The sequence below is a fragment of the Lepidochelys kempii genome, chromosome 6 (assembly GCF_965140265.1).
Source record: "Lepidochelys kempii isolate rLepKem1 chromosome 6, rLepKem1.hap2, whole genome shotgun sequence".
NCBI classification, from domain to species: domain Eukaryota; kingdom Metazoa; phylum Chordata; order Testudines; family Cheloniidae; genus Lepidochelys; species Lepidochelys kempii.
The window spans coordinates 2,805,885-2,932,861 of NC_133261.1; the positions used below are offsets into that span (position 1 = coordinate 2,805,885).

At 44.5% G+C, this 126,977-nt stretch overlaps 4 protein-coding genes across 4 annotated transcripts in view; 2 read left to right on the forward strand and 2 right to left on the reverse strand.

Annotated features, from left to right (window-relative positions):
- LOC140912407 (up-regulator of cell proliferation-like) overlaps positions 1-1,058 on the reverse strand; it is a 6,472-nt gene extending 5,414 nt beyond the window's left edge. Inside the window, exon 1 of the mRNA XM_073346740.1 lies at positions 764-1,058. Within this exon, the coding sequence (XP_073202841.1) occupies positions 764-1,058 (295 nt within the window). The remainder of the gene's footprint in view (positions 1-763) is intronic.
- Positions 1,059-16,615: 15,557 nt separating this feature from the next.
- On the reverse strand, positions 16,616-87,116 carry LOC140912418 (up-regulator of cell proliferation-like). Its single transcript, XM_073346772.1, has 3 exons — positions 87,005-87,116; positions 86,614-86,685; positions 16,616-21,321 (listed from the first exon to the last, which is right to left on the reverse strand). The coding sequence occupies exons 1-3, from the start codon at positions 87,114-87,116 to the stop codon at positions 16,616-16,618; spliced, it is 4,890 nt and encodes a 1,629-aa protein (XP_073202873.1).
- A 6-nt stretch (positions 87,117-87,122) lies between these two features.
- LOC140912430 (up-regulator of cell proliferation-like) lies at positions 87,123-89,099 on the forward strand. Its single transcript, XM_073346822.1, has one exon. The coding sequence runs from the start codon at positions 87,123-87,125 to the stop codon at positions 89,097-89,099; it is 1,977 nt and encodes a 658-aa protein (XP_073202923.1).
- A 19,684-nt stretch (positions 89,100-108,783) lies between these two features.
- On the forward strand, positions 108,784-119,232 carry LOC140913718 (olfactory receptor-like protein OLF2). The gene is made up of 2 exons (XM_073350521.1): positions 108,784-108,798; positions 118,291-119,232. Exons 1-2 carry the CDS (start codon positions 108,784-108,786, stop codon positions 119,230-119,232), a joined length of 957 nt encoding a protein of 318 aa, XP_073206622.1.
- The last annotated feature ends 7,745 nt before the right edge of the window (positions 119,233-126,977 follow it).

The window sequence follows — 126,977 nt, forward strand, 5'->3', positions numbered from 1 at the left end:
CTTTTTTCTCAGTGCATCCTATTGGGGCAGGAAGTGAGGACTGAATAAGAAGTCAACAGTTAAGCTTCTTGGCCCATAGTAGCACTACATTTTACCCAGAAGACATGACTTCCAAACTTCAGTAGAATAGGACTGTAGCTTGGAAAACAGTGACTCTACCCACAGCTGAAGATGAGCTCGCAGGGCAATGCAGTAAAAGGGCTAATGCAATCCTGATATTAATGAACCGTGGAGTGGAGAGTATGCATAGGGAGGTGATTTTATCACTGTATAAAGCATTGGTGAAATTGATACTGGAATATTGTGTCCAGTTCTGATGACTGTTGGGGTCACCAAACTGTTCATTTGGGGCGGAGGGAGGAAATCCAAATCTTTTGTTTCAACATTTTTAAAATCAAACATTTTGATGCTTCAATTCAAGATGACTTTTCTTTTAGAAATTTTGTTTTTGTTTTTATTAAATACAATTCAAAATGGTAGAAATTGCTCCAAATCTAAATGAAACGTCATTTCAGGGGGAACAAAACACTTTGACATGAAACAATTTTTTCTTACTTAGATTTGCCAAATGCTATGCAAAACTTAATTTTCAGTTGTACTTGAAATGATTTCCCTCTCATTTTTCTGCATTGCCAGCAAACCAAAAAATCCATTAATCACACAGCTTTGCTGCTGGGCCCTTCAATTCGTGGAGATAAAGACTCCCCTGGGAGGATGCTCTTTAAAATACATTGAAACAAGTGTGAAATGTGCTAGCACTCACCAGGCAGGGAATATTCAGAAAGCAGATTCAAGCACTGATGTCCATGTTGTAGATAGTTTAAAGTCTCCAGGAAATGCAGACATGTTTCCTCTCCCTGCTGAAGTACTTTTTCTATCACGCGTCTGACTCTCTCCTCTGGCTTGTTAATTCTCCTCCAGGCATTGTGTTTCTTCTCAGAGATAATGTCCTGGGACCATAACTCTCTCAGGAGAGCATCTGGCTCTTGTTGAAGAATCTCAATTAATCTTTCCTGCTCCTTGAAGAGAATCTCTGAGCACTTGGCCCCAGTGGCCATTACTGCAGTATCAGCAGGGCCTAGCACTGTACAAAACAAGAACCCAGAAAGGTTTGTTGGGAAGGAACAAGAAGAAAGACTTAACATGCAAAGGGAAGTTGCTGTGTATGCGGTAGTGCAAAGGGCCTCTGCACTTAGGGCCTTGAGTAGGGAGGAGCAGATGAGGGGGACACCTCACCACATAGATAAGGTTGAGTTGACTGTTGCACCTAAAGCACGGATACAACCTGTTTGTTATGTGTGATAAATACAGCGTATCCCCCGCAGAATTACACCACCTACTCTTTGGGCACTGAAGGAATTTTCAGAGAATTTATAAGTAAATCTGGACATTAATTGAAGAATTAAAATTAAATAAAATATGAGCCCTTTAAGTAATTTATCACACAGAAGTAGAAACCTTCCCCCCCCCTTTTTGCCCCTAATTTTCACGGTAGCAGAATAATACAGACTCTTCACACTTCCCATATGATTAATCCTTATTGGACTGTTGTTCATGGACTACATTCAAATATGTTTTAGTATGAATGTTAGTTGTTGTTTTTTTAATTCTTCATAATGAAATTTTTTCTTGTGAAGCAAAGGCTGAAGTGTGTAATAGTCTACAGCAGAGAATTCCACTGACAACTACCCTCTATCAAAATGGTTTCCCTCTTTCTTGTACTCCATGGGACAGAAGCCATAACTGCACTCAGTTATTGGCTACTTTTGAAAGGGTTTCTTTCACAGTGCTCTCCAGAGGACTGACTGCCTCCACCTCCTCACAACAGAGGAGACCACCATCTACTTTGAATGCTGCTGTGGCATCAGTCCCATTGAGAAGAGTGGAAGATGGTGGCCATTTGGGAAGGAGGAAATTATCTCTGATAGAAATGTTCAGATATCAAAAACAATGACCATTAATCCCTAATATCTTTTTGAAAGCTACTTCTGGCACCAGAAGTACTCAACAAGTGTGCCATGATAGAAGGGGCAACTATGGTGAATATATTTGCAGGCTAATGTATGGAGGTGCTGAGGAAGGAGAACATAAGAATGGCCATACTGGGTCAGACCAAAGGTCCATCTAGCCCAGTATCCTGTCTTCTGACAGGGGCCAGTGCTAGATTCCCCAGAGGGAATGAACAGAACAGGTAATCATCAAGTGATCCATCCCCTGTTGCTCATTCCCAGCTTCTGGCAAACAGAGTCTAGGGACACCATCCCTGCCCATCCTGCTTAATAGCCATTGATAGACCTATCCTTCATGAATTTATCTAGTTCTTTTTTGAACCCTGTTAAAGTCTTGGCCTTCACACCATCCTCTGGCAAGGAGTTCCACAGGTTGACTGTGTGTTGTGTGAAGAAATACTTCCTTTTATTTGTTTTAAACCTGCTTCCTATTAATTTCATTTGGTGACCCCTAATTCTTGTGGTATGAGAAGTAGTAAACAACACTTCCTTATCTACTTTCTCTACACTAGTCATGATTTTATAGACCTCAATCACATCTCCCCTTAGCCGTCTTTTTTCCAAGCTGAAAAGCCCCAGTCTTATTAATCTATCCTCATGCGGAAGCCATTCCATACCCCTAATCATTTTTGTTGCCCTTTTCTGAACCTTTTCCCACTCCAATATCTCTTTTTTGAGATGGGGTGACTACATTTGCACACAGTATTCAAGATGTAGGCATACCATGGATTTATATAGAGGCAAGATGATGTTTTCTGTCCTATTAGCTATCCCTTTCTTAATTATTCCCAGCATTCTGTTCGCTTTTTTGACTGCCGCTGCACACTGAGTGGATGTTTTTAGAGAATTAGCCACAATGACTCCAAGATCTCTTTCTTGAGTGGTAACAGCTAATTTAGACCCCATCATTTTATATGTATAGTTGGGATTATGCTTTCCAATGTGCATTACTTTGCATTTATCAACATTCAATTTCATCTACCATTTTGTTGCCCAGTCACCCAGTTTTGAGAGATCCTTTTGTAGCTTTTCGCAATCTGCCTGGGATTTAACTATCTTGAGTAGTTTTGTATCATCTGCAAATTTTGCCACCTCACTGTTTACCCCTTTTTCCAGATCATTTATGAATATGTTGAATAGGACTGGTCCCAGAACAGACCCTGGGGGACACCACTATTTACCTCTCTCCATTCTGAAAACTGACCATTTATACCTGCCCTTTGTTTCCTATCTTTTAACCAGTTACCAATCAATGAGAGCACCTTCCGTCTTATCTCGTGGCAGCTTACTTTGCTTAAGAGCCTTTGGGGAGGAACCTTATCAAAGGCTTTCTGAAAATCTAAGTATACTATATCCACTGCATCTCCTTTGTCCACATGCTTGTTGACCCCTCAGAGAATTCTAGTAGATTGGTGAGGCATGATTTCCCTTTACTAAAACCATGTTGACTCTTCCCCAACAAATGATGTTCCTCTATATGTCTGACAATATTGTTCTTTATTATAGTTTCAACCAGTTTGCCTGGTACTGAAGTCAGGCCTACAGGCCTCTAATTGCCGGGATCACTTTGAGAGCCCTTTTTAAAAATTACACATTAGCTATCCTCCAGTCATCTGGTACAGAAGCTGATTTAAATGATAGGGTTGTAGACTACAGTTAGTAGTTCTACAATTTCACATTTCAGTTCCTTCAGAACTCTTGGGTGAATACCATCTGGTCCTGGTGACTTATTGCTGTTTAATTTATCAATTTGTTGCAAAATGTCCTTGTGACAGGTTCAGTCACAGAGAGTCCCCTCGAGACTGTCACTCGATGAGCTGGGACACCACTGAGAACAACCCTCCTGCCAGAACAGGCGCCCCTCCACTCTTGTCTTGCTGCTGCAGACACTCGAGTCAGCTCTAGCACAGACCCAGAGGTTGGGTACGCCTCTCTGCAGTTCACTGTAACTGAGATTCACTCATCCCAGGGGCTTCTCAGCTAACAGGGACTTTCCTAGCACCCAGTGTTCAACCTTTCTGGGAGCCTGAACCCCAGATAAATCTGTTTTACTCTGTATAAAGCTTGTACAGGATAAATTCATAAATTGTCCACCCTCTAGAACACTGATAGAGAGATATGCACAGCTGCTCCCGCCCCCCCAGTACACTTACTCTGGGTTTATTAATAAACAAAAGTGATTTAATTACATATAAAAAGTAGGATTTAAGTGGTTTCAAGAAATAACAGACAGAAAAAAGTAAGTCATGAAGCAAATTAAAGCAAAAAACACGCAAGTCTAAGCCTAATACATTAAGAAACTGATTACAGATATTGTCTCACCCTTAAAGATGTTCCAGTAAGCTCCTTTCACAGACTAGACACCTTCCTAACCTGGGGTCAATCCTTTCCCCGGTACAGTCTTTGTTATATCCAGCAGAAATCTCATAAGAACATAAGAATGGCCCTACTGGGTCAGACCAAGGGTCCATCTAGCCCAGTATTCTGTCTTCCGACCAGTGCCAGTTGCCCCAGAGGGAATGAACAGAAGAGTTAATCATCAAGTGATCTCATTCCCATCTGCTGGCAAACAGAGGCTAGGGACACCGGGTGGTAAGCAGGGGTTTTCTCATGACCGGCAGCCTCCTTTGTCCTGATCCACTCCCTTTTATAGCTTTGGCACAAGGTAGGAGTCTTTTGTCTGTCTTTGGCCCCCACCCCTCCTTCTAAATGGAAAAATACAAGATTTAAAATGGATTTCAGTATCAGGTGACATGGTCACATGTTTCTGTGATCTCACTGCCCATTCTCCATGGGCTGGCCTACATGTACAAAGAAATGGTTTCAGGTAAATAAATCATTTACAACCAATATTCCTGGTCAATGGGAGCCCTCAAGTTGCTAATGCTCCATTGACGGCCCTCAGTTGGTGTGATTGCAACAGTAATAGAAATAAAAGATATGAACTTCTAACTTCAGATATAAGAATGAGACATGCACACAAATAGGATGAACACACTCAGTAGATCATAAGCTTTCTAATGATACCATACAAGTGGAATTTAGTGTAAAGCACATTCCAGTTACATCATATTCATATTCATAAGCATATTTCCATAAAACATATGGAGTGCAACATCACACTCCTCTAATGATACCTCAGTCTGGGACAGTTCCTCAGATCTGTCACCTAAAAAGAATGGCTCAGGTTTGGGAGTCTCCCTCGCATCCTCAGCTGTGAAGACGGATGCAAACAATTCATTTAGTTTCTCCGCAATGGCCTTATCGTCCTTGAGTGCTCCTTTAGCACCTCAATCATCCAGTGGCTCCACTGGTTGTTTAGCAGGCTTCCTGCTTCTGAGGTACTTTAAAAAAAATTTGCTATTACTTTTTGAGTCTTTGGCTAACTGTTTCTCAGATTCTTTTTTGGCCTTCCTAGTTATATTTTTACACTTCATTTGCCAGTGTTTATGCTCCTTTCTATTTTCCTCACTAGGATTTAACTTCCACTTTTTAAAGGATGCCCTTTTGCCTCTCACTGCTTCTTTTACCTCGCTGTTTAGCCACGGTGGCTCTTTTTTCGTTCTCTTACTAGGTGTCTTTAAAAAGTTCCCATGCAGCTTGCAGAAATTCCACTTTTGGCACTGTACCCTTTAATTCCTGTTTAACTAGCCTCATTTATGTGTAGTTCCCCTTTGTGAAATGAAATGCTACAGTGCTGGGCTGCTGTGGTATTTTTCCTACCACAGGAATATTAAATTTAATTATATTAAGGTCACTATTACCAAGCGGTCCAGCTATATTCACCCCTTGGACCAGATCCTGTGCTCCATTTAGGATTAAAGGCATGTCTACACTACTGCAGGAGATTGATCTAAGTTATGCAACTTCAGTTATGTGAATAGCGTTGCTGAAGTTGACATACTTAGCTCTCCTGTCGACTCAACTTGCGCTTCTCGGTCTGGTGGAGTACTGGAGTCGACGGAGCACTGAGTGGTCGATTTATTGCATCTATACTAGCACGATAAATTGACCCCCCACCCCTGGATAGATCATTGCCCGTCAATCTGGAGGGTAGTGTAGACAAGCCCTAAGTCAATAATGGCTTCTCCTCTGGTGGGTTCCAGGACCAGCTGCTCCCAGAAGCAGTCATTTAAGATGTCAAGAAACTTTATCTCTGCATCCCGTCCCAAGGTGACATGTAGCTAGTCAATATGGGGATAATTGAAATCCCCCCCATTATTACTGAGTTTTTAATTTTAATAGCCTCTCTAATCTCCCTGAGCATTTCACAGTCACTATCACCATCCTGGTCAGGTGGTTGGTAATATATCCCTACAGCCATATTCTTATTATTGGAGCATGGGATTTCCATCCATAGAGAGGAATTTGGAGGTGGGCAAGTGTGTGCACAGGTTAAGGTAGGGAGGTGCAAGAGACAGGGGAATTTTAGGTGTGTGCACAGGGAAAATTAAGAGGGTTCAAAGGAATGGGGAATTTGGAGGACAGGAAGAGGGGATAAACTGTGGTGTGCACTCTGGCGGTTTCACACTGCTCTGGTAAACAAAGCAGCTGTAAATGCAGTTTAACTATCTCATGTTCTGGTTGCTTTGTGCTGCTCCAGAATGGGATAAAGCAGCCAAAGTGTACCCTGGAATCTAACCATAAACATTAAAATTCAAAAAAGATTTAAAGGTGATACCTCCTGGCTTCACAGCATTAGAAATATCCTGTGGTACTATTATCTTTGAGAGTTGTGTTTACTTTTCAACTATGAGATTTTTAATTTTAAAACCCCACGAAATTCCTAGACAAAAGCTACATTAAAATGGAGTTACGGTTATGAGCACATATCAGTAATTTAGGGTAAAATAATTTTCAGGGATGATGTAATTATCCCCAAACCAGGCATTACAAATGGAGGAAATTCAGAATTAAGGTTAAACTTAAAAGAAATCCAAACATGTTAACGTCTGGAAATGTAGAATTAGGGTGCATAAGCAACCTTATTTTTGTCCTGTCAAGGACTCTTCCAACTTTCCACATCGTTAAAACTCATGGCATGGGTTATATTTGAATATAGGTAGGATTAATGGCCATTTCCCCCATTATTGTCCTGTAGGAACTGCATGGCAGGGGGAAAAGATGAAAAACATCAAATGTGACTTCAAAACACCAAAATGAGATAATCATATTATTGCATGTGTAAGGGGACTGTTGCCCCCTTACTAACATTCAGTGGGGGTGTTTTAGTTGCTAGCTCCCAGTACTAAAAGGGGGAAGGGTCGATGGGAAACCAGAACCCTGAAACTGACAGTCCCCAGGAACAATGGGGAGAGGCCAATGCTTCAGATCAGCCTGAATGACAGGGCGGGCAGGCTAATCAGGGAGTCAGGAGGCCAGGGAGGTCCCGTCCTCCGTGTGAGCTGGATTTGCCTGGGTCAGACAGAGTGGGGCCGAGCTAAGGAGAAAACAGGGGCCCGAGCTGAGCTGGGGAGCAGAGCTGGGCCAGATCCAGAGGGACCAGAAAAGCAGCCCAGAGAGAGCAGCCCCTGTCCTGGGAGCAGAGCTGCAGCCACCAGAGCCAGAGGGGCCAGAGAATCTGCCCAGGGAGCTGGAGGCAGAGCAGCAGCAGTGCAGAGACCGAGTGGTGGAGCTGGGGCTGGAGCTGTCTGGAGCTGGGTGTCATGAGCAGCTGGGGAGAGCGAGGGGGACCCTGGGCAGTGGGCCCAGCACAGGGAGACGCCTCAGCCAAGGGGCTCTGCAGGCCAGGCTTGGATCATAACCCCGACAGGGCGGGGGCGACACTGGGTCCTGCCACCTAGAGCCTGAGAGCGTGCGGCCACCACCAGAGCGAGTGTCCAACCCACAGCATCCCTGCAGCCCAGCCAGGGCCTGAGAAGAAGGCCTGGGACTTACATAAGCAGACTGTGAACCGCCCTGACGTTCCGGGGACACTGTTTGTGATGTTCCCTGCCACGGGGCAGGGTGACGTGTTTCCTTTAACCTTTCCCATTTTTCCTTATTCTTTTTAAAATTAATTGTCGATGAAATAACTTGCATTTGCTTTAACTTGTATGTAATGGTCAGTGGGTCAGAGAAGTGCCCAGTGCAGAGAGAGTACCCCGGAGTGGGGATACCCAAGCCCCTGTCCTAGGTGACCGCAGCAGGGTTGGGGGTCGAACCCCCCAGGAATCCTGGGCCCAGCCTTGTTGGGGTTACGAGGACTCTGCCAGACAGGAGAGTGGAAGGGGAGTCCTCAAGGGCAGGGAGGCCACTGGGTAAAGGAAGTGGGAGCGAGGACTCGGATCCTTTCGCTAGCCCACTTCACCGGGGTAGTGCAGAAGCCAGGAAAGTTCCCCACAAGAGCGGGACTATTCCCCCGCTTACACATGACATCCTTACAGGGCAGAGTTTTGGCTGAAAGAGTGAATCTTTCAATTATAAATAATAATGGGGAAAAAAAATCTTTAAAACATATTCAAATCTGCCTATAGAGAGGAGGCTGATCTCTTTTTGGTTCATTCCTTACCAACTCCTGTTATTTTGGTCAGTCTTTCTGCCAGTTCTCTTCTTCAGTTGCTTTCAGCTCCTTGAACACCCTTCAGTCCTTCCTGTAGTGGCTGATCAGCGGTCAGGCAGGTCTGAAGAATCCACTTTCTGTAGCTTTCCAGAAGATGTTGTCATATCCTATCTTCAGCTAGTTTTCACTCAATTTGTCTTTGAATCGCTGTAGCCCTCATTCCTCAGCTCTTTTCACTGTCTTCTCCATGCCACTGCCTCAGCTAGGACACTGAGCAAACTTTTGGGCCATCCCAACCAGTGAGTCAGAAAACTAAGTCTGCATCTGTAAACACTCCACTGAAAAAAGATCTGTTTTCAGAGATGAATCAAGGGAGAAAAACTGAAACTTTAGTTTCTTTCTTGCATTCTGTTACCAACAACCCCCCTGTTTTCTGGCTCCCTACACTGATCAACGCTGAGCCCTGCAATTCACCTTAAATCTGCAGTGCAAAATCCTCACAGTCTAATCCAGTTCTTTTTGAAGAATTCTCCATACACTTAGCTCTATCCGTGTGATCGGTGCCCTACTCCGCTGCAGATAGAAAGAGACAGACGGGGGATAGTAAATTACAGAAATGATACTTGTTAGTTTCGTTAGAACAAACATTACCGAGAGTGAAAACAAAGAAAGAAAGAAGAGAATGAAAAAGAGAAGAGAAAAGAAGGAAATACCACAAGGGTGTGGTGAAGGGAGGGTTAGCAGAGTGGATTCTGCCCTGTGTTATCAGTCTCTAGATCTAGACTTTGAACTGTTCCAAAAGGTTATCCCAAGGCTGGTTTGTAAGGAGCCTCATTTATCTCAAAGGAAAAATACATTATACGGGCTAACGTCTGATAATTATCTCCATTTTAAATCTGGAGCAACCACACTGAGGTCAAGGAGTCAGGGCAAGATTCTGATCTCAGTTATCCTGGTGTAAAATCAGAATGACCCCTGCTGCTATCAATGGAGTCAGGGCCAAATTCTGATTTCAAGATAATGAAGAGGGTTATAATCATTTCACTGACTAGAGAGATACTTCCCTGTTCCCAAGCATACAGTGTGTTAATAACAACTCAGCCTTGCATAGGTGAGTCATGGAAAGGCCATAAAAGCAGTTACAGGAACAGGAGGGAGACAGTGCCTGGAAGAAAACTGGACTTTCAACCTAAGTCTGTGGGACTGCCTTAAAAACCCTGAACTGTGATGGGTGATGGCTGATTTTAAATGGAAAGCCTCAAGATATGAGGGAAGTTTTAAATGTGTTATAGGAGTATAGATGGTTTAACTATTGGATTAGGGTTTTATTCTGTTACACAAACAATGAACGAAGTCCAAAAGTGGTTTAGTGTAAATGAAACAGGAGTGGATAGGAAAGGAACCTGGTGATTAACAGATCCTCCCAATGGGGTGTTGAGTAAACAACAGTAAATGTTAGTTATGGCAGGAGGAGGGCATTGAATCATTTGCAGTCCATGTACAGCACTAGCCTATAGAGAGGCTGAGCTCAATAATGTTATGGTCTCTGTCAACAGGCAGGAGGAGGGACTTGTAGTGTAGAGCCCCAATTTGACATTCCTGAGTGTACCCCTGAACTTGACAATACTGCAGTCAGCCATTTTGTATGTTCAACCGCTACCACATGAAACCCAAACATCATGCAGCTATGGTAATCTTAGGCCCTGAGAGGCAAGGTCATACAACTGCACTTTGGCAGTTTTGCTATCAAAAAGAAAGGTTGGCAAAGACTGTTAAGGTTTCATGAAAATAAAAGAAATGTTTGGACAGCTAACCTTGGTTTTAGGCCCCTCTGACATGTAAGTTTTATTGTTGTTATAAGTAAAAATGCTCGCTAATAAAAAAAAATGAATTGGTTTTGGCTGTTGCTAGAAAAATTGTCAGTCTACTAGGGGGCTATTATAAATTATGTGCTTTGTTTAAAAAAATATAAAAAGTTTAGCTGAAAAGTGTTCTTTGAAGCAGTCCCAAAGAGAGCTCCTTTAGGCAAGATTCTGACATTTAAGTTATCCAGCAGCCAAAGAGGAGACGGTCCCCCTGTGACGAAGCGGGACTGTTCTTAATGTTTCCTCTGAATAGTGTGGGGGTGCCTCAGTTTCCCCTATTCAGTTCTTAAGTATCTAGGTGGTGGGATAAGGGTGTATGATCATTGTAGAGCCCTAGAGGGCAGGTATGTGCAGGGGTCTGGACACAGAGAATGGCCAACACCCTGTTCCCTGGCAACTGATGGCCTGGGCCCTTCCCCACTGCAAGGTGAGAGCTAAAGGGTTGGAGAACAAAGGAATCAGGTGCCCTCCTGGCCCGGGAAAGGAACAAAGCCCAGAGGAGGAGGGGCTGGAGGGAGTTTCAGTTTGGGGCTGCTGGGGAGTGGAGTGAAGTGCAGACATGGTTGTCTGGTTCACTGCCCCCCAAAATGGACCCAGCTGAGGGGTCCCGTTCTCTGCACCAGAAGCTCTGTTTTAGACCATGTTCCTGTCATCTAATAAACCTCTGTTTTACTGGCTGGCTGAGAGTCATGTCTGACTGCGGAGTTGGAGGGCAGGACCCTCTGGCTTCCCCAGGACCCCGCCTGGGCGGACTCGCTGTGGGAAGCGCACGGAGGGGCAGAGGAGGCTGAATGCTCCGAGATCAGACCCAGGAAGGTGGAAGCCGTGTGAGCTGTGTGTCCTGAAGACAGTCTGCTCCCAGAAAGGAGACTTCCCCAGCGTCCTGCCTGGCTTCGTGGGGAGCAGTTTCAGAGCATCGCCCAGGGACTCCCATGACACCCCTCACCCCACAAAATCTGACTGTTAATCCCTCAAAACCAGCTCTTAACTTTAGGTAAATAGAAATGTTTTGGGATGCTCTCAACCTCCTGCGATAGCATGTGTGTGTGTTTGCTTATAAATCTAATACAAATAATTTTAAATAAAAGCACTCTTGCTTATATCAATCATATATCAAATTAAAAAAAACCTATATTCCCCCCCATTATTTTATTCCTAACACTGCCTAAAAAAAAAAAAAAAAGTTACCCCTGCTTTGGGTTCTAAAAATCCTGGATAACAGTAGGTGAACGTGACAGTGTCTTGAACTGTCACAAAGTGGATGGGGCTGGGCTGTGGGATTTTGTGCAACCTCACATCAAGAGGAATTGGAAATCAAAAGTGGGATTTTAAAAAGTGACCATTTCCTTCTTCAAATTAGGACAGAGTTGAGTTTGGGATGTGAGGCCCACAATACAATAGAAACATTTGGCAGGCTGATGTACAAAAGCACCATAATGGGGCAAGATTTGCACAGCCCAGCAGGGAAATGGAGGAAGATTATCAGTGGGGATACCCTTCTCTGTCCCCACAGGGGTGGGTAATGTGTGGAATATTTCAGTGTAATGTGTTGCTTTCACTCCAGTGACATCAGTTTTTCTTCACCCCATCTGTTTGCTAAAGATTACACAGTAGGGTGTGGGGAACAGAGAAAAACCTCAGGCTTCTCAATTTAAAACTATAGAGAGGGTTTCTCTCACTGGAAGCACAGACTTCCCACAAGACCTCTTTCTGTCCCAGGCAAGGGCCTTTATAGCGCCCCTCAGATCCCAGGCCAATCCCTGATTGGCTGCTTCAGCCTCCCTCTGTACAAACGAGCCACCTGACCACGTCTGCTGAATGTAACGAGGGTGCAGGTGGCCCCAAGTGGGGAAGGCGGCTCATAGGACGGCCAGGTGTCTGGTTTTTGACTGGAAAGTCCTGTTGAAAAGGGGACCTGGCAGTGTCCAGTCAGATGTACTGACCAGACACTGAAAGTCAGGTTGCTATGGGGGAAGGAGCTGGGTCGTCAATCCGCGCCAGCCCCTGCTCAGCTGGGGCCACCTCCTCCCTGCAGGCAGGTTCCAAGTCAGGCTGCAGCAGCTCCTGTCCCAGCCCTGGAGCAGAGGGAGCCCAGCTGGTGGGGGAAGGGAGGTGGTGACAATCCAGTTATGGGAGGTGGAGAGCAGTGAGCAATGGAGAGGAAGGAGTGGGGCACAGGGCCTTGGGGGAAGGAGGCAGAACAGGGGCGGGATGAGGCGGAGCAGGGGCAGGACCCGGGGGAATAGGAGGGCCGGGGTGGGGCCTAGGGGGTCTGGTTTTCAGCCTAGAGAAAGTTGGCAAAGTAGGCTCAGAATGTCCGAGGTGACAGTTAAACTGACATAACCGATGCCTGGGGATCGGGAGGGGGGAATTTAGAAAAGGAGGATGGGGTGGGGGGGGGGAGGGATTCAGGCCTGGATAGAGGAAGAGGTGGGAGTAATTTACAGGGGCAAAAAAGGGAGAGGATTTGAGGGATGGGCGTAGGGGTGACTCTAGAAGGGGCAAGGTGAGGGGCAATGTGAGCAAGCTTGGGGGAAGCAGAGGAGGGAGGATTTGGGGAGTTGATGGGGTGGGGTCTGGGATGGGGGAGGTTTCAGGGGCAGAGGGGAGAAAAGAGTCGAGAGAAGGGGGTAGATGAAAAGAAGGAAACAGGAGGAGTCTGGGGAGGAGAGGATCTGTTTTGAAAAGGAATAGTGCAGTAGGGCAATTTACTCGGGGGTAGGGGGAGGCTATTAAGAGGGTGAGGGGCTCTGTTTCCCCAACTACTTCCTAGCCCCCAATGCTGTGGGGGATGGACATTTTCCCCTCTCACCTGAGACAGTGCTGGGCCTTTACCTGGCCGGGCCAGGCTCCAGCAGGGCCCAGTTCCAGTCTGAGGCTCAGACCTTTCCCAGCCCCCCAGATCTGGCTTCTATTGTGGCTTCCTGCGCCCCGTCCCGTCAGTCCAGCTGGGCCCCTCTGCCCCGGATGGGGCACGGGACTCTCAGGATGGGGCTGTTTGAGCTGCAGTCTCAGCCCCCACTGAGTGCCTATCCCAGAGGAGCTGCTGCCCTGTCCCCCTCAGGCCAAGCAGCCCTGGGCTGAAGGGGAGAAGATGGCGACTGAGGAACAAGCAACCATGAACAGGCTGGTTCTGTCCCTGACCTGGAAATATGGGGAGAGAACTGGGTCATGGGGTCAGTCCCAATCCTGTCCCATCTGTGTCCAGTCACACATTTCTGTCGGTTTGATTTAGGGTGACCAGATGTCCCGATTTTATAGGGACAGTTCCGATATATGGGGCTTTTTCTTATATAGGCGCTTATTACCCCCCAACCCCGTCCCGATTTTTCACACTTTCTATCTGGTCACCCCAGTTTGATTATAATTTAAAATCCTCTCAGCTCCCCTGTAGCTGAGAAAAATCCCACTCCTGAGGTTGAGGTTTAGCTATTTACTCCAACAACTCATTCACTGCTCCTGCCTCTGTGGTGATTGACCTGTGTCCCATTGTGCCTGGGCCCCCCTCGGAGAGTCCATATGGCTCAGATCTCCATGGAATGTATCCACTGCACCAGCAGCCCCTTTCCTCAAGGTGAGCTGGGTATCCCTCTATCTCTATGGTACTGTCTGACTGTGTGATGTGCTGGGGGCATCTGTGGGAACAGCCCACCCTAAATCACTGACCAACCAGGTTTCCTTAATGGCTGTTTCCTTAAAATAAATTGTTATTGGAATTGTATTTATTCTGGCCATCACCATAATATCTGAGCACCTTCCACTAGTTAAAAAATGGACAGTATTATCCTGTCCTTGCCACTTATAGCTTGGTCACATTTTCAAATACAACTGAGCTTCATAGTGCTAATAGGACCCCAAAGTGAGGCTTAGAAACTTTGGGCTTTTTGTTTTATTTTAATGAATCTGTGAGATTAAGGATACTGTTGGAGGAAAGTTTTTGGGAAGAGGGTTTTGCATTTAGCTTCAGATTAATGATCACTCTTTTTTCTTCTGGCAGGGAGCTTCTAGTTCTTGTTCCAGCTCCAGTGAACGGCCCATGTCCCCAGATTAATTAAACAAGAGCTCCATGGCATTGATTTATAGGGGTAAGTATGTGCATGTGAGCCTCCTCTCCACAGCTTTCTCCGCTATAGTACATTGGAAATGAAGACTTGCCTACAGCCACATTGGAACCAGTTTAACTAAATGTGTGTTTTTAAACTGATTTAATTAAATTAGAGCAAGTGTGGGACTAAACATTTTTAAATTTGAGTGGCTTATTGTAGTATAGTTTATGGGCTAGTCTACACACAACTATTCTTTATGCTCAAAGAGTTGTTATACTTTGCTGTCAAACTGGGAGGACGTATCTAGTGGGGTCATGCAGTGGTCAGTCCTCGGTTTGGTACTATTCAATATTTTCATTAATGACTTGGATAATGGAATGGAGAGTATGCTCTTAAAATTGGCAAATGGGATGGGTTCCAAGCACTTTGGAGGGGAGGTTTAAAATTCAAAATCACTTTGATTAATTGGAGAATTGGTCTGACTTGAACAAGATGAAATTCAATAAAGATAAGTGCAAAGTACTTCACTTAGGAAGGAAAAATCAAATGCATAACTACAAATGGGCAATAACTGTGTAAGCATTACTACTGATGAAAAGGATCTGGGGGTTATAGTGGATCACAAATAGAATATGAGTCAACAACGTGATGCAGTTCCAAAAAAAATGGCTAATATTCTGGGGTGTATTAACAAGGGTATTGTATGCTGCTCTACTTGGCATTAGTGAGGCCTCAGCTGGAGTACTGTGCTCAGTTTTGGGAGAGATAGAATCCAGAGGAGAGCAACAAAAATGATCAAAGGTTTAGAAATCCTGACATATGAGGAAAGTTAAAATAACTGGGCATACTTAGTTTTGAGAAAAGAAGACTGAAGGAGGACCTCATGACAGTTTTCAAATATGTTAAGGGCTGTTACAAAGAGGACTGTGACCATTTGTTTTACATGTCCACTGAAGGTAGGACAAGAAATAATGGGCTTAATCTGTAGCAAGGGAGATTTAGGCTAGGTATTAGGAAAAACTTTCTAAGTCTAAGAGTAGTTAAGCTCTGGAATAGGAAGTTTGTGGGATCCCGATCCTTGGAGGTTTTTAAGAACAGTCTGGACAAACACCTGTGAGGGATAGTCTACTTGATCCAGTCCTGTCTTCGCAGGACTTGATAGACTTGATGGTTCCTCAAGGTCCATTCCAGCCCTGCATTTCTGTGATTCTTTGATTTTAGGACCTTGGAAAAAGCCACCTGGGAACTGTACAGAAGATCAAACAACAACCAAACATAGCATTTTAGAATTTTATTTTTAACTGTAAATGCACAAATAGACTGATTAACCCATGGCTTCCTTTGTGTAACTGGAAAATAAAACACACAGATATAGTATATATAGAAAAATCTAGAAAAGCTTTCATAATATTGTAGGAATTGCACCATGACAAACCTAGTGTGCATTTCAAGCAATTTGAAAAATCTGTCTTAAAATATTAGGGAAAAAAAAAAAGGGATCGTGTGGGTTTTGCTGCTGTGGGAACCTGGGACACAGTTTCACCCTATAGTCAGAATATCTGACACTGGACACCATTTAAATGAGAGTGCAACATCTATTCACTCCATGCCTTGTCTCTTGTTCTTTGTCCCCTTTGGGATAGGTAGTTAGCACACCACAAGATGATAGTAGGGAATAGTCCTACACAGAGAGCTCAGGGCCTGCATCTAGGGCCAGTACCAGTACAAATAGTGCAAAGTGAAATCCTTAGGCCCCACTTAGGTACCGTGTGGGCCCTGTTTGTATATTATTTTGTCTGGAGATTACCCAGGTTATACTAATATTAAAATGTGTTTTTATACCTTGATGTAGCACAAGTGGATAAATTATCTATTCTTGGGGCTAACATCACAATTGGAGCACTTCTCTGGGCGCCAGATGACAGTTTCTTCCACTGAAACTCGGCTGCCGAAGACAAATTTTCTAGATGTATCTAAGGTAATTCGATGAGTTCAGAAATCCCAATTTTGAATGCTTTACTTGTTGTTTGTAGAACAAATTGTCATGAAAAAAACCCTTTGTGTTTCTATTGAGCTCCATTTGGAAGCTGCAAACTCAAATTGAGTTTTCTCACATGCTGTTTAAATACTCTGTAGGAAATATATCTCACTGTTGTAGGTGTACCAGCATATACATCCCATTTAAACAGGCTCTCAGTATATTGGCTTTTTCATATTGAAGACTTCCTCCAGGCTCTCCAGTGCGTGCTCTTTGGTTATTTCCCCCCAGTCTCTTGGGAGATCAGCTGGTTCAACATCATACTCTTTAGCAAACTGTTCATTGAACTCCTTAAACACAAACTTCCAGTAATTGGAAGCACTGAGGCTGGGATCTGGCTGAATGCACCAGTCTGGGTAATAGCAGCGATAATCTTTGTAGGGATGAGGTTTCCATTGTGTGTCTGAATTTCTAAATTTCTCATTTGAAACCACATCTTCAGAACATGAGGAATGTTCAAGCCTTTGTGTGTTGTTACTTCCATCATGCCATAATCCTTTAGGCCGATGTACAGTTGCAAAGTGCTCTTTATGGTCAGTACCTCCTGCTTCACAGGGGACTTTACAGAATGGACACTGCTTCCCACAGCCAAACATTCGCTTATAGATTTCATCCTGGGGCTTCAACGACAGCTGCGAGAGTTTAGTCTCCATTTCCAAACTTTTAAATTGAACTAAGATTTCCTTTTCCAGATTAGGAAGAAAAGACCGAATAAAAGCAGAGAACTCATCCGTATTTTCTGTGTTTATAAACCGTATCCCAATTAAATTTTCCTTAGATATGATCAGGTCTGTCTGCAGCAATTGACAAAAGTTGTCTAAAAAGGCAGAAACTGTGTCAATCTTTTTTATTCTGGAGTTTTCTAGAGCCTCCATGACTTTTTTTATTATTTTGGACAGACTTTCTCTTTCCAAATCTTCCAAACTGTCTGTCTGTCTATAGTGATCTAGCAGGCATCTCCATACCCATGTTTTGACAAACACTTCATAGCTTTTAATATATTTCACATAGTTACTGAAATTCATCTGCTTCAGCAGCTTCTTCTGCATAGTGAACTGGAAGGAGCTCCGGTTGTTGTATTCAGTGGACTGTCCCCTCCTGAGAAAGTCTTCCACTATCTCTACCCCTAGTCTCTTGTTGACATAGTCTAGCAGGGCAGGTCTCAGACACCGATCACAGAAATCCTTGGCCCTTCTTTGGCAGGCATCCTCCTTGTGCAAGTAAAGGTCTCTAAATCTTGAGAGATAGTGAGGTTTCTGTTTCTGCAGATGTTTCTGAGGATCATTTTCATTGACAAAATCTTCGTGCATTTTCTGAAATGCATGAGCCACTTCCCCCAAAATGTGAAGCTTCAGATCAACTTCAAAGAGACCGCTAGTATGAAGTTTTGAAACATCCTCCTGTTGGAGCCTCTCATTGATCATGTACAACAATTCTCTGCAATAGGTTTCATGATAGCCGAGTTTGGAATTTACAATTTTTTCACCATAACTTCTGCATTGGTCCATTAAGGATTTGACAAGTTCCTCTGCTTTATAGCGGAGTTCCTGTGTCAAACCTTTTCTTCTGGTTTTCAAACCACGTGTGTCTATATATTCCTCTTTCATCTTGAAAGAATTCATTTTATAATTCAACAAGTTTCCTGCTTCTTGTAGCTTCTTATTCACTGCACTTCCACGATTCCCCAGGTCCCTTCTCAGCTGGAACTCCACATCCTGATAAATGTCACATTTTGGTAAAGAGAAAGGGTTTAACTCTCTTAATGATTTTTTCCACATTTTTTCAAATTCTGCTTCCACTTCTTTATTGTCTAATTCACATTCCCTCTTCCCATGATCTTCCAAAATCTTGCCAACTTTCCCTTCAATTTGTTTCATACATTCAGTCAGGATATTGTCTATCTTGTGTTGGCCTTCTTTAATGTGAATGGTTTCCTCACACTTATACATGGAATAACGTTCAAGTTCTTCTTTGAGGCTTTTTGCACTCCTGGTGAAATCTTCTGCATACTTTTCTATCAAGTGAAGATTTGTTGCTCGACTTTCAAAATACTGTTGTAAATTATTCAAGATCCTTTGTTCACCACACAGTAACTTCTCCTGCATCTCATCTTTTAAGTTACCAACATGCAGTTCATCAGGGGTATGATTATGAATTAGAGTTTCTTTTTCTAATACCCAGAGATGCATTTTCTTGCGGAAACCCCACTCCCACTCTGCATACTTGGCAGACAGCCGGTTGTAGGCCTCAGCTATGAGGCTGTTTCTGAAGCTGAAGATGAAGTTCTCGTGTTTTATAGCATGCCATAGACTCTTCACCCATTCGATAAATTGAGGAATGTCTTTGGGAGCTCTGTTGTCTGAACATTTCATTAATTCATACAGATATTTCTTTAATTCGCACACACTTTCACTGTATCCTATATTCACTGGAGCCATGGGAGGGACTCCATGCCACAGGCCAGGGATGTACCAATTGTGTTTTTCTGGCTCATACTCCATAATATCAGAAAATGTCATTTCCCTGCTTAGTTTTTCCATCTTTGCTGCAGCTTTGGTCATTTCGTTCAGCTGTTCCAGGAGGTGTTTCCTGTCCCGCATGTTTTGTTTATAAGCAGACACATCACTGACATTCTGATGCACAAATTGGCAATTACGCTTTTGTCCTATTTCTTCCATTCTGAGAAAGGCATGGACCACAATTTGCAGAACATCCTTCATTTCAGTGGCATTCTCCATGGCCAAGTTAACAATCGTTATGTCACTCAGTCCAATCACCAGGGTGGCCAGCTCATTGTCATGTTCATAACTATCCTCTTGTTTGGCCAGTTCAGGGGCTTTCAAACCTTCTGCATCTATCACCAGGATGAAATCACAACCCAATTCCTGCTGAAAGTTCTCTGCCACTTTAATGAGTGACATGAAGGCTCCTTTTGTACATCGGCCACTGCTCACTGCAAACTGCAGGCCGAACATGGTGTTGAGGAGGGTGGATTTCCCAGTGCTCTGCACTCCCAGCACCGATAGAACCAGCATTCTGGACCTTCCCCCCAGCTTGGCATGGAGCTCAGTTAGAACATCTGTCACCCACTGCAGTGGGATGTTGGATGCATCTCCATCGATGAGCTCCATGGGAAACCCTTCCAGCATCAGGTCAGCTGCTATGCCTGGGACATGGAGGAACTGCCTTTGCTTTTCTGCCTTGATTCCTTTTTTCCCCATTGAGCACTCTGCTTCATAAAACTGCCCTAACTCACGAATGAAATGTTCAACACCTAAGGTACTGGCATCTTCCTTGAGGTTATCTCCTAATGGTTCACATTTTGATTTATATTCAGCCCATAGTTTAGAAAGATTCTCCCTAGATATACAATCCAGGTCAAATTTCATCCAGTTCAGGAAGTAATGTCTCTCCACTGGAAGTAACTCTAACCCTATCCCATGAAGAAACTTACTCAAACTATGAGTCAGGTTGAATTGATTCTGCTGTGTTCTTAACGCCAATAATTCCTCTCTCAGCTGAGATTTATATTTCTCTGTGGGGGTGTTCGATTGCCGTTTCATACGGCACAGTTCTTTTTCCACCTTAGCCAGGTTTTTCCATAGATCTCCTTGGAGCTTCAGCATTTCACTCCTGTACTTTGGCAAATCTTTTACCTCCTTAGTTATTTCTTTAGAACACTTTCTTGCATTCTGACATTCCTCACAGTCCTCATCTATCAGGATTTTTAATTCTTGGGCTGTCACAACCATGTCTTCAATACTCACTGTCTTGGGAGAAGAGTTCATTATGCTCCCTATAGTGGATTGCAGTGATTTAAGAAAAGCTGTCTTATTGCTGGTCCTGTCTTTCACCAGTAGTTGTGATCTATTCAGTTTTAGTATTGGGGCTAATTTATTCAGGAATTCCAGGGTTTCGCTGTGTTTCCCAGGTTGGGCCTTGAGGATGAAGTAGTATTTAGTTGTTGATGCTTTCAGAGAGGATAACAGTTTATATTCTCTTTCACTGACTCTGTCAGTAACTATGAACACTGCTGTTGAGACCTCTGTTAAAAAGCGAAACTGTAGACCGTGAGACTCAATGTCTCCACGCAGATTTGTAACCGCAATGGCTTCTGGGAAGATATCTGAATTTTCCCTTCCTCTAGGAAAATACCAGGAAATCTCTACCAGTCCATTGGCGATTTCCCGAGGGATGGTCCCAGACTCCATGTCCCGATGGACAAAGAAATCCTGGTGCTGCTGGGAGGAGCTGAGTAGCTCATTGAGAAGTTTAGACTTGGAGAAGCTGCAGCTCCCCATCTGCACAAAGGAAATGGTTGGCATTTTTGTGAGCACCAGGCTCTCCTCTCTGAACCCTGTGCTCTCTGCCAAGGAGTGCGGCCTCCACTTCCTCACAATGTCCCTCATGGCCCACAGCATTAGGGTGCATGTCGGGGTGTCGAGGGCAGGCAGTAGCAGAGGGAGGGCAAACTGGCACATGGACATTTTTGACAGGATTTGCTGTTGTAGGAAACTGTCTGAGCAACACAGAATGGCACAGAGAACATCGAGGGGGTGCAGAGAATCATTAGTGTCAGTGTTCAGAACAGTGAAAATATCATCAATATCCATATCTTCTTCATCCTCATTGGTTCCTTGATCATCAGATACCATCTGCACTAGACTTGTGTTTCTGGCCGTCCCATTCAAAGCCATGACCTTCCTCAGGAAATGCCATGGTAAATCTCCTAAAGTCTGAGGAGTCCAGTTCTGTAGACTTTCCAACCTGATTTCCAGGACATCCCTAAGTCTGAGCTTCTTGCTTTTGTGCTGCTCCAGGTTTAACTTGGAGAGGATGTTCTGAAATGCTCTTCTTTCTACTGAAATATGTTAAGACATGAAAATTAATTTCAGAATAATTTGTTATGCATACATTTTTTACACATTTTTATTTTGACAATGTGGTTGTTACTTAAGGATTATATATACCATTAGCTTGTAAATGCCAGCTATATTTAAAGTTGCTTAACGGTTGCCACTAGCACCCATATTTAAAGTGACCTACAATTATTAGGGTGTACATATGGTGTTCTCCATATCCCCAGTATATCTGAAGAATTGCCCATGGAAGATTTTTTTAAAAATATGAAACTGTGTAATTTTTATATCTCTGATAACCTTGTCATTTAATCATTCACTGGTTTTATGTTACCTTTTCACAAAGCTGCATGGGAAAACTTCCATATCAAGAGAGGTTGAAAAGATGAAGCTTGTGTGCTTTAGAGAGGAGGTGAATAAAAGGAGATGATAGAAAGTAATTCAGTGCAGGGATTGTCTCTTTTATATGCTTGTACAGTGTTCAGCGCAATGAGGCTCCAATCGCTATAGTGACCTTTGGGCACTTTAGTAATTTAAATATTTAATAATAATGGGATGGAAAATAGTTCCTGTTGTAGAGAAGGTAGTTCAGGCACTTTTATTCACCCTTTCTCGTAATACAAGAAAAATGGGGATGGTTAAATAAACTGAAAGGCAGCAAATTTAAAATGTATAAAACAAAACACTTTATTACACAACGTATAATCAACCTGAAGACCTCGTTATGGAATAATGAATCATTCCATAGTTAAGGATGTAATTAAACATCAAATATAGGCTGGATTCTGTGCCTCCTCCACACACACACACACACACACCCTTTCTAAAATCCACCAAAAAATCGTCATTTGGTCTCCAAATTCATAGGTTTTGGTCTGGGCATAAAGTAGTATAGTCTGTTAACTCTGAAGTGACTTGAGGGAGTGGTTCTTGAATTCTGACATCCTGATCACTAGAATGGCCAAAACCACAACAGCTTCAGAAAGAAGGAGAGAAACAACCATCCTTTCCTGGTCTCCACTACCTGAGATCTAGTGTTCCAAAACTTTGGTTGATCAAAGTCAAATTTTAAAATGTAGCTATGGTATGTTAGTACCTACTAGCTAAGTATATAATATCAAAGGGGTTCTGAAGACCTAACTTTGTATTTAAAAACAAGTAAGTTCCTACCCTTTTCCTTGCAAAGACAAAAAAAAAATAATTCCTGTCATGGGGGTGAATTGTCAACAGAACAAAAAATGAATTTATTCCCCTAAAAGGTTCACAGACTTCATAACACTCGTGCAGGTCTAAGTACCTGAGAAGACTACTAAAGATACTGAGGGTTAATAGCTTCTACAGGTCTCAGGAGGGTTTTGGGGAAATATCTCCCCAGCCTTCTCCCCTGCAGCCCAGCCCCTGGTCCCTGAAGGCCTCCTGATGCCCTATGACAATTCTGTGTGGCTCACAGCTCCTGGCAAGCCCCTCATGCTCCTGTCATTCTTCTTCTATGTCACCCTTTCCTCCCAAGACTCAAAAACTAAAGCAAAAATATTTTAAAGTACATCAGAAATAGACCACCTGCCAAACAACCAGTGGGGCCACTGGACGATGGAGATGCTGAACGAGCACTTCAGAGAGATAAGGCCAATGCAGAGAAACTTAATGAATTCTTTGCATCAGTCTTCATTGCAGAGGACCTGCGCTTATGTTGGTGTAACTTATGTTACCTGGGGGTGGGGGGAGCTTATTCACAACCTGAGCAATAGAAGTTATACCGACATAAGTGGTAGTGTAGACATAGCCAAATATAAAATTGCAGAACTATCAAGTGTGGTATGTAATCTATAACTTAAATCAGCTTCTGTACCAGATGACTGGAGGATAGTTAATGTGACATCATTTTTTTAATGATGGTGATTAAAATGATGATGATCCAGAGGTGATCCCGACAATTACAAGCTGGTAAGCCTAACCTCAGTACCCGGCAAACTGGTTGAAACTATAGGAAATAAAAGAATTATCAGACACCTAGATGAACACGATTTGTTGGGGAAGAGTCAACATAGTTTCTGTAAAGGAAAATCATGCCTTACCAATCTACTAGAATTCTTTGAGGGGGTCAACAAGTATGTGGAAAAGGGGGATCCAGTGAATATAGTGTATTTAGATTTTCAGAAAGCCTTTGACAAGGTCTTTCACCAAAGGCCCTTAAAGAAAGTAAGCCCTCGTGGGATAAGAGGGTAGGATCTCTATCATGGATCAATAACTGGTTAAAAGATAGGAAACAGAGGGTAGGAATGAATGGTTAATTTTCCAAATGGAGAGAGGTAAATAGTGGTGTCCCCTGGGATCTGTATTGGGACCAGTGCTGTTCAACATATTTATAAATGAGTTGAAAAAAGGGGTAAACAGTGAGGTGGCAAAGTTTTCAGATAAAACAAAATTACTCAAGATAATTAAGTCCAAAGATAACTGTTGCACTTACAACAGGATCCCACAGAACTGGGTGACTGAGCAACAAAACAGTGGATGAAATTCAAAGTTGATAAATACAAACTAATGCATAATGAAAAACATAATCCCAACTATACAGACAAAATGATGGGGTCTAAATTACCTATTATCACTCAAGAAAGAGATCTTAGAATCTTAGACTCACAGGACTGGAAGGGACCTCGAGAGGCCATCAAGTCCAGTCCCCTGCACTCATGGCAGGACCAGCACCATCTAGACCATCCCTGACAGGTGTTTGTCTAACCTGCTCTTAAAAAGTTCCAATGATGGAGATTCCACAACCTCCCTAGGCAATTTATCCCAGTGCTTAACCACCCTGACAGTTAGGAAGTTTTTCCTAATGTCCAACCTAAACCGCCCTTGCTGCAATTTAAGCCCATTGCTTCTTGTTTTATCATCAGAGGCTAAGGAGAACAATTTTTCTGCCTCCTCCTTGTAACAACCTTTTAGATACTCGAAAACTGTTATCATGCCCCCCCGCTCAGTCTTCTCTTTTCCAGACTAAACAAACCTCATTCTTTTAATCTTCCCCCATAGCTCATGTTTTCTAGACCTTTAATAATTTTTGTTGCTCTTCTCTGGACTTTCTCAAATTTTTCCACATCTTTCCTAAAATGTGGCACCCAGAACTGGACACAATACTCCAGTTGAGGCCTAATCAGCATGGAGTAGAGTGGAAGAATTACTTCTCATGTCTTGCTTACAACACTCCTGCTAATACATCCCAGAATGATGTTTGCTTTTTTTGCAACAGTGTCACACTGTTGACTCATATTTAGCTTGTGGTCCACTGTGACTCCTAGATCCCTTTCTGCAGTACGTGGTCATTTCCCATTCAGTATGTGTGTAACTGATTGTTCCTTCCTAAGTGGAGTACTTTGTATTTGTCCTTATTGAATATCACCCTGTTTACCTCAGACCATTTCTCCAGTTTGTCCAGATCATTTTGAATTTTCATCCTATCCTCCAAAGCACTTGCAACCCCTCCCAGCTTGGTATCATCTGCAAACTTTATAAGTGTACCCTCTATGCCATTGTCTAAATAGTTGATGAAGACATTGAAAAGAACCGGACCCAGAACTGATCCCTTTGGAACCCCGCTCGTTACGCACTTCCAGCCTGACTGTGAACCATTGATAACTACTCTCTGGGAATGGTTATCTAACCATTTATGCACTCACTTTATAGTAGCTGCATCTAGATTGTATTTCCCTAGTTTGTTAATGAGAATCTTAACAAACTAGGGAATCTTAGAGTCTTAGTGGATAGTTCTTTGAAAGCATCCCCTCAATGTGCAGTGGCAGTCAAAAAAGCTAACAATGTTGGGAACCATTAGGAAAGGGATAGATAATAAGAGAGAAAATATCATAATGCCACAATATAAATCCATGGTATGCCCGCACCTTTGATTATTGCATGCAGTTCTAGTTGCCTCACCTCAAAAAAAGATATATTAGAATTGGAAAAGGTGCAGAGAAGGGCAACAAAAATTATTAAGGGCATGTGTCAGCTTCTATATGAGGAGAGGTTAAAAAGACTGGGACTTTTCAGTTTGGAAAAGAGACAACTAAGAGAGGATATGATAGAGATCTATAACAACTTGAACAATGTGGAAATGAATAAGAAAGTGTTGTTTACTCCTTCACATAACAGAAAAACCAGAGTTCACCCAATGAAATTAATAGGAGGCCAGGTTTAAAAGAAACAAAAGGCAGTACTTCTTCACACAACACACAGTCAAGCTGTGGAATTTGTTGCCAAAGATGTTGTGAAGGCAAAAAGTACAACGTGGTTCAAAAAAGAATTAGATAAGTTCATTGAGAATAGGTCCATCAATGGCTTTTAGATGGTTAGGGATTCAACCCCGAGCTCTGGGTGTCCCTAGCCTCTGACTGCCAGAAGCTGGGAATGGACAACAGGGGATGGATCACTCAAAAATTGCCCTGTTCTGTTCATTCCCTCTGGGGCACCTGCAGTCAGAAGACAAGACACTTGGCGAGATGGACCACTGGACTGTTCATATGTTCTTAAGCACCTTGTTGTTTGTGGAGTATTTAGGAGCAGCTCAGCTGGTGCAGGAGGAGAAGATATAAAGGAAGCAGTAACACTAGGCACACTGATGTGTTGCCTGGGAGTGCCTTCTTCATCTGATTAACCTGCTGTGGTCTGTAGGAGCAGATGAGCCATACAAGATGAGTCATACAAGATTCACTGGAAGGAAAAGGAAGGAGAAAGTGCTAGTTTTTCACCATTACTTTCTTCTCCTCCTCCCCACTTGGACCTTCTGCTTCTAGCAGCTCCTCCCGCTGAAAAACCAGAGGCTATCTGGTTGGGTGAGACAGGAGGACATGGGAGGAAGCTGGTCTCTTGTTGAGTGGTATGGGTGTCTAGGCAGGGAGGGAGGTGCAGGAAGAGACAGTGAGAGAAACCATTAGCATTTCCCTGCCTTTTTAACATGATAGACATACCGTGGTTCTTCAGAAGAGAGTCCCACTGCTGTGAACCACTGGAGGTTCCCAGGTATAGAAAGAAGGGAAGCAATGCCTTCTTGTGCAGTGTTAAACTGCTGCTAAGCAGAAGCTGTTCAAGACAACCTGTTACACTAAGTAACACTTCAGTATGCTGTCTCCCACACCATACATATTTGTCCTGGCTGCTGCTCCATCACGTCAGATGGGTGGCAAGGCCAAATCTGCCACTCTCGGCAGCTGCCTAGCCCAACTGTAGTTAGAATGGCTTCTTCTATTAAGATACCCCTATCTAGCCTGCTCTGCTCTTTCTAGCACCCAGTTGCACTCAACCAAAGGCCACTCTTTGCCACCAATACTCCCTCCTAGTCCTTCTTTCCCATATAACTCCCTCAATCACATAGAGCCCACAAATACAAGATCCATGGAGGTAGTGGATTAGTGGTACAAAGCTCCTAAAACTTATAAGTATTGGGGGTCCCATTAAGCCTCGTAAGTCTTGTCAAGATATTTATGCATTGAACCAGGTGGAGTTCTACAGATCTTAGGACGTTTGAAGCCATGGTAGCACAGGTGGCAGAACTGTCTAGCTGCCTCAGTACTATCCCACCCGGGATCCTGGTTACGTACTCAGCCAATTGGCCAGTGCAGCCATTTTCAGTGAGCTAGATCAATCAAAGCTAACTTGGGTCTGTCTACATGAGTTGCATTTGCACCTCCTGAATGCACTGTACACATATCCTAGAAACTTTTGAAATCCCCTTGCCCCCACAATTTATTTTTTAATCCAACTAAGCTCTTGGCTTCAATAATATCTCATGACAACTGAATACATTCTTTAAGGTGAAGTTACATTTGCTGGCACCTACAGTATATAATTAAGTGCCTTTTTAAGATGCACAAATCTACAGAAATAATAAATATCAGATTGTTTTCAGAAGCATCATAGAGCCAGCTATTAAAGGTGTTTAGGCACCTAAGGATGCAGACAGGTGTCTACTGGGATTTCAAAAGTGGCTAGCAAGTTAACGCCTAACTCCCATTGGTGTATCTTTGAAAATCTCGTCCCTGGGAGCCTAAGTCTCCTTGCAGGCTTCCTCGAGTTAAAGAAACTTCTATGGAATATTAATTAATTGTTCATTATGGGTTTTCTTGCACTGGTACTGGTCAGTGTCAGGCACAGAGTACCAGACTAGATAAAACATTGCTCTGACCTGGTGTGAGTTACAAGCTTTCAAGCTACATGGAGCTCTTCTTCAGGTCCAGGAAAGGTACTCTGTGACACTCGGAGTACCTTTCCCAGACCGGAGGAAGAGCTCAAAAGTTTGACTGTCTCACCAACAGAAGTTGGTCCAATAAAAGATATCACCTCACCTATTTTGTCTTTCTAATATCCTGGGAGTGACACAGCTACAACAATACTGCATACTGACCTGGTATGATAGTTCATTTGTTCCTAATATTCCCATGTGAGGAGAGAGGTAGTAGGACAAGAGTGCTGAGAGCTGCAGAGAAATCAGGGTGCTCAAAGAGCATGATGCATGACATAGTTTAAGAACCTTAATGAAACAGAATTCATGAACTGGTAGTCACTTAAGGGCTGATATGAGCAGGGAATGTGGCAAATGGGTAACATTAAAGGAGATGATGTGATGTGGTGGAGAGACAGAATTCAATTATGGAAAGATCAGAGAGGGAGCAGCGCTGAGTGAAAATAAGGTCAAGAGAGTGGTTATCATGGTGAGTTGATCCAGGGTTGGAAACCAAATGAAGAAATAAAGACGAGAAGTTAGGAGGCAAGAGGGTGCATGGGACATTGATGTGGAAGGTAGAATAATTCAAAATGAAGGTTGGAGACTGAGATGAGAGGAAGTGGAAAAGCCAGCTATCAATATCAGAGAAAAAGGTGTTTATAGTCGAGTCCTGGAGTATTAGATAATAGCTATATGGCAGGAGATAGGATAATATAGTTTGAGGCAGCGTTGTTCAAGAGAATAACCAGTATGTCATCAGAATGCACACAAAACTCTCCAGCATTTTTTCACATATTTTTCAGTTTTGAGAACAGAAAGTATGTCTCACCCCATTCATGCTCTGGCTCATTTCGTAGAGTATTTGTAATCTTTATTTTCAACGTTGGTGGAATTTCCTCTGAAGACTCTTCCCCACTAGCCATTTCATCCAAACTATGAATTCTGAAATAATTAAATCAGAGGAAAAGTGTTTGTTTATGAGAGCAAGATGATGGATTTGTGAAGTAGCCAGAGTTAGATTTAATTGACCTGGTTGCATTATAGGGAAAGAACAAGTGAAAAATATTTAGATAGATCAGATGTATTCAGGTTGGCAGGGACTGATAAAATTCATCCTTGGATACCTAAGGAACTAGCTGAAGCAATCTTGGAACTCTTAGCCATTATTTTGGGAACTCATGGAGGGCAGGTAAGGTCCCAGAGGACTGGAGAAGGGCAAACATAGTATCTATCTTTAAAAAAGGGAACACCGAGGACCTGCAGAATTATAGACCAGTCAGTCAAACTTTGATACCTAGAAAAATACTGGAACAAATTATTAAACAATCATGTGGTCTGGATGAAATTACTATAAAGTGGGTGCACCTAATGGGGTCCTGCTGGGGCTAGTGCTGGATCTGATACTATTCAATAATTTCATTAATGATGTGGATAATAATAGAGTGGAAAGTATGCTAATAAAATTTGCAGATGACATCAAGTTAGGAGGGGTTACACTTTGTAGGACAGGATTAGAATTCAAAACAACCTTGACAAATTAGAGTACTGGTCTTTATTGAATTTCATCTTGTTGATTTCAGACAGTGCAAAGTACTACACTTACGAAAGAAAACTCAAATGCACAGCTACAAAATGGGGAATAACTGGCTAAGCAGTAGCATTGCTAAAAAGGATCTGAGGGTTATAAAGGATCACAAATTGAATATGAGTGAATAATGTGATCCAGTGGCAAAAAAAGCTAAAATCATTCTGAGGTGTATTAACAGGATGCTTTATGTGAGATATGGGAGCTAATTGTTCCACTCGGCACTGGTGAGGCCTCAGCTGGAGTACTTTGTCCAATTCTGGGAGCCCCACTTTAGAAAGATGTGGAGAAATTGGAGAGAGTCCAGAGGAGAGCAACAAGTACAGTAACTCCTCACTTAACGTCCTCCCGCTTAACATTGTTTCAAAGTTAGGTCACTTCTCAATTAGGAAACATGCTTGTTTAAAGTTGTGCAATGCTCCCTTATAATGTCGTTTGGCTGTCTGCTCTGTCCACTGCTTGCAAGATTCTGTGGAAGAGCAGTGATTTTACAAGGGAGCATTGCACAAGTTCCTCTTCCCAGCCTTCTCCCCCATCCTCCGAGCGCTTTCCCCACCACCAAACAGCTGTTTGGCGGCGCTTAGGACTTTCTGGGAGGGAAGGGGAGGACCGGGGAAGTGCCACATCTCTGCTTCTCCCCCTCCATCCCAGAAAGTGCTAAGCACCACCAAACAGCTGTATGATGGCACTTAGGACATTCGGGGGGGGGGGGGGCGGAGCGGGGACACGGTGTGCTCCTGAGAGGAGGTGGAGTGGGGGTGGGAAGAGGTGGGGATGGGGTGGAGTGGGGATGGGGATGGGAAGAGGCAGGCCTGGAGCATCCCCCAGCAAAGTTGGCACCTGTTCTTCTCCGGGAAAGCTGCCGTTGCTGCTGCGAAGGTGCTTCCTAGTGTCCTTGCCTGCAGCAGGCTGTGCCTGTGTGGGGTAAGCCAGGGGCACTTCCCAACCACAGTACAGTGCTGTACAGTATATAATGCCTTTTGTCCACCTCAAAAAAATTTCCTTGGAACCTAATCCCCCACATTTACATTAAATCATATGGGAAAATTGGATTAATTTAACATTGTTTCACTTAAATTTGCATTTTTCAGGAACATAACTTCAAGGTTAAGTGAGGAGTTACTGCATGATTAAATGACAGGTTTCAGAGTAACAGCCGTGTTAGTCTGTATTCGCAAAAAGAAAAGGAGTACTTGTGGCACCTTAGAGACTAACCAATTTATTAGAGCATAAGCTTTCGTGAGCTACAGCTCACTTCATCAGATGCATATCGTGGAAACTGCAGCAGACTTTATCATGATTTTGCATGATTAAAGGTTTAGAAAACCTGATCTGTGAGGGAAGGTTAAAAGGAACTAGGTATGTTTAATCTTTAGGAAAGAGGGGGGACCTGATAACAGTCTTCAAATATGTTAAGGGCTGTTATTCAGAGAATGGTGGTCAATTGTTCTCCATGTCCACTGAAGGTAGGAGAAGAAGCAGTGGGCTTGATCTTCAACAAGGCAGATTTAGGAACTTTCTAAATCTCAGGGAAGTTAAGCTCTAGAACAGGCTTCCAAAGGAGGTTTTGGAATCCCCATTACTGGAAGCTTTTAAGGACAGATTGGACAAACACCTGTCAGGGATGGTCTAGGTTTATTTGATCCTGCTTCAGCATGGAGGAGCTGGACTTGATTAGCTCTCAAGTTCACTTTCAGCCCTACATTTCTATGATTCTATAATTATGGGAATATCAAACCATAAGAATTGCCACACTAGATCAGACCTGAGCTCCATCTACCCCAGTGTCCTGTCTCTGACGGGTAGCCAGCACCAGCTGCTTCAGAGGAAAGCGTAAGAACCTAGCCAGAAGCAGATGTGGGATAATCAGGCCTCCATACTAGGTTTCATCCTGGTGTCTAATAGTTACAGATTGTCTTAAGCCCTAAAGCACAAGGCTTAATAACCCTTTCAAAATTGTATAATTAATTATGATAACTCTCATTATTGTTGATATCCATATAAATGTCCAATTCTATTTTGAATTTTGCTAAGACTTCCACAGTCTAATTACATGTGGTGCAAAAAAACTGTAAAAGAAAACTTAGAGTTTCATAATCTAAGCTCCATCTGAAGTAAGTTTATTGTCTATGATGTTAGTTCAGGGTGGTTGCCATTATTATTTTTTATTAGACAAACAAGGTATTAATTGAATATTACTAATTGCCACCTCAATAGTATAATATTCATTCTATTAATTAATTATTTTACACCAATAACGAAAAATGCTTTGGACCAAATTGAATTTTTTTCACCCATTATTGGTTGCTAGTGTCAAGTGAAGTTTCATTGCACAGACTTTGTCCCATCTGCTCTGTCTGGAAGTTTGTGTAGTGTTGTATATTTATAAAAATAAATGAAACATTTTAAAAGAAAACACAAAGATTTTATTAATGACTGCAGAGGGGACCCTACCTTCAGGAACTCAGTGTTGTCAACCTAAAGCATTCCAAAGTCATGAGTCAGACTCCCAGATATCACAATTGTCTTCAAAATCATGAGTTTAAAAATATCAAAATTATGGTTTATAAATGTTATTTATTATTTGCTATTTGCCATCTGGGTTTTGACTTTTCAGAGGAAAGCTGTTCACCGCAGTGTGTGTATGTATGTGATCATGTCAGGTTCAAAATTCAACTTGAAGTGAATGTGAAAATCTGAAATTTATGTGGCACCATGGCCTCTGAGGATGGATCGAAGACCCGGTCATTTGCTGGAGGCCTCTGGGCTGTGACTGGGCCCTGAAAAGAAGTGGCCTCTCTGCTGATTCCTCTTACTTTTTCCTAACCCCTGGAGTGACGGAGCTGCCATTCCGTCTTTCTCCCACCCCCTCTCCCTGTCTTTTCACTCACCATTGTGTCTCCCTCCCTATTCCACCTAGTTCACCCCACTACATGTTCTTCCTCCATGCTCCTCCACAGGTTCCTGTTCCCAGCTTGTTCCCTATATTCACCTGCCCTCACATGTTCCCTCTCTTTGCCTTTACAGTATTCTACTCCTCACATTTTCCCCTCTGCTATCCTCTGTTCCTCTGCTTCTCCTTGGTCTCCCGAGCCCTCTAAGCATCCCTCATGCCCCCTATGCTCTCTTTCCTCCTCAGTCTCTCTCCTATAACACCTATGTTTCCTTACACTGCTTCCTTCTCTCTCCTAGTCACAGTAACTGTCCGTCTCCTGATTGTTTCCTGTCAAGCCCCATCACCATACAGTGACAGCCATCTTTCCCTGAAGACAATGGGAGATAGTGGCCATCTTTGCTGAACAGCCTGACTTTCACATGAGAAAATGGCAGACATCTTAAGTGAGGGCAGTTTGTCTTCAGCCCTGTTGAAACAATGCAATATGGTGGCCATTTCAAATCAGAAGAAATTGGCAGATTTTAAGCCAGGAATCTTGAGATCATGGGGAACTTTAAAAAATACTGTATATTGTGAGACTCGTGATAAAATCTTGAGACTTGACAACACTGGGATCTTCCAGTATGATCTTTCTCTCTCTTACACACACGTACACACCCAGGGTTGGGGGTGAGTAAGGAGTAGGAGCTGCCAGTAACTGTAGAGAGCGGGTGAGGCCATGCAGACCCCCTGCAAGGAGGTCCTCTCTTTATACACTTTTTATTAATATGGACACTATTGGCCTGGTCCAAACTCCTTTGAAGTCTTTCTATTGTCCTTTTTGATCAGGCTCTGTCTGACTGGTTGACTCCCCACCCCTATACTCTATAGGATTTTGTACTGACCCTGAATCTATGGCATTTGGTGAGCAGGGTGGGAGGAGGGCACACTGGAGTTGTGACATCAAAGCAGGGTGGCTGAGGTACCTGGACAGAGGGGAAGGACATTGTCTTTGATAAGCGTAGGGGAGGAGGAAAATAAATTAACAAGACGTGCAGCACATACTGCCTTGGACATTTTGCTTATGTGGTGTTGTCTATTGTTTATCCACCTTGATTATTTAGATTGTAAGCTCTTTGGGACGGGGCTGTCTCTTCTTGGGGGCCTGTATGGTTCCTAGTACGTGTTAGGCACAACCACAACATTAAGAGTATTCATTATTATTATTCTCTATTAAGATGAAAAAATGAAACATGGATCTGAAGAATGTGAAAAATATGAACCAAAATGATAAAAAATCTGGGGAGGTCTATCCCACCAACTCCTGACATCTCTCAAAGTTCCCCTCACAGCACAAAGGCCATTTTGAAGCTATGTTCAAATCAAGCATATTTAGCAAATCATCAGTTCTAGATAATAAGCAGTAAAGTGCAGATGAAAAGACAGAGGGTGCAAACCTGACGGAAGTGAATTCAACAGGGTTTTTGCCCAATTACACCCAAGTTTTCTTGCCTGAAGGGGGCTGCTGTCCTCTCCTTGACATAGTTTCTTACCAGCTTTTGTTGCCTCAGTGAGTCCATCTGCTAGGTCCCTCAGGGTGATGGCTCAGCACATCCACAACAATATTCTCACCATAGTTATTCACACAGCAGCTGACCAGCCAGGCTTTCCCGTCTCCAGTTTATTCCAGGGGACTGAGTTATACTATTTTTCAACCTTGATCTCATTCAGTGTGGACTTGTACTTCCAGAGATCTGTCTCCCCCCACTCTTCCAAGGTCTCCAGCAGATGATTTTCCACTCTGTTCTCCTGTGCCTCCTCGGATATTACCTGAGCTGACTCCTGGAGCAGAAGAAATCAGGAATCTGCACCTGCAGATAGAGATTTTTTTATGTAAATGAAAGCCTCTCTCTAATGCATTCTAGCTCAAAGCAACCTCCTCCACCATCATATCCCACAAATCTGAGCAGTTCGCTTAAATCCCAGAAGCAAGACCCGATACCCAATGCTAAACCAATTCCATCTCTTATTTGCAGGAATTTACCAGCCTCAGTATTATCACTGCCCCACTCTTGTGCAGATGGAGAGAGAGAATGGAGATTTCAAAACAGAGAGATGATATTTGTGCAGATCCATTGGGGAAAAATCTAGGAGAAGAGAAAGGGAAGGAGGAGAAAACTGGTGGAACTGCCACTGGGAGTGTGGTAAAGAGACTTAGCAAACAGTTGATTCCAGACTTTGAACTGTGAGTACAAGTTAACCTTCCTTATCTCTGAGTTGTTTTGCAAGGAATATCGGCTGCCTGGGAAGAGTGAAAGCTGAAACTATTAGAACTGTCCTGGACTCTACGTGTGTCGGTTTCCCCCCACCAACATCTCTGTTTTTCTTTACTCCACCTTCAAACCATGGCACACCTCTCCTGAGCTGGTCTGCAAAGCCTCTGCCCTCTCTCCTCCCATTCAGATCCCTCCTGTAAACCCACATTTTTTGCAACCCCTTTAGAAACTTCCAGAGAAGTAGTGCCTCACTATTATTTTATCTCTTTAAAAATAAATCTGCTCATCAAGCTCTTCTCGAGTCTTCACTTAATAATGTTGTATTAATTTAGATGTAATATACGGGCCCAAAGCGTCAAAGGTGTTAACACGACCCTATAATGGACCAGTGTTAAAAAAGATTTGGGGTTTAGTATAGAGCCCTCAGCCTGCTTATTTTCATGGTATATACATCATTTAAACATCTTTTTAACCTTTTATTAAAGACACAAAAAAGAAGGAAACCATTAAAGCACTTGAAATGTGAAGTATTAATAAGGCTTTCATTTTAACAACATCCCTTGTTGCCTTTCCCTTTAGCTGGAGGCAGTTTTTAGAAGGAACCTCCCCTGCCCCAGCTTTCCCATTGGCCAGCCCTTTAGAAGATGATATTAAAGATAAATTGAAATGTGTTGGACCTGTTATTGTTAAAGGCTGTTGTTGTTAAAGGCTGATCCTGTTTCCTAGAAGACAAAACAAGACAAAAACGTAAGAGAGAAGAGAAACAACAGCAAAGATAGAATATGCAGTTTCTGTCTCTGATGTTGACTCTTCTTTTCAACCTCACTGCTGGAGAAACACATGTTCAGCACAGGGTCTGATCAGCCATTCTGGGGCCTGGCAAACTTGTACTATCATGGGACTGTCTAGGGGGGCATTGCTTTTAACTGCCTCTTTCTGGTTACAGGCTCACAGGAATGTTGCAAAGTATACAGACTTGGCTGGATAAGCCCAGGCTCTCCTTAAACAGAAGGCAAGAAAAGAAATAAGGTGAGGAAAGAAAAGAACACACAAGGGTGTGTTTGTGTGTGTGTCAGTGAGAGAAAGAGATAAAATCTCACATTCCCCAGCTGGTGTGCAGCAGTTAGTCGGAAATTGTATAAACACATAATCTAGGAATTTCTTCCAATGTATATTACCTCACCAGTGATAAATTTCAACATTCCATTTCTTCTCTTGTTAATGGAGTGAATTGTTCTGTTGGTTGTGCAAATCCCAGTTGAGAGGGAAAGAACATCACACCACATGTAATCCCCATTAGAGTTTGTGATCAAATTGCTGTGTCTCCAGTCAGACAGTCGTGCCTCTTGATTTAGCCAGAGTGACGTTAACTGGATCAGAACCTCAACTGGAAGATAAAGTAACAACAAACATGAATCGAGTTCACAGAGTGAAATGATCTCTTTTGAAATTACCCCAGCCACACTTTATGCAAATTAAGTCTCCAATTTATCCTCAACAGCAACTGCTGTTAACTGACAAATCTTTTGAACTAATCACACACATAGTCATCATGCTTTACATTTTAAAACCCATTTGTTCTCATCAGAAAGCTTTTATGCAGTAGCATATACAGCTTAGAAATTTTAGAGGTTAATTTTCAAAGAGGCAAATGAGGATTTTAGCATCATGGGTGCCATTGATGTTAATGGAAGTCACAGAGCTACAGCTGTGTTCACAGCTTTGAAAACTGATCCCCGTGGTTCTACATACACCCAATAAGGAAGGGGCAAAAAGGGTTTAAAGTGGGGTTGCTTTTGTAGTCTAAACTAAAAGCAACAGGTGCAGGGAACGTTTAAAACATGATTGAGGAAATAGATTGTAAGAAGATAAAGCTGCTGGTTTATGCTTTTATGACTTAATAGTTTAGTTGAAAATATAAGGACAGCAGTCCAACGACAGGAAAATGGTGTAAATGAGAAGTGAATGGCTATCATTGACTCTGCAGGGCCCCCAGCAGTCATGCAGGTCTGGAAAGGTTCATGGGCTCCATATTCAAACAATCAATCAGAAATCCTATGAACCAAAGTCATGTATATTCCAGTGCCCTGTGTGGGAATCCCCTGTATTGGGGATGAATTGGAAAGGCTTGGGATAAAATGCCTCAAAAGAGGCTGTTAAGGAAGCAGTGATCACAGGGTCAGAGTTAAAGCTCTGTATTGAACTGATATCTGGTTTGGACATGGGGATGGGAGGCACTGGCTCCAGCTGACCTATTGGAGGTTGTAGGTGTGATTGACAGACAACTGAGGCTTTCCCCATCTGGTAGTTGGGAGTGTTTGAAGGATGTTGGGTTTCTGAAGGTTCATGTCACAGGTTGGCTGGCCCCTTAAGAGTAGTTTGGCTCAGCCACACCTATATCAGATTAGCTACCCCTCAGCTGGTCCTGGTCAGCTGGGTGATTTCATTAAAAGGGCTGAGAAAACTCAGTTTGAGTATGAAAACATAGGCAGACAGGCTCCTGTGAAAGGACCTGAATGCAAACCAAAAGAAAGGAAAGTATGAGTCCAGATGTAGGAGAGTGTCATGGCAGGTTGGGTGTTTCCTATTGGTGAACAGAGGAGAACAAGATTTGTATTATAAAACTTACCTGGTCATGATGTTCAGAACCCTAATATTTCTATAATCTAGACCTACATCTATCAAACCAAGAGGTTTACTGGAACCTGAGAGCATCATGCACAGCCACACTAATTGTCTTACGGAGATCCTTTGCCGTTTAAATAGTCCTGTGTGGTTTATTGCCCAGTGCTTTGGGGTGACCCTGTGTTATCTTGGAGTGGTTCTGGGAGTCTGCGTATGGAATAAATGGCCAACTCTCAATGTAGGACTGATGTTAATGCTATGTGGGAAAGAGAGGGGAGGTGATGCAGTTGATATGAATGGTTGTTTTAAGTCTGCCCACACAAGTGGGCCTTTTAATTTTTAAAGGGCTGAGGGCCCTTTTACCATTTCAGCTCAAGTATTCCAGACTCCCCTCTTCAAATCATAGAATATCAGGGTTGGAAGGGACCTCAGGAGGTCATCTAGTCCAACCCCCTGCTCAAAGCAGGACCAATCCCCAATTTTTGCCCCAGATCCCTAAATGGCCCCCTCAAGGACTGAACTCAAACCACTGAGCTATCCCTCTCAGGAGCTCAGGAACTCCAGTAGTTGTTGCAGCTGGGGGGGAGGAAGAGGGGTTCAGCTGCTATCAAGCTCCCTAAAGCTTTAGGATAATAGGGAGAAGGGAGAAATGCCAGAGATCTCACTAAGTCCACTAGGGACCTCTACATTGAACATCTGTCTTACGTAGGAGGTGATCAGATACTATGGTGATGACTGGCAGTACCAGATAGAAAGATAAAAGATGATACATAGAAAGTGTCTTATATCTCAGCTAGTTAAACTCTGAAGCACTTAATGATTTAAATGTATAAATGCTTAATTGTTCTTGTGTTTAAGTGGCAGAGCCTTAATTCAATTTGTTTCTAAACCCATAATACAGGAAGATGCTCAATAGGGTAAAGAACTACCCATAGCTGCCACTGTGTACAGGGCTTATCAATTTTATAGGGTTTGTGGTCATGGATTTCTTTGAAAAAACAATTTTTAATGTCTCCTTATATAAACTGCCATTCAGTCCTCACATATACACAGTCAGGAGATAAATGTTAAAAGTTGTTTTCTATTTGGAAAGACATCCAAATAGAAAACCATACCTTAAAAGAAGGAATGCAGTACCAGCTATATCACTTTAGCCCTAATTGAATTTTTGCATGAAAAATATTGATTTTTTTTTCTTTTTCATCAAAATTTGCAAAACCCATTTTCCAACACGTTCTACTTAATCAGCCAAATTCATTACCCGCATGCTCTGCAATCCCACTGAAGCCAATGTAATTTCCTGGGGTGTAATTCAGAGCTGAATTGGATCTATTTTCTTGCCACTTCTTTACATGTAACATCTTAAACCCTTTCCTTCCTCTCCACTCCCTCATCAAAACCATGGTTGACAATGCAGTTACCTCACCTGGACTATTGGAACCTTTTCCTCTCTGACTTTCTTTTATCTCCCCAGGAGTCCATCCAAAATAGTGCAGCTCAAATCCTCTTCTCCCATTGCTTTGACCATGTCATGTCAACTCACCCCTTGAATTCCCTCACTGATTTCCTTTCTGCTTCAAGTTCAAGATTCTCCTCCTCCTCTTCCAAGTCCTGCACAGGTTCAGTGCTCATTTCTTCGTCTCTTGTTCCCATCTCCTTTAAGCACTTTCTGTCACAGTGCCTGCTGTCCTTAGAATAACCCCCACGTGATCTCCCTCTCTTCTTTCCATTCCCTCATCAGATCCACTTCTCTTGTCTGGCTTTTCATCACTAATCAATATTGACTGTGCCCACTCCTACTCTTTTTAATTATATTTTTGACCAGTTTAGGTTGTAAACTCCATAGGAAAGAGACTTTGGGTGAAATTTTCAAAAGTGCCTAAATTACTAAGAAGATGAAGTCCCATTTTCAGAAATGAATTAGGCACTTGATCGGAGGTGTCTACATATCTTTAAAAAATCTGTCTCTAAGTCACTTTTGAAAATGGGATTTAGGCATTTTTGAAAATTGTCCTCTTTCAGTAATCAGTAAAGTGCCCTGTACGGTAGATCTATGATTCTGTATAAATAGTCCATCATAATAATATAACCACAATTTAACGTTAGATGAGTTTCTGCATTTTAAAAAGTAAAACCAGAGATGCTAAGTAGAATTACTTTTTAACCACAAACATTCAGATTGTTCCATCGGTTATACACGTAGCTGCTCTTTCCATATGGTCACTGCTCAGTCTCTGATCTTGGCCTGCCTGTGGTATATCTGAAAGAGCCCTTCTTTTGCAACACTCCGACTGCAGTGGTTTGCACTTCTTGACAAGTCTCTGATGTCAGAAGCGAGAATCTCATCTCTGGCCTTTGACCACACGGAGCAGAAAAACACGATGTTCTTACTATTTATTCTAAACCTTTTCCTATGAGTCTCTGATCTGCCAAGAGATGGCCACCTACTTGTACAGGGGCACAATCAAAAATGAACTCACTGAGATCAATTAACTGAAAATATCAGTGGAGTTCTATAGGGCCAGACTGTGCCATGAAGGTTACAGCCCTGAGCAGGGGGAAAGTGTGGAGCTGCCCTGCACCAGGAGGAGCTCTGGGAAGCATTGTTTGTCACAAAAACAACTGTGTCACTACTTAAAAGGACAGTTCTGCTGACCAAGAGATGTGGAGGGACATGGGCATGGAAGTTCCTTGTTTCCTTCTTATCTTCCCCAGGTAGTAAAATTATCTGTATTAGTTTTAAAAATACACCCATACATGGCTGATTGAATCAGTGAAATTTGACTTTTTTTTTTTAGTTTCAGTCCCATTTTTACGACTCTATTCAGCATGCAAAAGTACTACATGAACAGAACAAATAAATAATTACTAATATAAGGGTTATTTACAAAATATCTGGGATTGGGATTCAGGATTCACTTAGTCCCCAGTATTCATAAATCATTCACAAAAATTGTTTTTCATTACTTGATCGGCCCCAATTAAACATAATAACAAGTCCTACAAAGAAACTGCAAGTGCTGAATGGGATATTATTCAGAAAAAAGCATTATGAGTAATCTGAATAGTCAGTAGAGTAGCATTGTGCTAGGTCTTGAAGCTACCAGAAGAGAAGACCTGATTTCATGTGTTGAAAATACTTGGCTAGAATTAGAGGCCTTATTTCTTATTTTTTGAACGGACCTACCAGATAACTCAGTAGGGTTCCATAGCAATCATCAAAAAGGAGAGGAGTGTGATTGTGCGTCTTGTAGCCCTAAAAAATAAGAAGAAAAATGTATCAATAATGGGTTGAAAAACAAAACAACACAAAAAACTGCTAGCTTGGCTGAAACTGGGGATTGAACCGGAGACAAACTACTGAGTTGCTACAACTATAGAAACTGGCTCTGTAGCTGGGGCTGTTACAGACTCACACCTTCTATAGAAATGGGTGCACAACACACGTTGGCAAGTACATTACATTTGCCAGGTGGAATCACTTAATTAGGATATGATTGTGACGGGTTCCCCCCGGGGGTGCCACTTGGAACTGGGGTACCACTGACCCCTCTGACCCACCAGCATGGGCTCCCTTTCACATTGTACTGCTGTGACAAGCTGCCAAATCTCCCAGCCTGCACTTTCACCAGCATTCACCCAGGGAGGGATACACCCAGCTGCAATTACATGCAGGCTCTCTAACCACCAGTTTCCTAGCCTACGACCCCAGAGAAGTACTGTCCTGCCCTGGTCAAATCTGGCCAGTATATGGGTTTAACACCTAGTCCTCTTTTCCCTCAATGTGACGAGGACAATGCACACCTGTGGTAACCAAGCACTCCAGTCAAAACTCACTGGTTTAGATTAAAACATAAACGAGTTTATTAACTACAAAACCAGATTTTAAGTGATTAAAAGGGATAGCAAACAGATCAAAGCAGATTACCTAGCAAATAAAAAATGCAAACTAAGCTTAACATACTAGATAGATTGGATACATATTAGCAGATTCTCACCGTAAGAGATGATACAAGCCGTCTGCAGATTCTTAAGGCACAAGCTAATTAGCTTTATAGGCTGAGTGTCTCAGGTCTTCATTCAAAGACTAGAAATCCAATTAGCCTGGGTTCGGCACTTCCCCTAGTTCAGTCTTTGTTCCTCAGGTGTTTCCAGGAGTCTTCGTGTGTGGGGAGTGAAGAACCCAAGATGATGTCACTCCCTGCCTTACATAGCTTTAGCATATAGCAGGAACCCTTTGTTTCAATACTTGGTTCCCAGACCAGTGTGTGGACATTTACAGACATCCCAAGATGGAGTCTAGAGACATGTGATTTGGTCACAAGCCCTTGCAGTGTTATAGCACCCATTGTTTACAGGCTTTCTGGAGCGTTCTCAGGAAAGCTCACCAGGCAGAAGATAAACTTCTCCTAAGGCCTATTGTTTTCCCTAATGGCTCATCACCATAAATAGGTCCTTCCCAGCCAGCTCTCTAGACGGAACGCATTGCCCAGGTGTAACTACATGTGAAATACAGATACATAGTCAATATTCATAACTTCAGATATAAAAATGATTCATGCACACAAATTGAATAATCATATTCAACAAACCATAACTTTTCCAATGACACCTCACATGACTTATCTTGCATTTGAATCAAAATTTTAAGTGGCAATTTTTAAAAAAACCCAACCCAGCAAAACAAAAACAGAATTTTTTTTTTGGTTTTCAGGCAAAAAACCTTCAGTTTTCTGACAAAAAGAATTAAAAAAACTTAGAAAAATAAACTTTCTATGAAAACATTTCTTTAGTCAAAAACCAATTTTCCATCAGTGACAGATACTGCAACTACATGCAATATCTTATAGAGACCATATTGTATTTTATGTTAAAAGCATGAAATCCTCACAAAGACATTATACTGGGATGGGCCATACAGTGTGAACTGTACAACGTTCACAGCCCTCTGTATCAATACAGGTGATGTGTATTTGTGTGTTCCTGGCTCCGGGGATGGGGGCGGAGGGGCACAGCTCAGGGTAGAGTAGAGTTTTCCTACAAAATCCCAAGGCTGGCTATGTAGATTCCGCAGACTTTGAAGCTTGACATCCTAGAGAATATGGGGAGGGACTGGTTTTACCCGTTTGTAGGAGGCTGGGGACAGTTAAGCAAGTTAAGCAGTGGCTTCCTTTTGATTCAGCAAGTGGACAGGACCTTCTGTCCAAGGAAAGTCCCCAAACCTTGCTGAATGATTGGAAGGGACATTGGCTTTTCAGAGTCCCCATGTGGAACACGGATGGTCATTGGTATGCTTATTAGTAAATGTATAGGAATGTTTTATTGTTTTTAATGTGTTTTCTCTGTAATGCTGTTTCTGCTCTAAGAATAAATGTATTTTGCTTTGTAAAGGCTGGCCGGTAACTGGCATACTGTTGCAGCCCCTGAAGAAAAGTTAACTACAGGTGCTGGACCCCAGTCAGACTTGCTGACAAATCACAGTGTGGTGCAGAGGGATTGCAAGCTGAAAGACATATCTGGAGGGGAAAAGATGTAGGTCTCCTCCCAAGAGAGGTAATAGCTGAGAGACTTAAACCTTCAGGAAGACCGGGGGTCAGGGAGTGTCAAAAATGCATTTCCCCTGAAACTGTGACACCATCTAAAAAATGTTTCAATGGAAAATTTTTGACTAGCTCTGGAGATAGATAAATAGATATACATATACATATATACACACACACAAGGTTGTTCCTGTATATATATTAGTTAGATAAATATAATGACAACATTATAGGAGCATATGAATGCCCATAGCCCTGATCACTGGAATCTAGCCAACATGTATGTGTACCCACAATTTACAGACTATTTTTGGCCTTCTTTCTCAGAAAAAATGGAATTAAACTTAGGACCCTCTGTCACTGGTTCCTTATGAAGAATAAATAAGGACTTTAAAAAAAGAATTATGCATGATTCTAACATTAACATTAAGCTTCAACTAATGTAAGGCCTCAGTTCAGGAATGCATCCCTTTTTAGGGCATAAGTTAAGCAAGTGCTTAAAGTTAAGTACTGTACATGCTTACGCATTTTCCTGAATCAAGGCCGAAAAAGAGGACATCAGATTTCACAGTAGTTGTAAAATTTCAGGGGTATCTGTTGATAGTAGATTGTGTAGTGAATATCGCATTAAACTTTCAACTCCTATTTGGATTAGTGTATCTGCCAGTCTACCAAGATATGTATTAACCACACACAGAGATCTTAAGAAAGCAATAATTGCTAAATATGGTTTTTCTTCTCTTCTCCTAGCTGATGCAGTAGAATACACCCATTTTCTGTAAAGATATGCTGGCAATAAAATCTATTCCGAAAAGATTGACTGTTCCACCTGTTCCTTTTACAAAACCATGAATTTCATTTTTCAGAGTGTTAATAACACAGCTAGATTGAAAATATGACATCCAGTACTGATAGTGTTTCCCTTGCAGTGTCACTGCTATGTATTTCAAGCTTCTCGAGGTGTGTGGCATATCCTTGCCAATCCAGTCTGCCAAGCCACCACCATTCAAGTACATCTTATAAATGTATTCCTTCTATGAAGCCTACAAGAGGTGAGGTCATAATTTTAAATCACTGTACTAAAAGCTATAAGCTAAAAGCCACCTCCTCCTCCAGCCATATTATGAATGGGACCTGCACCTACACCTATCTGATTGGGTCCCACGGGTGAGATAGGCACTCCTCCGCCTGTCTTCCCTCAGTTTGAGGATTGCAGTGGAGCTCTGGTGGGACATAGATGTCCAGGTGCCTAGAGTGAGGTAGCAGTGAATGTTCCCAAAGGAAGAAACATGGGTGCCTAAGGAATTTTACAACTATATTTTAGATGCTGAATGAGTTTAGGCACATACAGGGTTAGGCCGCAGCTGTGAGGTGTTTTGTGGATCGTACAAATGGGGATTTAGGCACCTAAATCTGGGGCTTAGATGCCTACATGCTTTTGTGGACCTGAGCCTTGATCCTGGCTCTCCCCTGCCTTGCCATCTTGTGTCACCCATTAGACTTGCACAAAGTGGATGTAAAATGGTACCACCTGTGAAAATGGATGGGGAATTCTGATTAGGTAGCATTCTGCAGCACTTTGTAATTAAGTCCACAAGATGCAAAGAAGGGGATAATCAGGCCCTTTAGGGACTGGACTTTGATGGCCAGAGTAAGGACTAAAACCTAAATCCTGGAATTTGCAGAAGTGGCAATGTTCTGCAGTGTGGGAAGGTCACAGTGTTCCACAGTGGTGCCCTCTGTGCCACCACCCAGATGGCTTTGGAGGTCAGGATAGGCCATGGGAGAGGCAAAAGTCCACTAGCCAAAATCCCCCATGGAAAGGAGGCTAAAGATGCTGTTGCAGTCCTAAAATGTCACAGCAGGGAAAGGGGGAGTCTGTGCATCTCTCTCCCATGGGGAAACCTGCACAGAGCTCGTTTATTTGGGCTTTGCTCAGGGGTCATGATTTTGCCCAGTACGAATAAATTTACTGAATGTATAATGTTTTAAAAACATATAAAACAATTCTCCAAGGCTCCTGCCTATGCTTTGGTGTTCTAAGCTCACAGAGGTGAATGAGGTAGCAAAGAGATAAGTTCACATCTCAGTGGGGCTAATGGTGTGGGGGGAGGTTTGAATTCACACCCTTCCTGCTGCTATTTTCAGCTGGAGGCTAGTTTTCTTGCAGTTGGTTTAACTGGATAAACATGCATTGGTTAACACAATGGAGTCCTGGGCAGGAAAAAGCTACAAAACTTCATTTTTTTAAAATGAAAGAAAACTTAAAATTATCTGAAAAATGTCTATGATAAGACTGGGATTTTCAAAGGAGCATAAGGGAGTTGGGTACATACATAACTCTCACTACATGCCTTGGCAAATGTTTTATTATAGCACATTTTTGGCATTCAAATAGGTCAGAAGTAGCTGAAATTGAAGTGTCTTATTATCCTTTCAGGGCTTGTCTAGCCGGAGAGTTAGCACACTGTGGGATGTAAATCTATACTTCACTAGCCTACCATGCACTAACTTGTCATGTAAAACATGTTGCTACACATTAACTGTTCTCAAGTGCATCTTCACCTATTCCTATTTCAAACAGCAGTAGATCAATGCAAACATTAGGTAACTTTTAGTGCATGGTAGCAGGGTCTACACAGCCAGCTAGTGCATGGCAAACTCTCCATCTATTCAAGCCCTCAGTTACACTGGAGTAAAAAAGTTACTTCTCTAAAGTCAATGGAGTTATACCAATGTAAGTGAAATCATGATCAGGCCTTGAAACTTTAAACATACTATAAACTTCCTCAGCTGATGTAAATCATCTCAGTTGATCAGTTCTGATGATTTATACCAGCTAAGGATCCGGCCCATGATGTGTTTAGACCCCAAAGTGAAAGTCATTTTGCTGAGTTTGAAGAAATTTGATTCAGTAATACTATAGTTACTAGGGCTCATTGAAAGTTTTCTGTAAAAACTTTTTACTTCTACAGTATAGTGGGTTTTTGATTAAACAAACTTTTTCATGAAAAATGTCTGCTTTTGCCAAAAAAAAAAAACCACCCAAAAATGGAAATTGTTCTTGTTTTCAGCCAGAAAACAGAAAAAATTCAGACAAAACCAGGGAAAAAAATGGCATTGAAAAGCCATGGTAGTGCCTCATGAGAGATCCACCATCTGACTGCATCTCCCACAGTGCACTGTGATTAGGGACTCCCATGATGCACCACATCAGTTCAGCAAGAACAGAGATCATGATGTATCCTGGGAGATGTACTCTGGCCATGGAGACTGACCCATAGAGAAGAATGGGATCATGAGGCATTCCAACTACAACTCCCATGAGGCATCATGGTGACAATTCAAAATAGAAGGTTTCGGTCAAGAGTTTTTGGCTGTCAGCCAAGAATGATCAGTTTTCAATTTTTTGCTGAAAATTTGACATTTTCTTTGGAAAAAATTTCTGACCAGCTCAAATAGTTGTGCAAGGTTAAAGTTCTGGTTTTACTTTTGGCTGTTTTTTTAAATTTTAGAACTTCACATCTTCATAAGAATTTATTGCTGCAGATGCAATTTCACATGAAAACTTTGATACAAAACCCATGCAGTTTAAGTGTTTGATTTTATATATGTACATTTTTTCTGCTCATTCTTATTCTGTCACTTTTTTATTAAAAATCAAAGGAAATACTCTCTCTCTCTTCATAGACACCACTTCATCCATCTGTCATCATCTTATCTGCTGATTTTAGTAGCAAAAATAAGTTTTTCCTACTTTTCACTTCTCCTAGCTTTATACAGCCAACACAGCTATGACAGAGTAGTCAGATTCTAGTCTGGCTTCTCCGCAGATTTGTTCACTGAGTTTCACTGGCAAGACCAATCGGATACACCTGTGCAAACCCACTTGTGACAATAGAGATGGCACTGGTGCCATTGAGGGCAGAAACTGAACACAGAAGGAGCCTGTGGAGAATTTGGCCTGAAGAATCTTTATTACTTGTCATAATGTGTAAGAAGAAAAGACTTGAGCTCAGAACCCAGGGAAGTTAAAAAAGCTGAGCGCATTTGATCTGGAGTCCTTGAGACGCAAGAAACATGGAACTGAACAATTACATTTTACAGTCACTTTTTGGAGCAGAATTGGATTTTAAAGTTGCATTAACATAGCCTTTTGCATTTAATTCTTTTAAGGTTAAAAACATTTAGAGTCAGTTCTTGCAGGCTTACCTTGATTAATGCCCAAGTCTATGAGTTATCCCTTTGAAATCAGAGGCACTGCTCATGGAGTAAACTACTACTCAGGGCAGGTAGGGGTGGCAGAATTGGGTCCTTAGCATTGGGTTGAGCCCTGCAAGCATTTCATTTGGGGTTTTTTCACTCTTATAACTCCTCCCAGGAGGAAACGGAGATGCTAAACTCTTCTCTCTACAACCGTACTTACGGTAAGGATTTCAAAGTGATAACACCCACTCTTGAAGAAATGTATTTTTTTGTGTGCGTGTCCATTCTGCATCTTCTCAAAACTTGCTCACAGGAGACCAGTAAGAGATTCTTTTAAAACTCACATTTTGATTTTACATACTGTCCTAACATTGTATTATATTGTGCATTTTTAATTTATTTATATGAATGTGTTTAACCTGATCATTTACAAAGATTTTAAGAAAAATTAATCTTTTGTATATAAATAGCTGTTATTTTATCATTTTCTTCTACAGAGCTCTACATAATAGTTTGTGTGATATTTAAATTTTCTTTTACTGAGGTGGCCAGTCAATGAAGGTGAAACATCATATTAAACAGAGTGCTAAATGAAAGTCACATCGTTCCGATTAAATTCTGACAAGGTGCTTGAGGTAAAACCTTTTATTGGACCAACTTCTTTTTACCTTACCCACCTTGTCTGTCTAATATCCTAGGACTAACACAGCTACAACAACATGAAATTCTGACAGGTAGTTTAGCTGTGTATACTGGTATATTTTACCAATAATATCAAATTCTGACTATCTAATGATGACTCCTCCCGCACTTTTTTCTATTTTACTACATTTGTAATGTAAATCCTTCTTGTGAATCAGATGTATTTTTTTCTTCACATGCATAAACAATTATATTAGTGCTTTGTCCAAATATTTTCAAGAAGTAAGCAGTTCTTGAACCAGACAATATTCTAACTCCCCAGAAGCACTGACTTCACAATTTCTCTTCTGAACCTAATGTGCGCAAATGATGGGAACTGAGAAAAGAATTTTTTACGGATAGAATTCTTAGCTTAAAAAAAAGATGAAATGGTCTAAAAGAGATCTAAGAAGCTTTGCAGAAAAATGAATTGTATTTTAAACAATATTTATTTCTAATAAAATACCAAATTGATTTCCCTTAGTCATTCTGGGAACCACATACTTTTCATTTGAAATACTAGGATATTGATTCTGATCTCAGTTATCCCTGTGTAAATCCAGAGTGACTCCATTAAAGTTAATAAGCTAGGACCAGAATCTGATGTCATTTACACTGGTACAAATCCAGAGCAACTCAAGTGAAATCGTAGGAGTTATATAGGATATATAGTAGGATAAATAAGAACAAAATCTTAGTTTATCGTCTAGCAGAGTATATAGCTGATCCTATATATTGCAGAGATCTCTGCAATATATAGGTTTTTAAAGGTCTAGTTTAAACTGAAGTTGAAACACACTTAAACAATATTTTTGAGAAAACCATTTCATATCTCTAACATTTCTGTGAGGAGAACTTTTGTACCTAGTTGTTGATTACATTGCATGTCTGAAAAGTAAATCCAAACTACTTACAGTCTGCACCATAGCAAGGTTCACTTTATTCTTTCACAGCTATGGCAAAAGGGTCAGATTTTCAAAGATATGTAGGTGCCTAAAGACGCAGATAGATGGCTAATGGAATTTTCCAAAGCTTTTAAGCAGGTTAGGTGACGAACTTCCTTTGCAATTAGAGGGAGTTAAGCGACTTTCTGCACCTTTTAGGCACCCAAATACCTTTAAAAAAAATCTAACCCTAAGTGCTTTAACTGAGGAAATACATCCCCAAAGACATTTGTACAAAGTCAGTTTTTGAGTGAGACAGTTATGTGAGGGAAGCCTGTATTATGAGCTCTGGAGTTGTTTTTTTTAAAGACATTTTAAAATGATAAGGAGTACTTGTGGCACCTTAGAGACTAACCAATTTATTTGAGCATAAGCTTTCGTGAGTTACAGCTCACTTCATCGGATGCATACTGTGGAAAATACAGAAGATGTTTTTATACATACAAACCATGAAAAAATGGGTGTTTAAAGGTTTTCTCTCCCCCAATCCTACTCTCCTGCTGGTAATAGCTTATCTAAAGTGATCACTCTCCTTACAATGTGTATGATAATCAAGATGATGGCTGTTACTCTGAAGTGATAAACACCCATTTTTTCATGGTTTGTGTGTATAAAAACATCTTCTGTATTTTCCAGAGTATGCATCCGATGAAGTGAGCTGTAGCTCACAAAAGCTTATGCTCAAATAAATTGGTTAGTCTCTAAGGTGCCACAAATACTCCTTTTCTTTTTGCGAATACAGACTAACATGGCTGTTACTCTGAAACCTTTAAAATGGTAGATAATATTAACAGAAAAATCTTTCAGATACATTGGGAATTGAGAAATTCATTCTGAAAGCCATCCACAACAATCATTTTCCAGTGAGCCTCCTGTTGGAAATTACATTGTCCATTTAGCAATCCAGAATTGCATCAATGTGAGCCTGTATTGAACCAATTTCTCCATAGGCACATTTGAGGATTTTATTAAGGTGCATTGGTGGGGATTGTTCTCTGTGTGTGTTGTGAAGATCTTTGGCTGATGCTACCTGTCCTGTACCCACTCTGGAAGTACCCAGAGAGTTCACTCCCCAGGGCATGTTTACCCTGCTGCTGTCCAGAGGGTTAAGTAGATTCAGTTTCTAAGAGCTGCCAACCTGGCACCTTTCATCTGTTCTAATTTCACTCTAAACTACTGCATAAGTTAAAACTCCCCCCAAACACCTGACATATCTTTTCCCTCCCCCTTAGCTCAAGATGATTGTTCATTCTCAGTTGTGCAACAGCCCTGGACTGTAGTGGTGGAAGCTGGAGCATCTGCAGAGATGAATTGTACATTAGTACCACCCAAACCTCTAAAGAATCCTGACATTGTATCTGTCTGGTACAGCAGGAGAATAGGGAATGACATGAGTGGGATGGAGAAAATCACAGAGACAGACAGACTGAAAGGCCGATTCAAGCTCACATGGATGGGAAATGTCTCTTCCAGCACCCTGCACATTCATAACCTGAAAGAAAATGACATGGCCATTTACCACTGTCGGTTCTTCATCTTCCTCTTCAATCCACCCTGCATTTTAGATGGGAACGGGACCAGACTGAGTATTACAGGTACTGTAAGTTTGGGGTTTTATTGGGTCACACTCACTGTTCAGAAGAAACTATTTGAAACAGATGCATTGCAGGAGGCAGGCAATCTTTGATGTGACTCCATTGACTTCAGTGGTGTCACTTCCAGTTAACAACCATGTTGATGAGATCAGAATACAGCCCTAAATTTATTGACTTCAGTGGGATTGCTTTGCAGTTACACCTGAGATCAGAATCTGGCCCTAACCACTTTGACTTCAGTGTCTGCACTTCAGATTTACATTAGGGTCACTGAGATCAAAATCCATACCTGACTCCATATGGGTCATTCTTGTTATGTCTCCAGTTACCAATAAGCCAAATAAATTCCTTCCATAAAACTAAAATAACTTTAACAAGAGTAAACACAACAGGGACACAACAAAAAAAGGCTGCAAATGAGAACAGGGGAGTCTCCTTGTTAAGCTACTTTCCAGGGCACACCTAGCTTCAGTCTCCTCACAACCCAGCTGACTTCTAACTTGCAAATGTTGAGCTCTGCCACCCTGAGAGAGCTGCAGAAGTTAAAGGTACAGGAGCAAAAATAAAACCATCATATTTTCATAAAAGGTGTTTACACCACAACTCTCAGATCCCAGTCTGAGTTTGCAGGGCTTCTTACAGAAGAAAAGGTGTTTGTTTTTTTTAAAACTTGTCAACTAAACACATTTGATACAGAATTACTGAGACACAATAAATGTGGAGCCCCACAATGTCATCTTCACAGTAATTTTTCGGAGTAGAAACACACTTTAAAGCGGGACATTCATTGAGCAATCAGGAAGAGAAAGAACATTATTAAAATGGGCGGGTGATTCTCAGGCTGTGTCTATGCTAGCAAATTTTGTAGTTGTGATTCACCTTTGGAGTATCTTTATTAGCGGTAGCAACAATAGAGGTTGAAGTGCAGGCAGGGCTCAGGTGGATTCAGGCTCAGAGCAGGGTTAGACGGCATGGTCATAAAAATGTATGAGCTGTGTCTAAACTACGCTTGCTGGCAGCAAGGAAGCTGCCTAGTGGTGAATTAAAGTTACAGGTGGAGATTTTAAAAGTCACAGAGCTAGGTGTCTAACTGCAGTTTGTACATTTGCAAACCTTCCCTAAACTACTGAAGAGTCAGGGTGGTGTAAAAGGGTACGTGCCTAGGGACCCAGGTGGGACTGTATTCAGGTGGCTCGCTTGTTCTGCTGCCCATGCCACTGCAGGTACACTTCATTTTTAGTGTGCTGTCTTGAGGGGTGCCAGTGTGCATATGTTTACCGAAGCTGTAAATTACACCTAGCTGCAGCATAGATGTACCCTTAGTCAGTTATACTAGAATTACCTACAGAATTGCAGCTGCAAGGCTCATTGCATACTAAAAGGAGTACTGTTCACGATACAACTTTCCCCTTTCATTTTAAATTAACAGAGTTTACAAACATTAATCCCGGCCTCCCATCAGGTAGGTGAGTATTATTATCACCCCAAATGGGAAAACCAAGGCAAAAAGAGAAGACAGGGCTTGCCCAGCACAACCGAGGAGTCCCGTCTCCCAGATCCCTCCAGGCTCTAATCACTAGACCCCACTTCCCTCCCAGAACTGGGTATTTAACCCAGGAATCCTGACCCGCAACCCTCCACACTCTAGCCTACAAAAATCCATTCCCTATCAGAGCTGAGAATGGAAACCAGGACTCCTGTCTCTCAGTCCTATGCTTTAGTCACAAGACCAACCAAGTAAAAGTGATTGAAAGTTGAACGGGAACTGGTTCTCTAATTTACCTTTTCTCCTATAGAAAGTTCCACTCCAGAAAACACAACACAACACAAACCGAATGAGATAGCAGATGAGATGCCTCTCTATTGGAACATTCTGTTGGTTGTGATAACAGTCGTAATTCTTACCATGGCATTCCTGGTGTGCTGGCACAAGGGGAGGAGAGGTGAGAACTAGCAATTAAAGTTTAAAACTCTGTCAATGAAAAACTTTTCTATGGAATAAACTGGAATATCTGGGTTTAGAACAGTCTGTTTAATATTAGTATGGTGAAAAAAAATACAATGGGCCTCATTCTCCTCTCATTGACTGTTGTAACTCGATTGACTTTGGTGGCGTTATTCTTGAATTACATTGCTGTAACCGAGATCAGAATCTGACCCTACCTCCATCGATTTCAGTGGAGTCATTCTGGTTTCACACCTTTGTAAATGAGATCAGAATACGGCCCTAACTCTTTTTTATTTTCAATGTAACTAAATGTGGTATCGGAGCTACTGTGACATTAGCTGTTCTACAGTTATAACACTGATCAGTCCTAACGCTGCAGATTTACACTGGTCTTGGTCACCAATAGGTACGTTTTTTCTTCTTCAGTGGAACATTATGTCACTGTTACCTATGTTATGGAGATTTACAACCCGCTTTGGAACATCCATTCATATGGGAGATAAGATACCAGACTAGATGTTCTATTGGACTGGTCCAATATAACATGAATACTGGACGAGATGAGTCACGGATCTAATCTCCCCATATATAGGTACACAGATGTTAAGGCCAGAAGGGACCATTAGATCATCTAGTCTGGCTTCCTGTACATAAGTCTCCCCAAACGCCGCTGCTGTTAGAGCCCCGGTGCACCATCCATCTATCAGCTACTAAGACACCTGTGCTCCTTCTCATGAAGCCCAGGCCAAAGCACAGGAGAAGTGCATATAATGCAATTACTGCCAGGGGGAGCTGCCTGTAGAATAAATTTTCAGAAAGGATTAGACTAATCCACAATCAGAGCATCTTTTGGTCACAGTGAGAGATCTTCCTCTTCAATGAAGCTTTCCTACCTTATCCAGAATGTCCTCTAAGTCAAAGACTGCCCCTCTCAGCTCACCACATCTCACCTTGTCCATCAAAAAATGCTATTCTAAACAGTTTCCTGTACCTGAGAAGGAAAAAGAGCCAAAGACTATGATTGATCTAGGTGATAGGCCAGTAGTTCTCAAACTGTGGTTTGGGACCCCAAAGTGGGTTGCAAGTCCATTTTAATGGGGTCACCAGGGCTGGCGTTAGACTTGTTGGGGCCAAAGCCCAAGCCCCACCAACTGGGGCTGAAGCCTCATTGCTCAGGGCCGAAGCCTGAGAGCTTCAGCCGTGGGTGGCGAGGCTCAGATTACAGGCCAGCCGCCTGGGGCTGAAGCCCTCAGGCTTTGGCTTTGGCCTCACCACGGGACAGTGAGACTTGTGCTTTGTCTCTGGCTCCAGCTCTCTGCCCAGGGCAGTGGGGCTTGGATGGGCTCAGGCTTCAGTTCCCCCTCCTGAGGTCAGGTAGTATTTTTTGTTGTCAGAAGGGAGTTGTGGTGCAATGAAGTTTGAGAACCCCTGTGATAAGCATTAGTGCAAAATCGTTAGATAGCAGCTGGTGCAAGGTGGGTTGAGAGTCAGGGCTCCTGGGTTCTATTCCAGAACTGCCACTAATTCCTTTGAACCCTATGCAAGTCACTTCCCCTCTGTGTGTATGGGTTTCCCCATCTGCTAGGTGGAAGATAATCTGGTGGGATTAGCTTAATTAGAGTTAGCTTGTACAAAGCCCCTTCTAGACTACCTTTTATCTTAAGAAGCCACTAAGGAAAAAAATTAGTCCCTCTCTCCCCCCACTCCTGGAAGGCTAGTGCCTTTCATATATTTTAAGTCTAGAAGGGCCCATTAGATCATCTAGTCCAGTGTTTTTTCAACCTTTTTGATACCAGGGACCGGCTTGCTGCCTTCCTAAACTGTGTCAGGGCAATCTCAGGAACCTGTGTCCATGAACCGGTCATTGAAAAACACTATCTGACCTCCCATATAATGTGTGTCAGAATTTCACCCAGTTCCCCCTGCATTGAGCCCAATAACTTTTGTTTGGCTAAAGCATCTTCCAGAAAGGCATCTGATCTAGGTTGGAAGCCACCAAGAGAAGGAGAATCTACCACTTCCCCTGGGGGTTGGTTCCAGTGGTTAAACATCCATGCTGTTATAAATTTGTACCTCTACATTCATTACAGGCTGTATCAGTCTTCTGGAAGATAATGGTTCCAATTTTTCTATTTTCCATGTAGTCCAATATAACTTGCCATTTGTTTGAAAACAGGTCTTGCATCTGCTATAAGACAGATGTCATCCACTCTAAGAGAAGGTGATTCGACTGATTCCACACCTCCAAAGATGGAGGTGAGTCTGCAGTTCACATCCTCATTATAAAGTGTTGGCTGTCGTCAGTGGATACAACTCCACAGGACTGGCTCACCCTATGGGCACATCGTCCTGTGTCTGCAGGAGTAGGTGCACCAGAGGGGAGATTTAGCCCCTGGCAGAATGGTGTCAGTGTTGTTGCCAATCTTTTCCAGGGATTTCCCCTCGGAAAGGACAGCCTCATTTTACAGCTAGGGTCCAGAAGAGTTAAACTTATGGAAGTGGAAAGGTGCTGAATTCAACAGGTCTCCCATCCATCTTGGCCAAACCTGATTCTTGTTCATGTTAGAAAGAAAGAATGCTTTCTTTCTCTCCATTGTCAATATTCAGTGATGAGCTTAATTGTTTCATTCTTTACTTGTGCACCCCTGTAGTGGGGTGGCCACCCGTTACTGCCCGGAAGGGCTTGAAATTAGCCCTGGGAGAGGGCTGAGGTGGTGAGAGGGCTGCTGCTAGGAAAAGCAGCAAGCGTCAGCTGATTGGGGAACCAGCCACAGATGCGGCCACGCCCCAATCAGGTCCCAGCTGGCCCTTATAAGAGGGCAGTGGGCCAGGAGCAAACGTTCACACTCTCTCTCTAGATGTGGAGAGGGGTGGGCCTGGCTGCTAGGAGCTAAGCAGGGTACCAAGACTGGAGCAGGGCTTGGGGAAGGCCAGAGGAACTGGGGAGCTTCGGCCTTGAAACCCCCCAGGCTGCAGGCCCTGTTAAAGGCCAAAGAAAGGTACTGGGGTTGCAGAGGGCAGCCCAAGGGTAGGCAGAGGCAAGAAGTCCAAACCCCCGTTGCCAGTGATTAGTAGCATTTACACTGCAGTCTGCCCCAGGGAATGGGGGCTAGTTGATGACTGGCAGTGGCCATAGACAGAGGAGAGATGGGGATAGAGGGTGGGGGTTCCCCGGGGAGCGGAGACCCAGATCTGTGGGGGTACTGCCAGGGGGCAGCACCCTGGCCTGAAAGGGGCACTGGGGTCCAGGAGGGACTCAGGCCCAGTGGCAAGTGGGACACTGGCCTGCAGAGGGTGCTCCAGAGCCTGGAAACGCTAATTCCCTGGAGCAGGAGGTGCCGCAGGGGTGAGTCCCGCCCTGTTACAAACCCCATCAGTCTGTCTGTATCCACCTGCTGGCTCTTGTCTCATACTTAGATGGTAAACTCTTTAGAGCTGGGATTGTCTTTTTTGTTCTGTATTTGCAGTGCCTAGCACTATGGAGTCCTGATTCACCACTAGGTCTCCTAGGTGCTACCAAAATATACCTAATAAATACTAACAACAAATAACGTCACAGGAAGTTTCATTTTCAAAATTGAAAAATTTCATTTTCAAAAATTTCTAATATCTCAAATCATAGAAATGTAGGGCTGGAAAGGACATCAAGATGTCATCTAATCCAGCTGCCTGCACTGTGGCAGAATTAAATAAAATGAAATTAAACTTTTCTGCAGAAAATGAACAATCGAGTTCTTGCAAAATACAACAGGAAGAAAAAATCTTTTTGCGTTTGCTGAAGTTTCTGCATCTTTTCACCTATTTTTCCGGCCAGCTTTAGACCTGACATGAAATGTTCAAATGGTTTTCAGCCACCCGTTCCAGTTTCTTTTATTTTCAGATTTGCCACATTTGGGTAGCTTGGTTATATAGTCACAGGAAGCTCTGATTGTGAAACCAAATTCTCTGTCTTGCAGGGATCCCCACCTGAACCTGGAGAAATCATGTATGCAGACCTCAGTTTCCAAACAAGGATGCAAAAAAAGACTGAGGCAGCAAGCTACAGAATTAAGGAAACAGTTGGAGTGGAATATGCAGAGCTAAGATATTCACAGCAGCACAAAGTATATCATAATTAGGGGACACATTGTGAAGAAAGAAGACCACAATCCCAATCTCCTTCCACTGTCCCAGAGAAGCATCTGATGCTTTTTTGTCTAGGCATATTAGCCTTCTGCTACAACACTTTCACCCAGTACAAGTTAGTTTTACAGCACCAATGGCAGAAAAAAAGAATTAATGTAATATTTAATTAATTTGCTAGTCAGTATATAGTATATTAGTCAAATAGAGTCCAACCAACTCTGGAGCTGGTGCAATACGGCAAAAAGTATTCTGAAAATAAAGTACTAAATGAAAATTGCTGCAATTAGGTGACTAACATACTTGCTGAACACATTATAATATTGTTCATCAATTCTATATAGCAGCAGGTCTAAATCCAGGAGTATCACCCTCCACAAAATTGCTTGTTCTTTATTTCTTCCAAATAGATTTCCCCCCCACTGCTACTCAATCTGTTAAACCACATTTCAACTTTCCAACCATTATGTTTAATCTACATCATTAGACACAAATTTATAACACTCCTGGATTTAAAACTATCTTCTTGTATGAAGCCTTCAGACAATAAATCACCAAGGAAAGAAGTGTATGATTGGAAAGAAAATATATCTGTATTAGTATTGACAATCATGTTATCATCTGGTGCATTGGAGGTGAAATCATGGCCCCATTGACTGCAAAGGAGTCAGGATTTCACCCTGTGTGTCAAAGCTGTTCTGTCTGTCTAGTTTAGATTGTATGTCTCTTGGGGGCAGGGGTAGTATCTTCTTCTGTGCCTGCACGCTACTGAGTACACTACCGGTGCTCAATAAATAAGAACAAGAAGAATGTTGATGATTAATCTGTAAAGCATTTAGGCCCTATCTGTGTTGGTTGACAATTTTCTGGTGTTGACATGAAGAAGACCGAGAAGCTATTCCAATAGCCACTTTTCCCAGCTCTCACTGCCTCAATTTCAGTTACTTCTATTAGATATTTTTGCTTTGATTAGCTATCTATAAAGTTTTTCTGGCTTTCTTCTAGCTGTGCTGTTCATATGTCAGATAGCTACGTGATGTAGCTATCAACTTTTACATTTTGTTGGGCCCAAACCTGCTCCCATTGAAGTCATTGGTAGAACTCCCATTGACATCAGTGGACTGGACTCTCAAAGTTCTGTGGAATACCCCTGATTCAGTCAAAGCACATAAATAGTCCCAATGGAGCCAACAGGACTTAGCACTTGCTGGCATTTCCTGTATGTTATTCCATCAGTGCAGCGTCAACTTCAAAAGAGCTCAACTGTTCTTCTCCCAAAACATACAAATCACCTGCAAATCTACATGAACCTTACAGGATCCACTGGCGATCCCATGCCTCTGCACTGGTTCCAGGGTTGCTTGGTGCCCTCTGCAGCTCCAACCCTCAGTGAGCATTTCACAGTGCAGGGAGGACAGGAGCAAAATTCAACACTGACTTTAATACCAACTTTTTCATGGATTCCCTCCAGGAGTGGTGGGGAGATGTGGAAACCAACAAGTCCTGGCTTCTTCCTACAGATCTCTAACCTTGCAGAGAAGCTGTCCACCCCTGCAAAGGGGCTATTTGGGATACAGGAAAAAGTCAGAGGGTTGGTCTAGTAATTGTATCTACAATAAACTTGAGAATGATTAGGCAGCTGATGTGCTCAGACCACAGCCCGTCACGTTGACCAACACTGTCTCATTGTTTTTTTGTACTCTCCATTGGTCTGTCTGTCGCGACCTGCTGTCTCTTGTTTTATACATTGATTGTAAGTTGTTTGGAGCAGGATCTAACTGTTTGTTCTGTGTCTGTACAGCACCTAACACCATGTGGTCCTGGTTCAAGACTGGGGCTCCTAAGTACTACCAATATAAAATACAAACTAACATAAGAACAGCCGTACTGGGTCAGACCAATGATGCTGTGGTGACAGGAGTTAGAGTGGGTTAGTGGGACTACTGGATAAGTATTATATGAGGAACAGTGTGGCCTATAAGGTACTGCCCTAGCTTATGTTTGAGGTGACCTGGGTTCTACTCCTGTCTTTGCCTCTAGCCTGATAGGTGACCAGGGCAAATCCTTTCCCCTCTGTAAAATGAAGATAACGATCCTGCTCTCCTTTGTAAAGCACTATATAAATATTTATTATAGATACAATTTCCACCTAAGGCATATTTTGATAAAATATGTATTTATTGCATGTTTTTGATGCTTTAGGCAGGGTGTTGATTTCCCTGCCCTTGCCCATGAACAGACTTGGATGCAGTGGAAGATGTATCCCTGATATCAGACTCTGCTGAGGGCAGGAGTTCGGGTCTCTTCCCCTGGAGGCTGGACACATTTTGGGGATGGTGCAGCTGTCTCCCTCTCCCCTTTCTAAAAAGACAGGCTGCATCTGTGTAGAGGGCGTTTGGAGTGTCATTCCCTGGACTACTCGCTGCTGGAAAGGGCATAATTACTTATTCACTTCTTTTATTGCCTCAAAATACACATGACTATGAAAATCCCTTCACAAACACGCACACACTGCAGATCTGTGCTCAAAGTCTATAGTTCACCCTGCAATTCCTCAGAGATAAGACTGGGAAGGTAGGGCAGCTGGCACTGCCTAATAGATGCAGCCTGAAGACTGTCCACTGAGGGAAGAATAAAAGGTAAGTCTAAAACTTAAGGAAACCATCTTTTTATTATTTTCGGAAAGTTTGAATTGGCCTCTCATGGTCCCAACTTTCATAGTGCTAAAGTTTTCTTTCTAGCTATACTTTATAACAAATTTACTTGTAGTTTCACTTGCTAAGTAACAAATGCAGTTCATCTCCAAAGAGTGAGCTACTAATGGTCTATTGTGTTCTAAATGGATGACAAAACTTCTTTTTTCCCCCTCCTTGAAGTTTGGCTTGCTTTGGAACAAGATCTGGTTTCTCAAATGAGTGTCTGTCTGTAGGAAAGACCCACTCTTTAGTATTTTGTTTGCAGATTTGTTCAGATGTTAACAAGACAAATGTGGGTATGAAAAGTAGGAATAAGAATATTTACTTAAGTTATAGCTGGCACCAAACTATTTGTTATGAGGACTGGCTAAATAATAATATGTTATTTAAATTTCACTAGTGTGTATATATATATATATATATATATATATATACACACACACACGATAAAAGAATTAAATTTCAACTACATTCTTAGCAGTTATATAATATATTAACAATGACTAATATTCTATAACAATTAATTATATGAAATAGTGGATATTTCTTCCTAGTATACTAAAATAGCAATGCATCATATCTATTAATAACAAGTATAATATTAAAATCTCACTAGTATATACACACACACACAAAATCAAATATATTCAAATTTCAAATATATATATTATGTAATATGAACAGCAATGACTCATATTACACAATACTTCTTCATTGTAATTACTGGCTGTTTATACCCAATATACTAAAATAGCACTATTTTCATTTCACTAGTGTATATATATATATATAAAATCAAATAAATTCAAATTTCAAGTATATTAGCAAATTGTGTGTGTACGTGTGTGTGTGTGTGTGAGAGAGAGAGACAGTGACATGCATAACATGACCAGATTCTGATGTCAGTGCCAATACACATATCCATTCTCCCTCTCTCTCTGGCATTTACCATATAAAGCAGTTTTCACTCATATAGCATTTTATAAAAATTAAATCAAATCATTTTAGACACATCAGTTTCTCACAATTAATATGTATGATTCCATTAAAAATCAACCCTGTTACAAGAATGCTAATGTTGAATAATTAAATATGCAAAAGTCTGGAAACATCAATGTTAAGATTGCATCCTCAATCAGGAGAAGGATGGGAGTGAAGTGGAGTGGGGGTGCGGTCACTTTCTACCAGGTCTGGTTTCCTCAAAAAAACCTGGAAATGGATTTGGTCAGGTTTGGAGTAACTAAAAGTGTCTCAGAGTTTGAACATTTAGCTAAATTGTCCTGTATAGCTTACCATACTTTCAACTTCGAAAGTTTTGCAAAAAATAATAATAAATTATAATAATAATATCCATTGTACGATGTATGCAGAGTGCAGTTTTGAAAGGCTCAAAACACTGTAAAATCCAAACCAGTTTTCACAGGAATACTCAAAGGGCTTGATTCCAGTGGAAAGACTCTAATTGATTCTGGTGAGGTTTGGATTTGACCCACAGCCACATCTCACTGCCAAATTGTAACTTTCTACCATCTCCATTTTCAGAGAGAGAATTTTAAAAAAGATTTTTGTTTTGTAATGAGAAAAAAATGTATCCCCCCCCACTCTCCATCAAAAAATCAGGAGAGCCACAGCTCTTCATGGTATTGGGTTTTAAACCATGACTAAGGTTAAAAGGAGCGAAACAGTTTTGAATTGTGTGATCTGAAAAGTTCAAGAGGAATAAAGGCAGTAAAATATCTTCTGTCTCATAAATTACTACAAAGAAACTGTCTGATGTTTCTGCATGATAGCAAAAGCAGCTGAAGAAGGAAACCCGTCTACTTCCTGACTCAGAAAGCAAAGAAGAATATAGGGTGAGAGGATTTTAAATTAAAAAAACCCTACCAAGATTAGTTTCAAAGGCTCTGAACCTGGAAAGCACTTAAGGACATAATGATACCTAAACATGTACGCAAGTGCTTTGCTCAATAGGCATGAATTTAAGCATGTATTTAAGACTAACCATATGCCTAAATGCTTTCCTGAAGCAGGCCAGAGTGCTTAGAGCTGTGCTTTTATTACTTCAATGAAATAACTTGCAGTTGTAGGTACTATGATTGGTAGTAGTTGTAGGATAGGAATTCTAATTTGTTTGTGTGCGCGTGTGTATGTATATATTCTTTTAGGGTTAAATCCCAAGGCCTTTTAATTATTTTTTTTCCTCATTCAGGCAACTGAATTGCTCTCTCTTTCTCTCTCTCTGTAATTTAGTAAATCCCAAAGGTTTGCATCACAGTCTCAAACTGCAGCACAAATGTTTATATGTCTGAATATTTGCACCTGAAAATGAATTGCTTATCATTTGCTATAGGCTATTCACCATTAATCAATCTCTTGTTTGGAAAGGTTCCAGTCATTCAGTCAGGAAGCAGACTTAAATCATGTTACTTCGATTAGCAACCACATGCCACAAAGAGCAGAGAGTCAAAGTGAACAGCTCAGTCACAGGCTGAAAATCATTCTTGAAAACAATTCAGTGAATAGTTACGAGTAAAGCAGATTACAAAATTCCAGCAAAAATGAAATGTCAGCAAAATGCAAAAGTGAAAATGTTGGTGATTTTTTTGTTCTTTTTTAGTTAAAAGTAATGAAGATGTTAGCAATGAAGATATTTTGGAGTGAATAATCCAACCACCTCTACTCCAGCTGTACCCTAATCTCAACAGCAGATCTGTTACACATAGCATTTAACATGAAAGAATACTAGACAATAAGCATTTGTGGTGCTCTATTCTACCCCATTGCCTCTGTTCATCTTACTTAAATATGTATACGTATTTAATTCAAGGTATTTTAAAATATTTATAATTATTTATTTTATAGCAGACTCTCTCTCTCTCTCTCTTCAGCTTTCATCACACTTCACCCTTCTTTGAAGATGCCCCGGCTGGCTTGGTGGATACTCTTTCTGGCATGGGCCACTCCTTCTGGTGAGTTAGAAATGGTAACTCCATCCTGGTGGGTCAGTGACCTGCTTGAATCTGAATCCAAGTTTCCAGAGGCTGAGCTTAATCCTTTCACATTTTTCCCCCTCAGCTGTTCCTCTTCCAATTAGTGAAACACCAGAGTTTGACTCAAAAGCCGGAGAGGACGTCACTCTTCACTGCAGATTCAAGATAACCGCAAGCTTTGAACTGCGGAACGTTCGGCTCTTCTGGCTCCTGTTCAGAAATGGGAAGAGAGCCACAGTGCACAGTTACTACGATGGAGCAGACAGACCAGAGGACCAGGAAGAGGAGTTCAAAGGTCGAACTCAGCTCTTTCTCCAACAGCTCAGTCAAGGGGTGACTTCTCTGACTCTCAGCAATGTGAGACCTTCAGACAGTGGGCTCTACAGGTGTATAATTGCAGACAACCAGGATGCGACTATCAGAGAGACTCTTCTGCAAGTAGCAGGTATGAACATGTCACAATGGGCAGAGACTTGTGGAATATGTTGATATACAGATTTAGTACCTCTGACAACAGGATGACAAACTGGCTTCAAACCAAAATCAGCACAATTCTATTTTGTGTTCTAATCTAGGTGTTTTGATGCCCTTTAACAAAGGGCTGTTTCTTACATTTATTGCAAAGGGCTCTCTTACCAAAGCAAATGACAGGGGGAATAAGGGACAACCCATCTTGTACTTCTAAACAAATTAAAAGGAGGAGATTGATGACCATTAACCAAAGCAGACTCGCAAGAATGATTATAAAGGGCCATTATGCCCATAGAAAACTAATTTCCAAAACCAATCTGTACCAGAAAATGTCTGAGGTACTCCCATTTCAACTGATCAAAGGCTTTCTCAGCATCCAAAGAAAGCAGGGCACAGGAGAAATTGATAGAACTGCCATTATAAATCAATTCAGAGTTCTTCCAATATTATCAGATAGGTACCAGCTAGCAAAGAACCCACACTGATCAGGGTGAACATTCAGTCTATTGGCTAACACCTGGACATAAATTTTAGCTTCCACATTCATTAAATAAATAGGTCTGTCTGATGCACAGTTTGTAATATCTTTTCCTTCTTTTGGAATTGCCATAATTTTTGCCTCTTCCCATGAATCTGGATTCTCATTCCCCTGCACTATACCACTAAACAGGTCAGTTAAAATAGGGAGCAACACTTGCTTTAGAGCTCTATAATACTCCACAACGCCCCCCGCCACCAGAACCTGGAGCTTTATTGGATTTTAAATTTTCAATTACCACTTCCCCTGCAGCAATTTGCCTACCAAGAGCTGCCACATCATTCTCTGAGAGCTGAGGTAGTTTCATGCTGCTGAGGTCTCTATTTATAACTTCCAGATTTGGATTTTCTGAAGCATACATATTATGGGAAAAGTTAGCAATGGTTTCAAAGATCTGTTTGATGCCACTTAGTGAAACTCCCTTTTTATTTCTAATCAGAGGGATGGCTGATTTATCCTGTTTCTTTTTTATACTTCTGTCTAAAAGTCTATCAGCTTTATTGCCCTTTTCATAATGATTTTACTTAATATATCTAAGTGTTTGCTCACCTTACCCATTCGTAACAGGTTAATCTTCCCTTTTAACTAAATTATTTTCTTATATATGCCCAGGGATCCTATAGATTTATGTCTATGTTCCAAAAAAGTACAGAAAGTCCTTCTTCGACTAGCATCCCCATGGGTGTTCCACTCTAAGTGCGCTTGAGCCTCCTTGCACCTTTGATCGTAGATTTATCATAGTGGTGTCCATTCAGCTCATGCATGCATGTTAGTCAGTCTCATGCCATTGTTATATAACACTGTAGGGGGAACCGCCCTCAGTTCCTTCTCAACTGCCTCAGCCTGAGATCGAGCTCTGGCAGTTGTCCCCACTGAGATTACTTCAACTGTGTCCCTGTTTCTTATTGTAGTAGTTAGTGTGACAAAGTTCCTGCACTACCTTGGTGGATCTTGCGCTTATTGACGGATTTGCTCACCTTGGAGCTTCACGGCAGCCCTCAGCTTGGCCGTTTTTCTGAATTCACAGTCCAGGTTGACTCCTCCCGTGTCTGACCAGGAGTTGAGAGGATTTGGGGTGAACCCGGGCCCCGCCTTCTACTCCGGGTTCCAGCCCAGGACCCTGTAGAATGCAGCTGTCTAGAGTGCCTTCTGGAACAGCTGTGTGACAGCTACAACTCCCTGGGCTACTTCCCCATGGCCTCCTCCCAACACCTTCTTTATCCTCCCCATAGGACCTTCCTCCTGGTGTCTGATAATGCTTGTACACCTCAGTCCTCCAACAGTCCACGTTCTCACTCTCAGCTCCTAGTGCCTCTTGCTCCCAGCTCCTCACACGCACACCACACACTGAAGTGAGCTCCTTTTTAAACCCAGGTGCCCTGATTAGCCTGCCTTAATTGATTCTAGAAGCTTCTTGATTGGCTGCAGGTGCTGTAATCAGCCTGTCTTAATTGTCTCCAGAAGGTTCCTGATTGTTCTGGAACCTTCCCTGCTCCGTTACCCAGGGAAAGGGGACCTCCTTCGCTTGCTGCTCAGCTATCTGCTTTCTATTCTCTCCTAAAGCCCCCTGGCCCAGATTTTTCTTACTTTTTGACCCTGCAACAGTTCCCCCCACGACTGGGCCAGACGCTTTTTTTTTCGTTTTGTTTTTTTTTTTCTGTTTTTTTGCTGCCGTTCGAGTGCTGGTCGGTTGCCAGTTTGCTGCCAGCCCCCCCCCCCCACGCCTGCTCTCGGACGCCGCTTTTGCTCCAGCTGAAATCCCCGGAGGAGGGGGGGAGGACTGCCGACCCGCTACCCGGAGGAGGGGAGTGGAAGCCCCCAGACCCAGCCGTTTTGCTGTTATTTCTAAACCCGTACCGAGCTAGGAAGATTCTTCTTATCTCTGCAACATTCTTGGCCTGCTGAAAGTCTCATTACGAAGCCGGAAGAGAAGATAGCCGACAGAAAAAATCACCCAGGGAAGCTACAAATCATCGTGGAGGGAGCCGTAAGACTGAGTGATTTTTGAACTGTACTCTCGTGTGGGGGGAGTTTGACTGTGTCTTAACTGCGTTTGTAGTGGCAGAGGAGGTGTGGCATGGAGCTGCCCCCCATCCATCGGTGCCCCCCCCAACACTACTACAACCGTCACGGCCCCCCCGCCGTCCGTCCCTGCTGGCAACTCGCCATCTGCCTTTGGATTCAACTGCTTGCTCTGATTTCACCGTCCGGACCGGAAACGACAGCCGACCTAACGAGACTCTTTGGACAAACGTGCGTGGGTCCACGTTCCCCCCCCCAGACTGTTCACCCCACAGTTTGCCCCTATTACCTGACCCCAACTCCTGTTTCTTCCCCCGTCCAGTCCGACCCATTTGCCCCCCCCCTCCCCGCCTGCAGCCCAGCAGGGAGAAGTGGTTAATCTGCTTCCCCCTCCTCCTTCTGGTGCCTCCCCATCTCTCCCTGCTCACAATGGCAGGGAATGAGAGGGGTGAGGCCCCTCTAACAACCTCAGCTGCCCCTCCCCCACCTACCCCCTGCCCAACCCCCAAGCCCCCCCCCACTGCTGCCAAAACACCTGCCACTGCCCCTGCTGGGGCATCGGCAGCAGGAGGCACCGGGGCGACTACTGCCGCTGCTATGCCCACTGCCCCCCCAGATTCTAGGAGAGCCCCCCCAGTTGGCCGGAAAGGCCAGGGTGTGAAGAAGGGAAAGGGCCCCGCTACAACCACCAGGCCCTCCATGGCAGGGACTGCCCCCACCGCTGTGGCCTCGTCATCGACCATGGCATCCCTCCCCGCTGTTCCCTCCACCAGCTCTGCGAGCGTCCCTCCCCCAGCCCCCAGGGCATATGCCCGGGCAGTAGCAGCCCCTCCCCACCTGCCACCTCGTCATCTCACCCACCCACTGCCTCCGCTACCATCAATAGCGGCCAGGGCCCCTTCCCCACCATGACCAGGAAGCACGGCATCCGTTGCCTCCTGGTGCCCGCCTCGCCACACGTGGAGACATACATGCAAGCATTGGCGAGGTAGGACCCACGGCTATTGTGGCGGCCTCCAAAATGTACGGGAAGGTCGTCTTTTTCTTAGCATCGGAGGCTGCCGCCCAGGAGGCAGTGGAGAAGGGCCTGGCGGTGGGGGGGTGTTTGTCCCCCTGGAGCCGCTAGAGGACCTGGGCGTCCGCCTAGTCCTGACCTCCGTCCCTCCTTTTCTACCCAATGCCGCCCTGTTACCCGCTCTCTCCACCCTGGGGAAACTGGTTTCTGTCATCAGCCCTCTCCCGTTGGGCTGCAAGGACCTCACCCTCCGTCACGTCCTTTCATTCCACCGGCAAGTGCAGCTTCTACCACCGCCAATGGCGCGTGATGGAGAGGCGCTCGAGGGGTCCTTCCTAGTCCCCTACTAGGGAGCCCGCTATCGGGTCTACTATTCCACAGGAGAGGCCCGGTGCTACCTCTGCCGATCAGCGGGGCATGTCCGAAGAGGGGGGTGTCTCTTGGCCCGGCGGGGAGGGGCACCCGAGACCCCCGAGACCCGGCAGGACATCGGCTCCGTCTTTGTCGACGCCCCTGGCCGCCTGGCACCTGAAACCACCTCTCCTCCTGCTCGATCCACCGTTGCTCCCGCCCGAGCCCAAGAGACACCTCCCCTACAATGCCCAGACGAGCGAGGGAGCCCCGCTCTTGCTGTTAACAATCCAGCAGAGCCTATGGAGGAGGGTGCAGCAAAGATATTACCGGGCATAGGAGAGGGCCCGCCCCAAGGAGACCCCCCCCCCATACTGCCTTACCGTTACCCCCCCGAGCCTCTGAACCATCGACTCCGCCCCCCGACATGACCCCTGCTAACCAGCCCCCAGACGATGCTATGGAGGGCTGGACCCTAGTCCAGGGAAAGCGAGGCAAGCGGAAGGCTTGAGCTCCGCTGCACCCATCCGATGCGGAGGCCCCCCGGAAGACCAGGAAGGGAGGCCCTGACACTGAGCCTTCCGCTCTGCCCACGAGTGAGATCCATCCGCCGGTGTCGGGAGGGGAAGATACAATAGCATTGGAAGGTAGGATCTCTCCTCCACGGGAGACCCTCCCCTCCGAGACCCCTGAGGAAGCCCCTTCTGCCCGAATATCACCCGAACCCCCCGCGAACCCCGAAGCCCTTAACCCTCGAATCTGCTCGGGAGGCACCACCTCTCAGCTGCTTGCCTCCCGAAGCCCAGAGCCGAGCCTCTGCCCCCGCACCCACCCCTGTCCCTGCCCAATCCACCACCTCCTGCAATGCTATTGCTGCCCCTGGGATTATTTCTTTCCCGTTTTTAGCAGATTCCCCCCAAGGAGCAGCCTTTGCATTTTCCTGCCATGACCCATTAGGAGCTGCAATTTTCCCTCCACCATCCCCTTCTACCCCAAGGCTTGAGACAGACCTAATAACTTTAGCCTGTCAGACGTCCCGTCGATGGTCTGCACCCTGCCTGCCCGCCTCAGCGGACCACGAGGCTGCACCAAGAGCCCCACCAGGGAATAACCCAGAAATCGCAACCCCACCCCCCCATGAGCTGCGAAAAGCATTGCGGGAGTTTTTAGAAGACATCCGTGGCTCCCGCAACAGGGTACAGCTGGCTCTCCAGTAATGGGGGGACTTTGACCAAATCCTCCAGGCCACAAGGGCCCTTATAAAGGAGGGTAGAGGGAAAGGAAGGCACGGTTCCGCGGCCTACGGGCGGACCCGCAGCTTCCGTGATGATTTACTCACTTACGGGATGGGTCATGGATTGTTGCGCGACCCGCCGGGGGCCGCAAACACCCCCGCCAACAAGGAACCCCCACCCCCCCCAGCCCTCTGCATGACGCCTCTCATTATTGCAACTTTGAACACCAGGGGCTGTAGGATGGCTCTCCGCAGGTCCCAGGTGCTCTCTTACCTTCAGGAAGGGGGGTACTCTGTGGTTTTCCTGCAGGAGACCCATACGGATCCAACCGCCGAGGACAGCTGGCGGCTGGAGTGGGGGGACGGGGTCTACTTTAGCCACTTTACGATTCGACAATCTGGAGTGGCGACCCTGTTCTCCCCCAACCTACGGCCCGAGGTGCTAGGGGTCACTGAGGCCGTGCCGGGCCACCTGCTGCATCTCCGAGTCCATATGGAAGGGCTCGTGGTCAACTTCGTTAACATCTATGCCCCGACAACGAGCCCAAAGTGGCCACAATTCTATCAGCGGGTGTCCGACTTCCTCAGCACCCTAGATTCTCACAAGTGCCTAGTCCTGGGAGGGGACTTTAACACCACCCTCGAGGAACAGGACTGCTCAGGGGCCGAGCTGAGCCCGGCCGCTGCGAACATTCTCCGAGAAATAGTCGAACATCACTCCCTAGTGGATGTCTGGCATGACCACCACCCAGATGACACTTCCATGTTCACCTTTGTCCGGGTGGAGGCCCATCGGTCACACCACTCTCGGTTGGACCGTATTTATTTATTCCATTTCCATCTTTCACAAGCCCACTCCTCCAACATTTGGCCGGCCCCATTTTCCGACCATCATCTAGCCACCATAACAGCCTCCCTCCGTGCAGGGATGCCGGGGCCGACCTTTTGGCACTTTAACAACAGCCTGTTGGAGGATGAGGGCTTCATGACGTCCTTCCGGGAGTTTTGGCTGGCCTGGCAAGAGCAGCGGCGTGCCTTTCCCTCGGCACGGCGATGGTGGGATCTAGGGAAGGTGCACGCCAAGCTCTTCTGCCGTGACTACACCCGGGGCACCAGCCGACGGAGAAATGCAGCGATAGAGCAGTTGGAATGGGAGGTCTTAGAGATGGAGAGGCGTCTGGCCGCCAGCCGTGAGGACCCATTCCTCTGCGGAGCGTGCCAGGAGAAGTGGGAGGAGCTCCGGGCCCTCGAGGACCATCGGGCCCGAGGTGCCTTTGTTCGATCCTGCATCTGCCTCCTTCGGGAGATGGATCGCGGCTCCCATTTCTTCTATGTCCTGGAGAAAACGAGGGGGGCCAAGAAACACGTCACCTGCCTTCTAGCAGAAGACGGCACCCCCCTCATGGATCCGGTGGAGATGTGTGGGAGGGCCTGTGACTTCTACACAAGCCTTTTCTCCCCGGATCCGACTGATCCTGGCGCTTGCAGGGTGCTCTGGGAGGAACTCCCCACGGTCAGCGTGGGCGACCGAGACCGACTAGAGCTGCCTCTCACCCTGGCCGAGTTCTCGAAAGCCCTCTGTCGCATGCCCACCAATAAATCTCCGGGCATGGATGGGCTGACCGTGGAGTTCTACTGCATGTTCTGGGACATCCTTGGCCCAGACCTAGCCACTGTCTGGGCCGAGTCTTTGCAGGGCGGGGTCCTCCTTCTTTCATGCAGACGAGCGGTGCTCGCCTTGTTGCCGAAGAAGGGGGACCTCCGCGATTTACGAAACTGGCGTCTTGTCTCACTCCTTAGCACGGACTACAAAATCGTAGCAAAAGCAATCTCGCTGCGGCTAGGGTCCGTGATGGCGGACGTGATCCACCCAGACCAGACCTACACTGTCCCGGGCCACAGCATTTTTGACAACCTATTTCTAGTCTGAGACCTTTTGGAACTCGGGCATAGAGACAGTCTGTCGTTCGCCCTCCTGTCTCTTGATCAGGAGAAGGCGTTCGATAGAGTGGACCATGGGTACCTCCTGGGCACTCTGCAGGCATTTGGATTTGGACCTCAGTTTGTGAGTTTTCTCCGGGTGCTGTACGCTTCCGCGGAGTGTCTGGTTAGGCTCAACTGGACCCTGACCAAACCGGTCAGCTTCGGGTGAGGAGTACGGCAAGGGTGCCCCCTCTCGGGCCAGCTGTACGCTCTGGCGATCGAGCCCTTCCTCTGTCTCCTCCGAAGGAGGTTGACAGGGTTGGTGCTATGGGAACCGGAGCTGCGGCTGGTCCTGTCGGCGTACACCAATGATGTGCTCCTCGTGGTCCAGGACCTGGGCGACTTGGCGCGGGTGGAGGCTTGCCAGGCCATCTATTCGGCAGCCTCCTCCGCCCGAGTTAACTGGGTCAAGAGCTCTGGCTTGGCGGTGGGGGACTGGCGGCAGGTAAGCTCCCTCCCACCCGCGCTTCACACCATCCGGTGGAGCGTGGGTCCACTGCTCTACCTAGGCGTTTACCTTTCTGCCACGTACCCTTCTCCGCTGGAGAACTGGCAAAATTTAGAGGGCGGGGTGATAGAGCGGCTCCGGAAATGGACAAGGCTACTCCGATGTCTCTCCCTCCGAGGGAGAGCACTGGTGCTTAACCAACTAGTCCTGTCCACTCTCTGGTACCGGTTCAACACCCTGGTCCTGGCCCCGGGTTTCCTGACCAACCTCTGGACATCGATTCTAGAGTTCTTTTGGTCAGGAATGCACTGGGCCCCTGTTGGGGTTCTTAATCTACCCCTGAAGGAAAGAGGGCAGGGCCTGAAGTGTCTGTACACTCAGGTCCGCGTTTTCCGCCTCCAGGTCCTGCAGAGGCTCTTTTATAGTGCAAGTAGTTCAGCGTGGAGCATACTGGCGCACGCCTTCCTGCGCCGCTTCCAAGGGCTCCGATACGACCGGCAGCTCTTTTATCTCTGTCCGAGGGGGTTTCCGCGAGACCTCTCTGGGCTGCCGGTCTTCTACCAGGATCTCCTCCGGACCTGGAAACTGTTTTCAATGACCAGGTCCGTGGCGGCCACCATGGGAGCAGATCTCCTCGCGGAGCCCCTGCTACACAACCCCCAGCTCCGTGTGCAGGTGGCGGAGTCCCGCTCGGTGCGCCAGAGGTTGGTCCTGGCGGAAGTCACGAGAGTCGGAGACCTCCTGGACTACGACCGGAGAGACTGGCTGGATCCCCTGACGCTCGCTCGGCGCATGGGGCTCTCCAGTCCTCGCACCCCCCGGCGCGTACTTCAGGAGGTGAAGGCCGCCTTGATACCCGCTGCTCGGGCTTATCTCAACCGAGCCCTGCGCGAGGGCGCACTCCGCCCACCCTCTACCCCAGGCCCGCTGGACCTTTCAGTTGGGCCCCTACCCCGTAGATTCCAACAAACCCCTCACTTTTTCACTGCGAGCCGGCTGCATGAACTGCAGCCGGTCAGCTTCCAAATTGCGCCACGGAAACATCTATACACACTCACGCTTCACACCCTTCACGCCCACACCCTGGTGTCCTGCCCCAATACAAAGTGGCGGGACCTCCTGCCACCTTTGGTGGCTGAGCAGCCCCGGTGGGCCAGCCTGTATTCCACCTTGGTCCCAAGGCCCTTCGGGGACATTAGTTGGCGGCTCCTTCACGGAGCTGTGAGCATGGCCGTGTTTTTGACGTGGTTCACCCCCATCCCGGATACTTGCCCTTTTTGCAACGTGAGGGAAACCCTGGCGCACGTATATTTAGAGTGTGCCAGGCTGCAGCCCCTTTTCCGGCTCCTCACGAATATTTTATTACACTTTTGGCTACACTTTTCCCCTCATCTTTTTATCTACACACTCCCCATCCGTGGCCCCCCAAAGTCATGGGATCTCCTGGTTAACCTCCTCCTAGCCCTAGCTAAAACAGCCATCTATAAAACCAGAGAGGGGAGGCTGGCCAATGAAGCATCCTGCGACTGTAGGGCCGTTTTCCGATCCTCAGTACATTCACGTATCCGGGCAGAGTTCCTCTGGGCAGTGTCCACCGATTCCCTTGACGCTTTCGAGGAGCGGTGGGCGCTGTCCGGGGTTCTCTGCTTGGTGACCCCGTCCGGTTCCCTCCATCTGACCCTTTGATTGAGGGGAAGAGCGAGAGACCCCAGCCCCAGCCGTTGCCACTGTGGATACCATCATTACTGTCACCTAGGAGGGGTCCTATCACACGTGGGTGTACGTCCCCCCCCACCCCCAAACTGCCCACCCCGCAGCCGTGCCCATCTTGTCGGGCACTCTCAGGAGAGGAATAATCGGTGACACTGGGCGTGGCACTAGGTAACTCGCGGGGGTGGAAGACCATGAGTGTTGAGGAAGTCCCCCCGCTCTGGGCCCAGGCTAGCCTGAACACTTCTCCCTCCTGAAGGATACTGTGTTATACCTTGTGTTTGCTTTTGTTTTGTTGCATAGTTTTGTTTTATCCTTTTTGGTGATTCTTTGTAAGAGTTACACAAATAAAATTCTTTTCTGCTTCAAAAAAAAAAAAAATTACTCTCCTATAGCCATCTGGCCTGACCCTGTCACATTAGTTTGTAGTAGTTCTTAGTATTAGGGTAACTAGTTAGTAAGTAGAATTAGCTCTAACTTCCGAGTTTAAAAATATTTTTTCATATAAGTTATATTTAGCTAGATATTATTTAGTAGATAAGGTGGTTCTTGTTCACTGGGAAGTTATGTCTGGTTCTCCTGGTTTCAAATGTTGTCTGTCATGGTGGGAGGTGATCACGGTCAGCGACAGGCACTCCTGGGGCATCCATTGCCTCGGGGAATTGAACATGGCCCAGAAGTGTAATTTCTGTCTGGCACTGAAATCTAGAGCCAGAAAAAACAGGGAGATCATCATGAGGAGACAAAGTTTGGAGAGCTCGCTATGCCCGGCTTCTGGCGCAGGCCCAGGGCCCCCCGTACACGGGTCTCCGAGCAAATATACTGTCTCCACTATCTCTGAGTCACACTCCATGAGGGCATCTAAGAGGAAGACACAAGACTCCTCTCATGAGTCTTTCAAAGACTGTGCTCTGGGTTTACCATGCGGGGAATCTACCTCAAAAAATCCGAGGTTGTCAGTATCTTCAGCTACTTCAGCACTATCTGTTCTCATCTGGTATCCACAAGGTTGCTGGGTCGTCAAGTGTACCAAGGACATTGTTAGACTGAAAGACAGCAAAGCCTTGGGCCTGGAGAGATCTTGGTACCATCAGCAGAGTGAGGTGGCAAGAAGAGCTTTTCCTCTGTTTCCTCAGTACTGAAGAAGCCTGCTTGGGTTCTGACTGCACTTCCCTCAGAGTGGCCGAGGCTCATGGTACCATCATCTCCTTGACCACTAATATCTGAGTACAGACCACAGACTCAGTATCGACAACATGCTCAGTACCACAAGAGTTTCGCTTTCCATGGGACTTGGTGGCATTTGAGACACCCGATTCTCCGTTGATCAGCTCCTACATATTTTCAGTACTGAGGTCTTCAAGATCACCGAAAGTTCACCCAGTACCAATGGCAGGTTTCAGAGTAGCAGCCGTGTTAGTCTGTATTTGCAAAAAGAAAAGGAGGACTTGTGGCACCTTAGAGACTAACCAATTTATTTGAGCATAAGCTTTCGTGAGCTACAGCTCACTTCATCAGATGCATCTTTTTGCCAGTACCAATGGTTTCACCTCAAATTTCTCTGAGCACTCCACCATTCTATAGTGAGTTTAAGGAATAGGATTTTGATGAAGACCTTGCCTCAGTTTCCAAACATTGATCCAGCGGTCTCCTCCTTATTCCTATAGAGGACCCTTTCCAGAAATCTCTGATGAGCCTATGACCACACGTGGCACAAGGTTGCAGTCACCACACTGGTGTAAGCACCCATTGGTGCCCCCATCCCATGTCTTATGCACCACTTCCTTGGCCATACTGGGAGCTGTAGGTGGCATATCATCAACAATTTTCAAGGGCTTTGAGCACCACCTGTTGTTGTGACAGAGATAGGGAACCTTAATTGCCTGCTCTCTCTAGGAAACCTGATCCTCAAGAAGAAACCTTTGATGAGCAGGAAGCTAGAGCCTATGGAGAGATTTCCCCAGCCAACATCTCTTCATCTCCAGATGAAGCAGTTATGCATCCTCCTCCATCTTTGGTGGATGATTTTAAGCAGCTCCTGGATCTGGTCAAGAGAATTGCCAACTCCTTGCAGATCCCTCTTGAGGAGGTTAAAGAACCTCATCATAAGCTGCTTGATATCCTTCATTCACCATCATCTGCCTGCATCGCTTTGCCTGTCAGCGAGGCCCTTCTGGACCCCGCAAAGATTGTCTGTTACACCCCAGCTAACATTCTACCTACATGCAAGAAAGCAGATAAATTTTATGTTCCAGCAAAAGACTCAGAATTGTTATTGTCTCATTCCTTTCCTGATTCTTTGGTGGTTGACAAAGTTAATGAACATGGAAGACAGCACCATGCTAAATCCACACCTCATGAAAAAAAATCATAAGCATCTAGACTTACTTCATAGAAAACCTTATTCATCAGCCTTCTTACAATTTAGAATTGCCAATTACTAGGCGTTAATGGTGAAATATAATCATATAATTACACCAAACTGAACTCTTTTTTTGGTCACCTACTGGCAGAGCATGGAGTGCAATTCCTGGCAGTTATTACGGAGGGCCAGCTACCTGCTAGAAATAGGCTCTTTCTCCTACACTTGGGTGTTCCCTTGAATTGACTTCACAAGCAACTTTTGAAGTCATAGATCTCTTCCTCAACTTGGGCCTACAAATGAATATTCAAAAACCCACTGTGACCCCTGTGCAAAACTTAGCCTCTGGATTGGGAGCATATACATTGGCTAAGGTGAGTTTACTTTTCAAGGACCCTTTAGTTGAAATATATCTGCCCACTGTCTCTGAATTGTTCTGGAACAATAAAAGGCAAGTGTTTAGCCAAGAGTATTGCCACCCCTTTTATATTAGATTGCCCTGGAGAGTAACAAAAAGTACAGATCCTTCCCTATGGAATCATATATCCCTAATGATGGAATCTCATGTCATTTATCACTTGCATTCAGTACATAAGGGTTTGTAGTGCCCTGAGTCATGTCCGTGTTCTTGCCTTTCAGCTCCATACGAACCTCCACAGATAACAGCCCTGTACAACAAGGAAGATAATGTTCTCCTCCAGTGCAAGTCGCAAAGGGGATACCCTGAGGCAGAATTAACGTGGCAAGATGCGAATGGAAATGAACTGACTCCATCAGAGCCTACAGAATTCCTGAGGACCAGTGAGGGAGTCTTTCAGGTTCTTAGCAACCTATCAGTGAGCACCAATAAAGATCCCATTGTCTGCTGTTCTGTTACCCACAAAGCCTTGCTTCAACACCTGACTAACTGTGAGAAGATTACAGGTAACTAAACAAATAAATCCTAACATGATAATGACATTAGTAATAATTCCTTTGTGTACATTTCTGCCCATCTAGATAGTCATACCAGGCTCATCACTGAGATATCTAAGCACTGCACAAAATTAAATATGGAAAATTAAAAAGGCTCTTATTTATTTTTATCTCCTTTTCTCCCCTCCCGATCAGGATATTTTAATGCTAGTTATTTAACAAAAGCAGCAGATCTGTATGGTGCTTTACAAAAGTTGTACAAATAAAGGTGAATTCCCTGCACTGAAGAATTTACAATTTGAAGCCCCAGTCCTGCAAAAGGATCTGCTAGCATGGACTGTTGCACCAATAAGGACTATCCTCTTAAAGTCAGTGAGATCCCTTCCACGTATGAGGGTCAATGAGACTTAAGGACAGATTCACAAGGGCAACTTAAGTGCCTAAGTCCAACATGTAGGTCCCACTGACAATCACAAAACCACTCAGCTGCCACCTAACCCCAGAGGTGCCTGAAGTCCCCTAGGCACCTAAATTTCTGTCAGTAGGCATGCATAAAGCCACCTAACTCCTGACAGCACCAGCTGCTCTGCATCTAGCTAATGACTATGCCTTGGCAGGATTCACAGACTAGGTGTCCCACACCCTATCTCACTTGTGAGGCCTGTCCAGGACCTGTGCTCAGCACACTTACCCCACACAGAAGGCAACTGAGAAGGAGGTGGTGATGGTGGCCCCTTTATACCCAATATCCCAGTGCTTAGACCTCTTGAGTGGGATATGGGAGACTCACATTCAAATCCCTACTATACTTGATTTGGAGCAGGGACTTGGATTCTTCATCATTGACAATTTTTAAATCAAGATTGGCAGTTTTTTCAAAGAGATCTGCTCGAGGAATTGTTTTGGGGAAGTTCTCTGGCCTGTGTGATAAAGGAGGTCGGATTAGATTATCACAATTGTCCTTTCTGACCATAGAATCCATGAATCAGGCAGAGAAGATGAATTAGTTCTGGAGTTTTCTCTCCACCGCAGCACCCAGACATAAGTGAGGGGAGGGATAGCCTGCTAAACCCAGGGTTGTGAGTTCAATCCTTGAGGGGGCCATTTAGGGATCCAGGGCAAAAACTGGGGATTGGTCCTGCTTTGAGCAGGGGGTTGGACTAGATGATCTTCTGAGGTCCCTTCCAACCCTGATATTCTATGATTCTGTGATAGCTTTATACCCAGTCAGATTAAGTGGATGCAAGTTCTACCTGGCTCTAGCTGATGCACGGTTATATGAAGTAGGTAGCGGCAGGAGAGTCCAAAATCTTCAGGTACTCACCACACTTGGGAGAAGTTATTTCTGAACATATGGTACTTTTCGCAACTCACTCTTTAATCTTTTCCATTGCAGCCTACAAAACAGCGAGCTCTGTCTTAGGAGAAGTCTTGTTAGCATGTGGACTTGTAACGTTTGCTATGGTCTTGATAACAGCTGGACTAATTTACTGGAAGATTAAATCAAAACATCAGAAAGGTAAATGCCCATAAGAAGGGCCATACTAGGTCAGACCAATGATCCATCTAGCCCAGTATCCTGTCTTCTGACAGTGTCCAGTTCCAGAAGCTTCAGAGGGAACAAACAGAACAGGGCAATTATCCAATGATTCATCCCCAATTTCACTCTTTATACAAGGGTACATGTATTAAGCATGACCTATATGATTGTATGTATGCTTGGTGGAGAAATAACTACTTAGATTATGGAGTCTTTCCTACATGCTTGCCATTGATGAAAGGCACTTAAAACTCATGCTTCGGGACTTAAATCAATCCCTAATTATTTGCAATCAAGAAAAGACCTATGTGGGGGCAGAATACCCCACATCTGTACCTGAGAGATTCTTACACCTTTCTCTGAAGCATCTGGTGCTGCCACTGTCAGAGACAGGACACTGGGTCTCTGATGGACATAGGGTCTAATCCAGTTTTGGCAAGTCCTATGTTCCTATACGGTACGGAAGCATGTAAGATTCACTCTGAGAACTGGCACACAGTGCCCTTACAGTGCAGATGGGGGACCCAGCAGAAAGACTGGCAGCATTGAATAGTCCTTTCTCATATCATGGGGGAAATTTGATTTCATTTGTACTGTCCTGTGCTATATTTTGAAAACCCAATTAACATTTCAGAAACAAAAACCTGAATTCCAAATGGTAGACATGTACAGTCCCATGGTGGTTATGTCACTGTGTAGATTGGACACATCACCCCACCCACTGAAATCTACACTGCAGATTCCTGCTCATTTCAAAATCCAGTATGAAATCTCCCTCCTAGTCTTTGAGACTCTCCATTTTCCGACCTACCTCCTCAATTTCATCTGCCCATTCCTATTCACCATCCTGTCCCCAATCAACTTAAATCTCAGCTACCTTAATCCTCTCCTTCCTTCCTGTTTCTCAGAAGACTGAGGCTTTCCCTCCCCCATGGTACCACTCTTGCATCTGCACCAGCATCACCCAAACTCTTTCCCTCTACTTAAACAGTTTGCCCTGACTCAGTTCCAGTCCCACTGCTATTGTGTAACTCCAAATCCACTCCAACAAAAGCATCAGATCTTATTGTCTGAACTGTGCAGTTTCTTGAACTCTCAGTCTCCCTGAAACTTGGCCCAGTCCTGCCTCTTTAACCCCTGCCCTACCACATCTAGAGAGACTATCGGTAGCGTATATTGTATGCAACACAGTTTACAGTCTGCAGAGACAATTGCAAGGAATAGCTTGTGAAATATCCTTTCTAACAACACACAGAGAATACATGTTTATGGGTCACCCGAGCTCTGACTGATGACTATATTCCTCATTTCAGATCCACGTGGACCCCAGTTTGAGGAAAATAAGGGATTCTTACAGCACCACTCTGATGGTAATTCTGATTGTTTGGCACTATAAAGCTGGATTCTGTGAATCGTTATGGGCTATGTTCTCTGCCTTTCCGAGTTTCTGTTGGGTGCAGCAGAGGGTGAGGGGCATGAGGGAGCTATAACTGATTTTCTACCAGATTCCCTAGCCCAGTTGCTGATCATCCCAGGACTGCTCTAACTTGTGCCAGCTGGTAATAAACCAGAAGGGACCATCCACCAGCCGAGCACTGCGGCAGCCTACTACCAGTTAGTCCCTCCTTCTATATAATAATAAATCCTTAACTCTTATCTAGAGCTTTTGCTCAATAGATCTCAGAGAACTTTGCAAAGCAGGTCAGCATCATTACCCCAATTCACAGATGGAGAAACCAAGGCACAGAGAGGGATGTGACTTGCCTAGGGTCAGTCAGGACTCCAGTAGCAGAGTCAGGAGTTGAACCCCGGTCTCCTGAGTTCCACTGCAGTGCTCTATCTACACACACACACACAATTATTTTTATATATTATATATAAGGCTCAGATTTTGTCACAGATATTTTTAGTAAAAAAAAAATCACAGACAGGTGATTGGCAATAAACCAAAATTCATGGAAGACTGTGACCTGTCTGTGATTTTTACTAAAAATATCCCTGTTAAAATGGGGAGGGGGGATGGTCCAGCACCCACAGCAGCTGGGCTGCTGCAGGGTCCCATCCCTGCCCAGTGCAGCTTGGCAGCTGCAGGGAGCCCAGCCGCCCGCAGCAAGTGGGAGCTCTGGGGTCCCCCTGCTGCCTGGGGGCTAGAAGTTACTGGGGGCTGCTGCCAGTAGTGACTGAGAGCTGTGAGGCTGCCTGCTGACAGCTCCGGCCCTGGGGCAGAAAATGTTACAGAGGTCTCTGGAAATCTGGAGATTCTGTAACTTCTGTGAAATAATCGTAGCCTTAATTTTTTTTTAACACACACACACACACACACACACGCATTTATACCATGCCCATCATCATGGTATCTGAGCACCTGTCCTTCCCACCCCATGTGCCAGGGACTACAGGGCAGGTAGAGTAGGAACCACCTATGCCAGCTCTACACATGCTTGGAATTTCCCCACCCAAGGTGAATCTCCATCTGGGGAGTAATGGATAGTTTCAGCGGCATTTGCACAATCTGAATGGAGTGAGTCAGAGAATCTGACAGATGTGATACAACATGAATTTTACTGTGTAGCACTGATTTAACTAGCTCACAACTGTGCTCTTGATTTCAGCTCTGCCTGGGTCACGACTTGATGAGACAGAGAGTCTCTTACAATATATGTCTGAAGGTAAATCTATCTATCTTGATAAGGTACTTATTTGTCCCCCTTTTCCACAGTATCTGAGTACTGCACAGTCTCTTATGTATTTATCTTCCAAACATCCCTGTGTGGTAGGACAGTGCTATTACATCCATTGTAAAGGTGGAAACTGAGGCACAGAGAGACTACATAGGGTATGTCTACACTACGGAATAAGGTCGAATTTATAGAAGTCGGTTTTTTAGAAATCGGTTTTATATATTCGAGTGTGTGTGTCCCCACAGAAAATGCTCTAAGTGCATTAAGTGCATTAACTCGGCGGAGCGCTTCCACAGTACCGAGGCTAGAGTCGACTTCCGGAGTGTTGCACTGTGGGTAGCTATCCCACAGTTCCCGCAGTCTCCGCTGCCCATTGGAATTCTGGGTTGAGATCCCAGTGCCTGATGGGGCTAAAACATTGTCGCGGGTGGTTCTGGGTACATATCGTCAGGCCCCCGTTCCCTCCCTCCCTCCGTGAAAGCAAGGGCAGACAATCATTTCGCGCCTTTTTTCCTGAGTTACCTGTGCAGACGCCATACCACGGCAAGCATGGAGCCCACTCAGGTAACCGTCACCCTATGTCTCCTGGGTGCTGGCAGACGCGGTACGGCTTTGCTGCACAGTAGCAGCAACCCATTGCCTTCTGGCAGCAGACGGTGCAATACGACTGGTAGTCGTCCTCGTCGTGTCCGAGGTGCTCCTGGCCGCGTCGGCTGGGAGCGCCTGGGCAGACATGGGCGCAGGGACTAAATTTGGAGTGACTTGACCAGGTCATTCTCTTTAGTCCTGCAGTCAGTCCTATTGAACCGTCTTATGGTGAGCGGGCAGGCGATACGGACTGCTAGCAGTTGTACTGTACCATCTTCTGCCAGGCAGGCAAGAGATGAGGATTGCTAGTAGTCGTATTGTACCATCTTCTGCCAGGCAGGCAAGAGATGAGGATGGCTAGCAGTCGTACTGTACCATCTTCTGCCGAGCAGCCATGAGATGTGGATGGCATGCAGTCCTTCTGCACCGTCTGCTGCCAGCCAAAGATGTAAAAGATAGATGGAGTGGGTCAAAACAAGAAATAGACCAGATTTGTTTTGTACTCATTTGCCTCCTCCCCTGTCTAGGGGACTCATTCCTCTAGGTCACACTGCAGTCACTCACAGAGAAGGTGCAGCGAGGTAAATCTAGCCATGTATCAATCAGAGGCCAGGCTAACCTCCTTGTTCCAATAAGAACGGTAACTTAGGTGCACCATTTCTTATTGGAACCCTCCGTGAAGTCCTGCCTGAAATACTCCTTGATGTCCAGGCACCCCATTTGTTGATTTTAGCTCCCTGAAGCCAACCCTGTAAGCCGTGTCGTCAGTCACCCCTCCCTCCGTCAGAGCAACGGCAGACAATCGTTCCGCGCCTTTTTTCTGTGCGGACGCCATACCAAGGCAAGCATGGAGGCCGCTCAGCTCACTTTGGCAATTAGGAGCACATTAAACACCACACGCATTATCCAGCAGTATATGCAGCACCAGAACCTGGCAAAGCGATACCGGGCGAGGAGGTGACGTCAGCGCGGTCACGTGAGTGATCAGGACATGGACACAGATTTCTCTGAAAGCATGGGCCCTGCCAATGCATGCATCATGGTGCTAATGGGGCAGGTTCATGCTGTGGAACGCCGATTCTGGGCTCGGGAAACAAGCACAGACTGGTGGGACCGCATAGTGTTGCAGGTCTGGGACGATTCCCAGTGGCTGCAAAACTTTCGCATGCGTAAGGGCACTTTCATGGAACTTTGTGACTTGCTTTCCCCTGCCCTGAGGCGCATGAATACCAAGATGAGAGCAGCCCTCACAGTTGAGAAGCGAGTGGCGATAGCCCTGTGGAAGCTTGCAACGCCAGACAGCTACCGGTCAGTTGGGAATCAATTTGGAGTGGGCAAATCTACTGTGGGGGCTGCTGTGATGCAAGTAGCCCACGCAATCAAAGATCTGCTGATATCAAGGGTAGTGACCCTGGGAAATGTGCAGGTCATAGTGGATGGCTTTGCTGCAATGGGATTCCCTAACTGTGGTGGGGCTATAGACGGAACCCATATCCCTATCTTGGTACCGGAGCACCAAGCCGCCGAGTACATAAACCGCAAGGGGTCCTTTTCGATAGTGCTGCAAGCTCTGGTGGATCACAAGGGACGTTTCACCAACATCAACGTGGGATGGCCGGGAAAGGTGCATGATGCTCGCATCTTCAGGAAGTCTGGTCTGTTTCAAAAGCTGCAGGAAGGGACTTTATTCCCAGACCAGAAAATAACTGTTGGGGTTGTTGAAATGCCTATAGTTATCCTTGGGGACCCAGCCTACCCCTTAATGCCATGGCTCATGAAGCCGTACACAGGCAGCCTGGACAGTAGTCAGGAGCTGTTCAACTACAGGCTGAGCAAGTGCAGAATGGTGGTAGAATGTGCATTTGGACGTTTAAAAGCGCGCTGGCGCAGTTTACTGACTCGCTTAGACCTCAGTGAAACCAATATTCCCACTGTTATTACTGCTTGCTGTGTGCTCCACAATATCTGTGAGAGTAAGGGGGAGACGTTTATGGCGGGGTGGAAGGTTGAGGCAAATCACCTGGCTGCTGGTTACGCTCAGCCAGACACCAGGGCGGTTAGAAGAGCACAGGAGGGCGCGGTACGCATCAGAGAAGCTTTGAAAACCAGTTTCATGACTGGCCAGGCTACGGTGTGAAAGTTCTGTTTGTTTCTCCTTGATGAAACCCCCCGCCCCTTGGTTCACTCTACTTCCCTGTAAGCTAACCACCCGCCCCTCCTCCCTTCAATCACCGCTTGCAGAGGCAATAAAGTCATTGTTGCTTCACATTCATGCATTCTTTATTCATTCATCACACAAATAGGGGGATGACTACCAAGGTAGCCCAGGAGGGGTGGTGGAGGAGGGAAGGAAAATGCCGCACAGCACTTTAAGCACAACACTTTAAAAGTTTACAACTTTAAAATTTATTGAATGACAGCCTTCTTTTTTTTGGGCAATCCTCTGTGGTGGAGAGGCTGGTTGGCCGGAGGCCCCCCCACCGCGTTCTTGGGCGTCTGGGTGTGGAGGCTATGGAACTTGGGGAGGAGGGCGGTTGGTTACAGAGGGGCTGCAGTGGCAGTCTGTGCTCCAGCTGCCTTTGCTGCAGCTCAACCATACACTGGAGCATACTGGTTTGGTCCTGCAGCAGCCTCAGCATTGAATCCTGCCTCCTCTGATCACGCTGCCGCCACATTTGAGCTTCAGCCCTGTCTTCAGCCCGCCACTTACTCTCTTCAGCCCGCCACTTACTCTCTTCAGCCCGCCACCTCTCCTCCCGGTCATTTTGTGCTTTCCTGCACTCTGACATTATTTGCCTCCACGCATTCGTCTGTGCTCTGTCGTGTGGGAGGACAGCATGAGCTCGGAGAACATTTCATTGCGAGTGCGTTTTTTTTTCTTTCTAAGCTTCACTAGCCTCTGGGAAGGAGAAGATCCTGTGATCATTGAAACACATGCAGCTGGTGGAGAAAAAAAAAGGGACAGCGGTATTTAAAAAGACACATTTTATAAAACAGTGGCTACACTCTTTCAGGGTAAACCTTGCTGTTAACATTACATACATAGCACATGTGCTTTCGTTACAAGGTCGCATTTTGCCTCCTCCCACCGCGTGACTACCCCCTCAACCTTCCCCCCTCCCTGTGGCTAACAGCGGGGAACATTTCTGTTTAGTCACAGGCAAACAGCCCAGCAGGAATGGGCTCCTCTGAGTGTCCCCTGAAGAAAAGCACTCTATTTCAACCAGGTGACCATGAATTATATCTCACTCTCCTGAGGATAACACAGAGAGATAAAGAACGGATGTTGTTTGAATTCCAGCAAACATACACTGCAATGCTTTGTTCTACAATGATTCCCGAGTACGTGTTACTGGCCTGGAGTGGTAAAGTGTCCTACCATGAAGGACGCAATAAGGCTGCCCTCCCCAGAAACCTTTTGCAAAGGCTTTAGGACTACATCTAGGAGAACCGCAAATGCCAGGGCAAAGTAATCCTTTCACATGCTTGCTTTTAAACCATGTATAGTATTTTAAAAGGTACACTCACCAGAGGTCCCTTCTCCGCCTGCTAGGTCCAGGAGGCAGCCTTGGGTGGGTTCGGGGGGTACTGGCTCCAGGTCTAGGGTGAGAAACAGTTCCTGGCTGTCAGGAAAACCGGTTTCTCCACTTGCTTGCTGTGAGCTATCTACAACCTCCTCCTCCTCCTCATCTTCTTCGTCCCCAAAACCTGCTTTCGTATTGCCTCCATCTCCATTGAAGGAGTCAAACAACACGGCTGGGGTAGTGGTGGCTGAACCCCCTAAAATGGCATGCAGCTCATCATAGAAGCGGCATGTTTGGGGCTCTGACCCAGAGCGGCTGTTCGCCTCTCTGGTTTTCTGGTAGGCTTGCCTCAGCTCCTTCAGTTTCACGCGGCACTGCTTCGGGTCCCTGTTATGGCCTCTGTCCTTCATGCCCTGGGAGATTTTCACAAAGGTTTTGGCATTTCGAAAACTGGAACGGAGTTCTGATAGCACGGATTCCTCTCCCCAAACAGCGATCAGATCCCGTACCTCCCGTTCGGTCCATGCTGGAGCTCTTTTGCGATTCTGGGACTCCATCATGGTCACCTGTGCTGATGAGCTCTGCATGGTCACCTGCAGCTTGCCATGCTGGCAAAACAGGAAATGAGATTCAAAAGTTCGTGGTTCTTTTCCTGTCTACTTGGCCAGTGCATCTGAGTTGAGAGTGCTGTCCAGAGCGGTCATAATGGAGCACTCTGGGATAGCTCCCGGAGGCCAATACCATCGAATTGTGTCCACAGTACCCCAAATTCGAGCCGGCAACGTCGATTTAAGCGCTAATCCACTTGTCAGGGGTGGAGTAAGGAAATTGATTTTAAGAGCCCTTTAAGTCGAAATAAAGGGCTTCATTGTGTGGACGGGTGCAGGTTTACATCGATTTAACGCTGCTAAATTCGACCTAAAGTCCTAGTGTAGACCAGGGCATAGAATCATAGAATATCAGGGTTGGAAGGGACCTCAGGAGGTCATCTAGTCCAACCCCCTGCTCAAAGCAGGACAAATCCCCAATTTTTGCCCCGATCCCTAAGGATTGAACTCACAAACCTGGGTTTAGCAGGCCAATGCTCAAACCGCTGAGCTATCCCTGACCTTGATTTGGCCAAGGTCATAGAGGGAGTCTGTGGCAGAGCAGGAAAATGACTCCAGGTCTCCCAAATCTCAGGCTCATGTCTTAACCCCTTCACCATCTCCAAAAGCTGAATTCTGTATTATTCCTTGTATTAAGGATGTGATTACAGTTTGAAAAACACAAACAATTCTGTGAATAATTGTTCACATTTTTAAATGAATTCACTTTATCTGTGTTTATATCCTCTTTGTGTTTGCCTTCTGTAAACATTTGTGTGATAGTTTTACTATCACCAATGGTCACAGGAAGTGACTTTTAAGTTCAATCATTTGGATACTCATGGGAAGCATATTTTATATGAACCATTGCCCCGAAAGCTGATTATAAAAATTATGCTAATCAAATCAGGGAAATGATACAATACTGTGTGACTTATGAAGTCAGACAATCACAACTAAACACAGCTTGAATAGCAATCCAGATGGCAAACTAAATTAATTAAAAGATATTGGAAGATATGCTTTAGTCAAACTCAAGTCATTGGGCTCAATACAGGAGTAGAGTGTGTGGTGGGGAATAACTGATTTTATGCTCACTGACAATTGCAAAAAAGAAAATTCATTTCAGGTCAAAGGAAATGTTCTGTTCCTTTTTTTAAAATTTTAAATAAAATCGAAGGAAATTTCAAAAGGAAACATTGTTTTGAATCAAAAACATCTAAACAAAATGTTTTGACTTTTTAATATTTTTTTCCTGAAAGAAACAATTTGGCAAGCTGACATGAATTTGCAAAATGTTTTGAAGTCACCAAATATTCATTTTTTTGTCAAAAAAAGTTTCAGCCTGCTCTGTACAGAGGTAAGTGGGTGACACTCTCTGGCCTGTGCTGTAGAAGAGGTCAGGTTGGATGATCTAATGGTCCCTTCTGACCTTAAACTCTATGAACAATGAAAAAAATTCTGAACAACAAAGAAAATTTGAGAAAAATCACCCTATGCTTATAGATAGTCTGCAATGGAAAAGACTAATCAAATGGATGATTAGTTTTGAATTATCCATTCAGTTCTGGATGGAAGATAGAGAATGTCTAGAGCTATGTAGCACTAGTTCCATAAAGCTTACAACTATATTCTTGATTTCAGATGTGTGTGAATATATACATTATGAGGAGGTCCTCTTGCAATCTGACCCACCAGGTAAATACCCTGAAGATTAATTCAATATAGTTTATTGGCTGTTACTGTCTATCACCATTCCTACTGCAACAATGCTAAAACAAAATCAATTTAGCTGACATTTTACAAGCATTGTCTTATACCACAGTAGATTTTTTCTTTAACTCTGTGAGCCAGTAGAAGGGAACTAAGAGCGACACAATGTTAGCATGGGTTAGACATGACTGTGACATTTTCCAAAAAGGGACATCCAAAGCTACATATTGGGTAAGCGGTGTCCCTGGTCAGGTATTCCTTTAGTTCAACTGAATATCTTTATTTATATACAGTGTGCCCCTTTTGCCTCCCTATTGTAAGAGAGATAACCCCAGAAAAATGCAATGAGAAATTTAAAAAAATTCAAGAAATATGTACACCCCCCCCTGTAGTACTTCACTTTCATGGCAAAGTGCTGTGCATTGTGAGATGGCATAGTGCAAATCGACTAACCTAACACTGCCACAGATCCTTCAATGCTCTTTCTTTGCTACAACTAAGCTAGCCTAAAGAGCAGTAGTGGTCTGGTCTGCATAACGTCTATTAATTATTTATATTACCATAGCCAAAAAACACAAAATAAAAGACAGTCCCTGCCCCAAAGAGTTTATAATCTAAGTCTAATGAGACAAGAGGTGGACACAGAAAGACAGAGAGGGGACCCCAATGAAACCATAAGTCAAAGAGATCCATTCTTACTCAACAGACCTGTGAGTGTGAGTGAGATAGCTGCTGGCTTCTTGATTTTTTTACTCCCTTAGCTATGGGAGACAGAAATAAGTAGGCACGAGCCAGAATAAAATCGAACACAATTGTTTGCTAAATTCCATTTAAAGGAAATGGGGGCTGCATAGGTACCACAAAGGACAGAATTTAGTCTGTAGAACTTTTATTACCAGTGGAGAAGCAGAGGAAGAAAATAAACAAGCGTTCATCCCAGAGCCCAGGCTGAGTTTTTAGCACAGGCATTTAGAAAATCCATTGTTTCATTTGATTATAGGGTACAATAAAAGTGCAATCCACACTGTCCCTTTCAAACAGTGTCTTCACATAGTGAGATCAGCCTCAAGGTATGCACCAGAGATACGCTTCAAGAGTTGAAGAACAACATTAGAAAAAAGAAAGTTATAGAGCAAGAGCAAAAGGAGCATTTTTAATAATGTATCTCCTTTTCTTTTTTCAGCAAAACGGACACCACTTCAGGAACTCCTAGAAAGGATGAAAATGGAGAAATATAGCAAGAGAAAGCTCACCATAAACCACATCCTGGAAAGTTTCAAAGACCAGACACCTCATGCATTAGAAGATTTACCTCGGAATTTTCTGAGAAAGGTCATGGCTCTGAATGGGACAGCCAGAAGCACAACCATAATGCCCAGCACATCTGAGGAACAAGGAAGCAATCAAGAAAAGAAACAGGGTATCGATGAAACAATTTTCTCTCACAGTGACCCTGACACTACTGATTCTCTGCACCCCCTTGATGTTATTTGTGCTGTTCTGCTTTGCTCAGACAGTTTCCTACATCAGGAGATCCTATCCAGAATGTCCATGTGCCAGTTTTCCCTCCCTCTACTGTTACCAGCCATCAACAACCCCAAGGGCACCCTACTGCTGTGGGCCATGAGGAACATTGTGAGGAAGTGGAGGCCTCACTCCCTGGCAGAGAGCAGAGGGTTCAGGGAGGAGAGTCTGGTGCTCACCAAAATGCCAACCATTTCCTTTGTGCGGTTGGGGAGCTGCAACTTCTCCAAGTCCAAACTCCTCAATATGCTTCTTAGTTCCTCCCAACAGCACCACGACTTCTTTATCCATCGGGACATGGAGTCTGGGAATGTCCCTCGGGAAATTGCAGATGGGCTGGTCGAGATATCCTGGTATTTCCCTGGTGGAAGGCAGAATTTGGATCTTTTCCCAGAGCCCATTGCGATTACAAACCTGCATGGAGACATTGAGTCACACTGGCTGCAGTTTCACTTTTTAACAGAGATCTCCTCAGCAGTGTTCATAATTACTGAGAGCATCAATGAGAGAGAATACGAGCTGTTATCATCTCTGCAGCAATCAAGAGCTAAATTCTACTTCATCCTTAATCCTCCAGATGAGAAATGTACTGAAATTCTACAACCTCTTAGAAACTTAGCCCCACTGCTGAAGTTCAACAAATCACACCTATTGGTAAAAAATGGTGCCCCAAATAAGGCAGAATTTGTGAAAAAGGTGCAATCCACCATAAGAAGCATAATGAACTCCACTCACAAGAGAGTGAATGTGGAAGAAATGGCCATGACAGCACGTAACATAGGAATCCAAGTAGATGAGGATTGTGAGGAATGTCAGAGGGCAAAAGAGTGGACTGAAGAAATCACTGGGGAAATAGAAGATATTGCAAAGTACAAGAGGAAAATGCTCAGACTCCAGGGGAAACTCTGGAAAGATTTAGCTGAAGTGGAGAAACAGCTGTACGGAGTGAAAGGGCAAAATGGCAACCCTGTGGAGATCGATAAATCTAAACTGAAAGAGAAATGGTTGGAGCTACGTACAGAGCAGAATAAATGTGATTTTACTAGTGGCCTAACTAAATTTACTGAAGGAATTGGGCATCAAGATGCAATGGGGAAACATTACTTCCTGAAGTGGTTTAAATTGAATCTGGATTGCATTGCTAGGGAAAATCTTTCTAAATTGCAAGATGAATATGAGAGGACATGTGATCCCATATTATTAGCAGAACTAGATGAATCACTCTCTGCCAGTTCCTTAGGGGTGGAGCATTTTATGCTTGAGTTGGGACAGTTTTATGAAGCTGAATGCTCAATGGTCAAGGAAGGCAAAATGCTAGAAAGCCAAAGAAAATTCAGCCAGTTTCCAGACATTGCGGCTGACCTGATGTTGGAAGGGTTTCCCATGGAGCTGCTCAATGGGGATGCATCCAACATCCCACTGCAGTGGGTTACAGATGTATTGACTCATCTCCATACCAAGTTGGGGGGAAAGTCCAAAATGCTGGTTCTAGCGGTGCTAGGAGTGCAGAGCACTGGGAAATCCACCCTCCTCAACACCATGTTTGGCCTGCAGCTTGCAGTGAGCAGTGGCCGATGTACACAAGGAGCCTTCATGTCACTCATTAAAGTTACAGGAAACTTAAAGGAGGATCTTCATTGTGATTTCATCCTGGTTATAGACACACAAGGTTTGAAAGCCCCTCAACTGGCCCAAATGGAGAATAATTATGAACGTGACAATGAGCTGGCCACACTGGTGATTGGGTTAAGTGACATAACAATCATTAACATTGCCATGAAAAATGCAACAGAAATGCATGGTATTCTGCAAATTGTGATTCACTCATTTCTCAAAATGGAGGAAATTGGGCAGAAGCCCACCTTCCAATTTGTGCATCATAACATCAATGATGTGTCTGCAGAAGAACAAAACACGAGCAACAGGAAATATCTTGTGGAACAGCTGAATGAAATGACCAAACTTGCAGCAAAGAAAGAAAAAGGATCCAGAGAAGTGGCATTTTCTGACATCATGGACTATGTTCCAGAAAAGCATAATTGGTACATTCCCAGCGTGTGGCATGGAGTCCCTCCCATGGCTCAAGTGAATATAGGATACAGTGAGAGTGTGTGCGAACTGAAGAAATTCTTGGTTGATCATATGAGAAACCGTTCACTTAACACGGCTCCCAAAGACATTCCCCAGTTTAATGGATGGATGACAAAGCTGTGGTACTTTGTGAAATATGGAAAATCCCCTTTAACCAAGAATTTTGTAACTGAATTCCTATAATCAACTATGAATGATTCTGAGTAGGAATGGGACATTCCAATTGGATGCATTTTAATGTTTTAAACACTTACCATTTTTATTCCATTTGTTGGCAATCATACTCTTGAATTTTTATACTTTGAGGGAAATTCTTCCTGTATGTTTGTCCCATGCTTATGGAAAAGAGTAACTTTGAAGCCTTTTGCTGTAGATTATGATGCTATCCTTATATTCATTCTATAATCACATCTCGTCAGTTTCTTTTATGAAACATCTCAAAAATACATGCCTCTCTAAAATCACAGGGTAAAATCTTGGCTCCACTGAAGTCAATGCCCCAAAGAACCTATGATCTGTAGAAGACTAGACAAATAACCATAAGATAGGACACAGGATAACAATTCAGGAGATGAATTGCGGAAAGAAAGGCAGGGTTTGACGTAGGACAGATTGCTGGGAGTGAAATATGTTTGAAAGATAATTTGCAGAAGAGAGAAGGTGCCAGGTGGAAGAGGACAGCATGTGGGTCCCAGACATAGGGCTGAGTGTGAGAGAAGACAAACAGCCAGGAATAGGAAAAGGACACAAAGGGCTGGGAAGAATGTGGAGTGAGATGGGGCATGGGGAAGAAATGAGACTGGGGCGAGAGATGAAGGTGAGGAGCTTGAATTTAATAAGATCCATACTATCTTAGTATGAATATCATATGGAAATTGTAACCATCTCCAGGTAGGGTCTTTTGTGGGGTCTCTGCTTCTCCTGACTGGCCCTCCTTAGTTTGCTCTCGGTCAGGGCAGTTCTTGGACCCTCACCTCTAATTAAGTCTAGCAGTCTGCTTCAGTCTCTTGGCTGCGTTCATGCAGGCAGCCTGATACAGAGGTATTGCCCCTTCACTGTCCCAGGCCTTTCTCTCCCCTTTATAGCAGGCCTTGTTTCCTCTATTAGCTGCAGATATGATTGCCTGCCTCCATGACTGGCAGCGGCATGGGGGTGTGATCTAGCTGCTTGCTTGTAATCAGGAGAGGCTCTCCTTCCGCCTCTGTCTATGCTCAGTATGGGTTTTGTAGACCCCACTACAACAAGATAGAGAAACCATTGCATAACTACGAGAAAAATATTGCTCTTGTATTTTTATTCTCTTCTACTGTGTAAGCATTTGTACACATGTACAATTTAATTATTCTGTTAAGTATAATTTTAAACATTGTAAACAATAATGTTAAAATAAGTTGTAAGAGAAAGAGAGACAAATCAGGTGCGAGCTGCTAAACCTTGAATCTTCCTTTCCTGCAATTTAAGGTACTTTCATTTGCTGTGTAGATGTGTGATTGGAGCATGGGTACGTATAGCTGTGCTAGTTTTAATCTAGTTAGCACTGGTAATGATAGTAGTCATGAAGATGTGGTGTCATGGATGTCAGTGTAGGCTACCAACCTGGGTATGTCCCAGTGGCCTTGTACTGGGGCAGTAAGCTGTGCTGAAGCCCGTGCTACCACATCTTCACTACATTGTTATTATGCTTACGCACACTACAATCACACTTTCATTTGCTGTGTAGAAATAACTTTAAATTGTTGCTTGAGAACCTAAATCTGCATCCCTTTTCTCCTCTGGAGACGATAGAAGTTCTGTGTGCATAAGGAGTGCAGAATTGTGCCAGGGGTGAGAATGTTGTGTTGATAATAATCTTTGATAATTACCGAATTAAATCTTTATTGTCCTAAAATAAAACATAGGGCGATTCTCTTCTCACACCATTTTCATGCTAGTGTAATTCTACTGACTCCATTGAAATTACTCCTGATTTCTGCCACTGTGAGAAGAGAATTGGATCCAAAACGGGGAGACAATGTTATGTGCATGATTGGAACTCTAGTAATAAAGTGCCAGATCCATAAAGGGATTTAGGTACTTAAATCTAGGCTTTAAATATCTATGTCCCAATTTTAGACATCACTGCAATACACAACTCCACCTCGCCCCCAGGCTGCCTAACCCCCTAGGTGTGTAACCTCACTTAGTGCCTAATTTGTTTCTGTAAAAGATTCCTAGGTGCCTAAATCTCTGCCTCTGGGCATGAGCACTGCCAGAGGCGGATTAGGGGTTTGTGGGGCCCTGGGTCAGAGCTAGTGGGGGACCCTCCCCACCCCTTCCTCCTGCAGTCTGTCCCCCCACCCTGGCACTCCTGGTGAGGAGGGGGGTTGGGACATGGGGGCTTGCCCTGCTCAGCCCTACCCTGCTCCCCAGCAGGAGCACCAGGTGGCTGGAGCAGGTTGGGGCTCTGGGGCACCCATTTTTCCTGGGGCTCCCCAGTTGGCCGGGGCTCTTGGGCACAGGCCCCATTGCCCAGTGGCTAATCCAGCACTGGCACTGCTGCCTCACTTGAGGCACCCGGATGCCTATCTCATGCCTAAACCCCAGCACGATTCTCAAACCAGGTGGAGATATTCATTGTCCCACCTACGTTGCCTTTGGGGCCTGATCCAATCAGGCAGGTGTGCTCAGACCTCAGAGCCGTGGGGGACTGTCTGAGTCAGGGATAGTGAAGAGGCGGATCATGGGCCAAATCTGGACCACCAGATGCTTTTGAACAGACCCTGAAATCTTATTTACTTATTATTGTTATTATTGGTTTCAGAGTAGCAGCCGTGTTAGACTGTATTCGCAAAAAGAAAAGGAGGACTTGTGGCACCTTAGAGACTAACCAATTTGTTTGAGCATAAGCATCCGATGAAGTGAGCTGTAGCTCACGAAAGCTCATGCTCAAATAAATTGGTTAGTCTCTAAGGTGCCACAAGTCCTCCTTTTCTTTTTGTTATTATTGTTTTTTATTATTTTCTCTGGAGTTTGGACCTTGACCAAGAAATTTCTACCTTGACAAAAAGTACTTGACTACCCTGGGTTTAAGTCACAGCAGCCCCCATTGGCTGACCTATGGGCTGTAGCTCTGCCTGGAATCTCTGCAGCAGCATGTGCTGTGCTCACACCCCACAGTCTTCCCTGTATTCCTCCAGCCCTGTATGGAGGGGCCTGCGACAAGGTCCTAAGGAAACAGCTTTATGGATGTCTGCCACCATGCCTGCACCAGGAGAATCCTCCTGCAGACAGATATGGAGCTGTTAGGGTTCCCATATGCCACGCTGGGCCCTTTTACCTAAAATAAAGGGGCCAGAGCAGGGTGAGGTTCTCACCCAGTGACGTTTTTTTAAAAGTAAGTTTCTACGAGCCCTGTTTTATGCAGAAAGACTTTTAAATGTAACAGATGACAACCAATCACTGGGACTGAAATGCTGTTACTGTGATTATGCCCAAATATCATGGGTTATCCATGGTTCCCACTATTGCCTCTGCCCTTGGGGACCTGAGAAACCTATGGTTATGGGTCCCTTGTTATTCTGGGGGAGTACAAACCACTTTGTTGGTATGGTTTCACCTGAGCTGCCACAAGCTTCTCCTGTGTATACTTAGTAGGAGGACGCTGGTGAATTAATCCAGGCCCAGATCCTCAAAGGTATTTAGGCTCCTCACTTCCATTGATTTCAGTGGAAGTGAGGAGCCTAAATACCATTGAAGATTTGGGCCTCAGAAACCAATAAATAGCATTTTTGGGCACTGCTGTTATAGTCCTTATTAGGGTAGATAGATATAGCCACTATTGAGGATAAAAGTACCTCGATTCCTTGAGCACCTAATTGTGTCCATCCTACTTTTTCTCAGGGATGAAAAAAAAAAGTATGAATGAAATAAAACCTAGGCCCAAACCTGTTGCCTGTGCAATCAAATTCCCAACTTCAAAATAAACTTGGCTCTGGGCTGCTGCCATATTGTCACGACAAGGGTGGGAACGACTGCTGTTGTCTGCAGAAAGAATAACTCCACTGCCAGTGGCTGGCCCCATGTCAGGGACAAGCCCAAAACAGCAACAAAACTCCAACAGAATTGGAAGATTTTAATATTTTAATACTTGGTTCCAGTGCCAGGAGAGACCACTGTAATTATCTACTCTGACATGCTGTGATGGAAGACCTTCATGCAGCAAGCAGATCTGATTAGCTCTAGTAATGGTGATATCTATCTTCCCCAGACACAATCATTCAGTGGCATCAGCAGATTTTCCCTGTCCCTTTATTTGACCCATTATCCTATATTGTTATTTTTTACTTATTTTATTCATTTATAAAAATATTCAGTGCTCTGGGCGTCCAGCCCATAAATTAGACACTCGGTGGAATGGACAGGACTGCCAATAAAGATCCAGTCAATACAATGGGCAGCCGATTGGCACTTTGTGCCTCCTGGATACCCTGATGCCTCTGCAGTGACTGAGGCTGTCTGAGCCAATAGTGGGACAGAGCAGGACTGTCCCCTACAGAATCACCAGGGTATGCCTACACCACACTAAGCCTGGATCTGTGGGACCCAAGCTTGTGGACTTGCTGTTTCCAAGACCATACTTGAGCTTCCAGCCTGCATTGCGAACCTGGGTTTATAGTTGCCACATCCAGCTCTCACTGCCATGCCAACACATGCATACTGTGCTATGCAGACCTTTTGACTTGGGTCTGCGACTTGACCTGCTTCCACACTGCAAAAAGACAGGGCTTGGACTTGAGTCACAATGGGACTTGGGCTCTGACCCACCCCTCTAGCAGAGTCCTAGGGCTCGGGTTCTGAGTGCTTGCTGACCTGAGTCAGACTGATCTGTGTGTGGATGGAAGGGGGGCTTGGGCTCAAACCTGAGCCAGAGCCCAGGCTTAGTGTGCAGTGTAGACACCCCCCCCCCCGAGACAGGAGCGGGGAGGGAGGGTCTGTTCTATGCCCTTCTATATACTCCCCTTTATCCCCAGTATCTCTTGCTCTGGCGGTCTCCCTGGTTAGGAGTGAGTGCGTAGGAGTTGCCACCATTGTATTTCAAAAATAAGAGACTGTTTTCTTAGCATCCCCACCTCACTCCTCCTCCCAGTATTGTCATTATAGTTATTATTGTTATTTATTTATTATTAAGCTTTACTCACCTGCATTCACCATGGATATTTCTTGCTGCTTTGTGAAGCACTCAGCAACTCCCGACCTTGTTGTGCGGGGATGAAGAAATAAGGGACTGTTGCCAGCCCTAGGGCAGCGGCAGCTGCCAGGGCTGGGGCCTGGGAAAGGCCTAAGCTGGGCCCTGCTGGAGCCCGGCTTGACCAGGGAAAGGCCCCCACCCTGTCTTAGGGGAGAGGGGAAAACGTCCACCCCCCCCCCGACATTGGGAACTGGGAAGCCACTGGGGGGCTGGGAAAGTCCCTGCTGGTGAATGGAGCCTATTGGCCCCATGTTGGGGAGGGGGAGCTTGAATTATCCCTAAACTATCCCCCCACCCACCAACACCGACCCCCCCCTCACAAAGTCTGAATCCTTCCCACCCACCTTCCCTTTGACTCACTCCCCTTCCCCCCGGCCCCTCCATTTCCCCTCCTCAGCCACCCCCAGCTCTTCTAGAACGTTCCGTGAGGTGGCAGTTACACCAGCATAACTCTGGGGGGAGGGCGGGGGGGAGACGTGGGGTGTTCATGGGGTGACGTTAAACTGATATAACCGGGGGGGAGGAGACACGCCGAGGGGTGTGTGGGGTGTTCATGGGGTGACAGTTATACTGATATAACCGGGGGGGAGGAGACACGCCGAGGGGTGTGTGGGGTGTTCATGGGGTGACAGTTATACTGATATAACCGGGGGGGAGGAGACACGCCGAGGGGTGTGTGGGGTGTTCATGGGGTGACGTTAAACTGATATAACCGGGGGGGAGGAGACACGCCGAGGGGTGTGTGGGGTTTTCATGGGGTGACGTTAAACTGATATAACCGGGGGGGAGGAGACACGCCGAGGGGTGTGTGGGGTGTTCATGGGGTGACAGTTATACTGATATAACCGGGGGGGAGGAGACACGCCGAGGGGTGTGTGGGGTGTTCATGGGGTGACGTTAAACTGATATAACCGGGGGGGAGGAGACACGCCGAGGGGTGTGTGGGGTGTTCATGGGGTGACAGTTAAACTGATATAACCGGGGGGAGGAGACACGCCGAGGGGTGTGTGGGGTGTTCATGGGGTGACAGTTAAACTGATATAACCTGGGGGGGGAGAAGGCACGAAGAGGGGTGGGGGGGTGTTCATGGGGTGACAATTAAACCACCAAAATGGACGCCCAGGGCAGGCTGAGGGGAGAGTTTGGGAGTGTGTAAACAAGGGGAACAGATGGGGTATTCAGGGTGGGGGTGGAAGAGGGAGAGCAGCAGGGGGTGGATGAGGAAAGAGGATCAGTATGGGAGGAAGGGGAGTTCTCAGGGCCCCGGCCTTGGCAGCTACCGCTCCCCCCGTGCCCCATCCCCTCAGCCCAGCTGGGCCCCTCAGCCCCAGGCAGGGGCAGGGCACTCAGGATGGGGCTGTTTGCTCTTCAGCCTCGGCCCCTGCTGAGTCCCTGCCCCTGTCGGGGGGAGCTGCTGCCTTGTCCCCCTCAGGTTGAACTGTGGGGAGGGAGCCCTGAGGGAGGGAGGCCGGGGAGTCCCACCCCCCAACCCCTCAGCAGCAGCAGGGGAGAGAGCCCAGCACTGAGGCCATCCATGGGAGCAGGGAGCAATGGAGGGGGAAGGGTGTTCGGGCACTTGGCGAGAGGCTCATTCATCGGCCGTGTAGCAAATGTGTCCAGATGGCACAAAGTGAAGGTGCAAAAGGTGCCTGGTGACAGCACCCCTGTGAATCACCGTCCTTTAGTGTCTAGCAGAGGGACTTGATGGGGAAGAGCCCGGCCGGCCTGAGCTGAGGATAGTTTCTTCGTGGGGGAGGGCTGGGAAGAGCTGGGTGTTTCCTTGGCGGGACTGGACAAGAGCAAGGTGCATTTTGTAAAGCCCGCCTGTCCTTGAAGCTGGGTGCTTTGGGGGCTTTTGGTCCTTCCAGCCACCTTTGCCAGCGTGTCACACGCAGACGGGTACTAGCACAGGGGGTGGCAGGTGTGGTTGTATTGAGGCCCTGAGATGTATTTTCTAGCCTTGGTCATTTAATTTAAATAGACCTGTGCGGTTTATTGTCCATGCGGTGTCCCTCTGTACAGGGTTAGGACCTACTATCCTGTGTGAGGGGCAATTGGGCATCTGGCACACAACTGCCCCAATAGGAAGAATTGTGCAGGAATAAATGGCCGGTTCTCCAAGTGAGAATACGGTCAGTAGTGGGGTTCCTGAGGAGAAATGCAACAGCTGGGGTTCTTTGTTGTATTTGTTAACAATCTGCAATAAAGGAGTGAAGAGTGAGATGGGAAAATTTGCAGATGCCAGTGAATTATTTTGCTTGGAGGGGATTGTGAGGGACTCTAGAAAGGGCTACATACGTAGGTAATTGGCAGCATAATAAGGGGCGACATTCAGTGTAGGAAGTGCCAGGTGCTGCATGTGGGAAGGAACAATGGAAAGTGGGTGACATGGGGTAATCCACTAAGCAGTTTGATTGTTAGCTCTTTGGGGAAGGGACATCTCTGTTCTTTGTTTGTACAGCACCTAGCACCGCAGGGGTCATGGTCTGTTCCTGGGGCTTGTAGGTGCTACCACAGTTACAGATAACAACAATAATAATTGACAGGGTACAGCACTTGAGAAGAATATAGTAAAGATTCCCCCTTTTGCACACTAGAGGGAGCCTTTGTCCCATCCAGCAGCACTCTGTACCCTACAGGGAGAAGAGATTGGGGCAGGGAGCGGATCGGCTGTTTGAGCTGTGAATGTCATTATTGGTGATTTCTAACTAGGGTGACCAGACAGCAAGTGTGAAAAATCGGGACAGGGGGTGGGGGGTAATAGGAGCCTATATAAGAAAAAGACCCCAAAATTGGAACTGTACCTATAAAATCGGGACATCTGGTCACCCGATTTCTAACCCTGCACAGTTGGAGCAATGTTTATATTTTTCTTTTTTTTAAAATACAATCTAGTTCCCCTTGTAAGTGGGGAAAATCCCTTCCCTGGGGTTGGGGTCTAGCTGCTTCACTGTGTGGCTGACCCTGTGTATTCCACCCAATCAGTTACTGACTTGTAATGCATTGTGTCTGGGCCCAGGCATTGCAGGGACAACCCATATAGTCGTTGCCCGATCTTTAGATTATATATTAATTACATTGATAACTGGGGAGTCTTAAGTAATCGCTTTGAGGGTTGACAGGTTCTTGCCATAAGATCAGGCCCCGTATCATTCAAATTATTATATAGTTGGGAACCCTGATGTACACAGTTGTAGCACTCACACCATAGGAACTTTTTTATAATTACAAATATAGTTTATTAATACATAGTCACAAAACACCCCAACTCAGTAAGGTAGGTAGAGATACTACACAATGTACATCTGTACACCCATATACTCACACCATCCCTTGCAGAACAACCTGAAGTGTTAACCATCGTCTTCCTCATCACCATCACTTTCCCCATCATCACCAGGGGACATCATTCTGGCACCTCCCAAGGACTACATCTCCTTCTCCTACCACCCCTAGGCTGGGATGCCACTTTTATAATATGTTAGGCTAATGCCGTTATATTCGATGCATATTCAGTAGGGGATTTTTCCTCTTTTCCTTATTTGTATTTCCTCACCTTACTAATGTTGCAGTGTTTTGTTTTGTTTTTTTCCTATAGGTTAATATATAAATGATCCAAACTCATTATCATATCTGTCAATTCGTTAGCATGGCCCTTTTGTGGTTAGGTATCACATTGTTATTGCTGTCCTAACTGGTTATTTTGGTTCTTTTCCAAGTTCCTGTTAAGTTTAAAAGGGTATGAACTTAGGAAAGCCTCTATGCCAACCTACGTCAACACATCCTCTGTGTTAAAGTTTGCAGCTATATATGGACCATATGCTTTAGCTCATCACCATCTATCTAGGTGAAAGGTCCCAAACATATGAATGCTAACTTTGTCTTAGCTCAACATATAGGATGTGGCCTGCAGATCCCTTGTGTTATGGTCCAAATATACTCTAATATAAACCTATTATAATAAAACAAATAATCAACCCCAAAAAAAACTTATAAGAAAAGATATAGAGGCAAGCAAGTTAGACTTAAATTTATCTCATATACCTGTTATGTACATCATTTTGTTGCCAGGACTCTTCTGTGGTTGACTGATGTATCTGTGGTCAGAACTTCCCCTTACACTCTATTTTCAGCTCCCCAAATACTTGGCATTTTCCATTGGGCTGTTTATCAGCGCAAAGTTTATCTGTTCAAAGTTAGTAGGCCTCAAGCCTTATGCTAACTTGCTGAAGCTAATGTCTTACAGGACTCAGGCCTGTTGGTTTCTTGCATTATGGCTGAATATAATGCAAAGCAGTGACTATAATAAAGGCAAGCTAGCCCACTGGGCTACACAGCTCAGGGCTCCTCAGAGCCTTTTCACTGCACTAGTGCCTCCTTGCTGTGACACTGGCCAAGACTGGTTGCCCCTCTGTTCCTTGGGACCTGCAGCTGTGAGAAGGGCAGGAACTTCTCTTTGGGAGAGGCTTGCCCCTAAGTGCTGACCTTTCTGCTTTACTAACTGGCTGCTCTATTAAACTGTTACTGAGAGGACAGCACTGTGCATCTGGGGATGAGAGCAGATTTCCTGGGCTTGGATCTATGGAGGGTGTGTGTGTGAGAGTGTCTCCCATCACTTCAAAGAGGTTCCTCCAGAATCTAAGATCAGCATATATAAATCACAGCCAGGGGATGGGATTTGATTGCAGCCTGAGGGGATCATGATGTTACACTGTGTTTTCCATAGGAGATTTGGAAACTGAGGCAGAGCTGCTGGTAGCCCTTTTTTCCCCCCAACAAATTCCCACGGAACTTACCAGCCTGGCCTGAGTGGTGCTGAGGTGAAGCTGCTTGTTTGAGGTGGGGGAAGAGGTGCACAGCTGAAGGAGCCAGAATAGCTTCACCTGCAGTCAGCAGGGACAGGCTGTCAGTCAGTAATAATGGGGGATTGGGGGGAGGTCACGTGTAGCTGGGGTTTTATAAAGGAAAGACTGGGATAGGCAGGACTCATTCTCCCTACTAGCTTTTGGTATGCTGGGGAAGTTGGTGCACCCTTCTTTTAAATATTGTAGCAGGGGAAGGAGCAAGGGTGATTGACAAAGGATTGCCCTCAGAGCAAGTGACTGGGAAAGGAGGAAATCTTTAAATGCAAGCCTTTGGGGAAGTAGGGAAGGAAGGTATCAGTTCTGGTAGGTGAAAACAGCTCCAACCTGGCCAGCAAGCCAGTTGGCATTTTCAGTGCCTGTCATGAATATAGGAGGAAGGGTAGCAACCTTTTTGAATGCCAGCCCATTCAGTAGCATGAAGTCCCTCCTTGGCAGCTGTACTGGATCACCTTACCTGTCAGGGGTTAAGCAGTTCAAATAACCTAGCTGGCACCTGACCGGAAGGACCAATGAGGAAAGAAGATACTTTCAAATCCCAGGGGGGAGGATTTGTTTTGTTGTTTGTTTGATTTAACTAAATCAGTTTCCAAATGGTTTAGTTAAATTGGTATAATTTTCTCATGTAGACAAGTCCTTTGTGTCACTTTCAGTTGTTCAGTTAGTAATTAGATAAATCACTGGGACATGAATTGGCGTCAAACATATGGCTCCACAACTGATTTACACAGGATGCTCCAATTAGTTGCAGAGCAGAAAACAATTAAAGTGACTTGTGAAATGGGATGTAGAAAAAAAATTGTTGCTTTGTGATTTTGCCTCAGATATTAGCATCAATCATGAGACGGCAGATTGCACTCCATTTTCTTGAAGGAAAGCACTGAATGTTGCCGTAACTGTTTCTGAAAGGAAAATCGGCATCAAAACATCCGTTCCTTTTTAACTGCAAAAGAACAAACAAGCAGTGTGAACTATGTGATGGCAGCAAATGTCATAGATTCATAGATTACAGTCTAAACAGACCAGAGAAACACAGGTGGGAAAAGGAGTTTCAGATACAAGCAGAGGGAACAATACGGTGGCAGCAAATGTCATGCTTCTGGAATACTGTGTCCCATTCTGGCATCAACAATTCAAGAAGGATGTTGGTAAATTGGAAAGAATCATAGAAGTGTAGGACTGGAACAGACTTCAAGAGATCATCTAGTCCAGTCTCCTGCACTCAAGGCAGGACTATGTTCAGAGAACAGTCATGAGAATGATTAAAGGGTTAGAAAACATTCCTTATAGTGATAAAGCCAAGGAGCTCAGTCTATTTAGTGTAACAAAGAGAAGGTTAAGAGGTGACTTAATTACAACCTAAAAGTGCCTACATGGGGAACAAATATTTAATAATGTGCTCTTCAGTCTAACAGAGAAACATATAATATGATCCAATGGCTGGAAGTTGAAACTAGACAAATTCAAGCTGGAAGTAAGTCATACTTTTTTATTAAGCGAGAGTAATTAACTGTTGGAACAACTTACTAAGGGTCATGGGGGATTCCCCATCACTAGCCATTTTAAATCAAGATTTTTTTCCCCGAGAAGATCTGCTGTAGGAACTATTTTGGGGAAGGTCTTTGGCCTGTGTTTTCCGGGAGGTCAGACTAGATGATCACAAAGGTCCCTTCTGCCCTTGGAATCAATGAATCTATGTTAGTTTGATTATTGTTTTTGGAGGGCAGGGTGGGTTTAGTAAGGAGGGGATAAGGTAAATGGAAGGAGAGGGGACACTGAAGTGAAGAGGGCAAGGGGGGCAGGGCTGGGGAGAAGAGGGTATGAAGGTCAGCTGTGGAGCGAAGCTGAGGTGAGCTCAGTGAAGCTTTAGGTGCTACTGCAACATGAACGTTGTTAATAAAAATAATAATCCACAAAATAGAGTCTGTTGTTCCAGATTTTTGTCTCTTATCAGCTGTATAAGAGCATTGAGGCTCCTCAAAAGGCAGTGAATCCAATGTCAGAGGCTCTGCATCACTTGAGGAACTCTAGTTTCCAGCTTAGAAGCACTTGCTGGCCCTCAGTCTTTCATGTCTTCTTCTCTTCTTTCCTCCCAGGGTGAAATAATATTTTTACTGAAGTGTCCTTCCAATTCTAATATACTTTGTCTCTATGGTTAGCAGCAAAACCTCCTCCCTATGGCAGTCTCACCTTCAAAGGGTGGGGCAGTATTTGGGGGGTCAGCAAAGGGTCATGCACCCACTGTGCAGAAATCTGTAGAGAAGCCTTTCATATTAGTGTGAAGGGGAGGGGCTATCTGGATCAAAGTGTCTCCCTCCCTGCTGGGAGTGAGTATTGAGGTCACCATAAGGGTTACTGCACTCACTGCCTCAGATCAGCTGGCCTGTGCCCCAAGGAGCTGACAATCTAAGCATAAAACAAGATGCAGACAAACAGGTGAGCACAAGGAGACGTTTGTGCTATAGTGTAACTTTTTGTAATGTTTATATTAAAATGTTTCTCATTAATATTAAGTTGTTAAAGATAAGGGTGCAGTAAAACCCATCTTAGATTTCAGGGTTGAACCTCTAGGTGAGTCACAGAAAATTTATTTAGTATAGGACCACTTGGAATGATCAAGTTTAGTTGCATTAAAAGGAAAAATGATTAGTTAAGCAAATAGGCATTCAATTACCACTTACACAAATGCTATTGTTTTATTTACACTCAGAGATGAAATAGTGTGTCAATGGGTGATTAATCTACTTACAACAAAGTACTGCCTTATAATCCTGGAACCTAATGTTAATGTTAATTGGAGATATCCCACAATTTAGCAAAAGTACTTCTTTTATACTGCACTGTAATACGAAGAAACATTAAGCTGTCCTTTACCACCCTTATATTTTCACCACCTTTTTATTTTCTCTTTACATTGCACATTATTTAAATTGATATCTGCATCAATGTCCTTCCCATACTATCAAAGAGTTAGCATTTTAATAGAGCATTCACAGTTCTCAAAAGCACTCATTAAAAACCGTGGTTAAACCACTTATAACCAGAACCTAATGATAACATAATCCCAGGCCATGTCCTTGTTAATTCTTACTTTCCCGTTACTCTCTGGCTCCAATTTATCTCTAACTTTTTCACTCAAGCAACTTTAATTTCCCATACTCCTCTACACTTAGGGTTTGGGCCTACGTTATCCTAACTTCTACTTATTTCTTAACCCAAACCGTTTATCAGGCTACAGCAAGGACATCCCACAGTTCACTCAACCAGCTGCCCAGAGAATAGTGGAGTTTCAAAAGCACATTTTATTGCTTTTTGGTATTTGTTGTCCCCTCATCTTTCATGTACATATTGGAATATTTCTGCTTTGCTTGAGAGACGTTTCAAGTTAAGCATCTTCATTGCTGCCAAACAGCTTGGATATTCCTAGTACAGCAGCCAGTCAGAATAAAGATAATTTGCATATTCATTCAAAAAATAACCATACAGTGATTATGCAAATCCCTTCATATTGTTTGGCTAGGGCTCACTCTTAGCTAGAGCACAGGGATTTACATACTGCAGGGTTACCAAAAATTATTATTTAGTGATTATTCAGATATCTCTAAACCAATCAAAATTCAAGGAACTGCCTAAATTAGAAACCATCCAGTTATGTTAGGAAGAAATTTCCTCTTTAAACTAGTTTTTATGTAATTTCCATTAGACGGTTTCTTCCACTGTCACTGAGGCATCTTGTAATGGCCATTGTCATAGACCGGATGGATCACTGTACTGATCCAGTGCTTCAGGGAGGTGGGATACCAGGCTAGATGGGCTATTGGTCTGATCCACTGTGGTAAGCAGATGGGGACTCCAGGCTGGATAGGCTAGGATCCGTTCTGGTGCAAAGGGAGGTAGGGGTAGGGCAGTTCCAATGATCCCATCAGTAACTGTACCTCAGCCCTGCACTTTTCTTAAATTCTCCACAAAAAACAGATACAGAACATCAGACTTTTCCGTATTCTGTTTTTTTTAAAATGGGGGGATACATTTATTTTTGTTGACGTGTATCCTATGTAAAGAGACTCCTGATGTGTCTATTGTTTAATGTTAAACGCTTGCTATATTCTCTGCAGTGCCTACTCTTCTCTGCTGCTGTAGCTCAATAGAATCATAGAATGGTAGGATAGGATCATAGGACTGTGAGAGACCTCGAGAGATCTTCTAGTCCAGTCCCCTGCACTCAAGGCAGGGCTAAGTATTATCAAGACCATCCCTGACCGGTGATTGTCTAATCTGATCTTTAAAACCTCCAGTGATGGAGATTCCACAATCTCCCTAGGCAATTTATTCCAGGGCTTCACTACCCTGACAGTGAGGAATTTTTTCCTAATGTGCAACCTAAACCTCCCTTATTGCAATGTAAGCCCATTGCTTCTTGTCTTATCATTAGAGGTTAAGGAGAACAATTTTTCTCCCTCCTCCTTGTAACAACCTTTTATGTACTTGAAAACTGTTCTCATGTCCCCTCTTGGTCTTCTCTTTTCCAGCCTAAACAAAGCCAACTCTTTCAATCTTCCCTCATAGGTCATGTTTTCTAGACCTTTGATCATTTCAGTTGCTTACCTCTGGACTGTTTCTAATTTGTCCCCATCTTCCCTGTAATGTGGCGCCCAGAACTGGACACAATACTCCAGCTGAAGCCATATCAGAACGGAGTACAGTTGAAGAATTATTTCTTGTGTCTATTTACAACACCCCTGCTAATACATCCCAAAATTATGATTTCTTTTTTTGCAACAGTGTTACACTGTTGACTCATATTTAGCTTGTGATCCACTATGACCCCCAGATCACTTTCCATAGTACTCCTTCCTAGGCAGTCATGTCTCATTTTGTATGTGTGCCATTGACGGTTCCTTCCTAAGTGGAGTACTTTGCATTTGTCCTTATTGAATTTCATCCTCTTTACTTTACACCATCTCTCCAGTTTGCCCAGATCATTTTGAATTTTACTCCTATCCTCCAAAGCACTTGCAACTCCTCCCAGCTTGGTATCACCCACAAGCTTTATAAATGTACTCTCTGTGCCATTATCTAAATCATTGATAAAAATACTGAACATAACCAGACCCAGGACTGATTCCTGCAGGCCCTCACTCAATGTGGCCTTCCCGCTTGACTGTGAACCATTGATAACTACTCTCTGGGAATGGTTTTATAATCAATTATAAACCCACCTTATAGTAACTCCATCTAGGTTGAATTTCCCTAGATTGTTTATGAGAAGTTCATGTGAGACAGTATCAAATGCCTTACTAAAGTCAAGATATACCACAGCTACTGCTTCCCCCAATCCACAATGCTTGTTACCTTGTCAAAGAAAGCTATTAGGTAGATTTGACATGAATTGTTCTAGACAAATCTATACTGACTTCTACCTGTCACCCTATTATCTTCTAGGTGTTTGCAAATTGATTGGTTATCAAATGGATTCCTTAATTATTTTCTCCAGTACCTTTTCAGGTTCTGAAGTTAACCTGACTGGTCGGTAATTCTTGGATTGTCCTGATTCCCTTCTTTATAGATTGGAACTATATTTGTCCTCTGGAATCCCTCCTGTCTTCCATGACTAATGGCTTAGCTCCTCAGTCAGCTCCTTGTGTATTCTAGAAGTATGGGCTGGATGAATGGACTATAAGGTGGATAGAAAGCTGGCTAGATTGTTGGGCTCAACGGCTAGTGATCAATGGCTCCATGTCTAGTTTGCAGCTGGTATCAAGTGAAGTGCCCCAAGAGTCAGTCCTCGGGCTAATTTTGTTCAATATCTTCATTAATGATCTGGAGGATGGTGTGGATTGCACCCTCAGCAAGTTGGCAGATGACACTAAACTGGGAGGAGAGGGAGATACGCTGGAGGGGAAGGATAGGATACATAGGGCCCTAGACAAATTAGAGGATTGGGCCAAAAGAAATCTGATGAGGTTCAACAAGGACAAGTGCAGAGTCCTGCACTTAGGACGGAAGAATCCCATGCACCGCTACAGACTAGGGACCGAGTGGCTAGGCAGCAGTTCTGCAGAAAAGAACCTAGGGGTTACAGTGGACGAGAAGCTGGATATGAGTGAACAGTGTGCCCTTGTTGCCAAGAAGGCCAATGGCATTTTGGGATGTATAAGTAGGGGATTTGCCAGCAGATCGAGGGACATGATCGTTCCCCTCTATTCGACATTGGTGAGGCCTCATCTGGAGTACTGTGTCCAGTTTTGGGCCCCACACTACAAGAAGGATGTGGAAAAATTGGAAAACGTCCAGCGGAGGGCAACAAAAATGATTAGGGGGCTGGAGCACATGACGTATGAAGAGAGGCTGAAGGAACTGGGATTGTTGAGTCTGCGGAAGAGAAGAATGAGGGGGGATTTGATAGCTGCTTTCAACTACTTGAAAGGGGGTTCCAAAGAGGATGGCTCTAGGCTGTTCTCAGTGGTAGCAGATGACAGAACGAGGAGTAATGGTCTCAAGTTGCAGTGGGGGAGGTTTAGGTTGGATATTAAGAAAAACTTTTTCACTAGGAGGGTGGTGAAGCAGCAGCCTGATTCAACAACCTAGTGTGGAGGGCTTTAAACTGGTCAATGGGCACAACGATGACACAGTTGACATCACAGAGACCTGGTGGGACAATACACACAATTGGAATACTGGAATAGAAAGGTACAGCTTGCTGAGGAAGAATAGGTGGGAAAAAGGGGAGGAGGTGTTGTCTTATATATTAAGAATGTGAACATTTGGTCTGAGGTTGAGATGGAATATGAGACAGACTTGTTGAAATTCTCTGGGGAAGGATAAAAGGGGTACAAAATAAAGGTGATGTCATAGTAGGGGTCTACTACAGACCACCTAATCATGAAGAAGAGGTGGATGAGGAGTTTTTCAAACAACTAACAAAAACATCCAAAGCCCAGGACTTGGTGGTAATGGGGGATTTCAACTACCCAGACATCTGTTGGGAAAATAACACAGCAGGGCACAAATTATCCAACAAGTTCTTGGACTGAATTGGAGACAAATTTTTGTTCCAGAAGGTGGAGAAAGCTACTAGGGGAGAGGCTGTTCTAGACTTGATTTTGACAAACAAGGAGGAAGTGGTTGAGAATTTGAAAGTGGAAGGCAGTGGAAGTGGAAGGCAGCTTGGGGGGGAGGGATAACTCAGTGGTTTGAGCATTGGCCTGCTAAACCCAGGATTGTGAGTTCAATCCTTGAGGGGGCCATTTCAGGATCTGGGGCAAAAATTGGGGCTTGGTCCTGCTTTGAGCAGGGGGTTGGACTAGATGACCTCCTGTGGTCCCTTCCAACCCTGATATTTGATGATTCTATGAAATGATAGAGTTCATGATTCTAAGGAATGGTAGGAGGAAAAACAGCAAAATAAAGACAGTGGATTTCAAGAAGGCAGACTTGAGCAAACTCAGGGAGTTGGTAGGTAAGATCTCATGGGAAGCAAGTCTAAGGGGAAAAACAATAGAAGACAGTTGACAGTCTTTCAGAGAGACATTATTAAGGGCACAAGAGCAAACTATCCACTGCATAGGAAAGACAGAAAGTACGGCAAGAAACCACCATGGCTTAACCAGGAGATCTCTAATGATCTAAAAATCAAAAAAGAGTCCTACAAAAAAGTGGAAACAAGGTCAAATTAGAAAGGATGAATATAAACAAATAAAACGTGTACGTAGGGGCAAAATTAGAAAGGCTAAGGCACAACATGAGATCAAACGAGCTAGAGACATAAAGGCTAACAAGAAAACATTCTACAAATACATTAGAAGCAAGAGGAAGACCAAGGACAGGGTAGGTCCATTACTAAATGAAGAGGGGAACACAATAACAGAAAATGTGGAAATGGCAGAGGTGCTAAATGACTTCTTTGTTTCAATTTTCACCAAGAAGGTTGCTGTAGAGAATGCCAGTGAAAATGGGGTAGGCTCAGATGCTAAAATAGGGAAAGAACAAGTTAAAAGTTACTTGGACAAGTTAGATGTCTTCAGGTCACCAGGGCCTTATGAAATGCATCCTAGAATACTCAAGGAACTGGCTGAGGAGATATCTGAGCCATTAGCTATTATCTTTGAAAAGTCATGGAAGACAGGGGAGATTCCAGGAGACTGGAAGAGAGCACATAGAGTGCCTATCTATAAAAAAGGCAAATAAAGGCAACCCAGGCAATTAAAGACCAGACAGCTTAACTTCTGTACCAGGTAAGATAATGGAGCAAATAATTAAGGAATCAATTTGCAAACATCTAGAAGGTAATAAGTGATAGTCAGCATGGATTTGTGAAGAAAAAATCATGTCAAACCAACCTGATAGCTTTCTTTGACAGGGCAAGAAGCCTTGTGGATAGGGGGAATGAGGTATATGTGGTATATCTAGACTTTAGTAAGGCTTTTGATACAATCTCACATGACCTTCTCATCAAGAAACTAGGGAAATACAACCTAGATGGAGCTATTCTAAAGTGGGTGCATAACTGGTTGGGAAACCGCTCCCAGAGAGTAGTTATCCATGGTTCACAGTCATGCTGGACGGGCATAACAAGTGAGGTTCCGCAGGGATCAGTTGTGGGACTGGTTCTTTTCAATGTCTTCATCAGCTATTTAGATCATGGCATAGAGAGTACACTTATTAAGTTTGTGGATGATACCTAACTGGGAGGGCCTGCAAGTGCTTTGAAGGATAGGATTATAATAAAAAATGATCTGGACAAACTGGAGAAGTTATCTGAAGTAAATAGGATGAAATTCAATGAAGACAAATGTAAAGTACTCCACTGAGGAAGGAACACTCAGATGGACACAAACAGAATGGGAAATGACTGCCTAGGAAGAAGTACTGCAGAAAGGAATCAAAGGGTCCTAGTGGACCACAAGCTAAATATGAGTCAACAGTGTAACGCTGTTGCAAAAAAACAAACATCATTCTGAGATGCATTAGTAGGAGTGTGGTAAGCAAGACACAAGAAATAATTCTTCCACTCTACTCCTCACTGATCAGGCCTGAACTGGAGTACTGTGTCCAGTTCTGTGTGCCACATTTCAGGAAAGATATGGAGAAATTGGAGAGAGTACAGAGAAGAGCAACAAGGATGATTAGGGGGTCTGGAAAACATGACCTATGAGGGAAGATTGAAAGAACTGGGTTTGTCTAGTCTGGCAAAGAGAAGACAGAGAGGGGACATGATAACCGTTTTGAAGTACCTAAAAGGTTATTACAAGGAGGAGGGAGAAAAATTGTTCTCCTTTCCCTCTGATGATAGGGCAAGAAACAATGGGCTTAAATTGCAGCAAGGAAGGTATAGGTTGGGAAAAACTTCCCAACCGTCAGGGTGGTTAAGCACTGGAATCAATTGCCTAGGGAGATTGTGGAATCTCCATCACTGGAGATTTTTAAGATTAGGTTAGACAAACACCTATCAGGGATGTTCTAGATGGTGCTGGTCCCGTCATGAGTGCGGGGACAGGACTTGATGACTTCATAGAATCATAGAATCATAGAATATCAGGGTTGGAAGGGACCCCAGAAGGTCATCTAGTCCAACCCCCTGCTCGAAGCAGGACCAATTCCCAGTTAAATCATCCCAGCCAGGGCTTTGTCAAGCCTTACCTTAAAAACCTCTAAGGAAGGAGACTTCTTGAGGTCCCTTCCAGTTTTATGAGTCTATGAAAATGTTGACTGTTATATTATCATAATCTAATATGAGCTGTCCCATTATGACATACCCTGACAATTATGCACCGCTACGATGAAAATAATAAAAGTATCATAAAAATGAAAATAAAGTAGAAACATTTCAAAACAAAAAGTTGTCATTTTTTTCTGAAATTAAATGTTCTGATGTCTTTTCATGGGAATTTTCACTGAAAGAGATATTATTTCATGAAAAAAAATCATTTAAATTGATATGACATTGTGGGACTGGAAACTTTTAAGAACAATTTTCCTACCAGCCCCACTGTCAACCTTTTGGATGCACATGAGCATGTTATGTACTCCGTGGCCTTGCTAAAATATACCAAAACCAGACAGAGCACTTATGGAACAATGGGCCAAATGCTTGAATCCTAGTCAAGTGCAGCTGTGTTCCAGCATTGTCAGAACAAATCATGGCAAAAGATGGAATCTCCATCTTTTAGTTTTACAATCTAGCAGAGCTTTAAAATCCTGGAGGTTGCAGGTTCCTTTAAGAATTTCCTTTGATTGTAGGTAACTTAGTAACTTTTGAAGTAGGACTCGGGTTTGATGATAACTTTTTTTTTTTTTTATAATCTTGTTCTTATCCCAGATAAACACCAACAGAGGGATGCCATGGTAACATCCGGAGATACTTAGCGTAGGTCCAGTGGGCATAATTAAAACTTCTTTGGGGAAAAAGAAAAGTTCTGTAATGACGTAAGTTGAAAATTAAATTTTACTTTTACACAGACTTAATTACTTAGCTACAAGGTGAGAATATGCCATGCACAATAACAATTAGGGGAATCTCCAGACACTGAAGTAAACTTGGAACAAAAGAATTACAGACACTGGTTTGCTTCACTCACATTAGCCCAGCTCCCATGCCTGGTCTAATAGTTAAAACAAAGCAAAAATAAAAAATGGATTGATGAATATATCTACAACCAAAGCAAGAACTTTGGGTCACTCTGATCTATTGAGTTCTGTTGTTTGTTTTGTGTGGTTTCAACACTGGTGTGTTCATGAAAGTGTTTGCAAACCCCAAACTTTTCACAGCTATTATTGCAAATTCTTCTGAAAATTGGTCCCAGAAAGAGCACTTTCCCCCCTTTCATTATTCTCCAGGTGAAAAATGTCATCCCTTCAAGTGGGGAGTAGGAAGTATATTATATGGCTTGGGTGTCTTGTCTCACAAAAGAACAAATAGGAAAGTCTAAATAGTCAAGATGAGCAGCTTGTGAACAAACCATACATTAACATCATTAGGCCCAACTACTGTCCAAATACTTAGAAATACCAAATTCATTCAAAGGAAATGAGGTTCATTTGACAAATGATTTGTTAAGCAAAAACGGAGTCTAATTCCCAGTGAATACTGTTTTAAAGGAATAGTTTGGCTTTGCCGTGTGCCCGCTCTGAGAGAAGTGTCAGAGTCTTGGTTTTGTGTCATTACAGCTAGGCTAACATCACAGGTCTCTCACTATGGATCAGTGCAGGACTGGTTCCATCGGCCGGTAAGTGAGGGTGTGGGTGTTTATCCCACAGATCTTGCACAGGTGAACAAAGGGCAGCCACTTGCGAAATCTCTGTGGCCTTTGATCCAGGTCCCAGTGAAATCAGTGGGAACCTTTCACTGGCTTTCACCCTAGGAACACAGCACCACTGGTAGTGCTAGACTTCCCAAAGTTTCTGGGTTCCTCTTCCACACCAGTGGGGGTCCCACACTGAACATGGGGTGGAATACAAGCGGCATCCTGGAATGTAAGCAGCAGTGGCCATGTCACCAGGCATTTCCTCCCAACTCTAATCATCTAGTGCAGCCAGGGTATCTTTGAGAACTAATACTGGGTGAAATCTCATTGCCCCAGTTTTGTCACAGGCCTGGCCCTGTGTCACAGTTGTCACAATATCATCTGGAGCAGAAATCCAAAGGTTCAGTCCTGTATACCAAGGATTAACACAAAAACACTGAAATCCACAAGGTGATTTTCCATTGATTTTGTTGGACACTGGGTCAGGTCTTAACTGAAGACACTAATGGCTGTTCACGCACAATGGATATTGGCCTTTGAAGAATCATTCTAGACAGGACCTCTGTGATTAGTACCAATTTAGGTCAAGTCTTTATGTCTCTCTAACAATAGAGACCTCACCAGAAGAACTATAAGGGTCATAATGTAGCCTAGATCATACTCTCCCAACCAAGCCATGAACAGAGATTTGGAGCTGTGCTAAAGCAATGCCTCAGCCATCTCTTTCTGGCCTCAGGGAAATGGGAGCAGGAATGAGGGGTGGGGCCAGAGACCTCCCAGTCAATGAGCAAGAAACACAAAGTAGATGGAGAGGTACATCGGCTCCTGTGCTCCAGAAATTTGGGTTGTGATGGAGAAACGAAGGGCAGAGATGGGCTCCCCAATACAGACAATTAGCCCCTCTTCTGCCCCTCACTCTGTTCTTTCAATTTCCCACGTCACTAACAACCCTGATCCATCCATATCTTCAGACATCATAGAAGAAGTCAGGGAACATCTCTGTCCTCCATGTCTGGCCAACACCCTCCTACTATTGCCACATTAAAGAAATCCAGGGAAAATTGTACAACAAAAAATGTTCAAAGGGTCTTAAGTTAGGTGTGACATCCCTATAATGTAGCCTCTAAAGCAGATACAATATCTGTTTTTCGGACTTGTCATTTCATTTTAACTAAGCGGGAGTCTGGTGGCACCTTAAAGACTCGCAGATTTATTTGGGCATAAGCTTTTGTGGGTAAAAAATCCCACTTCTTATGCATCTGAAGAAGTGGGGTTTTTTCTCATGAAAGTGGGGTAAAAAGTGGGGTGAAAAGCAAGATCGAGCCCCAGCTTCACACCCCCATGTGCTTCTTCCTCAGTCACTTGTCCTTCTGTGACCTCTGCTACTCTTCCGCCATCATTCCCAAGATGTTGCTCAGCTTCTTAAGAGAGAACAAGGCCTTTCCTTTGCTGGATGTGTGGCACAGTCTTATGTGTTTGCATGAAGGCTCAGACCAGAACAACAGTACTTCTGCAGGCAAGCAAACAAACCCCACCCGAACAGGATAATACAGCAAGAATTATGTTCAGTTTTACATTTTTCCCACTAGGTGGCGATAGCACCTTCTACCCTGCTAATACTTTGCAGTATTGCTGTAGACCTTGTTATTCCTAGGGGGGATTGCAGCTGATCTGAAATCACGCCATACACTGCCCGGCGTGGCGACCAAGACTGTAAAGAGTGCCGAGTGCCTTAAATTGTTGGGGTGCTCAGCTTGAGACAGCTTGACGAGGATCCTGGGAACTACAGGCCAGTCAGCCCCACCTCAGTCCCTGGAAAATCATGGAGCAGGTCCTCAAGGAATCAATTCTGAAGCACTTAGAGGAGAGGAAAGTGATCAGGAACAGTCAGCATGGATTCACCAAGGGCAAGTCATGCCTGACTAATCTAATTGCCTTCTATGACGAGGTAACTGGCTCTGTGGATGAAGGGAATGCAGTGGACATGTTGTTCCTAGACTTTAGCAAAGCTTTTGACACAGTCTCCCACAGTATTCTTGCCAGCAAGTTCAAGAAGTATGGGCTGGATGAATGGACTATAAGGTGGATAGAAAGCTGGCTAGATTGTCAGGCTCAACGGGTAGTGATCAATGGCTCCATGTCTAGTTGGCAGCCGATATCAAGTGGAGTGCCCCAAGGGTCGGTCCTGGGGCCGGTTTTGTTCAATATCTTCATAAAAGATCTGGAGAATGGTGTGGATTGCACCCTCAGCAAGTTTGCAGATGACACTAAACTGGGAGGAGAGGGAGATATCCTGGAGGGTAGGGATAGGATCCAGAGGGATCTAGACAAATTGGAGGATTGGGCCAAAAGAAATCTGATGAGGTTCAACAAGGACAAATGCAGAGTCCTGCACTTAGGATAGAAGAATCCAATCCACCACTACAGACTAGGGACCGAAAAGCTCAGTAGCAGTTCTGCAGAAAAGGACCCAGAGGTTACAGTGGATGAGAAGCTGGATATGAGTCAACGGTGTGCCCTTGTTGCTAAGAAGGCCAATGGCATTTTGGGATGTATAAGTAGGGGCATTGCCAGCAGATCGAGGGACGTGATCGTTCCCCTCTATTCGACATTGGTGAGGCCTCATCTGCAGTACTGTGTCCAGTTTTGGGCCCCACACTACAAGAAGGATGTGGAAAAACTGGAAAGAGTCCAGCAGAGGGCAACAAAAATGATTAGGGGACTGGAACACATGAGTTATGAGGAGAGGCTGAGGGAACTGGGGATGTTTAGTCTGCAGAAGAGAAGAATGAGGGGGAATTTGAAAGCTGCTTTCAACTCCCTGAAAGGGGGTTCCAAAGAGGATGGTTCTAGACTGTTCTCAGTGGTAGCAGATGACAGAAGAAGGAGTAATGGTCTCAAGTTGCAGTGGGGGAGATTTAGGTTGGATATTAGGAAAAACTTTTTCACTAGGAGGGTGGTGAAGCACTGGAATGCGTTACCTAGGGAGGTGGTGGAATCTCCTTCCTTCGAAGTTTTTAAGGTCAGGCTTGAGAAAGCCCTGGCTGGATGATTTAATTGGGGATCAGTCCTGCTTTGAGCAGGGGGTTGGACTAGATGACGTCCTGAGGTCCCTTCCAACCCTGATATTCTATGATTTTATGATTCTGTGACAAAAGGGCTGGTTTTCAGAACATGCTTGACCACTCTCCCAGGCACTGTGAGGGCATCTCATGTTCCATACCCCAAAAGGGAGACATCCAAATGATCTAATTTGAAAATCGTTACCAGAGTGTTTAATTACACAATATGCAGTGGAAACCCTTGGGCATCTCAGACTTGATTTGCAGCAGCAGTGTAGATGTGCCCAGTCTCATTAGAGCGTGCATTGCATCTGACATGTAGTAAATTTCCTAGTGCAGATAAGATACACGAGTCAAGCTTTCTCAGGCAGACCCCACTGTACAGCCTCATTCGGATATCCCTTATCCTGCTCTAGGTCAGGAGCAACTCCTGTGAAGTCAAAGGGGTAACAAGGGATGCAATGAGAGGTTAGACAAACACCTGTCAAGATGGACCTCTCCCTCCACTCTCATGTTCTTCTTCCTGTGTCACCATTGTGAGTGAGGTCCCAATCAGCTAACTGGACCTGGATGCGCTTTTTACCACTGTGCTCTGTGGCAGGCTTCCACATAGCAAGCCCCCTAGTCCAGCCTAGCAAAGAGCTGCAATTCTTTGGTGGCATTGATTCATCACTTACATCCACTGCTCATAGATGGTTTTATGACTGGCTGGTGATTTTCTACTTACTCCCCATTGTAGCTCGCTAAGGACCCAATGCTGCAAGCAGACATGCTTAATTTGAAGCTCATGCTGATGACTCCAGGGTTTTCTTTAGGCTAGACAATAGGTAGTGATCATTCCTGGCTATGGGAGGTCCTTCAGGGAGTTCACAATGCAATTAGGCAGCTCTAGTATTTTGGATATCAATCAAAGATTCATAACTAGAACTGGTGTGAGAACTGCTAAGCTGGGTGTGTGCAGGCGTAGGTTGATTAACACCTGGAGCAGAGATTCCCCCATGATGCATTGCTTCCTGCTGTTCTGGTCCCAGAGCTCAGTGCGGTTCTTGCCTTGGAATCTCTGTTCTGCATTCCGTGTGCTAATGGAAATGCCTCCCTGTCCCATCTTTGATGCAGATGAGGCCTGGTGGAGTTGCCTTAATCCTGTCCCCCTTGTCAGGAGGGGTTTAGGTGTGTCTCCCACTGCCTTTTATTGCTTTCTGTAAGTCTTTCTTCTGATCAGTTTTGGTTCAAGCAGAGGCTGGTGGGAGGGAGTGTCCCTCATGAGACAGACAGGCTGGATACTGCACCCTGGTTCCCCAAGAACACAGAGCTGATTGGTATCGGGCAGGGCCATTGTTTAATGCTATTTTTTCTTACATCTGCTAAATTAATAGGGCTTTAGCCAGGCACCTTGGTGGCCTCCAATCCTGGGGCCGGCCTATGGCTCAGTTCAGTCCTCCCATGACAACTTAGGGCAGCCTCGGAGCTGCAGTGAGTCACAGTGGATCGACAGCCCCTCAACAGCTGGGGATCCCTAGTGGTGCTATCGCCACCTAGAGGGAAAGATGTAAAACGGAATAGAATTCTTGCTCTTTGCCAGAATAATGAATATCATCCCATGAGGGCGGGTTGGTTTGTGTATTTAAATACTATTGTTTTGGGATGAGGCTGTAGTGTGCTGGGCAAAGCTCAACAGAGCACAAGGCCACTCTGTCCACACCCCCTTTTCTCTGGCCCCACCCCTAAACTGGCAACCGGCTAGAGCGAATGGTGTAGATATGGCTACCCCTACTCTATGTTACCCAGCAACTCACCCATGGCAGGGGACTTCTCAACTTGGTGACTAGGTTGGCTTTGTGCCCCCTTCGTGCTGCCAGCTTGGTGCATGGGGGGTGGAAAGGGGGGAAGGATTTGGATCATCCTGGAAAATCATATGAAGTGCAAGGTAACATCCCACAGTGGAAAGGAGGGTGTCTGTCCTTCTGAGAGTACAAGAGACAGAGCTTTCCCCAATTCCACCCTCACCCCACATCTCACATTCATAAGTGGTTGAGGGACTTATTTCTCTTTCCACCATGAGACATTCATTCACCATAAAAGGACTTCTCTGAAGACATGCTGCACCATTAGCAAATTCAGACTGAAAATAAGGCACCCATTTTAAGAGTGAAGGTAATTAAACACTGGAACAATTTACCAAGGGTCACGGTGGATTCTCCTTCAAGGACGATTTTTAAATCAAGCTTGGTGGTTTTTCTAAAAAAAATCAGCTCTCGGAATGATTTGGGGGCAGTTCTCTGGCCTATGTTGTACAGGTAGTCAGACTAGATGATGACAAAGGTCCCATCTGCCCTGAAAATCTATGAATCTAGGTTCTGACAGAGCCTTGCCCTCCTGTGTGACATCACTAGAAGGCAGGGGATCATCCTAGAATCATAGAATATTAAGGTTGGAAGAAACCTCAGGAGGTCATCTAGTCTAATCCCCTACTCAAAGCGGGACCAACACCAACTAAATCAAGAATGCACATTCTGTCTTCCTTAGCTTGACCAGGGACAGGGGGCTGCTGCAAGGACATTCTCCATGGGAGTGATTGTTCAGTAAAGGCCCATCTGTACTACAGAAATAAGCAAGTTGTGCGCTCTGCAGGAAGAGAGTTCAACTTTGCCATGCTCTTGAGCTGATGGTGTTGTAACTGAGTCTTGTCACAAGACTAAAGCTCTTGACTTATGAGGAGAGGCTGAGAGAACTGGGGTTATTTAGTCTGCAGAAGAGAAGAATGAGCGGGGATTTGATAGCAGCCTTCAATTACCTGAAGGGGGTTCCAAAGAGGATGGAGCTTGGCTGTTCTCAGTGGTGGCAGATAACAGAACAAGAAGCAATGGTCTCAAGTTGCAGTGGGGGAGGTCTAGGCTGGATGTTAGGAAAGTCTATTTGATTAGGAGGGTGGGTAAGCACTGAAATGGGTTCCCTAGGGAGGTGGTGGAATCTCCATCCTTACAGGTTTTTAAGGCCCAGCTTGACAAAGCCCTGACTGGGATGGGATGATTTAGTTGGGGTTGGTCCTGCTTTGAGCAGGGGATTGGACTGGATGACCTCCTGAGGTCTCTTCCAACCCTAATCTGCTATGATTCGAAGACACTTATGTTATTGGACAAGAGAGATTCCCTATGCCAAAGGGCACCGACGCTGATGAGCAAGAGCTACAGGAGGAGGTCGGAGTGGCTGAGAACCAGAGGCAGAGGAGGAGAGGGGGGCAGGATGAAGGAGCTGAGAGGAGAACACTGAAGATGGACAAGTTAGAGAAAGAGAGAGGAGTAGGAAGATGGGAAAGGGGATGAATGGAAGGAGATGCAATTCTAGATTTTAACCTTACAATTTGCCCCGAGTATGGGTCAGTGGGTAGCTGCACCACCCAAGGAGACCAGAAACAATCACAGTTTTTGTCATGCTTAGTGGGGGAGGTTCCTCCCACTCCTTGTCATCTCCCCCACCCGCTTGCTTCCAGAGGGGTCTATTGGGTGAGCAGCCCCTGCCATCTCCATTATGGCCAGAATCCATGATTTGAGCATCATTGAGCAAGGGGTGAGGGGAGAGGCCTTATTTTCCCTTGCTGAGGAAGGACTGTGACAATCTAGCCCTGAGAGAGGGGGCAGGGAGAATGGAAATCATGCGAGGAGAAAGTCGTCATGGAAAGACTTAGGTGAAAGAGACGGGGAGATGTGAAAGGGAGGGGAGAGAAGGGAGAATAAAAAATAAGAATAAAGGAGCTGTTGCTGGTTAATATTATTATTCATCAGGGCGTGTGGGGTCAGCGTGGGATAGCAGACCGATTCCTGGGTATGTTTGCTGTAATTAGAGTCATGGGGTTGGAAGAAGGATGACAACATCATTTTGTAGGACAAGAAGGGATTTGGAGACCCGGACATCTTCCACTGGTGTAACTCCATTGACATCCCATTTTCTCCCTCAATCTCCTTTCCTCCCCACGCCCAGGATATTCATCACACCCACGCCACTTGTCCCCCAGCACACAGTGAAAGCAGCGGAATGAAACATACCCCTAGCTCTGCCCTGGGTAACTGTGCAGACATGGGACCGTTTAATAACAAAAGGAGCAAAGAGTGCAACAGATTAAACCCCAGTGTACGAGTTACTTTGGCCGACCCAGTCGTTTTAATGGTGTGTTGTGCGTCTTGGTGAACCTGATTGCTTCAGGGATCATGTCCCCCAGGTCACCAAGAACAGTGTAAAACCTTCTGAATTCTCCCGAGTAGCAGCTTCTCTTGATGGGGGAAGCAAAGATATATCTCTCTGTCTTCTGCAGGTACATGCATTTGGACTGAATCATGCTTACATACAAATTCAGACACTGAGGTCATCACCTGGGATTGAACCAAGATCTTTGGAAGCCAAAGCATCACGTTCCATGCCTTGTGCTAAAGGAAAAAAACCCTCATCTTTTGGAGAAAGCAGCAGTTTACAGGTGCCGGGGGCATGGGTGGTGTGGTGTGTGCATTATGTTATGACTCTGGGATTTCATAGCAAGTAATGCAAAGCCCATTTTCATTTTCTGAACAGGCTTAATGATCACACTAAGTAACCCAGAACTGAAATGGCAGATCCCACCTTGTATGAATTGGGAAGAGCACCGCTTGGCACAAACTCTCACCCCTTGTTTTCAGCCCAACATTCTCATGCAATAGTCAGAAATCACTGTTTGCTGCTGTGTGTAGGAACAGCCATGCCCATGGGTGGGGCATAGTTAACCCACTGGTTCTTACATTTCTGCTGTGTGTCCATTTTTTCAGATAACTGGAATGATTGGCTCTGAACCTCTGGCTCTGTGGACTAAGGCCTTTTCTTGATTCAGCAGGGGAGTCCCCTAAGAAACTAACCTCCATAATTTCTTCCCTTCCTCTCCTTCTAGGGAGGGGATAGAATTCCTGAGCCACCTGCCTGGCCACGTCACTGCAGCTCCCTGGTCTTGGTTCAGAGGAGATGAAAAAGGGAAATCACTCAACGGTGACCGAGTTCCTTCTCTCAGGACTGACAGATCGCCCGGAGCTTCAGGTCCCTCTCTTTGTGTTGTTCCTAGTGATCTACATTGTCACCTTGGTAGGGAATCTGGGGATGATTGTGTTAATCAACATTGACTCCCATCTCCACACCCCCATGTACTTTTTCCTCGGTCATTTGTCTTTCTCTGATCTCTGCTATTCCTCCATAATTTCCCCTAGGATGCTGCTGAACTTCTTAGCCGAGAGTAAAAGGATTTCGTACAATGCCTGCGCTGTGCAAATGTATCTCTTTAGTACTTTTGGTCATGTAGATTGCCTCCTGCTGGCTGTGATGGCATACGACCGTTATGTGGCCATCTGTAACCCGCTGCTCTATACAGTCACCATGTCCCGATGGCTCTGTCATCAGCTGGTGGCTGGGGTGTATGCCGTGGGCTTGCTGGACTCAGTGGTACACACCGTTTTTACTTTTCGTTTATCATTCTGCAGCTCCAATGCCATCAATCATTTCCTCTGTGATGTTCCTCCGGTATTGTCGCTCTCCTGTTCTGACACACGCGTCAATGAGATTGTGATGTTTGCCTTGATTGGCTGCGTGGTCGTGAGCAGCATTGTGATCATTCTCCTCTCCTACGCATATATCATCATCACCATCCTGCGGATCCGCTCCGCCGAGGGCAGGCGCAAAGCCTTCTCCACCTGCACCTCCCACCTGATGGCCGTGGCCATGTTCCATGGCTCCCTCCTCTTCATGTATTTCCGACCCTCCACCAGTTACTCCCTGGACACTGACAAAATAGCCTCTGTGTTCTACACGGTGGTGATCCCCATGCTGAACCCCTTGATCTACAGCCTGAGGAACAAGGAGGTGAAAGATGCCCACTGGAAAGTGATGCACAAATTGCTCACTTTCTCTTGAGCCTGTTTACTCCATACTGCGTTACTGATTGGGAGGTGGAAGCAGGAGAACTCAGTTCCCGCTCCACTGCAATCTCATTCCTCATCATGCAGGTTATCACTGAGCTTTATTTGGATTGTTTTTTTTTTCTTTTATTGTGTTCCAACAATGTCTGGCAGCCCCAGAAAGGTTCAAGAAGGTTGTGACGCTTTCTGGGGGAATTCACGATTGTGAGTCACCCTGTCTCTCTCATGTATCAGTGAGCAAGCGACTTGCAGGGGCTAAATTATTTTTGTCAGCTCTCGGACTAGCCAGCTTGTTGACCCTCCTCCATCCCCGCCCTCCAACCATTCTCCTCCAAAGCTCAGCCAGCCTTTACTTTGCCTTGCAGGTCACCTCAGTTGCACTCCAACCCTGAAAGCTCCTTGAAACATGTTTCCTGGCAGTATCCAGCCCCTATCCCTGGGCTGTCACCGAAATGACTGAGTCCACTGTCTTCAGAGAGATAGTATACACCCCAGCCTGCTAGATCAGCTGAGGATTCGCGCTTTAATATATTACACTGAGATGAACTGTGAGTCAAACCAAGAATACCTTTACTAAAAATGAGCAGAGGTTTAAGCAAAGATAATAGAAACAGAAAATGGTTCCAAATGAAAGAAAAAGTGCAATGCATTTTCTCCTGACTAAAACTCAACAGGCTGCAATCCTTATCTGAGGGCTTATCTCCACTACTAGGTGGGTCGATGCTGCAGCGATCGATCCACACCAAACGCACTCCCGTAGACTCTGGTACTCCATCAAAACGAGAAGAGTAAGGGGAGTTGACGGGGGAGTTTCTCCCTTCGACCCCCTGGTGTGGACCCTGTGGTAAGTAGATCTAAACTACTTCAACTTGAGTTACGCTGCTAACATAACTCAAATTGTGTAGCTAAGCTTGACTTTTCCCCAGAGCGTAGACCTGCCCTGAGACTGTTTCTCACTTAAAGGCACCTCCTCAGCAGTACCAACCCACACGGCTGGGGATCTGCTGTTCATGGACCTCTTTGTCCCCCTCAGTGATGAAGCACAAAATGTCTTTTCCCCTTCTTCTTATAGTCCCGTATACCTTTGAAATGTATTCTTGTACCTCCAGAGTTCCTCTGCCTTGCTGGTGTGTGGATGCCTTGCTGTCTAGCCGGTTTTCTCACCCTTTTGTTAATGGGCTTTTCCGGTTGACTTCAAATGCAAATATAATTCCCATTGTCTCTGGCCTACCCCGTTCCATTTACATTGGAGACCTAGGCAGACCGATATGTCAAGATGGCTGGCAATGGCTCAAAAGTGTAAATACCAACCCAAGGGCAGCCTGTTAACAACCAGGGCACAAACCCCAAATTGGTTGTGAGATCTAGCCTTAGATTTCACTGACCAATTTGCAAGTGTAAACTCCATGGTCATTACAACAGCCTTAACATGGAATCACAGACAGTCTCTTCGGGTACTTTATCTATCTTGCCACCAATGTAAGGTTACCTCTGTGATTGATGGTTTTTTAGACTGAAGATCTCAGCAATCTTAATATTTCTCTTAGTCCTAAAAGACCACTGGCTTAGCCCAGGTCAATTGCACCTTCGATCTCACACTGAAGACACTTGTAGTTAGTCCTATAAGAAACTATCTAAAGATTTATGAACTAGGAAAAAAGAAATGAGAGTTTTTTACAAGATTACACCTGGTAAACACACACCCAGATGAGTTAATCAGGTTTCAAAAGGTACTAGAAGCGTCTGTAATAAGCAAGCTGCATGTATCTTTCAGGGCGAAACCAGGCTAAATCTTATGCTTTGTAATCTTTGCCCCTCAGAGTCCAAGCAGAAGAAAAGACAGTTCTTCCTTTTTAGGGGTTTTTTATTGATTTATTTTTAATGATTATTCTGCTTCAAGTTGCAAGTGGAGCTGTTGGGAGCAAATCACTTGCACATCTCCTCTTCTGGGGGCGGGAGGGAGCCGTCAATGAAGTCTGTTGTGCTCTGATGTTCCACGGTGGTTTGCGGGTGTTGATGGGTCTCTTGTTGGACAGAAGATAACATCTCCTGTTAGAAACGTGGAGTCCGGTGGTACCTTAAAGACTAACAGATTTATTAAGGCATAAGCTTACCCTAATAAATCTGCAAAAAGAAAAGGAGGACTTGTGGCACCTTAGAGACTAACAAATGTATTGGTCTCTAAGGTGCCACAAGTCCTCCTTTTCTTTGTGCGGATAAAGACTAACACGGCTGCTACTCTGAAACCTAATAAATCTGTTAGTCTTTAAGGTGCTACCGGACTCTTTGTTGTTCTTGTGAATACAGACTAACACGGCTACCCCTCTGATGCATGTTAGAAACTGGTATCTCACACTTGTTCATGCTTTTCTCCTGTCTGGTGATTTCCTGTTACAAGCACTTAAATATAACCTAATAACAGACGTGGGATAGAGGCACTATAAGTGAGATGAATGCTGGCAGAAACTTACAAGCATTTCATAACCTCTAAACTCTAAACACAGTCCTATAATTCTCATGCCTGTTTTAACAAACACATAGGGGAGCCAGACTGTTTCCAGCTTTGTAGTTGTCTTCCTTCAGCTTTAGCATGAGCTGGCATGTGGTCTGTCAGGGTCACAAGGCAAACTGATATTTCTTTGTCTTGGAGAAACTTGTTTACCAGCGCTGCCTGGTTTTATCATTTGAGCATATTGTTAGTACATATCCATAGCTTTCTAATTGTTACATCACACAATGAGTATGAAGACCGGTATGATATCAGTTTTCATTTGCTTCCTTACCCGATGTTCTTTATAGAGAAATACCATCACATCAACGCGTTAGGTGTAGTGAGTTTGTCAGGGCTGAGAGGAGTTGCTTAACATGACATGGGACTCTTTGCCAGTAGGCACTGAGGGGTTGTTAGGGTTACAAGTATAAATATACAAATATATGTGATGTGCTTTGCAAGTACGCAATTGTCTGTGTTGGGAGAGAAATAGGGCACCTAATCCATCTCCCTCTCCTTTGACATGGAGTTGGTTTCATTAGACAGTGGCGAGTGTGGAGTGCAGGATTTCTGTGGCTGCACCAAAGGGAAGTTCACACACCGTGCTGGTTCTCCGTTGTCTTTCATGTGTTCTGTGCTGTCCAAATCAGTTGTAGAGATTGTCACCTGGCTTGTTGTCCATGCACCAAGCATGGAAAGAGGCTTACAGTCAGAATGGCCTTTCTTTTAGGTTAAGAGAACGACAACACACGGAAGAACAAATGTAAAGTTTAATTATAAAGTGCACTGTTTGTGGACACTGCCAGCAATGCCTCTCTGCCATGTACATTGGCCAAACCGGACAGTCTCTATGCAAAAGAACAAATGGACACAAATCAGACATCAAGAATTGTAACATTCAAAAACCAGTAGAAGAGCACTTCAATCTCCCTGGACACTCAATAACAGACTTAAAAGTGGCCATTCTTCAAGAAAAAATCGTCAAAAACAGACTTCAGCAAGAAACTGCAGAACTGGAATTAATTTGCTAAGTTGACACCATCAAATTAGGCCTGAATAAAGACTGGGAGTGGCTGGGTCACTACAAAACATAATTTTCCCTCTGTTGATACTCACCGCTTCTTGTCAACTGCTGGGGCTGGGCCACATCCACCTTGATTGAATTGGCCTCGTTAGCACCACAAAAAGTAATTTTCCCTCTGTTGATATTCACCCCTTCTTGTCAACTTGTAAATAACTATTGGGAATGGGCCACATCCACCCTAATTGAATTGGCCTCGTTGGCACTGACCACCGCACTGGGTAAGGCAACTCCCATCTTTTCATGTGTTGTATATTTATACCTGCCTACTGTATTTTCCACTCCATGCATCTGATGAAGTGGGTTATAGCCCACAAAATCTTATGCCCAAATAAATTTGTTAGTCTTGAAGGTGCCACAAGGACTAGTTGTTTTTACTGATACAGACTAACCCGGCTACCCCTCCAAAACCTCTAGGACAGTGAACTGAATAGCAAAATGGCATCTGGGGGTGAGGAGGCGGGATGGCATTTTTTGTAAAAGTGAAATAAACAGGAAAAAAGTCATACCCCACACAACATATTTACACCCCATCACCATGTTTACTGTGAGTTCTTGCTTTTAGGTCTCCTGGAAAATATTCTAGACTCTGAAGAGCAGGGATTCAGGGAACATTATAGTTCAGGGCATGGTGAATGGGACCTGGATAGCTCTGGACCCGGAACTAATTTTTCAGTTTGCTGAAAAAAAAAATTCTGCTTCACCCAAACTGGAAAACCACCAAAAATATTTTTGAATTCAAAGCGTCAGCCAAAGAAATATTCCTTTTGGGTTGATTGAATCATTTCAATACCACGACTTTCAGCGGCAACGTGTGGGAGGGACAAACTGGGTCAGGTGCCCTTTTTTCACAGCGGCCCACACAAGCCCCCAGAGTTTCCTGTCGGTGCCCCCTCCCATTTTCAAGAGTCACTCCTGACCACTTTACCATCTCCTCCTCCGACATGGTACCCGATTCCTGGCCAAAAAACCATGGCTAAAACTATGCGTGGAAAGTTTCACCCTCTTCTAGCTAAATTTTGTGTCTCGGTCACGGTCTCAAGTGATGATGATGAGCAGGGGCATACACAATGTGGGAGAAGCAGGGGCACGGCCCCCCCAGAATCTCTGCCACTGCCTGCAGCTTCTACACTGGCCCCCGCCCCTAGATTCCCTCCCCCGCTCTTTCCCCCTTTCTGCCAGGGTGGAAGTCGGGCTGACCATGGCTGGAGATGTGCCTGGGAACGGCACTCCAGCTCGCACTCCTGCTGAGCCCCACTAGATGGCACCCAGAACAGGGAAGCCGGGCTGGCGGCAGAGTTCTGCTAAGGGGGATCCAGGGAGCCCTGTCCCTTTCTCGCCCGCAGCCACCAGTAAGTGTCCGGAGCCCGGGACAATGTGGGGTGGAGGCAGCGGGATGCTGGGAGGATGGGTGGGGATCCCAGGGAGGCAACGGGAGCTAAAGGGATGGGGGAGGCAGCAGGGCCTGGAGGAATGGGGGAGTGGGGGGTCAGTATTTAAATGTCCCCCCCAAAATAGTTACATTTAAATGCCTGTGCATGCCCCTGATTATGAGTAGAACGGGTTACGGAGCCTTTCAACTTCAAGGCCCTTTGCTTACTGAGGCTAAGATCAACAATGCTGAGTGTTTGGACTGTCCACTCCCTTCGCCCTTTAACACCAAGATGCACAATGTTAAAGAACTCATAAAGTGCTCTGGTGTTTGCTGACACCTGCAGTAAAAGTAGGTAGATAGATAGATAGTGGAATTATCTGTGAACCCTGGAGTGAAGTATCATCTATCTATCTATCTATCTATCTATCTATCTATCTATCTATCTATCTATCTATCTATCTATCTATCTATCTATCTATCTATCTATCCCAAGAAACCCCCTCTATCTATCTATCTATCTATCTATCTATCTATCTATCTATCTATCTATCTATCTATCCCAAGAAACCCCCTCTATCTATCTATCTATCTATCTATCTATCTATCTATCTATCTATCTATCTATCTATCTATCTATCTATCTATCTATCTATCTATCGAAAGGAACAATATTAGTAGTGTTATTTTCACTTTGCTGATTTGCTGCTGACATCTGTCTATTGATATATCTATCACATCTATTTAAGAATGAATGGATTTGTGTGTAATAAAATAATCTCTCATCGTATATAAAACATATTTGCCTCTTTGCATTCTGAATAACCAGAGACAGCATTTCCTGCTTGATATCAATTCCTGCTTGATAACTCTGTTTACTGCTTGAATATAAAATGAAGCAGAGCACACATTTCTTTGTTAAAGATAGACCTGTTTGCCCAATTCAGTATGAAATGTATTAATAAGAACTTAAGAACATAAGAATGGCAATACTGAGTTGGAGCAAAGGTCCATCTAGACCAGTGTCCTGTCTTCTGAGAGTGGCCAATGCCAGGTGCCCCAGAGGGAATGAACAGAACAGGGAATCATCGAGTGATCCATCCCCTGTCGCTCATTCCCAGCTTCTGGCAAAGAGAGGCTAGGGACACCATCCCTGCCCAGCCTGGCTAATAGCCATTGATGGACCTATCCTCCATGAATGTATCGAGTTCTTTTTTGAACCCTTTTATAGTCTTAGCCTTCACAATATTCTCTGGCAAGGATTTCTCAGGTTGGCTGTGCATTGTGTGAAAAAATACTTCTTTGTGTTTGCTTTAAACCTACTGCCTATTCATTTCATTTTGTGGCCCTTAGTTCTTGTGTTATGAGAAGGAGTAAATAACACTTCCTTATCTACTTTCCCTCCACCAGTCATGATTTGGTAGACCTCTATCATATCCCCCCCTTAGTCATCTCTTTTACAAGCTAGAAAGTCCCAGTCTTATTCATCTCTCCTCATACAGAAGCCGTTCCATAGCCCTAATAATTTTTGTTGCCCTTTTCTGAACCTTTTCCAATTCATCTCTTTAGAGATGGGGTGACCACATCTGCATGCAGTATTCAAGATGTGGCAGTATTCAAGATATTATATACAGGCAATATTATAGTTTCTGTCTTATTATCTATCCCTTTCAGAATAATTCCCAACAGTTTGATCACTTTTTTGACTACCGCTGCATATTGAGTGGATGTTTTCAGAAAACACCATACAATGTAATCTTATAACTTCACGTACAATGTTGCCACATGTATTTTATCAGGACAATACTGATCAGCAAATTATGAGTTTTCAAATGATACATTATAAGGCATACTTTAAAAAGCCAACAAAACAAAACAAAAATCCACACAAACAATTCCACCCCCACCACAAGTTACACTCTCCCAAATACAAGAGAAAAAAGTCAGCTATTCGAACATATGAAACGTAGAATGCGAGAGGACTCCTGTCTGTGAAGCATACCAAACAGGTGTAGCCATACCCATAGCCCTATGTAATCAGTAGCACAATCAGAACAAATTCCATGGGAACAACCCCTAGATTGCACAGTAACACCCTTTAAAGTCTATGGGAATGTGAATTTATTCTATCGCCATGAAACTCTTCACTCCCATCCCTCCCACCTCCAAAAAAACACTGTGCAATGGTGATTTACACCATCTGCGAATCTGGCCCAATGACTCCCAGGGAGAGGCATCCATTGACAGCAGCAGGGGATGTGGTCTAATGGGTAGTGTCCATGTTATGGTTACCTCTTTAAGCAAGTCTATCCATATCCAGCAGAGCTAGGCTCAGTGCAGACAAGCCCTGAGCATCCTCAGGAGGCACAAGCTGAGGAACGTAGAAGGTCCAATGTTGCCCATGTGATGTCACTATAAGGCAGGGGAGGATGCACATTCTCTCTTCCCTAGCTTCACCAGGTTGCTGGGCAGGGACAAGAGGCTGCCACTAGCAACATCTCCATGCAGGAGATTGTGCAGGAAGGGCTCATCTCTACTTCGGAAGCAACCAAGTCCTGAGACCTGTAGGAAGAGAATGGATATTTGCAATACATAGGAGCTGTTAGTGTTACAAGTGGGTCATTTCACAAGATGAAATCCCTGGCCATGCATTGAAGAGATCCCAGCATGGAAGGGCACAGAAATTAAATTGCCCCCTCTTTCACGGGGACTTTACTATTTGTCATTCTTGAATTGCTCTTTTCCTTTGAAATAAAAGGCATTTGCCTGGAAAGGTGATGGTTACTCTTTGCATGT

Excerpts from the sequence above, each read along its gene's own strand:
- LOC140912418 (XM_073346772.1), bottom strand. The coding sequence starts at position 87,116 with ATGGATAAAGAAGTCGTGGTGCTGTTGGGAGGAACTAAGAAGCATATT. Across the intron at positions 86,686-87,004 it reads AGGAAATGGTTGGCATTTTG|ATGTGCTGGGCATTATGGTT; the intron begins GTGAGCACCAGA and ends CTTGTTCCTCAG. Across the intron at positions 21,322-86,613 it reads CTTTCTCAGAAAATTCCGAG|TAGAAAGAAGAGCATTTCAG; the intron begins GTAAATCTTCTA and ends AACATATTTCAG.
- LOC140912430 (XM_073346822.1), top strand. The coding sequence starts at position 87,123 with ATGGAGTCTGGGAATGTCCCTCGGGAAATTGCAGATGGGCTGGTCGAG.